The following is a 144,179-nucleotide window of genomic DNA, read 5'->3' as shown; positions in this document are numbered from 1 at the left end:
AGGGGTGCCTGAATTTTAAGACCTCGATGTTTAGTTGCTTTTAATGGTATCCAAACAGATGGATCTATGTACACAAACAAGTGTTTCTACCCTTATTGATGAAAAAGAATAGTCAGGCATAGTCAGGTAAATGTATAATACCAGAGTGGCTATTCCTGTGAAGCTCAGGTTGTGTGTACTTCAAGAATTACATGAAGGCCATTTGATAATTGTAATTTGTGGAGGTCAGCGGAGGATGGAAGGATCCATTTATCAGGATCGTGGGGAAAGGTAGTCAACACTAGTGTCAGGAACTCAGGTGGCAGGAACAAGAGCCAGGGCTCAGAGTAATTTTAAGGGCCAATAGTCAGGCCAAAGTGAAGAGCTAGAGTTAGTCAGGAATCAGACGGAGGTATCAGGATCCATGTGGAATTTCTAGGGTTCGAGCAGGAGTCAAGGTCCAAGTCAGGGCAAATGTCAATACCAGGAGTTCAGAACCAGAGTGTGAAGGATGTTCATAGCAGCCAGCTAGTGATCCACACTGTAACCTGGATACTTCCTGGAATGCCCCTTGGGTTTATATAGCGTGAAGAGCCAATCAGGCAGCATGATGCTGCTGTCTGTCAAAGTCCTTTAGGTGGGACTTCCTGTGATCTCTGTCCACAGTGGGTCATGGGTAGGGGAGTACAAGCTTGTTACAGCTGCTGCTGGGTGGCAGTGTGGAAGTGTTTGCTGCCTGGTAATTCTGCAGGCCTGGATTTGAGATCCACTGGGTTTTAAACAATCCTCTTGGGCCAAGATGTAAGACATTTTTCTAGAATGGTAAATTGACTTTACATTCTGAGCAAACTTATGCAGTCAGAAAGACTAGGTCAAAGAGTTACAGCTGGTTTGGTTCATTGTCACATCATCCTTCCAATTTGCTATATATCAGACATGGAACAAAATAGCTCATTTCAATGGGATTGTGGAGCTGTCAAGCTGTCTGGAGTGGCTCATGAGCATGAGTACTAGTGTCATGGCAGACTGTCAAGAAGCAGGGCACAAACCCCAAATTGGTTGTGAGTTCTATACTTAGAATTCACCAACCATGTATCACTTTAGGGTTGCTAAACCTCCAGGATTGTCTGGGAGTTTTCAGGAATTAAAGATGAATCTTTAATTAAAGTTTATATCATGTGATGAAACCTCCAGGAATACGCCCAGCCAAAATTGGCAGCACTAGATCAAGTGTGAATGCCTCAAGCAGAATAACAGCTTTAACATGGAGTCACAGACAGTCCCCTTGGGCTTTCTGGCCAATCTTGCCACTCAGCACGACTGTGTTTTTGAGAATGTGTATGGTGACCTGGCTAGACAGCCGAGTCATGAAGAGGAGGCTGTGACTCTTGGAGTGAGAGGGGTTCATGGGGCAAGAAGATGATGGGAGATACACCACTGGGGAAGGGCACAACGCCTGGACAGAACTAATCCACAGGGTGGCCAGTAGAAGATGCCACCAGCAGTCAATACACTACATGACACAACCTTAGGGCAGACTGTTACAAACCAAGGTGACCAGATGTCCCGATTTTATAAGGACAGTCCTGATATTCAGAGCTTTTTCTTACATAGGTATCTATTACCCCCCCCCCTCCTGATTCTTCACACTTGCTATCTGGTCACCCACAGAGCACAAACCCCAAATTGGTTGTTTGTTCTACAATTAGATTTCACCAATGAAGTATCACGTGTGAATTCCTCAACACTCTACTAGCCTTAACATCAAGTCACAGAGCGTCGCCTTGGGTACTCTGGTCCATTTTACAACTCAGGCAAGCCTGCTTTTGTGATAGATGGTCCCTCACACCAAAAATCACAACAAAATTCAGGTTGCACCCAGTTCCAAAGGACCAGTCACTTACCCCATGTCAGTTGTACCTTAGACCTCTCACCAAAGACAATGTTTGTAGCCAATCCTATAATCCTATTATAGTATAATAAACTAACTAAAGATTTATTAACTAGGAAACAAAATAGAGGTATTTACAAGGTTAAAACAGGTAAACATACACACACAAATGAGTTACAATCTTGGGTTGCAAAAAGTAATAGAAGCTGCTGCAATGTGCAAGCTCTGTGTCCTCTAGGGTTAACCCAAGCTAAGTAGCTTGGGGATCTCTTGTTTATGCTTAGAAATATTGCCCTCTCTAAATTCCAAACAACATAATAATACAGATTCTTCTGGTCAGAGATTTTTACTTCTTTACCCATAGCTCAAATTATGATAGGACAAGAGTTTGTGCACATCCCCTCTTCGAGGGCATGGTGGGGGCAATCAACAAAGTTTTATGTCCACTGATGTTCCACAATGGTTCATCTGGTGTCTGTGGGCCTTCTTTTGTTGGGCAGATGCTGACGCCTCTTGTGGTAAACTAGTACTTCGCATTTGTTAATGCTTCTCTCCTGAATGTGGGGTTTCCAGTTTCAGAGCAAACACTGTTATAGTTACAAAACAAACATTTAAATATTACCCTGTAATATGGGATACAGATATGATAAGTGAGATTAATGCATGCTGTGACTCACAAGCATTTCATAAAATCCTAACACTAAACACATCTCTATAAATCTAATACCTATTTTAATAATACTAACACACAGGTGAGCCTGAATGGTTTCCAGCTATGCATTTGTCAATTTTCAATAAGGCCTGGGGGGCCTCAGCATGAGCTGGCACCTGGTCTGCCAGCATCACAATGACAATTTAAATATCAACATTATTTTTTGTTGTACACGCTATTTCATAACTGATCTTTTTGGAAGAAATGTCTAGTCAATATGCTTATATCTAGCTAATATGCTTATCTGTTGTTAGATGCAATGGTATATATGGGAGGTAAAGTTGGGGCAATTGAGGTGGTTAACTCCTTTCATTAATTTTTGTAAATTGCATTTCCATAAATTTGGGTTGTCCATTATCTTCTTGACTTTCAGCATCTGGAATCATCTTCCAACTCAATTCCCTGAGCCCTGTCTGTGAAAGAGGTATAAATAAGTGGGATAGCAGTGTAAGAAATGGATCACCTAAAAGACTACAAATGTGAAAAGGAAACATCAGAGTCTGGGCTGACATGCTAACAGCTGAGATTATGCACACAGCTAAATAAGTGCTGAGCATTACATGAAATATGAATGACACATACAACCTTATTTTCTTTCACCTAGGAAGGCCAAGATCTTTTGTAACTGGGGAAAATAAAAATTGCAGTCTTGAACTCGAAATGGAATTACACATACCATAAGTGAGTTCTCACAAAACTCCAAATATATTTAATTTTCAATACTTTTGGTTAGATGCTTAGATGATTCTTGATTGCAATCAAAATGTACCCAGCATGGATTTATAGAGTGTTCATGATTTTTAATCTTGATTGGTACATATCAGCTAAATAGCTTGCAGATTGTACATTCTTAGAATACAATGTAAGTAGTGTTGAATGACCCACTTTCACTTAAAGCCAGGTGTAAAAATCTTGGATTACTGGAGATAGCACATTTAAATGACACTAAAATTTGTGACAAACAAAAGCAGCTAATATCCCTAAATCATTGTTCATTACTGAATAGCCTGACTAACAATTTCTGTGATTTGTATACCATACCATTGCAAATATTGCAAGTAAATATTTGAAAACATAAATCATGCATGTTTTGCATGCCAACTCCATGCACGCTGATGGTAGTATAAAATACCACAAACGATTATGTTCTTATTAGTGAAACTCATTACAATATTCTGTCTTAACATTTTCTAAGGATAATATTTCTGTGCATGGTTTCCCAATTACAGTGTAATGGATTAAACTTATTCTCGTCATCTTTGCTGTCACATTTCCATATTAGAAACAAAATGGTTACTTCGCAATAATCAGTGTTGCACGGAACACACACAGTCTTATCTTAATGGTTAATAATTCATTAGGGATAAATAGGGATATAGAGATATCTACCACCAGGACATCTATTTGAATCTAGTTTGCATGCATAGTACGTAAAAGTTATTGCTCTCCAATGACTCTGATGTATCATCTGTAAAATGGGCTGGGATTCCTAGCCCAATTCCTAGTGGACAAACATTCACTACACCAGGAATACTACCAAATCTCACACTAATAATCTTTCTTGACCAAGAAAGCTTCGGGCAGTTAATGAATATGTAAATGGGATAGGAAGATGAGAAGTGGTAGCTTGGGGTAATGAAAATAAAAGGAAATAATGTAACTAAATTACATATCTTGTACATGCTGCTTATATGTTGTGTGTCTATTACAGTTTCTCTGTGTTGTTTATTTAGATTTTTAAGTTCCACTGAGCAGGAGCTGTGTCTTATGTGTTTGTACAGCACCCAACACAATCATGCTCCAATACTGATACAGGTCTTTGGGCATTCCAGGAGAATAAATACTAAATTCTAATAAAAATTAATGTGGCCTACAAAGAGAAATTCTTTTCAAAAGGCAGGAAACAATCAACAATCAAAATTTCTCCCTGCTGTGCTAGTTTTGGATTTAATGTAAGGATTTCAAAAGAATTCAGTGTCAGCAATCAAGTCATTAAAGCTGAGTGTCTAGCAGCAATGGTTGAACATTACCATGTCAAGGAGGATTTCAGATTTAAGAAACATTAGGAAGCAATTCTAGCAGAAACCAGAAAATTCATTTCCAAATAGGGTTGATCATACCGGTTCAGATAAAATAAACTTTCACTGCAGCGTGAAGCCCAAACTTCTAATGATTCTTTTATGAGGTTCAGTGAAATTCAGATATCTTTTCAAGAAACTCAGTTCTTCTTGCCTTCTTTGGGGATTAAAAGGGGAAATGCTAAAATTCCAAAGGAAAGCAGGAAGATATGCTGAAAAATTCAGGAGAATTCCCTAACTTCAAAATTCAAGATTATCCAATGATGCTCAGATAAGCATCAAATTTTGGTATGTGTACACCCAAATCAAACTTCCCAACATTTTGAATGTCTCCATTCACTAGTACCGAGTAAAGCAGCTGGAAACATCTGAGATGACTAGGTAGAGAAAACTGACAAAAAACAGAGTGGCATCATTTTATTAGGATCTGATTCAGCAGTATGACAAAAAAATCTGTTACAAAATAACTGAGCCAATCTCTATACAATGTATGTTACATTGGAACTGAGCAGATCTCTGTATAGGAAAGTCATGTGAGGCCCTCATGGTGACATTGTTAAGCCAGAGATACAAAGATATAGAGCAGGATTTGTACTGACTGGAGAAGGCAGTTGGCCTCTTATATTATTACTGAAAAACAGTTCAGGAAACACACAAAGAGATAGAGAGAAATGCCAACTATCAGACTCTTTCCTTCAAAAGAGATTAATTTTGTCTATACATATGTGGATTCTGTCATGTGAATCAGTCACTATGTGAATTAACCCATGTAATTCTTTGTGTTATTCTCAGCGGTTAGTACTTACGGTGCCAGAGTAGAGTTATGTAACATGTGTTCCCTATGCAGGTAAAGAAGCCCTCAGGCTTGAAATGACTAACAATATGATCCAATAATGGATGAATAACAAAGTATGAGTGAATTAGTACATTAATACTGATACTTTATCAATAACACTTATTCTACTAATTGCTACTGTAGAGAAAAACCTGTTAATTTAGAATTATTGACTCATTTAAAAGGAAACACAAAGAGGTAATTAGCTGACTGAAAAGCTTCTCTTGAGGAATAATATTTTAATCAACATTAAATGTATCACTATATAATTATGCTCATTAAAAGTCTATGTAATTATAAACTCTGGGTCCAATCCTGGACACCATATTTGGATAGAAGTTCTGCCGACTGTCTGGTCTGCATGGCCATTGAAACAACTTTGTATCCTGACAGGCTCACTTGAAGCAGTTGCATACAGATTAAGCAGCCTAGTTCCTCCTTTTTCCTAACAATCAGGACCTTGATCCTTTCTCACATAAGTAGTCCTCATTCATTTGAGCAGTCCCTTTAAAGTCAACAGCACTATTCATGTAAGCAAAGACTACTCGTGTGAGTAATGATTTGCAGTATCACAAGTAAGACTTTATGGTTGAAATCAGGTGAGCAACAGAATATGTGAGAATCAACCAGGAAACAATGTGAGGGCAAATCCTCAGTTGATAGCAATTAAAATAGCTTCATTAAAGTCAATGAAGTTACATATCCTGAAGATCTCTGTCAATTTGAAAGCTCCTTAACAAGTTGCATATTCAGCACTGCGGATGGAACACATTACAATGAAGTGTTCTCCTTGTCCTGCATGGCAATTTTTTCTTCAGAATTATATATTATATACATATATGTTCCATTTATAAATAAATGACCAGGAAATCTGCTTTTGTTTTTATTGAAACTGTGGAGTTACTACAGGCCCCATGTCACATGAACTCCTGCTGCTCTGCAGGCCAGCTGAGAGGAAGAAAGATGATGGAGTTCTGCAAAGACTATGATGACAGAATAGTTGCTCCTTAATAAATTAAACAAATGCACCCCTTGTTGTTGAACACTCGCTACACACACACACACACACACACACACACACACACTGAAATGTTCAACAACAAATGGTACATTTGTTTAATGAAAAAGAAAAACACCACACACAAACAACTTTGAGCATGGTTCTGCTCTCATAACACTGGCTTTATGTCAGTGTAGTTTATATGGGTCTGATGCTACAATGATTTCCTCCTTGCAGAACAATTTACACCTGTGCATGTGAGTGTAAAAGGGTACACTCTGCAGCTTTCGAGACAGTTGACCACAAGGTGCTTCTGACCTTCTATATGATACAGCTGGAGTAGATAGAAAAACAGTACTACTACTCCCCTCTCATATGTTCTAGAAAGTGGTGGTAGGCAACTATTCCTTCTCTCCAAAAATTTTAATCTGCAGAATCCCTACAGATTATATTCCATCTCTTCAGTATCTACATGAGACTACTTGGAAAGGTAGTGAGACCCTATAGTCATTGCAAAAAATATATTGATGACACCCAGCTATATGTCTCATACCTTTAAGGCACTAGGAATGACATCACAATACCTAGAAGAGATCAGCACCTGGAAGAACAGGAGCCAGATCAAATTCAGTCTACTTCTGTTGCCATTTCAAGGCCTCGATCCTGACTTTCAGAGCTATCAATGCCCAGCCCAGCCATGTCAGCAACTCCATCTCCATCCACAACCCAACAAGACTCTGGGATTCTAAGAGCAGAGCAGTTCAGAGTCCACAATGAAGCACATTTGAGCCAGAGATGAAACATTTTCTGTCCATGGAGTTCTTTTGTGGAACAGACTTCCAGAGAAGATTAGATTAATCCAAAATCTGAACATGTTTAGGGTACACCGCAAAACTTTCTTCTTTGATAAAACATTCTCACCAGAATAAAACCATGCATACACACACAAATAAATAGAAGTAACATTAGCAACTAGTATATGTTAAGGTTGAAATGCATCTTGCATTAACAGCACTTTTTACTTGTTCTTAAATTTGCCAAATTTTACATCCTTTAACTCAACCCAGAAGCTTTCAGCAAAATCCATATTATTTTATTTTTAACTTGTGCGCATGCAAAAAAAAAAAAAAAAAAAAAAAAAAATTCACCTTTCCCATATATTCCAATCAGAAATTTTAGCATGTGTAACTCAAAAGGTTTTATTCAAACTAGGCTTGTTCTGCAGATCATAATGAAAGACTGATTGGTTTCAAAGGGGTATTCTAAAAGGTCATTACAATTACTGAGAAGGACAGGGAAACAAATTTGAAAATAAGAAAGTTGTAAAATGGAGAGATTAAATGGAAGATGCATCCACATTTTGGAACCATGCTCTCGGGTTTAGAGAGTGAGAACAGAAAGGGGCATCATGAAGAAGAAAACTATGTAAAGACATGGAACTAAAAATCAATATAAAATGAGGAAATTTGTGAAAATGGAAAGAAATTCATTATATATAATTGATGACAATATGTGGCAGGAACTGCAACACTTATTCTATTGAGATAAACATAAGGGAAAAAGAAATAGCCAATAATTGTATAAGATGACTCCAATTTAAAATAAAACATTTTAACTTTTCAGTGCCATGAACCAAATACATTGTCTTGTCTCTTGTGTGTAAAATGAACAGTCCATTGTCAAAAGATTTCTAGTGTAATTATAAAGCTAGAAACAGATTGCTGATATTACTCCTCTGTGATGAGACTCCTTGTTGCTGAAATTGCAAAGAGTTTCTTTTAAAAAGTTAATTGAAAACACAGCTTGATGCCATTTGCAGTTTAAGCACAGAACCTCAGTGCATAAAAATACATTCAAATATTCAAATTGTATCACAAATCACTAAAGGAAGCACATGTGGATTATGGATTCACCCTGTTGTTCATAGGTAATGTGGCACACATGGATTAGAATAATCATACACTATGCCTTCCTATAGGATGAAATGTTTATAGTCATAATGGCTTCACTTTTGAAATACACAGTAGTGAGATCCTTCACTAATTTCTCTTACTTTGAGAAATAATTTCTATAATTTCTAACTTCTTAATGTTCAACATTATAAACTTATATTTATATTCACATACATTTTGATACTCAATTTTCCTGTATTTAAGAAGAAAAATAAGAAGAAAAAGAGAGGAAAAGGCTAATGGGGTATATTTTCGGAAAGAGACCAAGTGTCTCTTTTTGCATGTATAAGAATCAGACCACATTTGCCCCTTTAAAACAAATTGTACAAACTGAGAATGTGTGCCTCTAACTACATAATTTGAAAAAGGTGCTTGAATAGTTGAAATTAAAAAAAAGACTGATTATATTTTGGTAACTTCTCGATGGAAAGGCCCAACTAGGATTTTGTTTTCTTTTTTTATCTTGATCTACTTCAGAAACCTGTTGAGAATAAGCATAGCAAATTTAAAGATGCTGGTAGAAGAAACACCTGATACAGTTGAAATCTCTTAAGAAAGATTGATGCCCTTCTCTACATAAAGTATTTTTATAGTACTGAAGAATGTAGTATGTCAGTCATATTATTCAGAGTCTCATGCAAAGATCAAAATTCATTTTTTTCTATATGCACATGCTCATGAATGAGCTTAACACTTTTCTGAGTCAAATATTCTAACTCAATATTAGTAGTGGAAAATTATTGTTTCAGGCTAATAATTCTATCACCTAGTCTGCAGAACTAGCAAATATGTAATGCTCTTCAACCTCCATAGGCCTTACTAAGCCTCCAGGGGATTGGCTGCTTATCCCTGCACTGTTTCTGCTCAGTTTCACCACTTTGTGTTCTTGCTGTCTCTGTGGGACTGATCTGCTTCTGATTAGCTATAACTATTCCATTAATAAATGAGGAAAAGGATGAAATGAATGGTATCTCAAATGTCACTGGCACCCAACTCCTTTTTAAAAACTTATGCCTAACTGGAAAAAAAGTTGAGAAAGTAAGTGAATACAATTAGGAAGTAATGCTTTTAAGAATAACTCTTGATAATGAGTAAATAAAGAACTACTTGGAAAATTAGTATACACACCATATTTTCATGGATGACAAAGATTCTCTTCACAGAAACATTTATCTAAGCAGAAGGAGTGAATGTTGGAGTGAAGTGAAAGATAATTGAAGATGTTACTTTTCATTATGGCAGGCAAAGAGACTAAGATTAAAAGAACAAAATAAATACACTTGCTGTAAGGTTGCAATGTAAGGTTGCAAGGTTCTGAGAATTCAGAACAATCAATCAAACAATCAAAAACTGAAAAAAAAAGAAAAGTCACAACAACAACAAAACAAACACAAAAACTCAGGCTGCTCCCTAAAACAGATGCACAATTTACCCAACCATGCTTTAAACTGTCTCTCTGCAAACTAGCTCTGCTCACATGCTTTGCTACAAAGTCCTGTAGCCTGCAAACAGGATCCAGAACCTCCGACCCTGCTATGAAACCAATGGCCTGCAATTCCAACACCACACTTCTCCCTGTAACTTCCTTAATTAATAGCAATAAACAATAATAATAATTAATAAGTACAAATAAACACAAAATCGCAAATTTAACCTTAAGGGAGGTTTTGCCTCAGCCAGGGAAAAAAAATAACTCCTGAGCTGTGTCTTGTTCCTTTTGTATACTGTTTAGAGCACACACAGCAAGCACACTCCCTCTCACAGCTATCATCTTCCAGGACCACCTCCTCCTTCCCCTCTAGCCAATAACATCTAAAACCACCTCTACTTGCTTCAAGGGCCACGTTTTGTAACCATTCTGAACTATTATGTGGTGCAGTTGATCAATGCCCCTTTTCATTCTCTCCCCTTTTACCTCTAACAAATATGTCACTCAATATTTGCTTTCCTACAGCTTTTTCCCACCACTTCATCCTTCCCATGTAGTGCCCTGGCCTAGGAAGAAAAACCTGTGAGATTTATCTTTTCTGTCTTTTGTCAAGTGCTCTCAGTAAGTAAGGTCTAAGTAAATCATAATTAGTATATAACTGATGTCTTAAAAAACAACTCTGCTGGAGTCTTCTGAGTTCTAGACCTAGCTTTGTATTTTTCTTTCAATTCCCCCATTATGCCTGGTATGTGGTGTACTACACTGCAATCCAATTTAAGCTTGTATAGCCAGTTTCTGCCCATTGGGTGTGGGGGGGTATTTCTTTCAGTGACAATTAACTCTAATGGTGAACAGATGCCTTTAGAAGTTACACTGACAGGGAGATTGCTTAATACACCAATCTGTCCTTTAGTATAATTCTGTAAAAGCACATTAGTTTCTCTTAATCTTACCTCAGGAAATTAGATATATTTGTATATCCCTTCAGAAATCATGAACGTCGTCTCTCCCATATTTACTCCATTTTCAATATCATCATTTATTTTTATATCAACATAATAAAGGGAATGATATGTCTGTTCAGCATATATATATATTCATTTCAAACAACCTTTCATCCTGGGAAAAACCTGCTTCTGAGCCCAATTCCTCCATGGTCACATAACTAGTTTGGTGGCTCCTACCTGCAGATACTGATGGCTTCCTCTCAGTATGTTCTTCAGTGGGTTGTGGTGTATTGAAGCTAGCCCAGGCAGCATATTCCCTCTTAGTGCACTTCTTGGACTGCAGCTTATTAAAGAAACACTGTTCCTGCCAGTGTGATGCCTTTAGGGTGATCAGATAGCAAGTGTGAAAAATTGGGACAGGGCTGAGGGGTAATAGAAACCTATATAAAACAAAGCCATGACTATTAAGATAGTCCCTATAAAATCGGGACATCTGGTCACCCTGATGCCCTTAAACAGTGGAAACATCACTTCCTCCATTTTGTTTGGATCTTGTGAGCATTGCTGACCTATGTTGTCATCATCTTCACCCCTTGCTGACAACTCTTTTTTAGTCCTGGCACAATGGGGCCAGTTTAATTTCAAATTTTGGCACATTTTCCTTTGTGGATTCAGAGCAGTCTTCATAGCTCCTTCTAGTGGCAGTTCCTTATTATACACAATGTTTATCAGCCTCTCTTTAATTCAAGGTGTTTTACACCAAAAATCAATTTATACAAGAACCTCTTTCAGAAAGTTAACAAAACTACACGTAATAGATGTTTTTTTCAGGCTTGTCAAGAATTCAGAGAAACTTTCTCCTTCTATTTGGTTTCTTAAATGAAACTTACATTGTTCTGTTAAAAAAAACTGGTGATAGGTATATCATATTTTTTTAGGATCTCTCTTATGACCTTCTACTCCAGTTTACCACATTCTTGTGGGAAACATGAATTTTTAAGTAAATGTGTTTTTTCCCGCAAACGTTAGGAAAACAGCCCTCCATTTATCAGTATTATCTATCGCATTCTGCATAAAAATACTGCTCAAGGTCCTGAGTATATGTTGCAAATCTTCCTCTTTTTAATTATATTGGAAATATTCAGTGTCATATGCAGTCATTTTATCTTTACTAATTAATTTTATTTATTCATTTATTTATTATAATCCCTCCTTCATCACCAGTTTTTCTCTGTTATGTTTTATGGCATAGAAATAGATAAGGTAGATAAAAAAAATGACATCTCTTGTAACATAGCACTCCTTCATTTCTGAGAATCCAGAATAATAACACAAGATCTGAAATACAGAGCAAGAGTTAAAAACAGACTGCTCCCGAAAATAGAGAGGCACAAGTTGCCCAACCTGGCTTTAAGCTTTCTGCAAACTGACTCTGTTCACACTTTGCTACAGGGACTTTTAGCCTGAATACAGGACCCAGACCCCTACCCAACTTTTAAAGTGATAGCCTGCAATTCCAGCACAGTTGTAAGTACACCACAGTGGAGAACACAGAATCATGGGCAAATACTTTTCCAGATAGTGTTTCAACACTCACATCACCTGGTGTCCACTGAGTGAAAATTGTGCTAGCTGGTGGAAAGATCAGATTAGTTTGTCCACACTTTATTGACTGAACTGTGCATAGAATAGATTTTAGTAGCACTTGGTGTGGAATTGGAACCACTTATAATGAAGCTCCATGTGGAATAATTAGGAAACGTTTGCTGTAAAATAAAGCATTACAGAGCGATAAATTTCACTACTTTACAAGTCTCAAAATTAAAACAATACATTTTATTTGTGTACAGCAAAGATGCAATATATGAACATAGGCGCTGGTCCAGCAGACTACTTATGAATGTGCTTCACTTTAAGCAGCTCCATTGGCTTCATTGGGTCTCATCATGGCTTTAGAGATAGGCACATGCCAAAGTGCTTTGTTGGATCAAAGCCACAGCAAGCACTCTGTAAAAGTTCCACCAATTAGAAAAATGCTACCTGTTCCAAGGCAATTTCCCACTTGAAATGTAGGAAAAAGCTTTCAAAATGGGGGAAAATTTAAGTGTATCCACAGAAAGTTATATGTACAGTAAATTGTGCACATCAATTAAAATAAATAGAACAGAGATTACTTGCACCAAACTGCCAAATCACAACCAATGTAACTATTTCCTACAATAAAATGGCTGAACCACTTAATCTACCCACTCTTGGACTAAAACATTTCTTAATATAGAAAATTATCATCCTGCTTTGCTGGCAAATTCTACACAATCAGACAGAATAATTTTAGAATGAAAGAAACAGCCAGAACCAAAAAGCCAGCCAAAGCATGAGCCATTCACACAGATAGAAACATGGAGGCCTTCAGTAGGATCCACCTCTGAAACAGCTTCCTGTCCTTAATGGCTGGTGGAGAATGGTTCCCAAGATGACTGAAATCACCAAAGCTTCCTTCGGAGGTCTCGCCTGAAAAATTCCTTACCCTTCTCCTTAACGTTTTGCTCTCCTGTTCAACTTCCATCCCATCATGCTTATCTCTTTCATCTCTAAACTCATTGAACTCACTCTCCACAATCACTTTCAGAAATCTGTCTCTTCTAATTCCACCCTCGACACTCTTCAGTCTGGCTTTTGTCCCTTTCATTCCACTGAAATCACTATCACCAAAGTGTCTAAGGACCTCTTCCTAGCCAAAGCTCAGAACCAGTACTTCATCCTCATTCTTCTTGATCCGTCACAGCTGCTTTTGACAGTTCACCATGCTCTTCTTTTTGAAATATTGTCTTCCCTTGGTTTCTGTGAATCTGTCCTTTTCTGGTTCTCCTCTTTGTCTCTAAGTGATCCATCAGTGTGTCCTTTGGAGGATCTTCTTCATCCTTCCTCCAACTTTCTGCAGGGATTCCACAAGGTTCTGCCCTCAGTCCCCTTCTCTTTTCCCTCTACACCTTATCTCTGGGTAATCTCATCCAAACACAATTCAGTTACCATCTTTATGCAGATGATTCATAGATTTTCCTCTACTCCAGTCCTCTCTCTCTATCCAAACTAAAACCTTCACCTGTCTCTCTGTGGATGTCTAGCCACCAGATCAACTTGGCTAAAACAGTTTTTTTATTTTTTCCCCCAGGCTGTCCCAGCATCTTCTTTCTTGATCACTGTGGACAACACCACCATATTGCCTGTTACTCAGGCTCATAACCTGGGCAGAATCTTTGTTTTCGACATCTCTCTAGGTCCCCACATCCAGGCTAGATCTCAATTTTGCAGAATATTTCTGCATAACATCTCTAAAATATGGCTTTTCCTATCCATCACAGCTAAACCTCTCATTCAGGCTCTCATCATCTTGCACTTGAATTAATGCTACATCCTTCTTTCCGGCCTTGACAGATGCATTGTTGTCTGGCTCATATCCATTCAGAATGCTTCTGTAGAGACAATTTTTCTACCCATTGCTTTGATCATGTAGCCCCTCTACTTCAATGCCTCCACTGCCTCTATCATTTCAAATATAACTTATTTGTCTTCATCTCAAGGGTCCTTCCTCGCCTACCCCCACCTTACTTGTCTCATGTAGTATCTGAAGGTATATTTAATTGGTCAATAATTCCAGTCTGTCATCCGCTCGCTACATTTTCAAACAAGGAATTTGTGCTTTCTCCTATGTTGCTCCAAATACTTGGGAGGAGCCCAAGTAAACATTCACAAAGCTATATCATTATCAAGAATGCAATTTAGTCATGGAGATCATGGAAGTTGTGGATTCCATGACTTTACCAGACTTTCATGACTTTGCTTCAGCAGCTGGGGTGAGCCGGGGCTGTGAGTCCCAGACCCACTGGGTCATTAATGTACCTTGCACTCACTAATACATATCTGTACATACCTGTGGTTGTTGTCCCTATATTTAGATTATAAAACACTTTAGGCCAGAGACTTTATTTTTATTCTGTGTTTGTACAGTGCCTGGCACAATGAAGTCCTGATCCATGAATGGGGCTCTTGGGCGATACAATAATAGATGCAATAAATAATAATGATGCATTAGTGTGGTCCATGAGGGAGGACACATACAAACAAAATAAACTCATTACACTTCAGGTCATGACTTTTCAAATGATCTCCTCCTCCTCTGTCCCCAAACTTACAATGTACTAATACATCTTGTAAATGCAATTCTACCCTACTTTCCACTATTTCAGGGGTTGTTTGAATGCATGCTACCCTGCTTATAGAATCATAGAGTTGGAAGGGACCTCAGGAGGTCATCTAGTCCAAGCCCCTGCTCAAAGCAGGACTAACCTTAGCTAAATAATCTCAGCGAGGGTTTTGTTAAACCGCAGCTTAAAAACCTCAAGAGATGGAGATTCCACCACCTCTCTAGGTAACCCATTCCTGTGCTTCACCACCCTCCTAGTGAAAAACTTTTTCCTAATGTCCAACCTAGACCTCCCCCACTGCAATTTGAGACCGTTGCTCCTTGTTCTGTCCTCTGCCACCACTGAGAAAAGCCTAGCTCCATCCTCCCTGGAACCCCCTTTCAGGTAGTTAAAGGCTGCTATCAAATCTCACCTCATTCTTCTCTTCTGCAGACTAAACAAGCCTAGTTCCCTCAGCCTATCCTCATAAGTCTTGTGCTCCAGCCCCCTAATCATTTCTGTTGCCCTTCGCTGGACTCTCTCCAACTTGTCCCCATGCTTTTTGTAGTGTGGAGGGGCCCAAAACTGGACACAATACTCCAAATGCGGCCTCACCAATGCCGAATAGAGGAAAATAATCACTTCCTGCGATCTGCTGGCATGTGCATGGGATTCTTCTGTCCTAAGTGCAGGACTTTGCACTTGTCCTTGTTGAAGCTCATCAGATTTCTTTTGGCCCAATCCTCCAGTTTGTTTAGGTCCTTCTGTATACTAACCCTACCTTCCAGGGTATCTACCACTCCCCCCAGCTTAGTGTCATCTGCAAACTTGCTGTGGGTGCAATCTATCCCATCCTCCAGATCATTAATGAAGATGTTGAACAAAACTGACCCCTGGGGCACTCCGCTTGTGACCAGCTGCCAGATAGACATGGAGCCATTGATCACTACTCATTGAGCCCTATTCTCTAGCCAGTTCTCTATCCATTTTATAGTCCATTCATCCAACCCATACTTCTTTAACTTGCTGATAAGAATACTGTGAGATACCATATCAAAAACCTTGCTAAAGTCAAGGTATATCATGTCCACCGCTTTCCCCACATCCACAGAGTCAGTCACCTCTTCATGGAAAGCAATCAGGTTGGTCAGGCATGACTTTCCCTTGGTGAATCCATGTTGACTGTTCCTGATCACCTTCCTCTCTTCCAAGTGCCTTCAAATGGATTCCTTGAGGACTTGCTCCATGATTTTTCCAGGGATTGAGGTGAGGCTGACAGGTCTGTAGTTCCCTGGATCCTCTTTCTTCCCTTTCTTGAAGATGGGCACTATATTTGCCTTTTTTCAATCATCAGGGACCTCCTGCAATTTCCATGAGCTTTCAAAGATAATAGCCAATGGCTCTGAAATCACATCAGCCAACTCCCTCAGCACCCTCGGGTGCATTGCATCTGGACTTGTGTATGTCCAATCTTTCTAAATAGTCTTGGACCTGTTCCTTCAGCACTGCGGGATGTTCACCTCCTCCCCATTCGGTGCCGTCCAGTGCAGTAGTCTGGGAGCTGACCTTGTCTGTGAAGACAGAGGCAAAAAAGGCATTAAGTACCTCAGCTTTCTCCACATCCTCTGTCACTAGGTTGCCTCCCCCATTCTGTAAGGGGCCCACACTTTCCCTAATCTTCCTCTTGTTGGTAACATACCTGTAGAAACCCTTCTTGTTCCCCTTCACGTCCTTGCTAGCTGCAACTCCAATTGTGCTTTGGCCTTCCTAATTTCATTCCTGCATGCTCAAGCAGTATTTTTATAATCCTCCCTAGTCATGTGTCCAAGCTTCCACTTCTTGTAAGCGTCTTTTTTGTTTTTAAGTTCACCAAAGACTTCTTTGTTAAGCCAAGCTGGGCACCTACCATATTTGCTATTCTTTCTGCACATCGGGATGGTTTCTTCCTGTGCCCTCAATAAGGTTTCTTTAAAATACATCCAGCTCACTTGAATTCCTTTCCTCCTCATATTAGCCTCCCAGGGAATCCTGCCCATCAGCTCCCTGAGGGAGTCAAAGTCTGCTTTTCTGAAGTCCATGGTCCGTATCCTGCTGTTCTCCTTTCTTCCTTTTGTCAAGATCCTGAACTCGACCATCTCATGGTCATTGCTGCCTAGATTTCCACCCACTTCTACTTCCCCTACCAAATCTTCCCTGTTTGTGAGCAGCAGGTCAAGAGAAGCACGGCCCCTAGTTCATATGCATTCATATACAGACATGTATAATACAGGATGCTGAGATGGCCACCCACATGAATGGCGGATGAAGAATCTGAAAAAAAATGTGTTTGTTTCTTTTAAAACTGATTAGTTTTCATGTTGACAGGGTTCCCATAAATCTGCTTTCCCAGCCCTTAATGTGTTAGCTCAAATATTTAATTTTATTTTAATATCATTTTTGTGACAACTGTTCTTAAGTTTCAGGAATCTTTTTAAAAGGTTTTATACAGAATATGCTAACAATGGAACACACCTTATAGAAATCTTTTATGCTAGCTCCGATTTATGTTATACACAAAAATATTGAAACCCTCTTTCTCCTTTGAGGAAGTATTGACATCCATGGAGGCTTACAAGAAAGTCAAACTCACTAATAATTCAGAAATATAAGGAATCCAAATATTCTTTAAATGATTGTTTCAAATCTCAATAATACAAGATTTTTAATCATTTCCCTTCTGTGGATAATGGAATGTGTAAAATAGCTGCTTTATAGCTGATTGGTACCTCATACTCCTCTACATGCTCCATCTGCTGTTCATATGTGTTTGCATACAAGCACACATACTATTTGAATAGTTCCAGAGGGGTAGCCATGTTAGTCTGTATACAGCAAAAACAACGAGAGTTCTGTGGCACTTTTTGTTAGTCTTTAAAGTGCCACGGAACTCTCGTTGTTTTTACTATTTGAATAGTAAGTAAAATACTGAAAACTAACTGGTATCAGTTAAAAAAACAAGTCCTAAATGTTTCTGCTTGTAATACTATACAACATGGAAATCTTCTCTAAATTTTTGTTAATAATTTCATAACACCAGATAAAATTTCATAACACCAGAAAAAATCATTCAAATTTAAAAGCAGATCTGACTCAACTCAGAGAAAGAAGACTCAAAATCTAAACCAGAAATGAGATACTTAACTCCCCCAATGGGTCCCTAACATCACAACACAAAAAGCCTGGTCCAGCAGCTTTTAGTCAGACGCTGGGAGGATGGCCAGAGTCAGAGCTTTGGGATAAGACTCATGACATGTACAATTATATGTTTTTGGATACGTAAAAGCCAGGCACAATTATCTGCTATAACATCCTTTGAGGGGGTGGGATTAGTCAGACATCGTTTCAGCTACTCTTTTGCTGACACATACACCCAATGCATCTCTGCTTTCAGTATAATTGAAAAGGAGGAGGAGGAGGAATGTGCATATCTGACAAAAGGGGAAGAATATGCACATCCAACACAGGAAGTGGGTGTTCTTTGACAAAACACACAAGTTACTTATGTTCTGTTCAGAATTTTAGCAGAAATATGTGGGTCAGTTACATCTGTCCCTTTGCATTTCTGGACTTCCATTATAAGTGTAGGGCACCCTTCATTCCTTTCAGCCTCAGTCATCATTCTTGTCAAATAGACTGTCATAGACACAGTGTGGATTATAATGCATATCAGGCACTTATTTTTGGATGCATATAATGGACATTTGTCAGAAACCTGAAACCTACTTAACAAAGGGCATCTGTGACATTCTTTAAGTGAAGTGACTTACATTTGACAACGTCAATGATCATCTAGCTGCTAAATTTTAGATAGCAAAAATAGTGGATGAAATCTTTGCTTTGTTTACTGCCGGTAAAGTTAAAGGTAACTTACTATTTTAGAAGTCACATAAAATCACTTATAATCTAATACACACAGACACCTGAAATGGATTGCTCACCTACTGAGTCAATTAATTCCATGCTACCAAAGAGCAGGTTTTCAGGATTCCACGAATCCTTAAATGTATACATTCTGTCACTATGGGCCAGAGAATATAGAAAAATCCCAAATCTGCAATTCCTCCTTTCTGTCAGAGGTCACAGAAGGTTTTCAGACATTTTTATTGGATTTCATCCATTCAAGTGCTTTTTCATGCCTATAAAAGGTAACAATATCCAAAATATGTATTATTATTTTCAATTCAGCTCCCAGTTGGGGCTGGGACTGTCTTTTTGTTATGTATGTTTCCAGGACTTATCACAGTGAAGTCTTCATGATTATTAATAATTATTACATTTAATTAATATTACATTCATTTAAAGATAGCCCCAGGCCCAAGGAGGCTACCTGTGAGGCCTTCAGTTTGAAAACAATGAAGGCCACCTGTGTCACCAGCTCTGTGTATAAGATTTTAGCAAATAATTCCATAAATATATTTATTGTGTGGATGATTAAAAAAATTACATTAATTTCTCTGGCAGATACTGCTAGCTAAGAGACAGCATAGCATGTGTTCGATCATCGGAATGTAAGTGACAAAACAATGCTGTAAGGAAAGTGACCTTCTCCCACACATGGCCGGGAAAGCATTTCTACATTGCTTTTAAACAGGTACCAGCAATTCTATGTCCTTGTAATATTAATACAACTTGTCTATTGGTTTTACAGTGTTTAACGTAGGGTAAAATTACTTCGTCTCATTTTTACCATAGTTTTAAAAATTGTAAACAGTGTTAACAGGAGGCTGAAAATCTGCATATTTTTGAAATAAGGAATTGATGTTTAAGATAAAAGCATCATACTATTGATTACATGCTTCTATTAAAATAATAAATAATAATGCTGTAACATTAAAAAATCAGAGCTCACCGAATTGGAATAAGTACACTGATGCTGATAACCCATCTGTCTGAGGAGTTACTTTTGTCAACAGTTATATCATACTGGTGATGGATACAATTCAAAAGAGTTAGATAAGCCCCAAAAATGTCAATGCTTATCCAATTTAGGGAAGAGTAAACTTGTCTAAATAAATTAACATCGTATCCAAAACTTTAATCAAAATTTGAAACAAGTATTTATGAAGCGTCCATGTCTTTTTCTGATCTTTCTTCTGCCAAATTTCTAACAAGCCTAATTAGTGCACATACACACACAGAAAAGGGAACTTTTTACACAAAGGGTAAAAGATACAAAAAGAAACTCTTGGCCTCCTCTTCAAAGTCCTACACAACTCTCTCACACCTACGCATCTGCTGTCATTTTTTACCACTAATGCAACTAACCTCACCACTCTCTCTTCTTTCTCTCTTACTGTTTTCCATACTTCCCACTCTGTCTGTAACTCCTTGTCTAACTCAGCATATCACTCATCCACCCTGTTTCTTTTCAAATTCCTTCTCTAAATTCCCTTTTTCCAGGAGGCCCGCCAATGTGCACTCATGTCAGCAAATACTCCCACCCCCACATCACCCAATTTTCTCTAAGATGGACACTTTTGTTTGATTTTACTTTGTGTTGTAGGCTGACTGTTTAAATTATGAGTCCTTTGGAACAGAGACTAGGGGCAGGTCTACACTTAAAAAGCTGCAGTGGTGGAGCTGAACCAGTGCAGTGCTTTAGTCAAGACACTACTACACCGATGAGGAGCTTCTCCTATCAGTGTAATTAATTCACCTCTGTGAGAGGCGGTAGCTATGTCGATGGGAGACGCTTTCCCATTGTCGTGGCACTGTGTACACCAGGAGTTAGGTAAGTATAACTGTGTTGCTGAGGAGTGTGGATTTTTCACACCCCAGAGTGATGTAGTTATACTGATGTAAATTTGTAGTGTAGACTTGGTTCCAGTTTTTTTCTGAGGGCTGTCTTCTGTGTCTTGCATACACTAACAGTACTTAATATATTAATCAATGAATAAGCAAGCAAATAAATAATATTTTCCATGGCCAATGTAAGTGATAAGATCTTGAAGAAATCACAAAAAGGTCGGATTTGTGGGATTAAGTAGGTCTGAAATTTGGTACAGTAGAGGCAGAAGTAGTCACAAATACTGATACCAGAGTACGAAAGAATACCAGACTGTCTGAGCTAAACATAATTCACTGAAATGTTCAATGTACAAGAAGGTTATTTTTCAACTCTTTGATGTACTATTCAAGAACTTTTCTTTCTATCACTGTGTATGCTTTGTGAATTAATTATTTATGATCTGTTCCAAGATTTTTATCTACTGGCCTATCTATATATCCCATTAGACCCTCTGAAAAATATCAAGAGGCTGGCAGACTTCTTTTCCTCAAAAACATCATAGGGCCTCCATCTTCTCGCTTCTACCCACTTCCTGGCACAATTGCTTCACAAAAAGGCAAAGCCTCTATGTAACTTATGATATATAAAGTTTTCCTGGTACTGTAGTGCTAACAGTAATAATCCATTAGTATTATACACATAAAACTAAGTTACTCACCAGAAACTAAAATTCTGACTGTTCACAATCATATGATCACACTTTCAGGGTAACTGACATCAGAATCAATCCTTGGGCTGTGAATGGGAGCCAAAGAAGCAGTTTTGTTAAGGAAAGCCCTTCATGCATATGGAATGCAATTAGATTGTATTTCTAAAAATGATCTCAGTCATTTCAGACACGTTTCATTATTTTGTCAAATGTGATTTTTATGCACCGTTAAAAATGTTTAGGGTATTAAACATTGACAGCCATATTTTCATTTGGTGTAAATCAGGATAGCTCTATTAATTTTAGTGGAGTTTAAACAAGCCAATTTACACCAGCTGAGGATCTGGAACCCCCCAAACATAGAAGATGTCACCATGTAATGTAGAATTTTACAAAAAGTTAACTGCTTTAAAAGCAATGAACCAAATTCATTCTCCATGTAAGCAGGCAGAAATGCTCACGGACTTCTGAATAAAACATTGAGAATGTGACCCAAGTGTAACCGATGCAATGTTATTTACCTAAGCCTTCAGGCAGCCTGAAATAACCACTCTGAGAGGGAGGAACTGTCCTCTTCATCGCAACAGAATGTTAATATCAAGACCCACTACTCTGTAGGGCCCTACCTATGTCAGCCAAAGGACTCAAAGTGTAGTATGAAGGGAAAAACGTGCCTGGTCCAGCCACTCAGCAGATACACCCTAACAATCCCAGCTGCCACCCTTTTCCCCTCCAGGGACTCAGGTGACCCTCCTTCTTGCATCCCCTATTGTTTCTGAAGATTGACATCTGTTGCCTTTCTAGGATGCTTCTTCCCCCTGCTGCTGAGGGTGTTATACTTGTAAAAGAAAAGACCGCAGGATCTTATTCAGGAGATAGGGCAATATGCCATGTTTATTATAAATACAAGAATCTTAAAAAGCTATTGCATTCACACACTCATTCACATCTAAATGTTCTGTAAATTGGTATAATATAGTTACCACTCCTATGCATTGCTTAAGCTAGCCTAATGGCCAGTTATGCTGAGCAGGAAGAAGGAGCTCCTTAATGTTGATGATGATGATTGCAGAACAAACCCAAATAAATCATAGCCTCACCCTGCCTTGAATAGTGGTTAGCCTCCATACAATCCTATGAGTCTTGCTGTGTCATACTGCCTCTGGATTCTATATGATAGTTAATCAGTAGTCGATTGCAAGCAAGCATGACCTCTCCTCCTCTTATCTCTTCCTCAGGATGGTGTAGCTGGGAGGTTGGCCTTCCTTGGAGACTGATGATGAGGGAGAGCCAAACCCCCTCTGGGGGGCAGAACGCGGAAGTAAACCCCCACCTGACTGGAAGCAGAAAGGTGGGACAGGAAGTATAAAGGGCAGGTCTTCCAGCTCAGGTGGCCGAGGGAGAAGGACGTCTCTCCCTTGGTGCTGGAGCCTGGGTCTGTACCTGACTGTTACGCTGAGGAGAGCTGCCAGAGCTGCCAACTGCCTGGGGCTCTGAGGACCTGCCGGTGCTACCTGATCCTGGTGAGTCGGAGGAGATCTTGCGACCTATAGACCTGAACCTTGTGACCTAGAGAAGCTGCCCTCATGGACGGCTCTGAAGAGTTCCGTACCTGCCGTTGAGCAATGAGGCTGAAGGATTCTGGAACTTCCCTCGGGCAGAATATCTTGAGGAAACAGGGAGCGACTCGGGGGACAAGGTACTCGGGGGAAAGGGTTATGGCCTGTAGCTGAGTCAGAGCATTTTCACTGCAGCCCTGCTGATCCAGTGACAGGAAAACCCATCACCGCCAGGGGCCTGGGCTGTGATGCAGTGTAGTCAGGTGGGCCTGTGTCCCCCTCCCTCTCTTCCTACCCCAACCTAGGAGTGATCAACCCACCAAGTGCCAGAAACTGTTCCCTTTTACCTGCCTAAGGGCCAGGGCCTGGAACTGTTTGCTTGCCCTGCTGAGGGCTAGAGACTGTTCCTGTCTGTTTAGCCTGCCCTGCCTAAGGGCGGGGGCCTTGAGTCTTTCCTCAATGGTGTGTGCCAATCCTCTTCTCTTCTCTTGTGCTGGTGTTTGATATCATTAATATTTACAGTGATCTGTCTCCTGCTCCTCAGGGTCAGGTTCTGGGTTCTTTTCTAGCACCTGGTGCCTCCTTCCAAGGTGGTTCCTCACTGCACCAGAGACAGAGGGGTGCTGTCTTTTGAGAAAAATCACTAATACTACATGAAGGTAAAGAGTATTAAGCCCAGTACATAACAGCACAGGAATGGCATACCCAAAACAGTATAACCAATAGTTTGACTTTACTGGGAATGGGAAACTAGGATCTGGGGAAGGAAAGTGTTATGGTTAACTAATAATTAATTAACATTGATAAATCAAACAATTCCCCACCTCCCTACAATAACAACCTCAGTTCCCTCCTGTTGGATGGCCGTCTGATCCGGCCCGGTCGCTGCGGCCCTTCCTTGGGTCCAGACTCCTAAATGGGGAATAGCGTCTCCGTATGAGTCATAGTCCAGCCCTCAGGCAGGGCGGGCGAGCAGTGGGTCCGCTCTCTGGAGCGGTAGGGAGGAGGAGGCTCTCCTGGGGTAGCTAGGAAAGGGGGGAGGAGGACGTAGGCCCACCCGTCTCCACTGCGTCCCAGCCCAGGGCCCTAGAAGTGGCAAAGACGTTGCCATTGAGTCAGTGGGGCTCCTGCCGCAACACGCCGATGGGATCTTGCCCCTCTCTCAGCCACAGCTATGGTTGTCCCTGGGGCACTTGCTCCCCATATCCCCAGGTACCTGTATCTTCAGGGTCCTCGGGGTCGCTGTGATACGCGGTCTGGGGTAGGCCCACCAGTCCCTCCTCGTCCACAGGTGGCAAGGCAGGGAGCTTCTCTGCGAGGGGCAGCTCCTCCAGGTCACAGGGCTCTTGGGATGGCTCGGCCTCAGGCAGCTCCTCCAGGTCCCGTCCAGCTTGAGCATACTGATCAAGTTTGCAGATGACACAAAGCTAGGAAGGGTTGCCAATACTTTGGAGGATAAAGCTAAAATTATGAGGGATCTTGATAAATTGCAGAACTGGGCTATAAACAACAAAATGAAATTCAATAAAGACAGATATCAGGTGCTACACGGGAGAAATAACCAAATGCACAAATACAGAATGGGGGGAAATTGGATGGGAAGCAGCACTGCTGAGAAGAATCTGGGAGTTGTGGTGGATCACAGCCCCAGCATGAGTCAGCAATGCAATGATTTTGCAAAAAAAGCAAATGCAATTTTAGGTTGTATTAACAGAGGCATATCATGCAAGTCATGAGAGATGTCCTACTTTGTGCATGTGGTTCGATTAGATGACCTCCAGAGCTCCCTTCCACCCTAATATTCTATGATTACATGATAGTACTGCTCTACTTGGCACTGGTTAGGTCTCAGCTGGAATACTGGTTCCACTTTTGGTCACCAATGTATAGAAAGGCTGTAGAGAAACTGAAAAGGATCCAGATGTGAGAGACAAAAATGATCAAAGGGATGAAATGCAAACCATATGAGCAAAGGCTGAAGGAACTGGGTATGTTTATTTTGGAAAAGAGGAGATTAAGGGGAGATATGATAGATACTTGAAAAACTGCCATTAAGAAGATGGACAAAAGTTGTTCTTTTTTGCCACAGAGGACAGGACAAGAGGCAATGGATTCAAACTACAGCATATCAGATTTAGACTAAATCTCAGGAAAAGCATCCTAATTCTAAGAACAGTAGGACAATGAAACAGACTGCCTCAGGAGGTAGTGGAAGCTTCTCCACTGGTGGTTTTCAAAAGGAGGCTGCAGAGCCAACTATCTTGGATGATTTAGACACAACAAATCCTTCATCTTGGCAAGGAGTTAAACTAGCTGACCTTTGTGGACCTTTCTAACCCTGTGATTCCAAGGTCTGCTCTCATCCCTGCTCTGCTACCAATTTCTTCTTGGTTTTTTTGGCAGATGCACTTTGAATTTATAACCACCATTCAGTGGATTCTATAGATAAGTTATGACAAATACTGTCATCTTTCCTAGTTTTCTTAAAGAATTGCAAAATATCTTTTTCTTAATTTGGCCTAATTTTTCTTATATTCGGGATAAGTGTTGCAAAGAAAATGTTGTTATTCCAAGGCTCCTGAGTTTTTCATATAAATATCTCCTTTCACTAGTACAATCTTTATAGTTCCATAAGAAGTGATCTGCCATTAACTGAGATAGGTTTCTCTCTTTTAAGCTCCTCCCTCCAATTCTGACATCTCTGACCAATGTGGCAGGGCAGGGCCATCTGGGACCACGTTACCTCATTAACCACATGTTGCTCCATGTGGGATTTGTATACCCTGTCTTCCTGCAATTTTTTGCCCCCCTCCTTGTCCATTTGCTTGCTGGGGGGAATAGTGGAGGAGTAGGAAATCTGAGCAAGAGTGTAAAACGGGCCATATTTCCCCTTGATCCACCTGAAGCCAAATAACAATTGTTACAGTCTAGCCCTCAACATTGCCTTGTGGTAGGTTTTGCATGTACAGTCAGTTTTAGCTGTCTTGTGCTCCATATCCTTATACCTGATTGTGGTAGACAGAGTCAGGCAGTTTCAGATTCCTTTCCCCTTTTCCAAAGTCTTTATGGGTTTTGGTAGATCTTTGAGGGCAGCCAAGGTTTTCCAGCAGTTTTACTCTCAAATAGTCTCTAACTGGCATCAGCTCCTTCCACAGCACAGCAGCTTTCAACCTGGTTACCCCCCCACACCCCACTTCCTGTACCTAGCTCTCCTTTTTAAGCTTGCTTCCTCCAGCTGGAGCAGGCTCTGCAGGTGTAGGTAGGGACTGATCCCAGAGGAGCTTATTAGCATTCTCCTGATTGGAATGGAGGAAGAGGGGGTGCCCCATCATGCAAATATATTCTTTAACTCTGTGGAGGAGGCAGAATAAGATTATTTTTACCTTTTCTCATCAAATTCTAGACAGTCTCATGCTCCAGAGATGTATTGAACATTTCCTCTCAAATTCAGGCTGTACTAAATATTGCCTTTTGGGGCTCATTCTGTTTGGTAGAGTTTTATTCTGTTTTAATAAGCTACATTCCTTATCATGTAGTATACTGCCTGGTCAGACTAAAATGTAAATTAAAGTACCTCTGGGGCATTTCAAGTACTTTCATGAGTAATGGCTTTGAAGCATCCTCCACCTTTAATTAAATAAAAGCCTTTATCATGTTTTAACCACATTGTTCCCAATGAAAATCCCTTAAGGTAGACAGCTATTTTCTGGTTACATCTAATAATGATGAAGTGGAATAGTGTCTAGCATTATGGTGTAACCCTAGAAAAGTAAACATATTTGAATTTAAATCATGTTGTCTTTCATTCGTTTGTAAGTTAAGTCACTCTCTAATGCACCCAATTTGCATGATTAAATCTCAGATCAAAAACAGGGCATGTGCCAAGGGAGTACATTTTGCAACTGACCATGAAGCTAGAGTAAAGATAATGGGTGAAATCTTAACACTTTTGAAGTCAATGGCAGCTTTGCCATTGACTTCAATAGGGTCAGAATTTTCACTCAGTGTTTCAAGAAATCATACCAAAAAAAATTAATAACAATAATAAAACAATAATGATAAAAATCTATATTTGAAAAGAGAATACACATGAAAATTCCTGACTGAATACATAAATGATATACATCGGTGTTGCCTAAATACTTAGATATGATAGGAAGAAATAATGGATATAGAGGTAGTGTAAATGATATCCTGGACTGTATTTTAATGTTTTTATTTTTATTATTAAATCTGTAAAATATTTTGGTGTCTTCCCAACCTAATTTTCTTGGAATCTTTAGAATGGAAGGGTAAATAGGTACCCATCATAGCCCTTTGCATTTATGCCTTAATGAGTGAACCACATTACGTGTTCCGACTCTCCCGCTTTGCTTAGCTTACCCTCCCCTAAAATGTTCTCTGTGCACTACTGTAGAGAGTATCCCCACCAAGCTGGGCTTGCACTAGATCTGATTCTTTTCTTTGCGAAGAAGAACTCTACCTCTTCCTCTCCAAGAGTCCAGCTGCCTCTAAAGAAACAGAAGTAGAAATTCTCTGTAAAAGTGCAAATTAGTGAGAGAAAAATCTGCACTTTTATATGATTATGATGTATTGTGCACAAAGTATGCCTTGTTGAGTATCATTTGAAAACTCATAACTTAATGAACATTATTATCCTGGTGAAATATGTTTGGCAAATTTGTATGCAAAATTATGAGACTCTATAACAAATGATTTTACTGTAACATGTTGCAGTTAGAAAAGTTATCTCAAGCTCATTTTTCAGAGACAAAAGCACACTGGCATGTTAGCTACGTGTTAAGAGGCACCTGTTTAATCAGTAATTCACCAGCAGGGAAGTTGTAAACAAGAAATTTACAATTCGCCTGAAAGACAGTTGGCAGCTTACATTCACCATGGAACTGCCTGACCCCCTGGCCCAGAAAACACTTTTCCTGTACAAAGGATCAGAGTATGAAAAGGAGAGACAATGACCACCTCATCACCTCTCCCTCCCATCTCTGCTCACAGCAACAAGATTGCTTGAAACATGTTAGGAGCATCATTGAACTGGAGGGAATAGTCCTAGCTCGAAGGTTCTCCAGTTTGTATGGAGTGAAGAGGGTTTTTGAGTGAGAGAAACTTTTTTGCTTTCAAATCTTATTTAGCTTGGTTAAGGTTAGGAATTAGATTGTGGTTTTAACTGTTTATTTCTTTTGTAACTAATTCTGACTTGTATATGTTACCACTTATAATCACTTAAAATCTATCTTTCCCTAGTTAATAAACGTGTCGTTTGTTTTATCTAAACCAGTGTGTTTGGGTTGAAGTTTTTGGGGAATCTCTACTCAGGTTCACAAAGGCTGGTGCCTAATTATTTCCTTTGATGAAATGATGGACTATTAATGAGCTTGCATTGTTCAGTAGCACGCTGGACAGCACATTTCCCAGAGTGAAAGGCTAGGGCTAAGAATTTGCAGGTGTCACCCTGTATGTAGGTCATGAGTGGCTGGGAAAGCATTCATGTAACTTTTCTGGGAGTGATTTTACATGTTAATGGCGGTGTGCGAGCAGAGCCTTGAGAAGCTGCTTTTCACTAGCAAAGCAGTGTAAAAAGTACCTGGACTGGAGAGGTAAAGGGAAACAACTATTCAACTGTCCAGATTGTACTCTGGAGAATATCACACTCTTCCACTCCAAAAGTCCAGCTGCCTTTAGGGAAACTCTAGAAATTATCTATGAAAATGCAAATTGGTTAGAGAAAAACCTGCAGAACCCTCATTGGTACTACACTTGCAGAAATGCATCTTTTCCCCATCTAGTCATTCCTGAATACACTGGACCTCTTGGGAATGTGGAAGGGCTATCCATGCTTCAACAGCTGAGGCCCAAGTCACTGCTACCTAAGAGATTCTCTTCCTTGGGGAAAGGGTGGCCACAGCTCTTCAAGGAACAAAGTACACTGGGAGTTGATAAAAGTGAATCACTCAAGTTGTGAACACCTCTACAGAGGTAATACCTCCTGAGATGGTTTGCATATACTGGTTCACATTGGATTTCCCAGAGACCAACAGACAACAAAATGGCTTTTGGCTTAAAAAGGCTCATTTAAATGACTCAGGGCCTTCTGTCTGATCCACAAATGGACATGAACTTTTGTCCATGGAGTCTCCAATCCTGATGAAGGGTTGGAAGGACTTTGGCCTACTAATACCCCATAAGACTGATAGGTGACCTGTGCTAAGTTTTTAGCATGCACATAGGAACTATTATTGTTTGATTTTCTTAATTTTTTTTTCTGTAATGGTTTTATCTAAAGAAAAAATGTGCTTGCTTGGAAGAGTGTATGGTAACTTGTAAGTACAATGGACATACCCATCAGATAGATAGAATGCAAAGTGCAGGTGTTGGCTTGCTAGGGACATCACAATGTAAGTCAGTGACAATGTAAGTCAATGATCTGCGCAGACTTAAATGTCCTAGCTCAGAAGGGAGTGAGACAAGGGTCCCTGCCCAAAGACAAGTAATGGCTTGATATCTGATAACTGACTGGGAGCTCCTGGACTGGTCCACGGAGGGCTTAATCCCCATCACTTGCAAGGGAAGGGAAAGGACCTGAACAGGCATGCTTTCCACCTGAGGGTGGGGTGAGGGAGAAGACCTCATTCCCTCTGTATAAGTAGACTGAGGGAATTCAACTGGGGGACACTAGATGCAACAAATATGTCTGATGGAGAGGAGTCCTCAGCTAGCACTATGAAGATAAGGGAATTGAAGTCAAGCCCAAGAGGAACAGAGTACCTTTATTTAAAGCTGTATCCCCAAGGGGACCAAATTGTTGTGTGAATTGGCCAGAGGGCCAAGAAGACCCAGTGAAGCAGTCCAGAGAAGTTAATGGCTGGGACTGATCATCATGGTTGAGGAAGCAGCCATTGAGGGAGTGCAAGAGGCAAAATCTCTTGAAATGCCATCTTTGGACATGAGAAGGTGCCCATGAGCTAAAGATGTGCATTTTCAGGAGGCTACATGTGCAGTCATCCTGAAACTGACAGTCTTGGCATACAGCATAGCTTTACATTATTGGTGGCAAACACATGGCTTTTTTTTTTGGGTAAGGGGTCTGAGAATGGGACATATCTAGGGGAGCCAGCATGAGTACAATTAGCCTGTGACCATAACTCACCTACTTTCCTTAAGACCTTTTTCCTGAGCAATAGAAAATCCATGGATGTGGGGATCTGATGTTGAGAAAAGTAACATACATCCACATACAAATGTGCTCCTTTCACTGAGTACTTCCATTTATTCTCTTTTTTTTATGCAGAAGCACAAAACAGTTCAGAATTTGAGCCTATATGTATCTTTGATAAACAACAGCTAATATACTTGCCTTCCAAAAAAAAAATATTTTGTGGGAATTGACTGATTTGCCTTACATTACTTCTAAAAGTCTGCAAATAACTCTGAAAATATGTCTTAGTGCCAGACTTGTTCACATGCTTCTTGTTTGTTGGCAAGTGAAGCCTGGCTTCTAATATTTCCAGTGGTAAAAGGTGGAGCATGCCAAAACTGAACATATCAGAAGGGTTTGTTCAGCAGCTCCTTTGACAAACTGTGTGCGTAAGTATTTAAAAAAAAGTCAATAGTTGCACAGAACCCTCTGTTTAATTACTGACACAGACTGAGGAGCTTCATTGTCACTAAAAATGCCAGTCACTGATTAGGAGCTAATTTTAAGTCCTTGCCAGTATAGAGATCTATATCTGGATAATCTTCATTTTGCTGTTGTTGCTAGCAGAAATTTTCAGTCAACTCTGGCCTCTCTGCTCATAAATGGAAAAGAAGAGTTCAGTTGTGCCATTTGAGAATAGATGATAGCAAATGGCAGTGTGAAGTTGTATTGCAACGGGGAGAATTCTGGGTACATGCTTGGGGAGCCAAAATGTCGCAGTTGTGGTGTTTAAACTGTCCTAAGAGGGTGAAAGGTAACAAAAGAATAGTTTGACCTGTTCTATAAATTTGTTTTCTTATAGAAAGAGATGGAGATAGATGGGGACAAATTGTACGTGGTTAAACTAAATGATTAGGCATCTTCAGGGCATTTGGTAAGGTCATGGGTTGGCATAACAATGAGTTGAGGTATTTCAGAAACATAAGGAAGTAGTCATACTTGGAATCACCAGGTATTTATTTTGCTTATATAATGTTAATGGGGTGAGATAGTTATGCCTTCCTGAATATTAGTTCCCTAAAAGCTAAATTTCTTCAATTAAGCTAAACTGGTGGCCTGAGCAGAAAAGCTTGCAGGAAAGGGAGTGAATTTCATTGTTTTGGCTGCCACCACATTCTGGGACCCTGAGACCTACCATCTCACTGTTGGGCCTTCATTGTCTTGATCTCGAAAGATGTCCTGACCAGACTGGGCCAGAAGGAAGGAACCAGATGCAAAATCAAGAACAATAGCTGCAAGGTGTACCTCAGTTTAATGCTATCTCCCCACTTAAAAATGTCACTTTTCCTTTCCCACCTTATTTTACCCATTCCTGTCTTCCTCTTCAAGTCTTCTGTCCTTTATATCTGGCTTAGCTAGTGAAGACAAGACCACCTGAAGAAATCACTGAAGTCAAGCTCAAAGTAATTCCTTAAATGACCCAACCACAGAAAAAGTTTGTCACATGCAGGTTTGGGTAATAAGACCACCTGCTGTGCTTTGAATTTCCCAGCAGGTAGGTTGCAGGCAAGAAAGATATTGTGACAGAGGCTATATCTTATCTTTGCTATTCTTTTTTCTTTCCCTTTTGTATGAATGTACTTTTTTGTTATCTTAAAAGGAATAGGAGCAAACTTCAATAGCAACTCAACACCCTCTATGCTGACTTCCTCTTTTTCCCAGGCAGAACATTCAACATTGTCTCTAATATAATCTAAAATGACTGTCAAGCTGGGGAATTTGCCCTGCAAAGACTTTACACAACTATAAGGAAACAAAATAAGTTATTAAAATGTAGTTTTACTTAACTTTTTAAGTTTTAAATCCTTCAACTGTTCCATCTTCATTTTCTGTGTGTGTAAGAAAAGTGTTTTTATTGGTTGTTGGTTTGTAGTTTGTTGTTTGTTTTTAAAAGGTGGTTTTAACAATGGGAGTAAACTAGGGTAGCTCGACACAGAACCCAAGCCCACAATTAACCGTTTAATGTTATAACAGCAAACTGGGATTTTAAAACCTTTTTACTCTGTTGATCCTGAGATGAATCACTGCAGCACGCAGAGAACTCTCAGTTGTACAGAAGTTCCATGCTTACTACTACATCAATGTGTGGCTCATAGATTACTCCCCCTTGAATGACTGGTGAATAAAGGGAGACTGAAAATGGCCCTGTCTCCTATGTTAGTGTCTATCTCTTATGGAATACCAAGCAGGCCCCAGGGATTAGGGGGCTGTAATTCTGCCTTGGCCTTAATCAGGCTGTGCAAGGAGGGAAGGTTCCTGATGCCATTTCTTCATATATGGAAGAATTACTAGGCCTAGATTTTTGCTTCCCAGAATAACCTTTTCTCCTACACTAACTTTTTGAAAAATTAGTATTGTATGCTGGGCACATCAGGAGAGTCAAATGAATCCCAATTTCTATCTGACCACTTTTCTCAATGTTCAGAGGTGTTGAAAAGGCATCCAGGAGTGTTTCCTCTTATCTGGGTCCTGTACTGGCAGCAACCACTAGACAATAGCTATTAGCTGCTGCTCGCTCACTCTTGTGACATGACGTGAGGAGTGTGAAAACTAGACATTGATCCCTTCTCTGTAAACAAAATAAGAGTTATTTGATAGCAGTAAAATGTACTATTTGTTCTGTGTGATTAATTTTTGTTACAATGGTTTTCTATATCAGCAGGAAGTAGCTCGAACTTATTATTGTTTTTTGGGGGTTTTTTTGTTTTTGTTTTTTTAATGAAGCCTTTCTCTTCCTCATGCCTTTTCCCCTTGTCCCTTCTCCGCTATTGCTCACACTTTCAGCTGTTCCCTAAGCTCATTGTAAAATATTTTGGAAAGCTGAATATTTCTTTCAGTGCTAATGCTTTATAATGTAAAGAGTGCTTTAAAAATCATTGTTGTTGAAGAAAGTACCACTGATAGTTCACTGAATGAAGGACCAGTTGTATAGTTTTTGTAGATGTCAGTTTTCAGAAAATTCTGTCCCCTGGCTTTTTCACTATATCATCTTCTATGACTTGTAACATTCCTACTAATCCCATTCGTGAGATTATATCCACCATTATTATCCTGTCCTCTTACCCAATGTTTCATCCTTTCATAATTCCAGCACAAATTTTTTGATTAAAAGCGGCAGCTGACTGAATGTAGTGTTTGCAGAAATGATCGTCTGTGCCTGTTGACTCCAATTAGCCATGCCTACTCAGAATCACATATTCAAACATCTTGTAGCTCTGGTATGTAACCAAGATGAGACTAAAATTACAGAACTGCAATGAAAACCTCAACTAAGGGCTCAGTTATGTTAAAAAAGATCATATGTGTGCATGCAGAATTATACTGCCTGAGAGGGTTCTCCCAGAGTTTTCTGACATGACACTTCTTTATGGAGCTCAGTATATGGGCCTCTTCCATCTTGGTCCCGTTTGATGAGCTAGTGCAAATGGGGAGACTGCAACTGTTCTTGACCTTTATGAGTGCATCTGAAGGCCACAGGAAGACTCCTTGCGCCCTTATCACAGCACATTGAAGATGCACACCCATGTAACATGATACTGGCTCCTAAATCATGTATTTTTAACAAATACATTCTAATCCTTCACCTTAGATTTCATCACATTTTCTTTCATTATTGAATTGTTTTAAAGTAGGAATTTAAAAACTTTTTTTAAGGATAATACCCAGCATTCAGAAAAAGGATAATAGGACTAGAGTCAGGGAATCTGGGTCCTATAGCCAGCTCTGCCAATGACCTGATGGATGACCTGAACAAGTCATTTCACTTCTGTGTGCCTTTGTTTCTTTTTCTACCCTTTTTCGATCTTATTTATTTACACTGTACAGTCTTTGGGACAGGTGTGATGTTGCCCTCGGCCATCTGGACTGGTATATCAGTGTGTCACCCTAATCCCCTACTCCTAGAGCACATCTCAGTCTGCTTTGCTGTGTGAACTCCCATTCCTGGGCAGCTCATGCACTGCAACTGGCAAGAAAGTTGCCCCTCCGATTCAGTGAGTGCCTCTACCCGGCCACTTATGGGATTATGCAACAATATGACCACCAGCCAATATCCCCAGTCCCAGATGCAACCCTAGGAATTGCCATTTTACAGAGTTCAATGCTGCCCATGTGTTCTGCCCATATGTTCATCAATTTATCAAAGAAATTGATATGTACCAGCTCTGTCACTTTAAATGAAGTCTCTACACACACCCAAACCACATACACTGCTTTAGATAAAACAAACAAATACATTTATTAAGTACAGAGAGTGTTTAACTGATTATAAGCCAGAGGAAAGCAGGTCAGATTTAATCAAAAGTAAACAAAGGCAAACCACATTCTACACTAAGTTTAACACTTTCAGCAACCTCACAGTTTTAGATGGTTCTCACCAGAAGTTGGTTGGTCAGCCTCCAACCAGCCTCTCCCCTGCGGTCAATGCTTCAGTTGTTTGATATTATCCATAGCTGGATTGGAAGAAAGAGAGAGCGAGAGATGTCCCACTTTTTCAAATGTCCCTGCACCACCCCTCTGAGGTCTCACCTCCCCCCTTCAGAGTCAGGTGACCAACAGTATTCCTACATGATCTTCTCCACATCCTGAGTCAATGAGGATCACCTTATCAGATGCTTAGGCTAATCCATTGTTCCTGGAAGAGCTGTGTTGCTTTATGCATGCTTTAGTGAGGCATAAACTACCTCTCTGCTTTTAACGTGTGCCTAGATCTGCTTCAAGCCATGTGAGACACATATTTGGGAATATTACATAGCAGAGCTACATAACCATATATATGACATTGCAAGAAATATAGTACCATAGCAATAATGTTCCGTATGTCATGAGCATTCCAAAAACACCTTACATGACATAGTTTGCATTAAACAATACACAATTACACTATAAGGGTGAAAATGAATGATATACATTCACACCAGAAGGATGTACAGGGGGTGTAGTGTGACACAACAGGAACTGTCTCTTCTTGTGTTTATATACAGCACCTAGCACAATCGGGCCCTGTTCTCAGTTGGGCCCTGTAGGTGCAACTAATTGCCATTATTTTGTATTTATTTTTTTAAATAATGATGGTTTGAGTTCATGTGTACAAGGTTATAGCCATAGTCTCTATTTTTATTTCTCAGTATCCCCATTGCACTCCCTAGTGTAGTATCTGTGAATCAAAGATACAACAATAAATTCGGCCACACTGCACACTTGTGAGGTCAGGACAAAAAGAGGGGGTTAGTAGGTTACAGATTGTTGTAATAAACCATAAATCCAATATCTCTGTTACAGTCCATGATTTTTAGTGAAAGTGTTTTTTGTTCTATGGCTGCAGAGGTGTTAAGAGGCCACTCTGTCTTGAATGGTCCCTTACAATATGTGCTAACTACTTATGTTAAACAATCTGCTCACCTTGCCTTTTTCTGTGATGCTGGAAGTATCTATCCCAGACCTGTAGAAGAGCTCTGTGGGGCTCGAAAGCTTATCAATCTCTCATCATCAGAAGTTGGCCCAATAAAAAATATCACCTCACCCACCTTGTGTCTCTAAAATCCTCGGGCCAACACAGCTACAGCTACACTGCATAGAACATGCCCAAGATCATTCCAGAGGACTTTATCGGAGCCAGGAAGAGAACTAAGACCTCTGGGCTCTACTCCTGTGTTCAACCTGGGTTGAATATGCAGGGAGGCTGATTGTTGCAACTATACATTCCACAGATAAATTATTGCATTTGCAACAGGGGACATCACCACAATCCACAACTGACAGGGCAAATCTAGGCTTCCTCCTTCTACTTTTTCTTCTGGTTCCAGCTGGTTCCCTCTGAAGTGATATTATAGCAAATTTCCCCTGGATAAGAATTTACAGAAAAACATCACTACTGAAATAAGCTCATTTGCTTGTCACAAACGCAATTTGTTTTTTGTTTTAAACTGTCATATTGGGCCTAATCCTATTTTCGTTGGAATCTGTTTCTCCATTGATTTCAGCTGGAGCAAGACCCAATTTTCTGTTTGTTTGGAGCAGTGACATTCTATTTTTGACTGGCATTTCACCATGTTTCTAACCCATTAGCCAACTGGACTAAAACACATTTTCACTCGTTTCCAGATGTAAAACAACTACCGTTCACCATTTTTATATTACTAAACATCAGCATATTTTCATGACATAAAATCACTTCTTGCTTTTTTGCTACATTAAAAATTATAGATGAAGTAAGCAGTAACTGTTACTGATATAATGACAAAAAATCAGATACCTTCTCCATCCCCCTTCTCCAGGCCTTTAGTCAACACACTACAAAATATTTACTTTATGCAAAAAATCCATTTGGCAAAATATACCATATGATATCACATTTTGCTGGGATGCCAAGATTATGATCTGCCAAATTCCTTAAAATATTCCCCCTAACAAGAATAAAATCATCACAGCATTATTTTCTTAATTACTTAGCAGCCTAGTTGAGATTAAACTATTTGTAGAGATTTGCAGACAAATCTCTTTGTGAATCAGTAAAAAGGTGTTTATTATTTAGAGAGTAATGTAAACATTTGGATTAAAATATGTCTTGAGGTGAAAAGATAACATCTATGGTGGGAATTCTCACAGCTGCACTCCTAATGCTTCTTAACAGATACTGATGAATGATTTCATCTCAGGTATTGAAACAGGTTTGTAAAGAGCTTTAAAGATATAAAGTGCTATATTGGTGTTGCAGTATTGTATCATTAATGAAATATATGCATCATAAGCTGTAAAGTAAATATTGTGTACGTAAACGTTTCTGTTATGTTACTGCTTTGTATCATATTTTGCCCAATAAAGATATTTACTCTATCTTCACCAAGAAACCAGAGCAGAGGAAAAAATGGCAGAGTATGCAAAAGACAATATTTTACAATTAAACTAATAGCAGAAGGGAAAGCTGACTTCCTTTTAGAATATTTCTAGCTATTTTTATCAATCCTAGAAACTAAAGTGATAGGTGGTTTGGAGATGAATAGATAGGAAATACTCCATTACATGGAGACTGATCCTGGCCCCATTTAAGTCAATGAGGATTTTGTTGTTGCTTTTCCTGGGGACAGAGTTTCACTCATTGTTACTATTGAAATGAATGACAACTAATGATCTAGGACCAGTTCCTCTGAAAAAAACTGATTATCTCCTACAAAGGTGCAGAGATCCCTCAATACTTACTAAATTCAATAGGCATTGAGGAAACTCAGCATCTGGCAGGAAATGCTTACTACTTGTTAGGGAAATTGAAGTTAGTGGCAAAGCTTCCATTTACTAAACTCTGTAGGATAAGGGCAACCACATCCCCCAAAGTTAGATGCCCATTTAAATTTAGATTTCAATACCTCTGCTTCCAGGTCAGATCAGGATATACAGAAACTCATGGGCCAGATCCTCAGATGATGTAAGTAGCTATAGCTACATTGAAATTAATTGAGTTCTGCTCAATTTACACGAGCTGCACATCAGACCCAGGTGGAAGACTGGAAATGTGTACATATTAAAAATAATATATCAATGTTGAAACTGTGAGGTTGATTCTTTATCTCATGGCTCACAACACACCCATTCATTTTGTTGATTTTTTTGTCAATTTATTTTAAATCAGCGTTGAAAACATTATAACAATTATTCAAATGAATATCACAAGTTTTCAATAAGAATTGATTTGCAGGTTCTCATTGCTTCTTATTATATTTCAGCAGATCATTCTATCTCATCCATGAGTGCATAAATTCTTTCTAATGTGATAATGCTTCTGCACTAATGCTGACAATCACTTAAGTCACCACTGCTCCTAGTCTAATGATTAAAGACCTATTAAAACGAAGGTTGTTTCAGAAGATACTTTTCACACAGTACATGGGGGTTCTTTCACTGAAAGAAAAGAAGGGGAAATTCTTCTTTTTGCCTCATTCCACTAATTCCCCTGGGCAAACCTTGGCTCACTTTTAAAAAGACAAAAATATTTCCCTATATAGATTCACAAACCATTTTTTTAAAGTTATTTGTGGTCAGACTCTGACCAGAAATGGTAAATGCTTTATTTAAATACCACACCATATATACAGCTATTGGGACATTCTCAAATTAGAATCTTGCTCTTTACAAACATATTTGATACAGGGTCTTTTGGCTGCCTACATTCCATTCAATCTCTTTGGATGGCACTGTGCCCACTTACAAGTTAATGAAACCGTTGCCCAAGGGCAAAGCTGCCAAGTAAGCATTGAATCAAAAGGCCAATCAACAGAACAAAATAGGATGAATCCATGATGCAGATTTACCCTGGTGAAATGGGGGAAGAATTTGTCTCCAAGTTTTCAGTATTTGGATGAAATCCTGGCCCCACTGAAATAGATAGAAAAACTCCCATTGACTTCAACAGGACCAGCATTTCAACCCTTCTTTTCAAGCGACAATGACATTGAAGTCTCTGAATTTGTACTACAAGTGTTAGGCTAATTCTTTTGTTAAAATTATCACAGTCTCCCTCAACATGAGGACAAGACTTTGGCATTACATACAGTTTGTGCCTGGATGGAGCCTTTTGTCAGTGTGTGAGGTAATCTTACATCCACTATAGTATGTGCCAGCCCCAGTGCTGGCCAGTAACCAGAATATTTAATTGTCATACTTGCTTCAGTGATTTTCCTTATGAAAATATTTGCCAGTTAGTTTTGTAAGCAAATTATCAACTTAACATTTGTATTTCTAAATTAACATCCAGGACAAAAAAATCAATTTTATTTACCATACTACTGCAAAATTAAAATCCAAACATTTTTATATTTAAACTATATCTACTACTGTTGTGTAAAATAAATAACTTGTCTTGAAACAGCAGATTAATTTCAGAGAACAATACTAACGTTATTAACATGACTTTCTGTTCAAAGTTTTGTGTATCTAAGCAACATCATAGGCAAACATATTAACCCTAGCAACACAGATAGCACAATGGTCACAGGGTTTCATATTACACAACTGTAGAGCAACACAAAACACTGGGTTTAAATCCATAGGGTTGAATGGCTTTCCTGTGCCAAATGTCCAGAGGGCACCAAAATAATTAAAAAATAATACATAGTATTTTTATATATAACTATGGGGCAAATTCAGACACCTTTTTACTTCACCACTGACCTAAAGGGGCAGCTAATTACGATACTTCCAGCACCATCTCAGATTGGCTAGATGGCACACTAGGTGTTTGTAGTCAAAGCTCCACCCATTTCCTGCTACTCCCCACCCATTGGTGTTGGGAGAATAAGCAGGTCCAAAGTGCTTACATACCCTGACCCAAGGTCTGGGAAATCCATGCAGCGTGTAAAGTAGGCTCTCACTCCCCACTTACTGCATGAGTATGTAGTTCAGTTAGACTATTTCTGGAGTAAGGAGAATAATGGTGGCAGAATCTGTGTGTAAAAGTATATATTATTTCTTATAAATCAGGTTTCGCTGAATCTTACAGGGCCTGAAGATCTACTGTGCCCAAAATTGAAATTACCACTGAAACAGAGAGTCACAAAAACTGCAGGATGTGGCCTCAGATCTCTAAAATGCACATTTTTCAAGTTTTTTGCTTTTGTTTTTCTAATCACTAGTCTAAGAAATATTCATATATCAGCATAGAGTTCCGACTCTTTCCTTTCCACTCATACTGATGTATAGTTTGCCATTTCCTCTTCAAAATGTTATTGTGTGTGACATTAAAATGTGTCAAAAACAAAATGTAATGTATTGCAATTCGAGTGGTGGAATTTTGACTACCAACACTTCCTTCAGGCTTATAAACAGAAAAAAAAAAGCCTTCTGAGATTGCAAAAACCTTAAAGTTTTCAGTCTACTGAAAAGAATCTAGAAGGTATTTTTAATTGGTTCAGAATCTGTATGGGGAGATTTTGATAGACCAGTAAAAGGCCAGAGACCACGTGATAGTATTGATAGTGTAACACTGATTATCATATTTGTTGCTAACAGCCACCAAAATCAGTAGGCCTCTCTGACAGGCCTGTGCAGCCTTGGCATAACTAAGCCAGGAGGGGAAGGGGTTTAGGTGATAATGGGAAGGCCACTTGCTCAACCTTTGCCTGACCCTGAACCCCACCCTTCCTGATGCTCTGGTGGACTTGCTAGGATCTATGTTTCAGGCAGTGGCATACCAAGAGGGGGTGGGTTGGGCCAAGCGCCGGCCTGTGGAGGGGGTTGTCAGGCTGGTCGTTCACGACATACAGAGGGTGGAGGGCACAGGAGGTTCTATGGGGTGCAGAGCCTCCTGTGTCCTCCGCCCATCATGAAGTGCTGGCCCGGAGCGCACTTACCCGCCGCTCCAGCCTTGCAGCCCAGCACCAGCTTGGATGGGGCAGCCTCAACCCCCGGCCTGAGGGGTGGAGAGCCGGGCAGACCCTTCACGACATGTGGGGAGGCACAGCACAGGAGCAGAAGCTGGGGGGTGAGATCTCCCCATCTGAGCTGGAGCTGGGCTCCAGGGCTGGAGCAGAGGGTAAATGCGGTGGGTGGGGTGCGCCGGGCTGGCCCTTCGCAACGGGTGGAGGGCGGGGGGCACAGGACTGGAGGTTAAGGGTCAGCTGCTCCCACTTCCGCTCCTGCGCTTCCTTCCCCACGCTTTGTGAAGGGCCAGTGTGTCCTCCCCTCCCCCCCCCCAAGCTGGGAGGTGAGGCCGCCCCCCCATCTGAGCCAGCGCCGGGATGTGGTGCTGGAGCAGTGGGTAACTGCAGGGGGTATGCCAGGCTGGCCCTTCACAACAGATGGGGGTTGGAGGGATACAGAAAGCTCTGAGAGGCTCCCCTTAGCGCCTCCCCTCCTGTGCATTGTGAAGGGCCAGCCCCCCTCCCCAGGCCAGGGGGGTGAGGTCGACCCACCCAAGCCGGAGCCGGGCTGCGGGGCTGCAGCGGGAGAGGCGGGCACTGAGCACCGAGTAAGTGTGGAGAATGGGGGGAGGGCAGGGCCAAGCCTGCATTTGTGCCCCCTCACGCCTCATGCCTCCCTGCAGGTACAAACTTCTCCTCCCTGGGGCAGCTGGAGGGTTGTTCCAGGACCCCTCCTGCCCTGCGTGGGGGGGAGCATCAGGGGAAGATGCAAATGTAGGCTTGGCCCCTGGGTGCCAGAGACCCTCCATACGCCACTGGTTTCAGGAAAAGACCAATGAGCTTACCTATGCATCCCCTCTTTGTCCAGGCCTTACCTTAAGATATGAAGATCTGTAGATACACATCTAGTTAATTAGTCCTCTATTGACCTTAGGTCTAACTTTTTAAACCTTTTTTCCTCTTTCTTGATGTGTTATTGTCTACTAACAAGGATAAATTGGGGAGAAGCTTGGACTCTTTTGTGATGACTTCTTTAATATAGTTTTGGGATTCTCCAATGACAACTGGAAGATCAGGCCAGTTAGAAAACCGTCACTGTTCCCACTTGAAAGAAAGCGGCCCCAAACTTTGGTAATTATTGAGGGTTGAGGTGTTTTACTAACCCGTTGTAGACATGTGTGAGTGCTTGAGCCTAAGTAAAGTATAGCTTTAAAGTAAGCTTTAAATCTTGTGTTACAGTGTTTCTACCAGGTCATCTATCCACTGGATGGTGGTGTCTCCATTTGGCTTATTTCCTGACACCACCTTGCAGAAAGTAAAATTACCCCAAGCTTTGTGTTGGCAGAATCCCATATAACAAAGTGACTGGGAGATTCACATAACCCTTTTTTTTCACTTCTGAGCTATGTAAAACATGGAATACTATGGAATTAGCATACCAAACAATGTACAATAAGGGAAAAGCATATGCACCTGGGAGTTCTGGGATCAATCAAGCAACCCTTACTCATGTGAGTACACCTTACTCACACAAATAGTAACATTACTGTCAATGACATTGCTCATGTAAGGAGGGGATCTAGGACTGTACCTTGTATCTGGGACAGCATGCAAGATAATATTTTCAATATATAACCTCAATTATCACTCTTTATTTAAAGAAAAACAGAGAGCTCATTAAAATGCTCAAATAATTCTATTTAGAAACAATGCTTGTCTGTACTGTATATTATAATTCTGGGTTCCTTCTTTTTAATTATTTGAAGCCAAATTCTGCAACTTATACCTGACAGTGAACTACACTGATACACCAGGCAGGATGAGGAAGAGTATTTTAGTGGTCTGACTGAAGGCAATACTAAGGGCTAACCAACACTTGACTTATGCCAAAAGATGTAAGAACCTTCATATGGGTTTGAGCACACAAAGTAACTGGGTTGTATACAGACCCCTTCTTCTATGTAGTGGGTGTGTGGGGAGAGGAGAGAGATGGGATTAATCTTGGGTTCTTTCCCCAATATGAAATCCTGAACAGTGAAATTGCTGGGATACACCAACAACTAATTATTGATCCCCATGGAGTAAAGGGAAAGAAGGGAGGGAATTGTGTCTCTGAGGCACTAAGCTTCCTGGAGCAACTTATGAGGCACTTCATGTTCATGGCTGTGTTTAAATGAGTCCCAAATATTTTTTCCTCTGGTGCATTGATGCTGATGTGAGAACTGGGGCAGCGGTAGGATGATAACTTAAGTAGAAAGAGGTAGCTTATCCTAGACAATGATTAGGGATGGGAGGGGAATTAAATTGGGATCATTCAGCTGGAGAAGAAAGTGATTTAATTGGCTTCAAAACCATTTGCACAATGTTTGCAGGGGATGGATTATTTCATACGAAGTATGGACATCCGATCATTGAGACGAGCAACTCTCCACTGGTCACTGCTGAGATTCAATTCAAACTTTGTATTCCCAGAGGCTAAAGTCCAACTATTCATCACCAAACCAGAAGGCATGATATTCAAATTCAGCAGCATTTGAGGACCAGTAGAGGGATTTTAGTGCTCATCAGCTAGCCATTTTGCTTTCAAAGGTGGAGGAGTCTTAAATATGGGTCAGTGTAAACATCAAGGTTCAGGAGGGAGAGAGGGACGCATCAGTTATATTCAGAAATGAGAGAGACAAAGGAGCTATTGGATAATGAGAGCCACTTTGGGAGCCTTGAAGTTGGAGAGGATTCTTTAATTAAACATTACAGAACAGGGGAAAATGTTCATGTTCAGTGTAGGAAACTGGAGAAGGTTTTTACTTTTACTTCACCATTTCATCCATTCCTAGCCAGAAATGCTCTTAAATGTCCACAGGCAATTTGTATAATAAACACACTGATTATTTTGTTTAATTTGCATTAATTATTGACTGTCACTGTCCATTTTAAAGTTTCCTGTCCTTGTTTTTGTTTCTCTCCCTTCCACTGCATACAGCATCACTTTATCAAGTATGGTGCTCAAGTCCTGTTGTTGCATAATGATCTTGTATATTTTGTTCTAAGGAGGCATGTTCTCTTTCTCTTTTGTCTGTTATACTTTTAAAAGAAAAGACTAGCAGGATCTTAGTCAGGGGGACAAGGCAATATGCCGTGTTTATTGTAAATGTAAAAATATCAAAAAGCAATCACATTCACACACACATTCATACCCAAGAAGTTCTGCAAGCTGGTGTCATATAATTACCGGTCCGTTTACGTGTTGCTCGAGCCAGCCAACTGGCCAACTAGGCTGGGCATGAGGAGGGAGCCTGGCTTCTGTAGGTCGTGAATCCAATGCTCCAAGATGATGATTGCAGAATGAATCCCAAAGTTTCCATGTTCTCACCCCATCTTTTATAGTCATTGACTCTTATGTAAGTCTATGGGCCTTGCTGTGTCATTCTGCCTCCAGGTTCAGTATGGTTGTTAATCACCAGCTAATTACAAGCATGATTATTCTCTTATTTCTGTACTTTGTCCGATCCCTGGATGGATCCTTCTGTGCTTTAGGGTCATTGATATGCATTCTTTGGCCTTCAGGGTCAGGAAGGCAGTCAGAATCTTCACTCCCTTTTCTGTTGTCAGAGCAGTTTAGGTTGATGTCTTTTTATGCCCTGCAGATACATTCCTCACTCACACACACAAAGAGAATTCATCAAGATATTTTTAGATTCAATAGTACAAGTTTCAGGAAAGAGTTTACTTCAAGACACTAACAAGAATTCACTTATTCCACACTAAACAATACTATACCATCATCATAATAGTAAAGGAAAAATCTATATCTACCTCTATCTCACTTATACAATACAACAAGGAGTCTACATCTGATTCATTTGCACAGCTCCTGGGGATGTCTCACATGTCAAGTTACATACATATTCCAGTGTCAGTGATGCTTCTGTGTTCATGACTACAGTTCTACATAACTGACTTTAATGAAATATCCATAAAGTCAGTCTATGGCACTTTTCACAAAACCAGGGGATCAGGAATAGTAATAATAATAATAATTAATTAAAACAATAAAAGAAAGTACAATTTTATATCCATTTAAATTAACTGTATGCAAATGCATCTGGATTGTCCCTGAGCCTGCACACTATTGCAGAGGCAGGGAACAAAGTAAAAGTTCTCTCATGCCTATCCACAGCTTACCTAGACATTGGGTCTAGGTGCACAGAAATGAATACATTCATTACTCTCCCTGGGAGCAGAAGGGACAAGGAATGGGAAGTTTTGGCTCAGTCAATCCACTGGCTGGTGGATCTTAGCTGGTGCATCTGAGCTGGTGTGTGATGGGGCAGTAATCTGGTGTTGATCTATGCTAACAGCTTTCTATTACCATGGAGTGAGCAGGGAGAGAATTGTGGTTCCCTGATCAGCAATTCAACAATGATGCCAGTTAGAGCTAGCATGATGGCGAGTTGGTTATTTGGACACTTATCCACCTGGAATAGGGATGGTATTACCCAGTTTGCACAGGTCACTTGAGAGCCATCATATGAAACAACTTCTGGGGACTTTTCACCAAGCTTTGCAGTATTTGAACTTGTGTCCTAGAGGGGAATCACCCAAGGCACTAAGACTAGAAATTTTAAAGAAAACTTTAGCAAAAGTTATAAGATAAACAAACATTAGGGTGTCTCAAATCTATGGCACTATACAAACATACTAGTCCCACAATAGTATAGGCAATGTACTTAGCATTGAATCAAATTAATCAATAGAAGAGCACGGAAGCTGCTTAGAAACATGTTCACTTATATTTCTCATGCCTTGTGCCAATAATTTGCTAAGAGCATCAAAGCACAGGAAAACAGGACTTTTGTGAAGATTAAAAGTATGTTTTAAAAAGACTCTCTCAGTGATTATTTTATTTTGGGAGACAACAAAGTGCCGAGATAAGTAGCAGTGTGATATCTAACTGCAGTAAAGATTAAAGAAGAGACATATAAGTAAGTCAGGATAATTAATTTAGTGTAAGATAGTGGCTTATATGCTGTAATACAAATAAGGGAATGTATAATTAATTAGAACTAAATTGTACATGAGAAGCACTGGTCTAATTTCTGGGCAGTGTTGAGCTATGGGAAAAATGCTGCCTTAAGGGCTTGAAACCCCTTGCAAATAGAGGGAATGCACCTATTGATCCATATCCTTAAGTGGTGCAGCTTACTGTTACAACCTGGGCCAATTTTACTCTGTATGGTCACCAGCCTGTTGCTAGTGGACCCACCCATTGGTCTCACATGCTTCTAAGTCAGCTGGGTCTAGGTGGAAGCTAGTCACTGTTTCTAGCTCTGGGTTTACAGGACACACCCCCAGGATTGGACTTCTTGTCTGACACTCTTCTTTGGCATGTGGGAGCCTGCCATTCAGTCACCCTTGAACTCAGAAGCAATATGTCTGAGATGGTACCTCCCAGGATCCCCCAGTTACTTCTACAGAACTCCACCTAGGCTGTAGAGTCGTTGGACATCTAGCTTAACCCTTCAAGAATAACATGGCAGGAAAGTTTAAAAAAAAATACACCACAGGCTTAACAAAGAACTTTCTTAACCACAGTGACTTTATTTTTAAAGCATTTAAGTGTTACAGATCTTTGAAAAACAACAAAAATCTTGATATGCACTTCCCCTAATCTGATTTTACCACATCTGTGAGTCCAAGGTTTGTCAGTGTTGAGGCTGGCCTTTTCTCTTTTGTCAAAGTTACCATTAATTATAGCTCAGAAAAAAAACCACAGTATTCTCATCACTATCTTTCAAGTGCTATAGGTGCACTACAAAGGAATCTAATGGAACAGATAATTGATATGCAGCTACTCATTATTTCATATGTAAGTAATGACTCTCTATGGTCTGCAAAATTAAAATGATACAAAATGAAATCCCTCTGCTGCCTGTCAATAGCTTCTGATTTAAACAAAGTATATGTTTTGAAATTACTATAAACAATTACAATGCAACTATTTTAATGACATTTTTGGAAGGTGAAAATTATATCATCATTGAAACATGGGGAGTAAAATTTGTGACAGTGTTTCATAATCTTGTAAAACTCAGTACACATCAGCCCCTTTTCATTTATTCATATAGCACAACACCGCTATGAAAAAGACCTGAAGATAATCAGTTACAAGAACTGATTCAACAAGGAGGTGCCTAACTTTAAGCACCTGAGTACTCTCATTGACTTCAATGGTTCATCCAATTGGCAAATTCATACAGCTGGGCCTATGGTTCTCCTAAAGTGGCTTTGGGAAGAGTTACTTTTTCCAGGAGAGCTATTTAGATCACTGTTCAAGCCGGGACTTCACTGTGCAATGTTCAGATGCCTATTTGATTACATTGATTATGTCTGAGCATATAACAAGGCAGACCACAAAGTAGTTATCACCTACCCTCCTTCAGTGGTGAATTGGGGCCTCAGTCATTAGAAACCCTTTCACTTCCTCTATCAAGCTGTCTAGAGTAGCTCATGAACATGAGTGCCAACCTGTGATGCAGTGCATACCCCACCCAGGACCGGGATTAAGATGGCTAAGCTAAGACTGCACCTGGAAAAGAAGACAAGGAGCAGGGATTTAAATAGAACAGGCTCAGCTGGGCAGGAACAGACAGGGCCTATATAAGCCAGGCAGCTGGCCCCAAAAGGGGCTAGAGGGAAAAAGTCTTTAACTGCTCCTTGGGATAAAGGAGTGGTGTTTGGGGCTAGAAGCAAGATCCTACAGTTACTTCCTGGGAGGAGGGAGTATGGCTTGTCAAGCCCAGAGAAAGGGGAGAGCCAGAAAGGTAGGCAAGGCTCAGGGGAAAAGCAGCATTTCTATTTTAATTAATGTTCTTTTCCTGTCTGATGATTTACACAATTACAGAAGATTACAATGCAAACACTTAACAACCTTAAAACATGGGGTACAGAAGTCATAAGTAAGGTTAATACATGCAGCATCTTACAAGAACTTCATAAAGTCTAAACACTGAGCATAAACATAACATCTATTTCAACAATACACAACACACAGGTGAGCCAGACTGGTTTCCAGCTATGCATTTGTCAATGTTCAGTGAGACCAGAAGGCCTTGGCATAAGCTGGTATCTGGTCTGCCAGCATCATATCCTCCTCAGAGAATGTAGCCAGAAGACACTTTAGATGGCTTATTTAGAGGAAGCTATTGGTCTATTGTTAGCCTGAAACTACATGCAACTCCCCCCCCCCCCCCAATATTATCCATCCTTGCTCTTCAGGAACCATTTTCGTTTCTCATTTAAAATTGTTGTATGAAGTGAATCTGCTTGTCTCCAACTTCTGTGTGACACACAATTTGAAATTTGTTTTAATTTTTTTCACTGGAAGGGGAGGACTGCCTTTTCTCTTTAGGGAATGGATGATTCTGGAGAAACTAAGGTCAATTTTTTGCTTATTTTGTAAAACATTTTCAGGGACAAAGTAGTATTTTGGATTACAGTTGGCATTTTTATGCACAACTTTGTTCCAGCATGTTTAAAAATTAGGCCAGATTACTAAAGCCAGATTGAAAGCCTACTGATGTCAGCTAGAGTCATCTTTGACATCACTGCAATTCAGATCAGATCCTTGATCATCAAGAGCTAGATTGTGATTGTAGATACAGTCCTCAGTAAGGACTGGTGCATAAATTCCATCATCCTAACCCTGGAAGGCATAGTGACTCAGACTCCTCTACGAAACACATTTCCCCAAGAACAAGGAGGAAGCAATTGAGGGTGTTTGGATAGAGAAATAATCTGGTCCTGACCTACACTAGCTTCAAGTCATAAAATACCTCTGCAGACCCCAACACCAGCTCCTTTGCTCTGGTCAGGGAGTATAGCTATAGTTGCACCCACTACCTCCCCTTACTCACCCACCTGTTCTAGTCAAGGGAGAAGCACCTGCTTCCTTCTAAATATCTGAATCCAAGGTTCAGGTAGTCTCTGCAGGTGGAAAGAAAGGAGTACATGCAATGGATTCTAGTCACATCACTTAATGCAATTCTGGAAGGCATTCAGATACTACAGTGATTGGGACAGTATAAAACTTTAATAGATTAGAATAAGGGGAGTTTTTACTTCCCCTTACTTCATTGCATGGACATGTAATCCATGCCACAATCGAGCTATAGTACATTTTCATATTCTTGCTGTAGCAGATATATCTTTAATCTGAAAGAAATCAAGCTCAAAGTATGTTTGGACAAAATAGCTCTTTCACTGCTCATCTGGGTTATTTCAACTGTTATTTACAATTAAGAAAGCTTTTAACACTTACTTTTACAGTGCAACCATAAACTTTATTTACACTGGAACAGTTAACATAGAATTTTTAACTGTGCACTCCAGCTGCTTGTAATTTAATGACCAATTTGTGTTGTTTTGTATTTACATTGATGAAAGTTTGAATTACTTTATTCTTTTACTGATTTTCTTTTTTCCTTTAACTTTAATATGATTGTCAAAAGGCACCAGATTGGCAATAGAGAAGAATATAGTTCTCTATTACAAATACATAGTGAGGGGCAGAAACAGAAGTCTCCACATGCTTTCCTGCCAGTTTACTTCAGATATGATTTGGAGGAATCACTTTTATGGGTTAGACAGTTGTTGTCTTCTCACTTATTCAGCCTTTATGTCCTGTAGAGGAACTCTCCAAATAAATTGTCAAACATGACCAATCATGATGATAATTTATTGTGGTATGTTCACCTGTTCTTTAGGAACTAGACTACAGCCACAAACTGATTCCTATAAGCCAACAAACAACAATTCAATAACCTAGGTTAGTAGCCCTAACACTTTGTAGTTACACCAAGGATAAGTAGGGCACCAAAAGTGACATGGTGACACTAAATTTTAAAAAGTGAGATGAAGGAAAATGAGAAAGTGAATCAAAAAGACTAAAATGTTAGAAGTAAAAAGTGAAATATTCAGAGGTGGCATGGAAGCTGCTTAAAAGTCTCAGAAGACTTCTAAACAAAAAAGGACCCACAAAGACAAGGAGGATCCCATCATGACTAAATGACAAGGTTTGAGAAGCTACAAACCAAACAAATCCTTCAAAGTTTGGAAATGTAATGCCTTTAAACAGGAACTTCAATTAAAGCGGGCAATAAATTAAAGGGACATTAGAAGGACTAAAATAGAGTTTGAAGAACTAGTTAACACTGTGAAAAGAAACAAGAGATTAGGTATTTCAGAATCAGGAAGCCTGTGAAAGAAGTGGTAGGTCCCTTGGATCATTCGGGGTTAAAGGGAGCAATTAAGGAAGGTAAAGTAATTGCTGAGAAGCTAAATTATTTCTTAGTATCAGTCTTTATTGAAGCCAAGAATACTGAGGAGACATCAGAATAAAATATCTCTAGAATAAGTAAAAAAGATGAGGTACCATCAGTGTTACTGAAGTGTTAAAAGGGGAAGTTCTAGAGCAAACAGATAATTTTAAAAAGCAACAAGTCACCACACCAGATGGTAAAACCAAGAGTTCTGAAGATGTCTAAATATGAAGTGGCTGAGCTGCTAACAAAAATATGCAATCTCTCATTAAAAACAGACACTTTTCCAGAGGACTGGAGGGCAGCAAATGTTGTAACTATTTTAAAAAAGGCTCTTGAGGTTATCTTGAGAATTATGAAACAGTAAGCCTGGCAAATTGATTGAAATGATAATAGAATAACAAAATATTTGGGGGACTATGATAGAGTATAACCATCATGACATCTGCAAAGAAAAATTGTATCTCAATCTCTTAGAATTCTTCAAATGGATCAATAATATAAAGGATAAAGAAAAACCACTTGAATATTTATATTTCCAAAAGATGTTTGACAAGACCTTCATAAAAGTCTACTAAAAAAGCAAAATAGTCATGGAGTGAAAAACAGTCATTGTTCAAAAAGTGGCTAAAATAGCAAAAACAAAGAATGAATTAAATGGACATTTTCTATCATGATAAAAATGCAATAGTAATGTGACCTGAGGTTCTGTACTAGCTTCTCTATTTTTTCATATATTTATTAATGATCTCAGAGGAAGTGAGTAGTGAGGCAACACAATTTACAGATAGCAACATTATTTAGGTAGATTGAAGGCATTATTGAAGGCAGAAAAGAGAACCTGATAAGTTTATAAGATAAGGAAATCAATAAAGAAGGTAGATCAAGGACTTCTGTTCTCCCTGTCTCATAATGCAAGAACAAGGAGAGAGTAATGAAATTAAAAGGTGATAAATTCAAGACAAATAACAGGAAATACTTCTTCACACAACACAATTAGACTAGGGAACTCATTGCCATAGGGAGTCATTGAGGCCAAGAACTTGGCAAGATTAAAAAAGGGAATGCACATTTATATAGCTATCAAGAATATACAGTTATAATTAATTATAAATATTCTGAAAGGGATATTAAACCTTGTGCTTCAGGATTTAAGCCAATCTCTACCTATTAAAGATCAGGATGAAACTGACAATAGAGGGCAGATGTATCAGGGCTTTGCACTCCTGCCTCAGCTCCAGTCCACTTACTACTCAGAGACCCTGGGTTAAACACCTTGAACAGTTTATTTATACCATGGGTTCCCACCACCTTCACACTATATACAGCTGTGGCCCAGCAATCCTGAAAGAGGGCAGCTCCTGAGAGTAATCTCTCTCTCTCTCTCTCTCTCTCTCTCTCTCTCTCTCTCTCTCCTGCTGCTTCCCCCTTTCCACTGTCTTCCTGTGTCTCTTTGTATGTTCTGCCTAATGGCCTAATTAGCCTTTCAGATCTGCCCCACCCACAAATTAGGCACAGTCTGTTTAATCTACTCTATTCTGCTTTGCTGTGATTGGAGTTGCTGTGAACAGACTGCTGACCCAGGCCTTCTGGCCTTTCAACTCTGTCACTCACCTTCCCCCACGTTCCTAACCATCCTTACTTGAGTTGTCTCCCTGTAAGAATCTCTTTCTATACCCAAGGCAATCATCTGGATCTTTCTTGTGGGGTCTGCTCATCCCCTGACACAGAGAGCACACTGTATGGGGGGGTGGACACCCCCATATCTCTGTTGCTGCCCATGGGTCTTCACACCTTGGGCATCCTGGTGGGTTACTCCCCCATTTTCTCCCTTAGTATCTTGCAGAGGATCGTCCTTCATCACCTGATCACCCAAGGCCCCAGGTTCTCCAAGACCTCCAAACTGTGCCTGGGTTTTTTCTCCTGGGGATCAGGTTACAGAGAACTCTGCTGGACCCTTGATCTTGGCAAAGGTGTTTGGACTGTCTGGCTCCCCTTTACCTCCTTCTTTACCTCCCCGGAGACATCTCTTTTCCTCCAGAGTTGGGCTTTGTTGTCCTGCTTCTCTGTTGGGGTCATTCTTTTCTCTCCTCCCTGGTTTCCTTTTCCCTAATGTGGGATTCCTCCCACCACCTTGTTTCTCAATTGGGAAGATGCTCCAGTCCCTGCCCAAGACAACTGGATAAGGCAGCTCCTCCACTACCCCGATCTGTTTCCAAAAAAACCTCCCTCAGACCTCCAGTGTCACCTGGGCTAAAGTGCAGTGTCTCTTATCCCCGTGAACATACAATGTCCATAGTTGCTCCTGGAACCATCCAGTGAGGCTCCCCCAGCTCCCTCCGAACAAGATAGTTAGCTGAGGCCATATGCACAAAGCCCCTCTGGCATTTCCTCCCTCCTATCATGGGAAAGGTGGACAGTTTCTGTTCTTGTATCTTCTCTCCAACCCTGGCCCAGCCACAGAACTGGTAAAGACACACTCCATGTACGGGCAATCCCCTTTTTTTGTCTGAGTCACCCATGCTGGTAGCAAATAATGTCAGGCTTCTGCTGGAATTCTTCAGGGTTCTTCCTTCTTCCTGTCGATACCCGTTCCTGCTTTGGGTTCCCTAGTCTTCCTCCCCAGCTCTAGATCTTTGTGTCTGCACTTCTTTCCTGGGAATGTCTACCTTTGCATACTCCTCAGTCAATTTCATGGCAGCCTCCATTGTGCCCGGTAGATGCTACCTGACCCACACTCATATGTTCTCAGGGAGGCCCAAGAGGAACTGTTCTAAAACCAGAACATCCATTATCTCCAGCACCGTTTGGATCTCTGGTCTCAACCAGCAGGTGACCCAATCTATCAACAATTGGGCGAATGCCCAGGATCGTAAACCTTCCATCCGCCTTGCCGATCTGAACTTTTGGCAGTACTTCCCAGTGGACAGATCCACCCACTCCAGGATAGCTGCCTCACTATCTCAGAAATTCTGGACTGATATATGCTATATATTCTGGATATACTATATGATACTCAGGGTCATATAGACCACTTGGGCCTCTCCCAACAGATACGGAGTCAGCTGTAGGGCCCAGCTTGCCCTATCCCATTCAGCACCCATGGCTACCCTCTCAAAAGTGCCCAGAAATGCATCCAAGTTGCCTACAAGGTCCATTTTGCGTACCCCTAGGCTCTGTGTCCAGGCATCATCCCCACTGTGGGACTCATCACCTTCTATAGGAGCTGCTGCTGCAGCTAGCTTGTTCCCTTATGAAATTCTGCAGGCTTTTCTGCTGCTCTGCCTGCCAGGTAAGCAAAGCCTGCCTCTCCATGTGCTGGAATTGTTGAAAACTTTGCAGGGCCTTCTGCATGTCTTCTTGTTGTTTTACCAGCTATTGCAGGGTCTCCTCCATTGCCCAAGCTGCCAAACCCTTATGCTGGCTAAAGTCCTGGACAAGCTGTCCCATGTAACAGAGCCTTAGTACTCCTGCCTCTGCTCTGGTCCACAAACTGCACAGAGTCCCTTGTGCTGGTTAAACACTTTGTGCAGTTTATTTACACTGTGGTTCCCATCACCTTCACACTATATACCACTCTGGCCCAGCAGTCCCAGGGGAACCCAGCTCCTGTAACAGGTAGGGAAAAGCAACCTCTCTCTTCCTCCTCCTTTCCACTGTCTTTCTTTGCCTCTTTGTAAAATCAGCCTAATTAGTTTTTCGGATCTTCCACACCCACAAATTAAGCACAGCCTGCTTAAGCAGCTTCATTCTGCCTTGCTGGATGGGAGCTGCTGTGAATAGAGTGCTGACCCAGGCCTTCTGGCCTCCCACTCTGTCACAGCAGATTATCCCATATCTATCTACTGTGGGGTTCTTACACCTTTCAGTGAAGCATCTGATGCTAGCTAGTGCAGGAAACAGGATACTCAACTAAATAGAGCTAGGGTCTGAACCAGCATAAATTCCTATGTTCCTCTGAGTGTAAAAAAAAACCCTTAACAGGATTATCAGTGTTCTAAAATAAGACAGGAAGGGTAAGGAATGCAATGGAATTGAAATAATACATGTAAAAAGACAAGTCTCTGACAAACTGAAAATAGCTCCAGAAGTTTAGAATTGGCATTCCATCCAGATGGCATTATTATTGTTTTTCTGTCATTGTATTTATACTATATGGACAATTTTATCAAAATGCTTCCGCTGCTTTGTGCTGCTCCGGTATGACAAAGCACCTGTAAACACAACTTTTCTGGCCTGTGAGTTGCGAAGGGCAAGCCTAGGCTCTATGAACTTCCTGCCCACCTACTCCAGTGGTAGTGGGAAGAAACTACCAAATTCTCCTACCAACAAGTTAAACTGATTTTACAGCTGTTTAGTATTCCTACGGTGGTGAAGACTATCAGGAATGTACCAGTGAATTTGGCATTTACATCTACATTTGAGCTGGGAAGGCTGATTCCCAGCTTATGTAGATGGACCTATGCCTGTTCTGCTTGAGTTACTTCCTAAAAATAGCAGTGTGGCTGGAGTAACATGGGTGTCAGCTCTCTGAGTACATACCTGTCCAGACCCCATGAGTAGGTACTTTGATGGCTAGCACAAGCTGCTGCCCGTGCTACACTGGTCACACTGCGAGGGTGGGTATGTCTATGCGAGCTGGGAGTCACACCTCTCAGCTCAAATGTAGATGTATCCTACAGGTCACCCTTAAATCTGAATTTCATTTGATTCCCAAGGGACTTCATTTTGTAAATACATTGAACTTTCATTTGCATGTGAGTATACAGTCATATTAATGTGCAAATCGGGTAGCTGGACCAACAGTCACCCAAGTTATGCATGCAAGTATAGCTTTTGCATTTGCATGAATTTTGCACAGGCACAAACTAGTGCTTTTTTAGTTGAATTATTTGCTCTGAATAAGATTTGTTGGGAATTTAGCCTGTTTTTCTGTTTCTGAATTGTTTGAACACTGATATTGATTTCTCCTAAAGTATTTGTTTTTCATAAATATTCGCTATTTAGCATGTGTAAATAACCGATACTCCATGAGTTTGTTCTTGAACTTTTCATTTTAATTCTTTGTCTCTGTGGTATGTGATTAGTCACCTAAAACATGCAGCTTTATTCTGCTCCCTGACTGGCTAACTGAAACTTTTTAAAAGAGGGAAGTAACAAATGATAAGTCACAAGTGATGGATAATCCATTAGTAATATGTACTTTGGTACAAATTGTCAGACGAATAATCATTTAGGAAACTTTCCAGTTTAATGAACATTACCATGAATAAGTAAGTGTTCATCCAAATGCTAATGGACAAGAACTAAGGACTCTTCAAATAATGGGAGCAAACTTGCTCTCTTTATTCATGAAAATAATTGAAAAATACTTTTCATATTATTCAAGCAGCTCCATTCCTGGCAAAGCTGGGGGAATTCCAACATGATGGGGTAACACTGAGTACGGAGTGCCAATTAACCTAGTTGATTCTTTGGCCTTTTAAGGGCTGTTCAGCACCTGATGTAAGTTACTACAGCCTCAGAGATCCTTTAACTTGCTTCAGCCATTGCAACCCCCAATGGGCTGCTCCGGAAGCCACCATGCAACAGTGCTCCAGCTACACCTCTTTCCCTCTGGGCAGACCCCTCTGCTAGGGCTGACTCTAAACTAGTTACATAGTGAGGGCAATGCTCCTTTGGGATCCTCTAGCACAGGATCTGTCCTCAACCTTTATACTGAACAGACAATAATGCAAGTTACATTCATTCTTTAGTCATGGCTAATTCTTAGTCCTATATTTTGTACTCTGCTTCTATCTATCTGTAATCCCCTTTTTTGGGTGCGGGGAGAGGGATGGAGGGATGGGCGTCTCACAATGTATTAATCAGTAATTTTCAGTACTGCACTGCATGAGACACTTTCTGCCCCAAAACTAAATCTATCAAAAATCATTCGGAACCTGGCTACTGTCTTTTTTGTATTTCTTTCTTTTCCAGTGTTTGTGTTATTGACTCTTAAGTCACTGTCTTTCTCCTCCTTAAACCATAATCTTTCACAAGCCTCCTGCTCTATATCCAAACTAGTGTTCTTTATTTATCCATTCAAATACACTGAGTTTCCCTTGTACTATGCTCACTGTTCTTGTAAATCTCTCTCTTGTACGGTAACATATCCTCCAGAAAATTTGGTTTATTTTATGCAGAGCTAGTTAATAATTCTTTTGTTCTTCCTTTTCTGTAGCTGTAGCTGAGAGAGAAGGAATTATTTCTGTGGAAATATGCTGTAATTTTTTAACAGATTGTGAAATGGGCTGTATATACCAGGACTTTCCTGCTAATGGACCCTCTTATCCTCTCCCACTGAAAATCTCACAGAAGAGGCAAACTTACAGGAGAACTCCACTACGCTCATCATGAAGAATTTTTGGTGCATCACTTTTTCCAGAGGGGGGACTTTGGGACCATGAGGGCCCCTATGAACACAAGCTTGGGCAAGTACCTCTAAGAACACTAATATTATGAGAACCATAGAAAAAAATCCATCCTTATGACAGCCTGGCTCATTCAGGAGTCATACTGTGATCCTGGCTACAGCTGTAGAATCCCTTGTATTGTGTGAAACCATTGTGTGAAACCATGTATTCTTGAGGGCTATTTCAAAGGAAAATAATTAGATTTCACAAGGGATATTATCCCATAGATCACTTGCCTCATTGGCTTCTCCCACTTTTAATCAGCCATGTCCACTGCCAGTTGGGCAATGTTTATGCAGAAAGATGATTCCTCCTAATATGTGTTTTGTCAGGGCTACCATTCTATTCTAACAACCCTTTTCACTGAAAACGCTGAGTCTTTTGATGGGGATTGTACCTGATTAGGAAGTGCAGGATTAGGCCATTTACTGATTGGATTTTTTCATTTCTTTGAGGTCAGTGTGAAGGCCAAGTGTGCAGCAGAGGTTATGGGTGCAGGCACATGGGGAAACATAATGTTAAGAGTATTTTTGTTCCTATTGGTGGAAATGCATTAGCATAGGCCTTTAAACAAAGAATTTTTTTTATTTTATATTTCTATTTGGATACATTAAATCAGTTATTTCAATTCTTAAAACAGAAGACAGAGAGCATATGACAAGAGCAGGTAATTATGTATATTTGAAAATTATCACTAAACTTGAATACTTAAAATTCAAAAATAGCACACTGCATTAAGAATCAGAACTACTTCATTGCTAAAATGCTTGGATAACACAACAATAATCTTTCAAATTCTCTGTACCTTATTACATAAATTCATTTTATGTAGGAATACATTTCTTGCTTTTAGTCTGATCTTTCAATGCAATTCAGTTATTAATAATGAAACACAACACATATCACTGTTATTGAACTTTCTTTCTTTCTTTCTCAACATACATCTGTCAGAAATAATGAAATAATTATTTTGTTAGTGTTTACTATTAAACAAGACAACATCTACTGCATTTATCAAGAATTTATGTGAACAGCTTTCATTTAATTTGCACTTTGAGACACTAAATTAGTCTTTCAGTGTTTGGAAAGGGATCAGGCTGTGTTCAGCTGCATCATATAATTCTGCAGATTTTATTTCTCTTGTAGTTTATTGGAGGAACAGTATCCTGGGAAAGTGGGGAAGAGGGTTTGTGTATGCATTCATACACACATGGTACATGAAAGAGATTTGAATCCTTGTTTATGTAGTTCTTGATTGAAGATATTCTGACTTTGCTTAGATACATATCATAAAGAATGCATATGATATTCAGTAATGCTTTGACTACATGACAGCAGAAAATTAAAAATTGAGACGTCACTCAGAAATAAAACTCACTAAAATCAATTAATGCTAGTAGTCAATGCCATCAACGTTCTCAGACTGCTCTGACTTTTCTCCAACTTAAAGTTATTTTTAATTATGCATACATTTGCATACTGAAACAGAAGGATTCCTTTTAAAACAAAACAACAGTTACACCTACAAAAGGGCATTTGTATTCTAGTGCTAAAATTGTGCTAAAGGTTGCACGACTTTTTCTTCCCACGTTGGTATGTACAAACCCTGAATCTAAAGAATGATTCATGAAAATGTGCTGAGGCATACAAAGTATGTCAACATTCATGTAAGTTTACTCTCAAACATATTGCCTATTTACATATTTACCAGGGAAAGACTTAATTAAACCTAAAATAATATGGTTGGTTAGCCAACAAAATTAGCAATCTAATTAAAATTATCATTAACTGTTATTGTTTTAATTGTATTTCCCAGATAATAGGACAGATACTTAAATATATAATGAACTAAGGGCTTGTCTACATGGGGACACTCAGGTTATGTTTACACTATGCTTCAGTGCAGACTATGGGGGTATGAACTGCAGAGCGCACCAAAGTATTGTGATCTAACTGCTTGTGTGGACACTGCTGGTTGAAACTAATAGGTACCTAGTTTGCATTAACATACTAATATTTGAAAGAGGACTATGTTAATGCAGCTAGGTACCTTTTACTTTGGGCCAGGAGTGTCCACATGGGGCAGTTAGATCCCAATACTTTGATGTGCTGTGCAGTTCATAGCCCCATAGTCCGCAGTGCAGTGCAATATAGACAAGCACTAAGGAAAATTAATCCAAAAATGTGAATTTAAAGATGTGAATTTAAAGCGGATTAGCTAAACTGAATTAAGACTGCTTTAATTCTGAATGAGAGGGTTAATGCAGTTTATCTAATCCACTTTAAATTCACACCTTTAGTTAATCTAGATTAATTTTTCTGAGTGTCCCTGTGTAGAGAATTCCTAAATTATTGAAGATTAGGTACACTGGGGAGAAAGAAATGTTTCAATGAGCCACTTTTCGTCCCTCACAATATAACACCAGCACAAGGGAGGGGACAGCAACCCATCATCCTTGAACTCAAAGAAAGCCTCTAGCGCTGCCAGCAGAATCAATGCCTGAGGAGGAATATGGCCACACCCACTGTGCACTATTTTGCAGATGGAGGAGTTTATTAGGGGAATTCAGACTACATTTGCTGTTGATAGTGTAAATGTGGATTATCTTGGCATCTCAGGAACGGGAGAAAAAGAAAGTCCTGGTCAGTTTCAAACACCCACAGAGATCAGGGAAAATCATTATTGAAAAAGGACATTAGCTGAGATATTAAGGTTTATTCTATCAGTCTTTTCTCTGGGAGGAGGTGCTGACTATAAACTGTAGCTAATCTGAATAATCTGGCTGTGGCATAAACTAATTTAAAGAGGAGCTGTGGGGAGCTCTCTAAAAACTTGACTTCTAGCTCTTCTGTGGGAAAATCTTTGTCCATTTTTCTTTATCTTCTACTCAGTTTGTCTTGCTCACCTCTCCTTCTCTCACTCAGCTTGTTTCAGAGGAGTAAAGGAGCAGCAGGTTAGTAGCTGAAATTGTTCTATATTCAGTAACCGTTGTGGTTGTGGACCAGTCTCATTGTACCAGTGAACTGACACACGAGACTTCCTCTTTTCTTTCATCTCTGATTAGTGTTACTCCTCAGAGAAAAAGGGTTCCCCTCTCTACTTATTATTTACATGTAATATTTTGTAATTTCCAAGTAACATGCAAAAAAAAGTTTGATTCTTCTTCAGGTTATCACAGCATCAGAATGATGTATGGAGCACAATGGAGGAAAGTATTCCAAGATTCATAAAAGGGGTATGTGACATCACCTTCAGCAAGTGTCAATAGTTTGACCTGCATTATCCTGATTACCATTGATACTGATAAAAAGCAAAGATTCCAGCTTGATTTTCAGGTCCCAGATTGAGTTTGCAGAGCTGGAAGGTAGGGAAAAATTACCTTTTTATGAATTGAGCACATTTTATCTAGAAATCATCGAGACACAACTAACAGGAAACTTCCAGGAATCCATAATTTAGAATCACTTTTCATGTAGATTCATGTTTTGAAGTTGGTTATCTGGACAGAAACATTTTGAGGGTGGTGGGTGGTGTGAGTGTTCAGGATGCAAATGCCACCTTCCCTCAATCCTGAAGTGCTCCCTTCTGGAATGCAGCAACTTCCACATCCCTTGGGAGGTTTAAACACACACACACGTGCTGAGCCCTTGATCTCTGAATTTATTTATCTATTAATAGTCAACCTACATGTATAGGAAAAATTCACATTAAAGGGGAGATTTTCAAAGGCACAAAAACAATTAGACTCCCAACTCCCCACGGAAGCTCCCGGTGAGTTGGGACTCATTCCTATTTGTACCTTTGAAAATCTCTCTCTTCAACGTTAGAAGATAGTAGGTTGAATGAAACTGAGATGAGCACTTCTTTCACTCTAGCACCCATCTTCAAAATATATTCATGCATACACTAAAATGTTGTAAATCCATTTGTGCTTTACATTTAAGGCAGCACCTTCTGCTGCGGTGCTTCTTGCATGCAAGATGACTTGCACATAAAAAGGAGTTACTGTGTATTATTGAAATGTATTGGAATGCCAGCTGACAAGCAGTGACATCAACAAGATTTTTGGAAGAAACATGCCCAAGACCATCATCAACGCATTGCCTTTTTTAAAAAGTAATTTGTATGCGATGCAGCAAACCACACTACATTTAGTTTTATTCCAGCCTTATCTAATCAATCAGTGCTTGAGACTGAATGCCAAGGACTGTTGTTAACACAAATTAATGCATCACAGGTGTTCCAACAGCTTTCAGCTTAGAGATGTTAAAATGCATTTTACAGTCAAACGTATATTTTTGGGAGGGGGAAAATAATTTTAAATGGTAGAAATATGTCCTGCATGAATATAAAAATAGCTTCACAGAATTGATGTTGGAGAACAGTGTCTGGGTTTTTTTCCCCCCTTTTCGTTTGAAATAAAGGAAACCTGAATATTACATTGTTTCTACCAAACAGGAATAAAGAAAGAAAGAAACATACAGGAAAAAAAGCATTTGTTACATATCTCTATTACACTCTGGATCCCACAAAACTCTGCTAATTCAAAAGTGCCACATCTGAATTATGTAATAATTGGTAGCCAGCAGATGACTGTTTATTTCAAATTATTATTTTTTTAAATGGACGAAGCTTGAGGTTTTTGCACTGAGGTGCTTTGTACATATTGGGTGAAATACTGGTCTTGTTGAAGTGAATGGATTTTACCATTGACCTAAATGGGGCCAGGATTTCACCCATGCTCTTTTGGTCAAAAGCCTTGAAATCAATAAGAATCTTTCAACTGAACCTTTCATGGGCATTGGATCAAGCCCTTTACATGTACTAAGAGATGTATAAGTCATTTGCAGACACTACAACTGTCACAGAAGAGCATTTGAATTATCTTGCCATCCTTCTGCTGAGAGTGAAAGTTTGTCATAGAGAGTTTTTATAATAGTTCAACCTTGATGATAATGAAGAGTACGGTATATGGTGGAGAAAGAGAATATCTAATAATGCAGCTGTCCATAGTACAGTAACTTTCATTATGTTTGTGGTTGTCCAAGACCATTAAACATTGGCAATTAATCAAATGAGTATAGGAATGTCTCTGAAATAGTTGTTCCCATGTGTGCTTGCTGTAAAAGCTTCACAGTTTTTGTGAGTGCTTTGATTATCCTATGTACTCTTAACCCCAGAAAAGATTGTCTGGTGTTTTGTCTCCACATATCATTAGTAAATGAAGGGTATTTCATATATTTTATTGGTAATAATACTTGTGGAACTTCTTCAAACATACAGTATCAGGAATAACAGGATAGTCAAGAACCCTTATTTATTTAATTTCTGATGTGTAGAAATGCACAATTTCATTTGCCTCAGACACACTAATTCATCTTATGTTAACAAATACTAACTAAATTGATAAATTCTATCCCCAGTCAGTACCTAACATCAAACTCCCAGCCCGAGTCATCTCAGGCAAAGCATTATGCCATGAAGGACAACAGCCTAATGCTCCACTGGCCCAAAAGAGGAAGATTATTCTAGAGTTAAGGCTCATTCTTTGAAAGTGCACTGCCAGTCCCAACCCCATACATCCATATCGAAGGATCATTATCTTGAGTTCAATACCTGATCTCAAATTGCACTGGTGGAAGCAGTTTCCAAAAAAATTAGACCCCAAGGGACTTAACACTAAAAAGATCATTATCAGTACCTTGAAGTGACCGTAGGTGCAAATAAGAAGCCAGTGTAGTCTTTGGAACAGTGGCATATTCTATTCCCTATAATTAGCTTCTCTAGGTAGACAAGCCACCAGAATTTACATCTCCTAAAGCTTCTAAATTATCTTTTGGAGTATCCAGCACTGTGTGTTACAGTAATTCAAGATAGAAGAATAGGCAAGAGGATGCATAGAAGAAAAACAGAATAAAAGAAGAGAGACGTAATTCATTTTCTATCTAGTTAAATATAGCCAATTAACAAGGCAAAATTCCTGACAACTTGTATAATATCAATGGCCACTGCATGAACTCTGATAGAGGAATCACTTCTGTGGCAGAAACAGCTTTTTGAACCACTTCAAATTGGCCCACAGTTAGAGAACTAGTGTAATAGACCATGCTGGCTTTGATCCTGTTCCTTTTGAAATTGACAGAATCTTTTTCAGTGACTTCAGTGGGTACAGGTTTATTCACAATGGCTTTTGCTGAAACATCTATTAGTCTAATCCACAGAATGAACTGAAAAATGTAGTATATTTCAGTGAAAAACACAAACCATTATTCATGGAAACTGGGTTTTAAAAAGGAGATTACTGTCATTATGTATTAAACCAGTTGTTTGTTTATAACTATGTAATATGTGACAGTCTTTTTGAATTTAGGAAGTACCCAAAAGCAACTTTTGAAAATGGCCACACATTAATTTATTTATACATTTTATAAATAAAAAGTGTTCTTAAATGTAACTATTCATGACAAGTTCAATTCAAAGTTAATTTACATAAGCAAGTTTTTAACCCTTTCAAAGTGTGATGTTCAGTTACCTTAGTGATGGGCCCTAGAAACAAATAGCAAAATTGCAAGATATAGCTAGCAAAACTATTCTTAGAGAACTTAAGCTGCAGCATAAAAATAAATACTGTTTTCATTGGTATTAAATAGCATCAAGATGACAGTTTGAAAGTGGGACATAGAAGTAAGGGGTAAAATTTTTGACCCTCGTGAAATCAAAGGGAAAACTCTGATTGAATTCACTGACACCAAGATTTCACTCAACTTTTTCAGTTTAGTCACAAAATCATAGCAACATAGAAGATTAGTGTTGGAAGGGATCTCAGGAGGTCATCTAGTCCAATCCACTGCCCAAAGCAGGACCTACCCCAACTAAATCATCCCAGCCAGGGCTTTGTCAAGCCGCACCTTAAAAACCTCTAAGGATGGAGATTCCACCACCTTTCTAGGTAACCCAATCCAGTGCTTCACCACTCTCCTAGTGAAAACGTTTTTCCTAATATCCAACCTAGACTTCCCCAACATCAACTTGAGACCATTGCTCCTAGTTCTGCCATCCACTACCACTGAGAAAAGCCAAGTTCCATCCTGCCTGGAACCCCCTTTCAGGTAGTTAAAGGCTGCTATCAAATCCTCCCTCATTCTTCTCTTCTGCGACTAAACAAGCCTAATTCCCTCAGTCTCTCCTTATAAGTCATGTGCTTCAGCCCCCTAATCATTTTTGTTGCCCTCTGCTGACTCTTTCCAATTTGTCCACATCCTTTCTGTAGTGGGAAGCCCAAAACTAGACACAATACTCCAAATGAGGCCTCACCAATGCCAAATAGAGGGGAATGACTTCCCTCGATCTGCTGGCAATGATCCTGCTAATGCAGCCCAATATGCTGTTAGCCTTCTTGGCAATAAGGGCACGCTGTTGACTCATGTCCAATTTCTTGCCCACTGTAATCCCCAGGTCCTTTTCTGCAGAACTGCTGTCTAACGAGTCAGTCCCCCAGTCTGTAGCAGTGCATGGGATTCTTCCATCCTAAGTGCAGGACTCTGAGCTTGTCCTGGTTGAACCTCATCAGATTTCTTTTTAGCCCAGTCCTCTAATTTCTCTAGGTTACTCTGTATCCTATCCCTGCCCTCCAATGTATCTACCACTCCCCACAGTTAGTGTCATCTGCAAACTTGCTGAGGGTGCAATCCACCCCATCCTCCAGAGAGTTTTATGATGAAACCTCCAGGAATATGTTCAACCCATATTGGCAACCCTACAAAGCACAGAAATACAAAACAAACACCTTTGCTTCACTGTTGTGATGGTCACCATGTAATTATTTCTGCTTATTTCATCTTTAAATCACTAACAACACTGCTGTCTGATGAGAGTGATGGTCCTTCACATTTGTTTTAGTGCAGATTTTTGTAGAGGAGACACAGTGTGACTCTGGTTGAAAGCTCATTGAAGTCAAGGTGAGTCATGTCGTTGATCTCAGTGGAATTCGGATCAGGCCTTTGTGAGATGAATAAGTGGCCTGATATTTTGGAAATTATGGAGAATGCATGATTTAAGTGAAAGTTACATATACTTATGTGCTCTGCTGTATCAGAGCTTAGAGAAAGGAATTTCTTTTCAAACATGCATGATAGATAAGGCTAAGATTTTTTCACGGTGATTTTTAGAAAATGTCATGGACAGGTCATAGACAATACACAAAAATTCACAGACCTGTCTGTGTCTTTTATTAAAAACAGTGGGCCGGGGGTTAGGGGCATTAATGAAGTCTGAGGGGGGTTAAGAGTCCTAGGCCTCCTGCAGGAGCAGGAGGTCCGGCACTCCCCACCAGCCCGTTCACCTCATCACTGGAGCACCGAGTTCCCCTTGATGGCTCAGGGCTCCAGGATCTGCAGCTGGATGCTGGAGAGTCCCTCACCACCCCTGTTGGGTCTGGGCTGCAGGGTCCCCCTGCGGTGGCTCAGAGCTCTGGGTTCCCCCCACCATTCACGGCAGCTGATGGCTGCGGGGTGGGGCTGCAGGGTCTCTGCTGCCACTGGGTCTCTGCTGCTGGGATTCTGGCCACCTGCCATGATTCAGATCCTGGGGTTCCCCAGCTGCCTGCCATAGCAGACAGCTGTGGTGTGCCTCCCCCACACAGATGAGCATTGTGGGGTTCCTGCTGCCACTTGAAGGTGGGGGTCCCTGCCACCCACCCTAGTGGGGCCCCCTCCGTGGAAGTGGCTCAGAGCCACCAAGTCCCTACCAACTACAGCTGCTTGGAGCTGGGGGGCCCCTGCCAGCAGCGGCTCAGTGCTGAAAATCCCATGTGGCAGCTGCCACCCCACTGAGAGTTCCTGGACCCTCACCACCTGAGGTGTCTGAGAGCTCCCAGCTCCCTGTAGCCCCTCTGAAGCTGACAGCTGCCCCTGATGCCCCAGGACAGAAGCTGAAGAATATAATTCATGGAGGTCTCTAGAAGTCACAGAATCCGTTACTTCCATGACAGACTCACAGCCTTATTTATAGATATGGTCATTGAAGAAAAAAATGAATAGAAAAGATGTTTGATTCTTGTTAAAGGAAAGTGTGCCTGTGCTTCATAAATAGGATATAATGTACAAGAACAATTCATCCATGTGAAAATATGACCCATATAACACTGTCAAGGTCAGTGAGCCCTGGAGTGAACTGCTGATGAAGTGCTGTTCACACTAGTTAACGTTGTTTATGGAAAGCTTTAACGTATGCACTTAATTTTTTCAAGTGAAAAAAATGAAACACATAACTTGCTAACAGTGGTTGGACCTCTTTCTTTCTTTTAAATGTTCTCTTTTTCCTTTTGTCTTTTCCCTTGCAGCTACTACTCAGTGTGAGAGAGAAGATCCTTTGAAGTCATGACAGTTCATCTCACAGCTCAGCACAAAACCCAGAAGCATCCAGCCAGAGACAGATTTTATTTTGTTTATTATTAATGAATTGTTTGTGTAAGGATAGGGGGAAAATTCAGTGTCACTTATTTTCTCCCTTCCCCTTAATTTTAAAAACTGTGATCATTTTAATATTTTTAAATTAAACAAAATACTTTTATCAGTGAATATCACATCCCCCATATGCAACTATCATCTCATACATGCACATCTTGATGCTTTAGCCTTAAACACAGAAATACACTTAAGGTTCATAAAGATTAATTTAAAATCTCCCATAAGTAGAGGAGTGAGTCCCTAGCACTGCATATTACACCAGTGCTTTGCACTCTGATAAGTGCCTATCCAACAGTGCATGCTCTGTGAAACAAACATCTGCATTTGTTTCTTATTAAACAATTGACTTTAATCTGTGAAAAAAGAGGTGGAAGTATTACCCAGGGTTCTTTGACCCAGTAACTTTTAGTCTCTTCAAGTCAGTATTAGGATAAACCAAAGGAAACACAATACCTCCACCTGCTACATAGCTGGCATAGACAAGTCAAAAACAAATGCTCTTAACTTAAAGCTTTACTTTATTGGTCTCCAGCAATTCCCATGAGAATTACCTTTATTGGACGCTTCCACTTATTAGTCTTAAGCACATACAAATACAATAGGTGGTTAGAGTACTCCAAAACTTGAAAGTTACCCCAGAAGCCTGAGGCAGTCTTCAGGTGAATCGGTCACAGATTTCCAGATAGCCAGTACTTCCAGCTGTGCCTGGAGATCTTTTCAATGTGTCCAGGAAACAATCCGCTTGACTCAGATTTACTACCTCCCCTTTATACCCCAAAAGTTACAGAGAGATGTCAATCAAAAGCATTACCTAGCTGATCAAATGGAAACAATTGTCAAGCAAGGGCAAAGGTTACAAGGAATGTCAAAACAGGATGTAGTTATGTGGTTTCCAGTAGTTAGTCTGGCAGGTGTGAACATATTCCGACTGCTTTTCACCCCCACACATCAAGAAAAGGGCACAGAGAGTCAGATTCACCCCTCCTCCAACCTTCAGCCTTAGCTGAACTAGGTCACACAAAAGAAAATCTGCTAAATGACTATTCCTAGAAATAAGTAAATAAGCAATAAGCAAAATAATTGATACAATTGATAGTTCATCTCAGTAGTTGGCAATGGCTTAGGCACCTGGTGATTTGCTAAAATGCCCTCTTTCAGAAGCTTTGTTGATCATTCTCAGGGGAACTTATATACTTCTGAATTCATATAATGGCTCCCAGACCCTACAGGGATGAAAACCTTTGAATTACATATATTATTATTACTACTAAAAATTATCACTGCCCTCAAGACACCATATAATCACAACAAATGAGTTTAAATGCATGCTGCAAGACAGATAAGAAACTTTTGATAACATCTGGATGTCTTTTAGGCACCTTCTATATGGAAATCCTGTTGAGGAATTGAATTAACTGCGATCATAAACGTACAGTGTGCTCACTTCACTAAACATTTGTTATATAAAACCAACAAACAACTAAATTAATAAAAAGGAGATTGACAGTAATGTGTAGTGTGGTTTTTTTTCAGTTTAAGATATATATATATATATACTTCCTAATTTTGAATTTACATTTTTTAGATATCCTACATTGTAATTGTATGTTAAATGTTGTAATTGTTTAGTTATATAAAATCCAGAAGAAAGATTCAAACTGAGAAAAGAAGCAGTTGTTTCTGGAGCAAATTTATTGTATATAATCAATTTCACACTCTTAATGGAATAATTAGTCTCCACAGATGCATAGTCATTAGAGAGGTGCCTGAATACAAGTGATTTTATACATCTGTCAGCTCAGTCACACATCCAAAGCTTAATATAACATTTGGAGATATTTTAATTACACTCCAAAGCACATACTGGGTTTGTAAACCTATGAAAGAATTACACTGGTTGGTATATTCATTCTATTTTCATCATACTAGTTCACCCAAAATGTGCGGTACTTAAAATAGAATAAAACCCATTATTTTTGGCTCTGCATATTGAAATTTTGAAAGAAAAGTACTATGAGTACACTTCAAAGTGTATTTTTTTAAAAAGGATAATGAAAATGGTGAATTTAACTTTTTTTAAATAAATGCTTTATTTAGAGAGGTGATGTGGTCTAGTGTTTAAAGCACGAGCTTGGAAACAGAAACAATATCAAAGCAGCCCATCATCTGATTTGGATACTGGATCACAAATAGCAAACTCTGAATGGAATATTCAAACTGAATAGTTCAAGGAATCCTTTGGCTGAAATTTGTTCATAAACATTTGTGAAATAATTTTGAATGATGAACAAATATGTAAAGATTTCAATCTCTTCTCATGAAGTTTGCAAACAGGGAGAAAAACACAATGGATTCAATCGTGTAATTGAATTAATGTGGGTGGATCTTTCCTGACTCCCACTGAAGTTAATAGCTTTATTTTGTCTCATCTCAGTATGATGTAACCTTGACCTTTTACCTAGTGCACCTTGTAGTTCAATTTTATTTGTCAATTTGCAGTCTAATCATCTGCTTGAGCAGTGCTACGGGTCCACTTGTATGGGTCTGATTGCAGGACTGAGCCTCAATTTATATTTTCCATATTTTAGCCCCATAATATATATGCAATGTGCAGAGGGATTGCTTTAAATATATCTTTTCAGGACAAATTTGACCCATTGCACATGGACTCTTGCTGCTGTATATCCTGAAAATGATTCTGTCATCCACTCAGGGTGTCCAAATATAATAGTTGTTTGCAGTGTTGTTGTAGCCATGTTGATCCCAGGATATTAGAGAGAAAAAGTGGGTGAGGAGATATCTTTTGCGGGACCAAATGCTGTTCTTCTCGATGTATACAGAGCTCTTCTTTGGGTCTGGGAATGGTGCTCAGAGTGTCACAGTTGGATCATTGAAGATTTTTCTTTAATGTTTTTGGATAAACATAGAAATAATCATGTTTATCTATATTTGAAGTGTTGTACATGAAGAACCAGACTAGTGCTGGCACTCAGATACTCTGATAATAGAAGCCATATTGTAGCCTGCTGGCAGGGTCCAGCGGGGGTGTCACGACCCTTCCTCGGGCCCAGGCTCCGAGGAAGGCCACAGCACCTTAGTTTAGGGGAATACACAGTGCCAGTTACGAGTCTTTAGCTTCGACCTCCAGTGGGGCGGGCTTCTTCCACAGTCTGGAGCCCTCTGGGCCTCCTATAGGACAGGGCTGATAAGGGGTCGGTAGCCCTGGCCTTCCAACAGGCGGGGTGGCCAAGCAGTCAATTGTCCCTGGCCCTTTGGCGGGGTGGAGCAGGTGAAACAGACTATGGCCCCCAGCCTTCCAACAGGTGGGGCTGTTAAGCAGTTTGGTGCCCCCAGCCCTCAAGCAGGGCGAGGCAGGCCAAAGCAGTTCGTAGCCCCAGCCCTCGAGCAGGGCAGGGCAGGCCAAAGCAGTCTGTAGCCCTCGAGCAGGGCAGGGCAGGCAAAGGGGTTTATAGCCTCCGGCTTTCCAACCAGCGTGGTTACGCAGTCTGGTGCCCTCAGACAGGGCAGGGCAGACGAAGCAGTCTATAGGCAAGGCAAGGCACAGGCAAGGCAAGTGATGTAGTCTACATCCCCCAGCCCGCAAGCCGGGCAAGGCTGGTAAAGTCAATTGCCCCGGCCCTCAAGTGGGAGGGGTAGGCAAAATGGTCTAAAGCCCCCAGCCTTATTGGTAGGTGGGGCTAGTAGAGCTTGGTATCCTCTGGGCACTCAGAGAAGCCAAGCACTCCCGGGGTGGTTAGGGAAGGTGAGAGGGACGCAGGCCCACCTGACTCCAATGCATCCCAGCCCAGGGCCCTATCAGTGGCAAAGCATTTTGCCACTGAGTCAGCGGGGATCCAGCCACAACACGCTGACTGGTCTGGCTATGCACTCAGCAACTCTTTAGCTGGCTGTCTGTGGGCTACTTCCTTCCACCCAGTCCCTGGGTACCTATATCCAACTGTCTCCCTCCGGGTCGCTGGGGTAGACGGGGTGCGAGCGTCCTGAGAGTCCCTCACCGTGGACCAGTGGCGGGTCTGGAAATTCCTCCAGGTCATCAGCAGAAGGCAGCTCCTCCAGGTCCCAGGGTCCCAGAGGTTCCTCCGGTCCACACGGTTTAGTCTACTCCTGTGAGTCCTCCATGTCATGCAGTGCCTCCAAATCAGGGCAAGCCTCAGAGGGTTTATCCTACCCAGCAGGCTCAGGTAGCTGCTCCCAGTCACTCGGGCCCGGCGGCGCTATCCAGTCACTCGGGCCCGGCAATCCATGCAGGCTTTGGAGGCTCCAGTCAGCAGGGCAGTTGCTCCAAACAGCCTCAGGGCCTGGGTCAGGCCTAGACCACAGCCTCTGTGGAGACACAGCTGCCTTCAGCAACAGCTTCCCCCTGGGTAAGCACAATGTTATTTTATCAACATTTTGAAAAAAATAATGTACTGTTGGATGATCAAATTGAAAGAGCTCATCCTTCCAGATATAAAACTTATCAGGCCTGATTAATCCGCCTTAGAAGAAGGGGTTGAGCAGATTGCTTCTTCTGTGGCTAAGGGCCTACTCATGATTTAAAAGGGGATTTGCCTTATTCACAAAGGTAGTCTCATTGATTTAAATGGGATTATTCACATGAGCCAGGCAAGCAGGATTTTGCTCTTAGTATTTCTAGCCTGGGCAAATAATAACTATCTGCAAGTAATTGAAGATTTTGAACACTATGGGATCTACTATTTCACTTTCAGTTATATCTGTACAGTCCCATTGAAGTCACTGATGAAACACAGGACAGAATTTAGCCCTGACTGCCAAGGTTATCCCTTGACTGCTCGTTTCCAATGTATTTGAATACACTGTTCCAAGGGCCAAATTTGACAGTGAGGAAGGAAAGGAATTATTTAAGGTAAATTCAAGGGAGTATAGTCCCCAACATAGTGACGTATTTAAGCATGTGTATAACTTTAAGCATTTAAGTCTGACTTCAGCTGGACATAGTGCAAGATGCTTAAATGCCTTGTTGAATTGGGGCCATAACTATTAGGAATGTGTGAAAATGAGGAAAAACAGCAATGGCTTAATGTGAAGAAATTTCTACCAAATGTGATATCTATGATTTTATAATAGCTCCTTGGTAGACTATCTTTAACTCCCTTATATAAGTCATTTAAAAATGGATTGGATGAAGCAGTGAAGAATACTATATGGTAATCAACAATCCTGCACAGGCAGCAGGAATGGAATGGGAGACCCAGTAGAATAAGTGTTTTTCATCTCTAAATTCTCTGACATAGTAACATAAATTACAATTATGAATAATTACATAATGTATAATTAAAATTATGTATAATTACAAGTGCATATGTGTAATTACAATTATGTGTAATTACATAATTATAATAACATTCATATTTTGGAAAATCTACCATCAGAGTAACTGCACTAAATTTTGTTCCTTTACTGAGCAGAAGTGGAAAAAAAGTGCAGTCATCATGCTGGTGTCTACGACACAAGCACCAGGATATAAATCTAAACTGCTTCCATTTTCAAAGCTATCAAGGAAAAATAAACACTGAATATTATAGGACTGATTTTTATTCATCAGTAAATAGGTAGAAGATAACTCTCACCAGTGCAGCAGGAGAATGAAGGGGAACATTTTTCAAATGAACTGTGAGTATTTCCATTAATTTGCTTAAGGCTGTTTCATAGATGTGGAATTTTAGTTTTCCACAGATTTTCAGGGCCATGACAACCTTCTACAAAGAAACTTGTGGAAGCATAGAAAAAATGCTTCCTCAAAAAGTGTCACATTCTCAATAATCAATACAGAGGAGTATAGCAGTCAACATTGAAACAACTTCTCTCTGGGCTGGCAGGAGAGGAACCCAGTTTTCAAAAAATAGTCATTTTTGGCCATTTTGAACCCACTTGAAAGTATTATTCATGAAATTTTAAAAGGCTGTTGTACCATGTGTTCATTTTCTGATGTCTTGACATGATCTGCAGTGACTTTGTGGATGGGGAGAGAAGAAGCGGAACACAGCTGAGAGCAAAATAATATTTTGGTGGCCTGAGCACCAAGACAGAAAGGGAGAAAGAGAGAGTCAAAATGGTGGTGTGGAAATGAGGGAGGATTAGAGAACGATAACACCTTCTCACCCTACCAACAGAAACTTCCACCCTTGAAATAAAATAAAGTTACAGAGATTATGATTTTGAAGTACCCAGCTCTAAAAAAACCCATCAAATTCATGTTGTAAGGCAACAGATCCAATTACTAGATGAATCACAGAGGATGCAGATTTAGAACACCTCAACCCTTAACATAAAACACTACCACTATAGCTAAAGATGTTTTTCCCCAGCCAGCAATATTTGGGGAATGGGCATATGCAGAGCTAGTCTATTATAGTGAATCTCTTTAATGCATCATGATTAATTAGTGAACAATCAAAACCCATTTAGAGTTAATTTTGGCTGTGGCAAGAAACACCCTAAAACATTAAAAGAAGGTAAATAAGAATATAAAGGGAAATAAGTTTATTTTTTTTCCACCTTCATGTTGTCAACAACAATATTTACTTGACACTTCACATTTCTTTCCTTTCCATTTCTCTTCATCTCTAAAATTCAGACCTCCGTTTACCTCCATGTTATAGCTGAGTGCTATATTATTTGCACTATTCAGTCTTTCATGTATGTTTAAAGAATATATAACAATGACAGGCTTCTTTGCCAGAACTAAGAAATCTCTTACCAAAAAATTATACACATATATTACTGCAGCTCCAGTGCATGAGCAAGAAAGTGTGACCTTTCTTTTGGTCTGTTTTATCTATTTTAAATATGGTTGCTAGCTTATTTCTAACAAATTAATGGCCCTTTGAATCAAAGATATATTTGCAAGTTCCAGAGCTGAGCACAATATGTTTTAGTCCAGGCAGTTTAATTTTTGCAACCACTTATCCTGAGAAAATGTTTAAATTTTCCGTTAGCTATTTCATTTTTAGTAGAAATATTAAATAGTTTCAGAAGAAGAGAAAAGGAATAAAACCCACAGTACAATAAAATGAAGTGTATGCAGTAAAAGAGGACAGTAGGAGAAACTGAGGAATTGACAGAACAGAAATAAATATGGAGCTAATCCATTAAATTAGCCTGGATGAAATAAATAAATAAAATGGCATACAATAACTACAAATGTAAGTCCCAAAGAGCTTCAAAAGAAGGTCTCTGCGGCGTAATGGAGCTCCACTGAAATCAATGGGGCTCCACATGAGTTTGCTGCCGCAGAGCTTCTTGCAGGATCGCGGAAAGAGGAGGACAAAAATGGTAGTAAAGATTATGCCTGACAACTGATCTAAATTTGCAGTAAGTTATCAGATCTGATTTTTATGAGATACGGGGTTGCTTGACAATCAGTGGTTTCAGTTACTTCTAAAATTCCCACTTCTGTTGGCAGAATGCTGTCCGGAAGCTGCCAATTGTCTTTCTTCTATTACCTCTGAGTATCATTCAAGTAAACAGGAGTGTGATCATCTCCACTGCCCACTCATCTCTTCCTTGGTCTTTAGACTGTTTCTGGGAACAAGATGATAACTTTCATGCAGTGTTCCTGTTACATATTATTGATTAATATAACAATTGTTGTCAAAAGGCTACTGGAAATCAATTTGTTGATTTCTTGGTATGATTAGCAATGTGAAATTTAAGAGTCCTTGTCTGGGACAGCATCAAAGACCTGCAGGATCAGCCCTACATGTGTACCAAACTATGGAAAATTTGTCACATACTAAGTATGACAAACTTTCAAGAATTCTCAGTATGATTAACATTTATGTTGTTCTAAAAGAAACTCACGCTGAAGATTATGAACAAGCTGCAAGATAAAAAAATTGATATGAAATTGTCACAGTGAATGATGTGAAGTAATGCCTAACCACATGTGTTAGGAATGGTCTTAAAGATTCCTGGAGGAATCCAAGACCTGGGTATCTCTCCTGTTGCAATAAGAAGTGAACAAGCAACCACAAAGATACAAACCATAGACATAGCTCTTCTAAATTTGGGCTGGGGGGCAGCTCGAGTCAGGCCAATGTGGCCATATGTGGGGAGGGGGAAATTCTGTGCCTGGCTGAGACTTGCAGTTTGCGGAGGACAGTGCCTCTTTCTGCCTCCCCCCCGCAGCCCCCAAACTACATCCATGATACAAAACTGCAAATCTTGAATGGCTGAAGCCTGCATTACCTCTTCTCTGCATCCACTCGTGTATGCTGGTGACTTTAACATCCACTACTCAGAAGGGAGCAGTAGCAGAAATGATGCAACTGGTGAGAAACTCAAAGATTGGACTTCATTTGCAGAAGTCTACCTTCTTTTCAGCCCTAAACAACCAGGGACTTTTCGCTCTGCCAGATGGAACATCAAACACAACCCAGACTTCTCCTATCTGATGAAAGATAATAGCACTAGTCCTCTGCAAGCTTCATGAACAGTGCTTGGAAACTTTCCTCACAGCAAACACCACCACAATATACTAAATGTCATTCTGATTGAATCAACACTGAAACCACGCTGGAATTTTCTCAAAGCCAACTGGGGTGCATGTGCTGCAGAAGTTGAAGACAGGATACAACATATCAAGTCGATCCCAGAAAACTATGACTACTTTGTTCATCTTCTTATGAAAGCTTCCAAGAAACATGTTTCCCCTGAGCATCTACACTCCTTGCTGGCAGCCAGAGATAGAAGCATTCTTCAAAGAATATGAAAAGAGCATTTGGTCCAGATGCAGCAATAGCACTAATAGAGTCATTGAACTCTGCCCACCAGAAGAGATGAAATGGCCTTTCTAATGTTCTTAAGTTAAGTCATGAATTCACTAATTCCAGTCATAAAGCCTGGGCTCTCCACCATAGGTTTGGAGTTGCTGACCTGGTAAAACACCATTAATCACAAATGGCAGCCAGTGTTGTCACCTTGCACCTTCTCTGTAATTTGAAGACCAAGACTAACAAGCTGTCTAGGTAGAAGGTTCAGAAAGAGCTCTTTCTAAATGTCCAAAAAATTCCTCCCACTTCACTGCTATCAACCCAATATTCTGTAGAAGGCATAAAAAAGGCCCCCATAGCCACTAGAATCAGGAAAGCTGCTGGCAAGGATGGCTTTTATTCTGAATTATTTAAGAATATGGGGCCAAAGGGTCGAGCATGATTTGCAGACCTATTCACTATTGTACACTGATGGTAAAGGTTTAAAAAAGATGGCATAGGTGATAGTTTTCAGCTCTCCTAAAAGATGGGAAACCACCAAATGATGCCACAAGCCATTACCCAATATCATTGCTCTCTACAACTAGCAAGAATTGCTGTTGCCAGAAACTGGGAATGGGTGATGGGATTGATCACTTGATGATTACTTGTTACTTGTTCTCTGAAGCACCTGGCTTTGACCACTGTCAGAAGACAGAGATTGGGCTAGATGAACCATTGGTCTGACCTCACATGGCCATTCTAATGTTCTTAAGTTAATGGAGAAAGTCTTACCTGCCCATCTCACTACTATCTCTGAGGCCATCCTGTTAAAGGAACAGGCTGTCTCAGAGCAGAACAAAGTTGTTGCTACCAGGTTCTCATCATTATTCATCACATTGACATTGGTTTCTAGTGGAATTTAAAAACAGGAACAGATTTATCTACTGCCTGTGACATGGTATGGAGATATGGGCTATTGATCAAGGCATCAAAGGTCATCAAATGTCATCACACTAAGCAATTCCTGTAAACTATGTTGAGCCAGGATAGATTACATCATTAGAACATTAGAATGGCCATATGGGATGAGACCAATGGTCCATCTAGCCTAGTTTCCTGTCTTCCGATAGTGGCCAATTCCAGGTGCTTCAGATGGAATGGACAGATCAGCAAAGCACACTGCCTCAGTGATGGTCTACCTCAAGGATATGTGGTGGCTCTTTAACTATTTAGCATCTATATTAGTGACTTACCTGATACAATCTCACATTAGTTTCTAGTCTGCGCTGATAAGGCCTCAGCTGGGGTTTGTGTCCAGTTCTGGGCGCCACATTTCAGGAAAGAAGTGGAAAAATTGGAGAAAGTCAGGAGTAAAGCAACAAAAATAATTAAAATTCTAAAAAACATGACCTTTGAGGGAAAATTGAAAAAACTGGGTTTGTGTAGTCTGGAGAAGAGAAGATTCAGGAGAAGATAATAGTTGTCAAGCACATAAAATGTTATTACAAGGAGGAGGAAGAAAAATTGTTTTCCTTAATTTCTGATCATAGAACAAGAAGCAATGGGCTTAAATTGCAGCAAGTGCTGTTTAGGTTGGACACAGGAAAAACTTCCTCACTGTCAGAGTAGTTAAGCACTGGAATAAATTGCCTAGGGAGGCTGTGGTATCTCCATCATTGGAGATTTTTAAGAGCAGGTTAGACAAACACCTGTCAGGGATGGTCTAGATAATGTTTGGTCCTGCCATGCAAGATCCCTTCCGTCCTTTTTTCTATTAAAATGTAGCTAAAGTGGCAAAGACATAAAACTTAAATTTTTTCTATAAGACAGTGATAAATCTTCCAGGAAACCATTACAAGGACATCTAGTAATCAATGTAGCAGAGTTATCTTTAAGAGGAGACATGCTTTGAAATAAAACATAAAGGTGTCATAATATTGGTAACTGGGTTAATTTAACCCAATTCTTATATGGTCCTTTTTTGTGATGCAATCCATCTCTAGTCAAGGGAGCTTCAAATCACGTTGACTGACTTTACAGAAGGTTTGACTTTCTAGCTTCTTGCACCTTACGTAGTCACTTATACCTGCGCAAAGTGAGTGCAAATGTGGTATACAATGGTACCTTTCTGATGTGGTAGCACTGTACACCCACTTTGTAAAAGCAATTGTAAAAGGCTATGGAAAATCCAGGGTTAAGGAATTTTAAACTCATTCCATGTTTTACTAAATCTGACTAAAGATTCCAGAGGGAGATATGATCAGTAGAGGAGGTTATAGACAGAAGAAGTGTACTGTAGTAGTACTGCAATTCACCTCAACCTTCTTCCAGTGGACTGCTAAGCATAGTGGAACTGTGGAAAAGGAGGAGAGGTAGAAGAGAGATAGAGAACTGGAGCAAAAATTTAAAAGAAAACATAGGAAACATAGCTTCATTTCAGGTAAAAAGGTTTGTGTCATGGCTCTGTACTATAGGAAGTGAGTGAATGCAATGGCTCTGTTCCCACCTCGCCCCATGCAACACCCTGGAAGATCAAAACAAGAAGGAGATAACAGAATTTAAACTATCACATTGAGATCAAGAGGGACTGGAGATTATTTTTTGGTTTCCAACTCTTAAGAAACCCAAGAAAGACGAGCACAAGGCTCTTGTCTTTCGCTTCTCTTCATAACTGGCAGACTGCCCATAAAAAGCGTGTAAGGAAATCTGAAAGCGACATCTCCATTTTGGACACTCCTCTACCTGTTCTCTCCTCCTTCCCCCTCCTTTTATTTATGTTTTTATTATGTATTATGTTATTATATTTTTATTATGTTATTATGAATGAACTGTTTTGTTAGATATTTTAGTAAAAGGCCTTATTATAAACCCTGCTTAGTATTAACACAATAAGAGAAAAATATATTATAATTTGTATTGCAATATCTAATGATTGCTCTATGTTGTCACCGTAATTTTTTTTCCATTCCCTTGTTCATTCCGGCTTCTTGATTTATGGACAAATTCCTCCAAATAGCCCTAGGAATCCTAGCATCCAGAAAACAAAGAGAGACCAATGCCCCCGGGGATTGAGGTCCAGCTGCCCCGGTTTCTTCCCCCTCCCGTCTGCTCCCCACTGACTGCCCAAGCTCCTGATGGAGAGTGGGTGGAGAAACTGCCCAAGGCTTCTCCCCTCCCTGATCCCTGCCAGAAGTGGGGGGTTCAGCTGGGCTCTAGCTTTCTTGTCAATTTCACGGTTCCAGCAAGAATGACAGCCAACAGCAAGATAAGGTAAGTAAGTAACACATTGTCTGCACTGACACTGTGGCGCCCTAACTATACCGACGTATGCCCTAGACCTCTTATTGAGGTGATTTTATTATGTCGGCATAGCAGGGGAGTTAAATTGGTGGGAGGAGGATTTCAGTGTGTACACCTTCACTGTTTTGTTGACAAAAACTGACTTGAGATGACAAAACTCTGTAGTTTAGAAGAGCCCTGAAACTGGATTGAATTTTCCTTCCCCAGATCCTGGACTCCAATCTGGATTTGAAAGAGACAATCTAATTAGAAGAGATAATTTTTTCTCTTTTCCTTTCTAAAAATGGGCAAATTGTCTACTCCAGATGATTCTGGGAAGAACTTTATGAGAGGAAAAAAACAAAAGCAATCTTTACTCCAGATATCTGAAGCTAATTCATTTCTGGGATTGGCCCTGTGTGTCTCAAATGTGGCATTTTAGTGGCAGATTGGACTAATTTTGGACAAAGACAGGTTTATACTAAGTGATATTACTCTCATGGCCCAGTATTTTACTAGATGAGTAGTCCCATTGTTTTCAAGGGACCAGCTGTAGAGTATGATACAACTCATCCTGAGTTAGGGTGGCAGAATTTAGCCCATTGGGAAGACATGATTACTTTGTGCCCTTTTTAAAGCAAACAAATCCCATAAAAACCTATAGAAGAGACAGTAACCCTGTTACTCATGTTGGTGATAATTTCAAGTTTAAGACTTCCTAATAAACTGGGTGAAGATCTCCACACATCCTTGCCATTCTGGAAATCAACTTTATTTTTAGGAATTTTTTTCCCATCCCTTGTAAGCTAAGCACATACAATTTCCAAGTTGTGAGGCAAAAAACAAGGGTTCCTACAATAGCATATTTGCCAAGTCATGTTTGGAGTAGATCTGCACTTTAAAAAAGGCAGAACTCTACAGTGGGTAAGGGTGGCAGATTTAAAGTTGCCTGCTATAATACCTGAATACTATATGCTCGTATGGTTGTCTGAGGCAAAGTGTCCCTAGTGAAAATGCAGCTTATACTGATAAAACTGTACTTTTGTCAGCATAGCTTTTTCCAGCCCTGAAGAATAGCTAGTTTGTGATATTTCTGCACTCTTTATTTCTAATTTAGTCTGGAAAAATGGAAGAGCTATACACTTGCAAACATTTTAGAACTTCAAAAAAAAGTTTGGTACTGAAAGTGAGCAAAGCCCTTTTTTCCCTCCCAATTTGGACCAATTATAAGTTTGAGACTAAGTATCTCAGATGAAAAGGATCTATTTAACCATTCTTATATGCAGTTGGGATCAGACCATTAATTACATGTTCATTACTTTTTACTGGGTATTCCCCCCACCCTCACCCACACATTTAAATGTTGCCATTGTGCAGTTTATTGCTGCCCAATATTTTATCAGGAAGTGACACTGTCTGTGTGCTATTCCAAAAAACTTTGCACTGCACTGTGAAAGTGCTTCATGAAAAAAATAGCCATGCAACTTTATGTTTCCTGATGAGATATATGGGACTTTTGCCCTGAAGGATGGGCAATATAACCCCATGCCATGTTTCACAAACTAATAATCAGAAATTAGCATCAGAATTTAGATACATTTGGAAATGTGGATGTGTCATGAACAAGAATACCACTTATCCATGTGAAATTGCCTCATTTTTTCCTCTTCTACTGCTCATTCACTTAAAAAATGAAGCCTCAACATATTCCCTAATATACCTCACAAAGGTTCATTTTTCACATCTTCTGCCCCACTTTCTTTTGCCCTTAAATCTATTTCTCATATATTTCTCATATAAGTTTAGCTCTCACTTTTCTCAAGAGGTTTTTTTCCCCTTTCTCTCACCCCTTCCTACCTCCTTCAAATTCTAGAAGACTTTCTGAGATAAATTTTGTTAGTTCAGCACAGCTTCAGTAGTGAAGAGCTTGACAAGCCTTTAATTATACCTGTCTCTCCTGTATCTCTTTTTTATGATTCTTAATTTCTCAAGCATTTATTGTAATAACATCTAGTTATTCTCGTTATTTGTCCTAATTTTGTTTATTTGAGATATGATTGAGAAATGCCTAGGCAAATTAAATAAGATATTGAACAGTAAAAGAGAGCTCTTCTTTTTCTTTGTGAGAGGGGGGAAGAGATAAAGGACAAATGAAAAAACAAAACAAAACCTTTCTTTCTTAAAAATGTATAAAAAGAAGAGTATTCCATATTTATCATTGAAAGGCAGTGTGGCCTAGTGAATAACACATTGTACTGGCACTCAGAAGATCTGGTTGCTAGTCCCAGCTCTGCTACTGGCCAGTTGGGTGGCCTCAGGCAAATAGCTTTAACTTCTTGTGCCTCATTTTTCCCATTTGTAAAATATAGAGTGCTTTGAAACCTACTGATGAAAATAAATTCTTCTGATGCTTTCAGGGTGATATGCATGGGGCCAGCTTAAGACCTATGAACCACTTCAGTCACATGTAAGCCTTAATTTGAGTGGCTATGTGGGAATTAAAAGGTGCATAATTTTTGTATTGTCTCCATGCATGGGATGGATTTCAACTTTAGTGAACATGGCCCAAAATTGGGCCTTATTCTTACATTTCAACAAAGACCCTGTTGCCCACTACAATACAAAATATTTGACAAAATTCCTCACTCATTCCCAATTTTGCAAGAACTGGTTCTTACTGTTGTTGTAAAAAAAATCAACCAAAACCTTGCAACCTTTATGAATATACATAGAATGTATTAAATGTGGTGAAAAGTTAATGCAATTATATTGTTTTAGGGATGAAACTAAAAAATATGATAGTTTCTTGGACGACATCCTGACACACTATCAAAGCAAAATCTAGAAAATTTGTTCTGCACTAAAATTCAAATGCATAGCTTAAATTAATCCTTCTGCAATTTATAAATATATAGATTAGGCAAAAAGAAAGTAGTAGGACTTTTTAGGCTGAAGGCCAAATGTAAACTCTACAGGTTCTGTTTCAAAGATCAGTTTCTCCAATCCACAAGACATGTTTAACTGGAGCAAAGATTTTTGTAGAAAGTATTGTGTCTATTTAAGAGAGAGAGAGAAGGTCAGAGCACTGGCGTGATTGGATGCAGAGCCACCAAAGACAGCAAGTACAGTCAACAGAGTTGTATGTGTTTACACCAGGAGTGAATCCAGTTCAGTTAACAACTATTCAGTGCTGTGAACACTCTGGTTCTGTAGCATTAGTTAATTGGCAAGGGCTTATGCTACGCCTATTACTAGCAGAGTTCTTCCAAACTTCCTCATCCAAACGAGATGAAACTTTCTTGGCTCCTCTCTGTGTTCAGGCAAATGGATGCCATGTTTCAAATGAACCTAAGGCCAATGTATTACTTTGGATGAAAAACATGAACATAGACGTTTGGGCCTATTTCTGTTGTTAGGGCATGAACTCATGCAAAATGAGTATGCAAAAAGATGTCCACAAAATTCCATGGAAACAAATCTTTGAGTTTCACACTAATTTAATCACTAATTTCCTTTAGTTAAGACATTAGTCATGCTACTGGAGTAAAATGAAAACATAAAAATTGATTTTATATAGATGGTGTCACGCTGGCTGTATCAGAGGGACCCTTAAGGTGTACTCGGGAGCTCTGATTACCCCTTTTTACACCAGTCTCGCATTGGGGATGTCACGCGGCTGGATTGTGCGGGGAGCATTTATGATATTGTTTGACATCAGTATGTCAAAATCATAGTAATTCATGTAATATATGCCATGTCAGGTACTGTTAAAAAGGCTATAATGTTCTAAGTAAGAGGTTAATGTTTATGTTCATGTGTTATATGTGTAAGGGAAGTTATGGATATATTTGAGACATCTGTATTTCAAATTGTGCTGTCTGGGACGCACCCGAGACAGGATGGCTGCAGAACAGTAGCCTGCTTAATGGGCCATTAAGACATTCCCAGGTGCAAGGGGCCCAGGGCGAGAAGCCAAGGATATAGCTGATGAGTCACCAGGACTTGCCCATGTGACTCTAGACTCCATTTTGGTTCCTGTAAAATTCCACAAGCAGCATGGCAGGGGCCAGAGGATATATAAGGCAGAAGACTTGAAATCCATTTAGTCTTTAATCCTGTTCAGCTTCCAGTCGCCTATCTACCTCTGGACCAAGTCATCTGCAACTGAAGCTGTGAAACAAAGGACTGAACCCCATCCAGGTACTGGATGTATACCAGAAGGACTATACAAGCCTGAAAACTCCACAGTTCTTCTAGAAACCTGATGTATATGGACTTTCAAATTATTTGTATGTATTTTATTGCTTTAATCCTTTAACATTTCTCTTATTGTTTGTTCATTTCTTTTTGTAATAAACCTTTAGTTTTAGTTACTAAAGGATTGGCTGGTAGCGTGGTATTTTGGGTAAGATCCAAACTTGTGTTGATCTGGTTCTGTGGCTGACCCTTTGGAGTCAGGAGAAACCTTTTTAGTAAAGCGCATAGAGTTTAAATAACTGGTCTGTTTACTGGACCTGGTGGCTAACTGGGAGCCAGAGACTGAAATGCAGTAAAGAGGGCTGTGTGTATCTGTATGCTGGCTTCTTGATAACCAGTGTGAAAACTAAAAGCACGGTTTGTGGCTGGTTGGGAAGTCTGACTTTAGTGTCACCCACCAGTGCTGGGAGAATCTGCTCTTCTTTTACAGCATGCCCTGACCTTGACATTTGCAGGTGGCTACCCTAGGCACGAAAGGGTCACAGTTGTCTACATATTATTATATCTAAAACACCTCCCCGGCCCCCTCAAAAAACCAAAACAACCCGTACATTAAAAGAACATTACAATGTTCTTTTGAGTGTTTGACTTTGCAACCTTACTGTTCTTTTAATACAGGTTTCATATTGGTGGGTTTTTTTGTGTGATTTGGGTCTGGGGGTGGGAGGGATAGGTATAATTTCCTAGTCTTCTAAAAAGTAAAATGAAAAGATCACAAATTGCAACAAGTGGCATCATATTGACACCCATTCTTCAGCAGGGTTGGAACATGTAGATCCACCACACAGACTTCTGCTACTTGAGCTAACAAAAGTAACCTATAATAGCATGATCCTCTGCATGGACAGTCTTAGAGAAGGATGGGACATTTGCCCAGTAGGTCCTAATGTCACCACTCTCAGTCCCACACACTCCCAGGATCTCTCCCTGCCATTCCCAGTTTCCCAGTCCACACACCAGCTTTTGCCCACACAGGCTTAGCCCCCAGTTCCACACCCAATCTCTCTCTCCCCTACCCTGGTCTCCATTTACCCCCATATACTTATTTTCCCCATATCCACTGACTGCCTGTCTCACTGTCCTTCCCTAGGATCCTCATCCAATATGAATAATGCCCCCCGCCAGCTCCTTGTTCTCGTCTCCTTGCTGAGCAAGACACAATCTTCCCCTAGAAACTCATCCGATCTCAGCCTCCCACCCTCCAAATGGCTGGCTGGGTGTTGGTTGCTAGACATCTCTGTTCATTTGTCTCTCCAGCTCCTAGTCCTGCTCTTCTTCCCCAGGTAGTCCCAGTCTCGCCTTTCTCCTAGTTTCAGTCTCCACCCACAGTCCAACTCCCAGTCCCAATTTTTCTCTCCTCTCTCCTGCCAGCCTCCATTACTAGTTTCCACCTGTCTATGCAGCATCCTGGCTCTAAATTCTTGCTTGTATAAAGCTGTGTGGTATGGTACTATATGTACAAATGAAATAACACTTACATAATGCTTTCATCCATTGATCTGGAATCGTTTTTTACAGACCAAGAAAATGAATCAGAAATATAAATTGATTACCCCAAAGTCACACAGAAAGTCACTGACAGAGCAGGGAATAGCTGGCATGTCTCCAGACTCAAGTACAGAGTGCAATGTATAGAATCAACTCAATAGAGGGAAAGAATGGTCTGAGAGTTAAGGTACCACACCACTAGGGACTCAAGAGATTGGATTCAGTTTGCAACTCCAATACAGATTTCCTGTGTGATGCTAAACAAGTCACTGACATCTTGTTGTGTTCCTACCTGTATCATGCCAGTTTGTCATTTGGAACATGGGGCTCATACTTCCCTACTCCACAACAATTTTGGGAGAATGAACTAATTAATTGGTGTGAGACTCTCGGGGGCCACATATGTATGTGGACAACTTCCCTGCAGAGATCCTGGGACAACTTCTTGAAATTCAGTATAGTTGTGAATGTGAGGCTTAATTTTGACCTTTAAAACTGAACAAGCACGTAAGGAGAGTCACAGAAATGAAAGTGCATGTGTGACAAAGAGGCAGTATATTTATAGACTTTTTTGTGGTCTGAATGCTTTAAGTAAGAGTGTTAAAGTGCTGTCTACAATAACACATCTAAACATTTAGATTAGGGAGAAAAAATAAACATTAATGGAGCTCTGTGCTAGGAAACCTTTTCATTCTAATGCATCAAAGCAAAACAATTGTTGAACCTAATACCATATTTTAAAGTTATGGTATTACTAAATTAGCACACAGACAAGCAGAAGGCTATTAAACACATAAAAAGAATTTGCATAAATTCTTATAGTGTCTTCTTCCTATTTTTGCTTAACAGTGATGTACAGTATGAAATAATGAAACAGGATTTTAGCCACCTACAGCCCATTTCATAAAGAGCTTATACGTAGCTGGGTAATTTTTATCCAGGTGAATATGTAGTCCATTCACAGAACAACTCTTCAAACGCTATTCTGGATGGTTCCCCCAAACTGATAATATACTAGGTGAGGTAGAAAACAAAATGTGTACGTCCACAGAGAGATAATATGTGATTTCAATCTCTAGGGGGATGACTAGGTATGACTTGTAAATCATATGATTAGGTTCCCAATTCATAGAATACAAAGTATTCATATTCTTGTGTGAGAACTTAAAGCTTAGCTGTTCAAGAATATTTGCAATAAAAGATTATCCTGGTCTCTCAAACGGTATTGTTTTTCCTATGGCCCTAAATAATACATAACTGAATATGGGAAACAACTCAGAAGATTCTTATATGCCTTGGGAAACAATATTAGAAAGATCACTATTTGCACAATATACTATATTACTCCTGAGGGAATTCTGTGTCAAAACAAATAAAAATTCTGTGCACAATATTTTAAAATTCTGCAAAATTCTGCATATTTTATTTGTAAATAAATAAAAGTGGAGGCTCGAGAATGGCAGTGGGGAGCATAGGCCACTGGCTGCAAGGATGTGCGAGATCACCCTGAAGCCTCCCCTCCCCCGCCCCAGAAACAGCCTGGGTCCCTGCCCCTCTGCGCCAGATGCACCAAGATAAGACACGCAAGAGAGACAGAGTCTCACACATATTCCCAGCACTGGCCTCCGACTCAAGTGTGGGCAGGCAGGCTCAAACCATCAGGATTCAAGTGTGGAGGGGCTTAGTGTGGGGAGAGAGGGTTCTGTGTGGGGTAATCTAAGTGTGAGGGGCTGAGTGGGGTGTCCGGGGGTAGGGGGTATCTGGATGTAAATGATCTTGTTGGAGGGCTCTGGGTGCAGGGTGCATGGGACTCTGCAGGGGTGTTAGGTTGGGTCTCAGCAAGCAGGGCTGGGGATAGAGGGGGATAGGGCTCAGTATGAGACATCTGAGTGTGGGGGACTCATCTGGGACTGTGCTGGGGGGAGTGGGACTTGGTGGGATGGGGGTCTGGGTGCAGCTGGTTGGAGTTCAGTGGGATGGGAGTCCAGGGGCTCCTTGGGGTGGTACAGCTGCTGGGGGGTGAGGCTCATTGGGATGGGGGTTCAAGTGCAGGGAGCTCAGTGGGGGTCTCCAGATGCAGGGTGGAGGGACTCAGTGGAGGGGTTCTGAATAGAGGGGGATGGGGCTTGGCAAGGGAGGGGGCTGAGTTCAGGGGGTAGGACTCAGCGAGGGAGGCTGGGGGCAGGGGGTGGGACTCAATGGAGCAGTTCAGGTGCAGGGGACTCAATGGGGGGGTTCTGTGTGCAGGGGGGATGAGGCTCATGTGGGGAGGGTCCAGATTCATGTGCGTTGGGAGGAAGGGGTAGCAGCTCTCCATAGAGTGACCCTTCCTCCCATGGCTGAGGAGTGATGGAGGCAGGAAACAGGGTGGGGAGGCAGAGATTCCTGCAGCTGATGGGTGTGGGTTCTGGGGACTGGTCTGACCTTCAGGGGAAGAAGAAATCCTGTTATCTCCCAGCCCAGCCAGGACTAGCAGCTGACCTTGGTGCAGGGTAGGAGCCACATCTGGGATGTCATCAGCCTCCCAGCCCCCCTGCAGTGATTTAGCTCTCTGCTGACTGTTCTAGGTGCCAAAAATGATGCACACACACTTCTGGGAAGGTCTATGTGACACTCTTGAGGCTTCCCTTTGCTTCCCCATTAGAAGTCATTTTTCTGTGGGGAAGCAAAGAAATCTGCAAGAGACATGAATTCTAGGTGCATGCGCAATGGTGCAGAATTCCCCCAGGAGTACTATATGAAAGTTAGTAAAGAGGACAAAATTAAACAAGCCAATAGAGGTATATGAGTAATGAAGTCCTCATCTCTTGATAGTTCAACCCACTGAGAGTCCAAAGGTCCATACTCTGCACATCAGCAAAAGTTTGAGGATAAAAAAACTGGGACATCATGTGGAAGCAAAGATGGAAACATAATTAGTTTACATATTTAATTAATTAATTAACATATTATTGAGAAGGGCATAAAGCTTCACTTTTTTTTGGACACAATATCTGGCTTATGAAAGTCCAAATTGTTGAAGCTTAACAAGAAGTGTGAAAGAAAGAAAGAAAAAATCATTATGTATCTCTATGCATCTAGCATTGCTAATATGTATTCTATATTACTCCTTAGTTTATTAACTCTAAGTCACAACACATAAATAGGAATGTGAGTTTAAAATGTATTTAACATTGTGAATTTTCCCTTGTATCATTATTACAGAAATAATTATGCTAAATTACTGTATGCTGACCCACTCCAAAAAACTGCAGTATTAATAGTCTTCAAAATGACTCATTTCTTACCTCTGTGGAGTAGATTTGCATCAGTTCAAGAACGGTTCATTTAAGTGCTCTCTAGCTATCTTTTGGGGGGATTTCATAGTTAGCATCTTAAAAGGGAAAATATACTATTGGTTGAAAGTGTAATATGTTGTCTAGAAGCTACCTAAAGTCTGAGCCGGGATAAGAGCAACCTGGCCTAAGTGCGGAGGTTACCAGCAGGCACAAAAAGAGGGACCAGTGGCTATTACCAGGAATCAAGATAGGTTGGAATGTCAGAATATCAGAATTACCAGGAGACTAGAATTACTTAGTGAAATGCAGAAATTGCATGCTACACCATAACAGATACATCACATAACTTAATGCATATGTCACATATTGAAACGAGTCATCAGTGTTATTAGAGAAACAGTGTGGGTAATGTAATATATTTTATTGGACCAACTTCTGTTGGAGAGAAAGACAAAAGGTAGTGCCTCACCCACCTTGTCTCTCTAATATCCTGGAACCGACATGGCTACAACTACAATGTATTAATTAGTGTGATCACTTTCAGCCACATTCGCCAGAGTGACTTCCCAGATAACACACTTTGAGCTCAGTCTGGTGAAAGTGTATCCTGTTTGATTGTCTGAATTGCTGGAAAGAAAGCATGGCTTAAGTTTTGATTCACACATGTTTTTTAACATACTGTGTGTCCAAAAGCATTTTGATATGGTAGTACACAGGTTGGTAATGGATTTGTACAATCAATATACTGTTTGCTTTTTATATGCTTAAATGCTACAGAAAACCATTTTCCTTTTTTAGACTTCTTGCAATTTCTGAGGCCTGGTTTACAATAGAAAATAGTAGTGTCTATACTGAAGCGCTACAGAGGCACAGCTGCATCAGTTCATAGAATCATAGAATGGTAGGACTGGAAGGGATCTTGCAAGGTCTTCGAGAGGACTTTTTATGTACTTGAAAACTGTAATATTCTCCCCTCTGAGTCGTCTCTTCTCCAGACTAAAAAAAAACCATTTTTTTTTCAAACTCCCTTCATAGGTCATGTTTTCTAGACCTTTAATCATTTTTGTTACTCTTCTCTGGACTTTCTCCAGTTTTTCCACATCTTTCCTGAAACGTGGCACCCAGAACTGGACACAATAATCCAGTTGAGGCCTTATCACTGCAGAATAGAGTGGAAGAATTACTTCTTGTGTCTTGCTTACAACACTCCTGCTAATACATCCCAGAATGAGGTTTGCTTTTTTTTGCAACAGTGTGACACTGTTGACTGACATTTAGCTTGTGATCCCCTACGATCCCCAGATCCCTTTCTGCAGTACTCCTTCCGAGGTAGTCATTTCCCATTTTGTATGTGTGCAACTGATTGTTCCTTCCTAAGTGGAGTACTTTGCATTTGTCCTGATTGAATTTCATCCTACTTACTTCAGACCATTTCTCCAGTATGTCCCGATCATTTTTAATTTTAATGCTATCCTCCAAAGCACTTGCAGCCCCTCCCAGCTTGGTATTGTATGCAAACTTTATAACTGTACTCTCTCTGACATTTTCTGAATCATTGATGAAAATATTGAACAGAACTGGAGCCAGAACTGATCCCTGTGCGACCCCACTCAATATGTCCATCCAGCTTGACTGTGAACCATTGATAAGTTCTCTCTGGGAATGGTTTTTCAACCAAATTATGCACCCACCTTATAGCAGCTCCATCTAGGTTATATTTCCCTAGTTTGTTTATGAGAAGATCTTGTGAGACAGTATCAGAAGCCTTACTAAAACCAAGATATATGACATCTACCGCTTCCCCACTATCCAGAAGGTTTGTTACCCTGTCAAAGAAAGCTATTAGGTTTTTTTGACATGATTTGTTCTTGACAAATCCATCCTGACTGTTACTTATCACTTAATTATCTTCTAGTTGTTTGCAAATTGATTGCCTAATTATTTGCTCCATTATCTTTCTTAGTACTTAAATTAAGCTGACAGGTCCTTTATTCTCTGAGTTGTTCTCATTCTCCTTTTTATGAACTGGCACTATGTTTGCCCTTTTCCAGTTCTCTGGAATCTCTCCCATCTCCATGACTTTTCAAAAACAACCAGTAATGACTCAGATATCTCATAATTAGCTCCTTGAGTATTTTAGGATGTATTTCATCAAGCACTGGTGACTTGAAGACATCTAATTTGTCTATGTAATTTGTAACTTGCTCTTTCCCTATTTTAGCCCCTGATCTTACCTCATTTTCACTGGCATTCATTAAGTTAGATGTCCAATCGCTACTAACCTTTTTGTTGAAAACTGAAACAAAGAAGTCATTTAGTACTTCTGCCATTTCCCCATTTTCTGCTGTTTCCTCCTACCTCGCCCATTGAGTATCAGGCCTACCTTGTCTTTGGGTCTTCCTCCTGCTTCCAATACATTAGAATATTTTCTTGATACCCTTTATGTCTAGAGCTAGCTGAATCTCATTTTGTGTTTTATCCTTTCTAATTTTGTCCTTCCATACACACTTGTGTTATTTGTTTATATTAATCCTTTGCAATTTGACCTACTTTCCACTTTTTCTATGACTCTCTTTTGAGTTTCAGATAATTGAAGATCTCCTGGTTAAGCCAAGGTGGCCTATTGCCATATTTCCTGTCTTTCCTACGCAGTGGGATAGTTTGGGTTTTTGCCCTTAATAATGTGTGTTTGAAAAACTGCCAGCTCACTTGAACTGTTTTTCCCCTTAGTCTTGCTTCCAATGGGGTCTTGCCTTCCAACTCCCCGAGTTTGTTAACGTCTGCTTTCTTTAAATCCATTATTTTTATTTTTCTATTTTCTCTCCTACCATTCCTTAGAATCATGAACTCTATCATTTCATGATCACTTTCACCAAAAGTGCCTTCCACTTTCAAATTCTCAACCAGTTCCTTCCTATGTATCAAAATCAAATCTTGAACAGCCTCTCCCCTAGTTGCTTTTCCCATCTTCTGAAGTAAAAACATTGTCTCCAATACACGCCAAAAACTTGGTGGATAATCTGTTCTCTGCTGTGTTATTTTCCCAACAGATACCTGAGTAGTTGAAGTCCCCTATCACCACCAAGTCATGTGCTTTGGATTATTTTGTTAATTGTTTATAAAAACCCTCATCCACCTCTTCTTTCTGGCTAGGTCTGTAGTAGACCCCTACCATGACCTCCTCCTTGGTTTTCATCCCTTTTATCCTTACCCAGAGATTTTCAACAAATCTGTCTCCAATTTCCATCTGAACCTCAGTTCAAGTGTATACATTTTTATATGAAAGGCAACATCTCCTCCCTTTTTTCCCTGCCTGTCCTTCCTGAGAAAGCTGTACCCTTCTATACCAATATTCCAGTCATGTGTGTTCTCCCACCAAGTCTCTGTGACACCAGCTATGTCAGTTGTGCCACTGAGTAGCATTTCAATGTAAATAAGCCCTGATATATGTATAGGATTTTATTTAATTAAATCCATATGAATGAATTGGTTGGAGAAGTGGTGTATTTTAGAAAAGCTACCCAAGAAAAAGACTTGTTGTGAGTATGACTAGACATATTAGAAGTGAAACAATTGCATGAAATCCCTGCCTTATCTCACGTTTAGTGTTTTAGAATCAAAGTTTGTTCACTGTATATTTAATTCAATAGTAATGATACTTTGCACTTATACAACACCTTTCATAGGAAAGATTTCTACACCCTTTATAGACAGAGTATGTATGTGGGAAATACAATAGACCCTAGCATCACAACATATCACATGCAAACAACTCTTAAGGCACAAGATTCCTTTTTCATAATATATACCTTATAGAAAAGAGTATTTTTTTGTTTTACAATCAAACTGTTGTTACTCTAAGGTGATAACTACAGATGAGAAAGGGATTTGTATATTTATTTGGTATGCATGTGGCTTCGTGAGTGTTTCCCTTATTGGAGATTTTTGCAGTCATAGGACAACAGAGGAATGAATGCACATATTTCAAACACCTATTTTAAACCTGTTAAGCTTTATTCTGGAGTGCTACTATGCTGATGTATTGTGGTGCTTTCACAATGAAAGGCTGTGCCTGCAGTGTTCTTAGAATAGCCCCTCCACAGCCAATTCAGCAGCACCATCCAGTCATTCCCCATTTCTCAGCATGCACACAGCTCCTGCTACAAGCCAGAAGAATCCACAATCAACTTCTCCCCAGTAGTGGTGCTGTCACTCCCAAGCCTTAAGTCTCTTGAAGAAGTTGGAGGGAAATAACCATCAATGGGTTTCTGGTCCCCACATGATATGGGAGGCAATTGGTGTGAGGAGAGCAAAAGGGAGCACTTTCTCTTCCCTTCCCCCAGTTTCTGTTTGCTCTAGTAGTAATAGAGTAAAAATCTTGGATATACCACAGAGCAAAACTTCAGCATAGAGAGCCTAAGTATAGCACTTTTCTGCACAGACCTTCAGCCCCCACCCACCCTCCGGACATTTCAAAGTAATACACACACGCATACACACACTGCATTAGAACACAATGTATGGATTTCACAATAGAACACATTTCACCAGGCGATATAAGCATTTCACTATATGATGTGTGTGTTTTATCATAAGACACTGTCCATGTGTTCCACTAGGAAATGTATGCACTTCTGAAAAGAAGGTTTTGAATCTATATCTGAAAAGAAAGCTTTGAATTATATCCCCAGCGGCACTTCATATTAATGTGACTGCTTAATGTTGTCTCCTATTTTAGATTGAGTGTCCTGCATTATATTATTTTTATATGGCGCTAAGGCATGCTTGAGTAACTAAGTATGACTGCTGTTCCCTTTCCATAAAAACGAGGCATGCATCTCAAGAGACAATCCCAAATGGGCAAAAATTTTGATTAAAATTTCCTTTCTTCTGCTCTGAGTTAACGAGAGAAGATAATGGATAAGTAAAATGTCATCTCCATTCTATAAAATCTCACTTTTACTTGCTGCTTTTAAAATACTCTGCCATCTATGTTTGCCTTATCAGTTAGAATTCCAGCATCATCACCCTTCCCCAAATAAAAATCACTAACATTGTTTTTAAGCAGTCAGAAAAGGGGAACAGTGGGTACAGCTGACTTGGGGCTGACTTTGAGGTGGGATGTTCTTGTGCTGCTTTGCACATGTGCACTCATCAGCAGAAAGCACTTACCTGAGAAGAGACACCCTCTGTTAGATCAAATACTATTTGTGGGGTGAAAAAGCCTCCAGCACCTGTCTTAATCCCAAACAGGGTATGGTGTCTTCCAAACCTTGCAACAGCCTCTGGTGCTTGGTCACAGCGGGATCTCAGAGTGTGGAATCTGGGGCTCTGCTGCACTAACTGGTGTCCATCTCCACAATCCCTGGGCTGGTCAGGACTCCTGTACTGGGGCTACCTGACCGCAGTGATGTGGGGTGTGGCTGCAGGCTGTGTTGGCTTGCTTGCAGCAGCAAACAGAAAGTGATCAGCCATGTATGTGCTCTCTCTAGCCTCAGTCCTGCACCAGCTCTTAGGCTCAGAGTTAATCAAATGACCTGCAGCCAATCCATTGTCCCCACTTGGCCAGGGCTCAGCTCCCACTCTGGAGTAGCATTCTTGTGTGTGCCAGTGAAATATAGGATGTGAGAAGTGGGATTTCCTCCGTTATTGAACTGAGGATCTGGGACCAGTTTCCCTCTCTGCCCACTCCTTCATCAATCAGAATTCCTGGGGGTAGAGTTTTCCCTTTCATATTGCTGCTGCTCTGGGGAGTGACAGCTCAACGGAGGGAGTGAGCAGTGTGATATCACACAGAATCTCCACGCAAATTCATGAGCTACCTTGAGAAAACCCTTGGACATCCTGTTAAATGGGAAAGGGTCACAAACTGGGTAGAGAAAAGGAGCAAGAAGTGTGAAAAGAAGGAAATAAGAAGAGGAGGTACAAATAAAGCCAGGTGCAAATGAGGGAGGAACACACACACACACACACACACAGACACAGACACACACACTTACTTCTTAACTAATGGCAGCTTGCCTTGTCAAGTAATCCAAGCAGCCTGGCTGCTACCCTGTTCCAGCACTGGGGTTTTCCTTCAGAAATTGATAAGAAATCTGCTGACCTCTTTCAAGCTGTTTGGCAACAGATAGGACTCCGTCTGCCAGCATGTCAAGTCCAGGTAAATCCTCCAAAGAGTATTGTTCTGGGATGTTAGGCAACCTGTCTGCTCCCTACTATTCTGAAATGCCTAGAAAACTCAGGCATATCACACTGGCTCATTGATTTGATGAGATGTCTCGGGGTGCAATGGACCGGTTTGAAATCCACTCTCCCACTAAGTGTAGCTTTCTTTGCAGGGAAAGGGAGAAAATTACCCATGAATGGAAACCTTCAGTTAATGTTTTAACAGGCAGTTTATCTGGTACACTTGGAAACAAAACTACAGTAAAAATGGGTTAAGGTTGAAAGTCTGTTCCAGAGGAGTTCATCCAACACCCATAACTTTAAAACTCTTCAGTGATTTTTCTCCAAGCTTCCCAGAAAAGTTTTACCTCGGAATAAGATGTGGAAAGTCTAATTTCAAGGAAATTGGTTTTGTTTTGTGTAAGCTTGGGTGGCTGGATTAAAAAAAAAAAAATGAGAAGCTAGCCTCAAACATATTGTTAAGCAGCTACTCTTGCTTCATAATGTCCTTATATTACATAAGTACAATATATGTTCATAAAGAACTTGTGATGTGTATAGATCAATGCAAGAAGGAAAGCTTAGTGATTTTTAAAGAGTTGAATTCTATAAACAACCTAATCCGTTGATATGAAACACTCATATTTTAATAGTGTACAGAAGTTGACAGCAAATGTGAAAGAAATAAACAATTCAAGAATGATAATGGCATATTAAAAATACAAGGTGTTTGTTTACACCCTAATTAACCGCAATCTAGAATACTGCGGTCTCCTGTCCGTTCTTTTTGAACATCAAATAATCGCCTACAGACTATTCACAATGCTGCCACCGTGATAATCTTTCTTGCCAGTCATTCAGATTATATATTACACATCCAGTCCTTTTGAAACCCTATAGACTCCCCTTGTCAAGTTTGCCAATGTCAAACTTTTTGGGCTTGATTCTCCGTATTTGCATATGTGCAGAGTATAAAGTGAGTGTAATATGTCACCATTCTATTTTACACACTGCACAGGTGTAAATTATAAGGTATTTAAGCAGCAGTGAATCGGACTCCTGGTTTTGTATTCCAGTGCCTACAATCCAGCCTATATCTTAATTTTGTATACAACTGCATATTGCCCTATTATCTTAGGTCCTCAATTCAATGAGGTTGGCAATAACAGGGCTGGAATCATTTCCTTTGCCAGTCTCACCTCCATGCCTTTTTACATGCAGACTTTCACCATTCATTTTGCATCTTCCCACATTCCCCATTTCATCATGATCTTATCAGTCAAATCCCTCCTAACCCTCATTCTATGTCACCCATAAGAAATGTCTTAAATTACATTTTATAATACATACATACACAAAAAAGTACATTAAATAACATCAGGCTCCCTCCACTAGCTTCCAATCCCAGTCTCTTTGCCTATCACGTCCCAGTTTCACCCCAAGTTCCAAGTCCAAGTCCCCTTCCCCTAACTCCCAGTCACAATGTATTTCTCCCCGTCTCCCCCCAGTCCTAGTATCCCAGGCTCCTGGTTTCAATCTACTCTCCCCACCCACAAGGTTCAGTTCTTGTCCCCTCTGCATTCAAGTGAAGCAGTTTCCTCCAAGCTGCCTGCATGCCAGTAAAGGGGATCATTATAAGCACAAGAGAGGCATGTTCTCTGCTGCTTTAGGGTGTTCAGCCCCACCCTAGCCCAGAGCAGCCAAGACCAGCAATGACAGGTAAAGTCTGGCATCAGCCTTTTAGCTCTGAACTGGAACACTCTCAGTTTCTCTGTGGGGATGGTGCCTGTGTAGTCTGGTCACATGTAGGAACTGTGAGAATGGAATTTTAGAAAAGTTTAAATGATCAACTCCATTGAGCATTTGTGACCTGAGATTTTTTCAAAGATTTATCACTTTGCCAAATTTGGACAGATTTTCACAGAAACAACAAGAGACACATTCCTGACACAAAGGCCACCTTCTACCAGATAAATCCCTTCTCCAAAGCATGGGGAGCTTCTCAAAGAAAAGGTTGCCAGAAATTTTAAAAATGGTGAAACAGCATACTTTCCCCCAGCCTTGTTCTCAGAAAAGAATAGCCATTTGGCTGAAACACCATCTCTTTCCCCTGCTTTTCCCCCAAAAAAATCACCCTGAGACAAATATTCATGGGAAAATTTCAGCCAAAACAGTTAAAGTTTGGCAAAGTTATAAGCAAGTGAAAATGGGCTGATAATAGGAAGCATCAGGCAACTTTAATAACAGGCAAAACTAACCGCTCCAGCTATAATATATACATATATTTAATTGACTACTTAGGTGCACATGCTAAAATTGGCTGACCATGTGACTCACCATTACCATTGATTTTCTCAACACATTCTCCTTTATTATTTATTAGTTTTACTTGCTGTGTCATGTCTAAATTATGCTGTAAATTCCTGGGGGTTGGGAGCACATTTTACTATGTCCTTTAAAGCACTTAACACATTTGGAGTTTCTACCATGGTGCCTCATGAGAGTTTTAGTTTGGGTGCCTCATGTTTCCATTCTCTAATAACCGGGCTCCTGGTCCAGAATACACCTCCCATAATGCATCACAGTCTCTCCTCTTTCTTAGCTGCTCATAGGAGTCCTAGTGCTGCAGTACATCATGGAAGATCTGGGAAGGTCAATTTATAGAGAAGAATGAGGTCACAAACCACCTGAACTATTACTCCTATAAGTCACCATCACATCTTTTCTGAATCAAAATATGTTAATTTTTCAACAGGAAAGGAAAAATCTGTAATTAGCAGGCACTTTTCCAGGTGAAAAAATAATGTTGTCAAAATCCCAATTTTCCACTGAAGTTTTGGTGGAAAATTTTCAACCAGCCTTTATATATAAATAATAATAATTTGCTATTAAAATGGTATCAATATTTTTTTTAAAACAAAATCCTTTTATTCCTTCCAGGGAACAGGGTCTATAGAACAACATATTCTCTAAGTGTCCTTCTTCATAGATCAACATTTTCTGATTATGTTCAATCTGCTTGCTTTTTTCTCTTAGGAAAGAGTTGCAGAGAGGATTATGTGAGTCTGTATGAGGCTTGTCAATTGTTTTAAGAAGTTGTGTTAAAAGTAGAAAAATTTGTACAGAGACATACAAAATATGATTCCTTTCATCATGCAAATGATTGGGTAGCAAAAGAAAATAACTTTGACCATTTTCAAAAACAGTGACCTAAATCATTTTGACAGCACTACATGTGCTGAGAATATTTTCAAGGGAAAAATCACCATAGGCTATTTCATCATTCAGCAACTGTTTGCCAACAAGCACAGCGAGACAAAGGTTAATACACTGAGATGATAAGAAAGTGAACATTTAAGCTGAAATTAAGGTCTATGTAAAATGATATGCTTTTGCTATGTAAGGTGTTAGGTAGCTGTGGGATTCCCTACAAGTTATTAAAAGTAAGCACCTTTTAATATTAAATTAAAAAAGGGTTTTGAATATTTCCTGATGTGATTTATACTGAAAATAATCTTTTTACTTTGAGGTAAACATAACGGAACATAGTGGCAACAATATAAATACACTGTCATATCCTGTAAGCAGGGGATTTTCTATTTTCCCTAACCATAGGACAACCAACAGTTCTGATTTTAATACACTGTATGCTATTTTAATTTGTCTATGGGAGAAATAACCAAAACCAGTATAATCTAAAAATATTTAATGTCTTATTTAGTAGGAATTCAATAATAAATAATTTAGTTAACCATAAGTTCTATTTGTTATAGGTCAGCATCATGTATTCATATACAATGTTCCACCAGTCAAGAAACTAATATATTTCTACACAGCTTCCAGGGATCTGCTTAGGTCAACAGGACTACAGTTAATGAAATGTAGTTGAATGTTTCATTAGTTTCTTATCTACTACAAAATGTAAAGTATAACTTTCCTCATTTTATAACATTGATTTTTTTGTTGCTTCTGGATGCTGCTAGAACCCAGTCCATTTGATCAGTGAAAAGTAGATATATTTTCATACCATATTCAGAGTTGAAAAAATGAATAGGCCCAAACTGTAAATACACTGTAGGTAATGTAATGGAATATAGTTCCATCTGATAGACTTGCCAGTCCCAGTCCCTTCTACACACATATATTTAATTACCTATAACATATATTGATATGATACATTTCCCATGCCTTTAGAATGGAAGGTTTATTTTTTGCATACCCTATTATTTACAATATCCGATTGTTATAAGAAAATATTCTCTTTGTTCTTTAGAACTAGACTAATGACACTTGTGGTCCCTACTAGCCCTCTGATTGTATGATTTCATGATTCCGAATTCCACATATTATTAGTCTCAATTCTGAGCATTTTATGCTCTTTAGATAACACAATTAAAAGTCCGTATTCTTATATCACTATAAAGGTAAGAAGATAATATATATATATTTTTAAAGAATATATTGTATAACAGTAAAAATATATAACCATGCTGGTTCTGTTATGCCTTCTAGCTTGAATCAATTTAAATGTCCTAGAATGCTTAGGGCATCATGCTAGTCTTTTATCCTGACTCACTAGATATCTTTAACAGCTAGACATTCTTCAGTTAAAATATTTAATTGTAAATGATACTGAAATATATAGAGAAATGACACAATAATTTTATGGCTATCATAAAATATGATACTGTTAATATGGTGATATCTCCGCTCAGGTGCATGAAATCATATTTTTTCTTATTAAACAATGACTCACATTCAGAGACTGGGAAAACACCCAAGTCTCTACAGAGTTATATCACAGAAAGATAGGACTGGAAAGGTCCTTGATAGGTCATCTAGTTCAGTCTCCTGCACTGAGGCAAGATTAAGTATTACCTAGATAACACCTGATAGGTGTCTGTATAACTTTGTTCTTAAAAACTTCTATTGATGGGGATTCCATAACCTCACTAGGTAATTTGTTCCAGTGTTAACTACCCTTACAGTTAGGAAGCTTTTTTCCTAATGTCAAACCCTAAATCTCCCTGGCTGCAATTTAAACCCATTACTTCTTGTCCTGTCCTCAGTGGTTAAGGAGAGCAATTTATTAGCCTATTTTTAAAACAACATTTTACATACCTGAAGACTGTTATCATGTTGCACCCTCAGTCCTCTCTTCTCCTGACTAAACAAACCAATTTTTTTCAATCTTTCCTTATAATTTGTGTTTTCTAGACTTTTATTCATTTTTGTTGCTCTCCTCTGGACTTTCTTTGATTTGTCAACATCTTTCCCAAAGTGTGGTGCTCAGAACTGGACACAATACTTCAGCTGAGGCCTTATTATGCTCAGTAGAGTGGAAGAATTACTTCTCATATCTTGCTTACAACTACCCTGCTAATACATGCCAGAATGATGTTTGCTGTGGTCTTGTTTGTTTGTTTTCTGCAAAGGTATTACACTAATGATTCATATTTAGTTTGTGATCCTCTATAACCCCAGATCCTTTTCTGTAGTACTCCTTCCTAGGCAATCATTCCCATTTTGTATTTGTGTGACAGATTATTCTTTCCTAAGGGGACTACTTTGCATTTGTCCTTATTGAATTTCATCCTATTTATTTCAGACCATTTCTCTAGTTTATTAAGATCATTTTGAATTCTTATCTTGTCATCTACATCTCTTGCAACCCCTCCCAGCTTGATATTATCTGCAGACTTTATCAATGTATTCTCTGTGCCATTATTCAAATCATTTATGAAGATATTGAATAGAACCCAACCCAGGACAAATCCCTGTGGGACTCCATTCTCTGAGTACTGCTAAGCAAGAGGAATTCTTCAGAGAATCCAGCCACAGAGATAATACTAAGCAATTTATTTAGCAATGCATTGGGAAGAGATCAACAAGCAGCTTCCAAGTGCAATTGTTACAGCAGTTTCTTAAATACATTTCACTTATGAAGATAGACTAAACTGGTTTACACTAATCACCAAAAACAGTTCTCTGCATCTTGGGGAAAACAATTCCATATATGGTGGGGAGGGAAGGGTGAAGGAGGAAGTGCTCTCAGGTATAAGGGTAATACATGCAGGAACACAATGAGGGATACGTGAGGGTAAGGAGGGATGAGGGAAGTGGTCTCAACAGATAAGGAAGATATGTTGTGAGGGGCATGAGCACGCATACGTGACGGAGGGCAGGGGCGCAGTGAGGAGTAGGAGTATGTGATAACATGCAGGAACAGTATAAAAGATATTTTGTTCGCTGCTTATCTAGGTAGTCTCTGTGCTTGCAGTCCTTGGTGTGTTCTGCATTGAGGCCTTCTCCTAACAGTACCATTTTCCAACAAGTTGTATACTCACCTTATAGGAGATTTATCTAGACCTCATTTCTCTAGTTCGTTGATGAGAAGATCATGTGAGACAGTATCAGAGGCCTTACTAAAGTTGAGATATATTACATCTACTGCTTCCCTATCCACAAGGCTTGTTTCCATGTCAAAGATTGGTTTGACATGATTTGTTCTTGACAAATCCATATTGACTGTTACTTACCATCTTATTTTCTTCTAGGTGCTTACAAATTTATTATTTGCTCCATTATCCTTCTAGGTACAGAAGTTAAGCTTACTGGTCAATCATTCCCTGGGTTGTTCTTATTCCCAATTTTAAACATAGATACGATATTTGCCCTTTCCCCGAAATTTTGGAATCTCTCAAATATAATTGCTAATGGCTCAAGGCCATCTTCAGTGAGTTCCTTAATTATTCTAGGATGTCATTGATCAGACCCTGCTGAATTGAAGACATCTAACTTGTCTAAGTAATTCTTAACTTCTTCCTAACTATTTTAGTCTCAGATACTACCCCATGCACACTGATGTTCACTATGTTAGTTGTCCAATCACTGCTGATTTCTCTGGTGCAAACTGAAACAAAAAAGGGTGTTTAATACTGAAAAGCCATTGCTACCTTTTCAGTTATTCTTTCCCTTCTCATTGGTCTTATTCTTGCTTCTCATGTATTTCTAAAATGTTTGTCTGTTACCCTTTATGTCCCTAGCTGGTTTAATCTCATTTTTTGCCTTGGCCTTTCTAATTTCATCCCTACATGTTTGTGTTGTTTTTGTGTTGTTTATTTATCCTTTGTAGTTTGCCCTAGTTTACACATTGTGTATGGGTCTTTTTTGAATTTCAGATTGTTGAAGATCTCCTGGTTAAGCCAGGGTAGTCTGTTACCATACTTCCTATCTTTCCTACACATTAGGATAGTTTGCCTTTGTGCTTTAAATTTCTTTTTAAAAAAACTGCCAACTCTCCTGAACTCCATTTTCCCCTTACATTTTCTTCCCATGAGATCTTGCCTCCCAAATCTCTGAGTTTGCTAAAGTCTGCATTCTTGAAGTTCATTGTCTTTAATCTGCAGTTTTCCCTCCTAGCATTCCTTAGAATCATGAACTCTATCATCTATCATCTATTGTCATACATCTGACGAAGTGGGTTGCAGCCCACAAAAGCTTATGCCTGCAGACATTTGTTAGTCTTTAAGGTGCTACAGAACTCTCATTGTTTTTTCTATCATTTTATGATCTCTTTCACTAAGCTGCCTTCCACCTTCAAATTTTCAACCAGTTCCTCCCCATTCATCAGAATCTAATCTAGCATACCTTGTCCCCTACTTGCTTTCTCCACCTTCTTTAATAAAAAGTCATTTCTAATGAATTCCAAGAACTTGTTGGATAATCTGTGCACTGCTGTATTATTTTCTCAACACATCTCTGGGTAGTTGAAGTATCCCATCACCACTGACTACTGTATTTTGATTGATTTAGTTAGTTGTCTATAAAAAAATCTCATCCACCTCTTCTTTCTGGTTAGTTGATCCATAGTAGACACCTACCATCACATTGCCCTTGTTTTTTACCCATTTTATACTTACCCAGAGACTTCCAACAGATCTGTCTCCCTCTTCTATCTCAACCTCAGAGCAGGTGTATATGTCTTTTTCATTAGGTTAGCCAGTCTGTATCCAAAGATACTCATTTCCTTCCTGTGTAAGTGAACGCCATCTCTGCTCATCAGTCTTTCTGGGAACAGTAACCTATGGTAGTTGAAGCCCTCCTCGTGACACCATCTGTGCAGCCATGCATTCAGCTCTAGATTTAGTCTCTCTGCTACATTCCTTTCCTTGAGCAGAAGGATTGATGAGAACACTACCTGTGCCCCCAACTCCTTCACCTCATTCCCAGAACTCTGTAGTCACTTCTGATCTGATCAGGGTCTTAATTTGCAGTATCATTAGTGACCACATGGATGAGCAGCATGGGGTACTAGTCAGAGAGCCAGATTATTCTTGGCAATCCTTCCGTAATGTCTTGGACACAGGCCGTTGGCAGGCAGCACACCTCCTGGGATGCCATTGCAGGCTGGCAGATGGTTGCCTCTGTTCCCCTTAGAAGGGGGTCACCAAAAACCACCAGCTTTTGTTTCCTCTTGGGTGTGCTGGCTGTAATCCTTCCACCTTTGGAGGAAATTCCTCATCCCTTGTTGCTAGGGTAGCATACTTTTTTCTTAATCTCTCTGGATGGTGGGTCAAGAGTAGGAATGGAGTAGTGCCTGCTGCAAGAAGTAACCAGCAGACAATGTGAAGGATCCATTACCTCCTCTCATTATGATGCTACTGTACCATGTGTGTCATCATCACGGAACATAATTCATTATGGTCAAAAAACACCATCATCACTTTCAAATTTATGTATTTTGTCACGTTTTTAGAGCACATATAAGGAGAAAGTTGGCTGTGTACTTTGTTGTTCAGTGAAGAACAATAAAGTTCAAAACTCAACAAAAAAATCTTTTTTTTTTTTTTGCATGAATTTGTCTTCAATCTTTACATGGTTCCTACATGTTACTAAATGCAGAGGCTCCTGATCCTCAGCTCCAGGTGAACTCCACCTGGTGCATGATGTTGCACTACCTAAATTCTCAGGGTAGCTGGAATCTGATTCAGGCCCCAGCATAGGCTAGACCTAGCTCATGACTGCTCTAACCTACATCAGATTGTTAGAGCCCTCAAGGAGCTTCTACTTCGTCACATAATTGCCAGAGTTCAGTGTGCTGTGACCATTTCCACTGACATGCTCCACCAGCATGTTCCAAGTTTGCATTTTCAACCAAAGCAGCAAGGGTAACTGAAGGCCTAGTGCTACAATCTATCACTATAGGAAAATGAATGTGAAATCACTCTTGGTTCACATGGCCAAACAGAGTTTGCAAGGAACACAGGAAATTACGGATGACTATAATCTTCATGTGAAGTTAATGGAAATGTATGCAATGAAAAGAAAGAAGATAATGGCACTGTTGTCCCTTGAACATCTTCCTTTTGTTCCAGGTCACCTAGACTGAAGTCCAAAATGTTATCCTGTCCTTCATTTTATCAGACTACGCATGTTTTAAGAAAAGAAAATCACTGAAAATATATAAGGTGGCTAATTTTTCCCTTGCGTATTTAATGTGAGGATTTAAATTTAAATGTGCTGCTTGCTAATACAATTTAGCCCAAAGATTTACAGTCCCTGTAGTGTTCAATGTGATATAGGCCTAATATGTGCTGCCAATACTTAGTGTACTTTACATTTTTAGTCTGCTATTGATTTATCGCTAAGGTGAAAATCAGATTTGGTGATATTCACAAGAAGGTGATTGTAGCTGGGAGGTGTGGCCTCCCTCGAAGATTGATAGCGTGGGAGAGCCAAACCCTCTCTGTGGGGTGGAGCTCAGGAGTGATGGGAAGCAGGTAGGCGGGGCTAGGTATATAAAAGCCAGGCTTGCCCATTCAGTCAGGGAAAAGCAGCCAAGGGAGAAGGACATCTCTCCATTGGTGCCAGAGCCTAGGGCCACACCTGACCGCTCCACAGAGGAGAGGCTGCCGGAGCTACCCACTGTGTGGAGCCCTGAGGACCTGCAGGAGCTACCAGAGCCCAGCAATCCAGAGGAGACCTCTGGATCTGACGACCTGGAGGAAAGGCTGCTGGAGCTGCCCACTGCCTGGGACCCTGAGGACCTGGAGGAGCTACCCAAGCTGCCAACACCCTGGGAGCCAACAGAAACCCCAAAACCCTACAACCTAGAGGAGCTGCCCTCCACAGACGACCTCAAGGAGCTCCCGGATCTGCGAATGAGCAATGAGGCTGAGGGATTCCGGAACTTCCCTCAGGTAGAGGGCTCCGAGGAATCGGGGTGCAGCTCAGAAGACCAGGTACTGTAGGGAAAGGGTTGGAGGAAGTAGCCCAGAGGTAGACGACTACCATCCGGCTGAGCCTATGCTCACATTAAGGTAGCGTGTTTCAGCTGGAGCCCCGCTGACCCAGTGATGGGACACCCCATCACTGACAGGGCCCTAGGCTGGGATGCAGTGGAGATGGGTGGTCCTCTGTCCCCCTCCCCGCTTTCTACCCCAACCCGGGGTGATCCCCCTACCAAGCGCTTGCCCTGCTGAGGACCAGAGACTGCTCCCTGGCTCCAATTAGAGACTGGGGGTTGTTAATTTCTATTTTTTGCTTTTACAAAAAAAGGTCCTCAGTTGATAATATATGTATTACAATTAAAAAATGACCTATGGAATGAATGTATCTCATTGGTTTAGTCCATCTCAGTAGATATAGCAAAAATAAACTGAATACACATGTTGTGAATCAAAAATCTGAAAAACTCAGTAGAATCATATTTTGTTTTAAATGTGCAAACACTAATTAGGATTTTCATTTCCCTGACAGAAGTTAAATGTTCAAAATAGTGCCATGGAACAGGACTGACTCGCTTTCTGATGCCATTTTATTCCAAATCTGAATGCAAACAGCTACATAATACTTTTGCAGAATAGTGTTTCTTTCTTTAGCAGTAATCTTTCTATCAAAATTATGTATATCCTATGCAATGTCTTCTCTACACATATCTTTACAGTTATTTTTACATATCTCACCCCTCTCCATCATCTGCTTGCCTACCTAGCCTTTTTCAGAATAGTCATACATTCCAGACCTCTTCTGACAAAAACAATGTTTTTTCTCCCCCATAGTCTGATGTATACAATGAAACGCTGGAGTGTTCACACAACTGTGTAATACTAATGACATATAACCTGCTTAAAAAAACACACTGTTCATCCCAGGGGAAGAGGGCACATGAAGTTTATATTAGGTCTGAGCCGGGATGTCTTTTAACCTGTTAGATGTATTCCTGGCCCAAGCTGAAGTCAATGGAAGTACTCCCACTGAGGCCAGGGTAAAACTCTGTGTATTGGCTGCATCATGATTTGATGGTGTATTTACAGAAAAGTGAATATTACATTGTAGGAAATAAATATTACATACAGTACATTTCAGAAAGCTAAATTTCAGTTTATTAAAACTACTATTAATGTTATTTATGGGTCAACGGCCAGACAATTTTTGTAAGTTCTTTTTTAATTTAATAAGCGGATGTTCAGTGCTATGCACTCTATGTAGTGATGTCAGGTAATTCCTTTATAAAAAATTGTTTCATTCAGTTTTTGTTATTAAACTATCATTAAAATATTGTCACAATCTATACAAGAAACTTTGCAAAGAAAACCGCACAAGTTTTCATTCAAAAAATAAATCAATTTGTATTCACTGCATTCCCTGGTCAAAAAGGGACAGGGGAGATATACTTGCTTAAGAGTTCATATGGGACATTATATCTAGAAAGCAGGCAGACACGGTAGGTATCTTCCGGTTCTTGGAAGTAAAGATACTTTCCCTTTGCTAGGTGATAGATTTCTTGGTAGCAGCTCCTCTTTTATTCAAATGCAGTTTATTTTGCAAATCACGACAACTGCAAAATAAATGTCCCTAGAAACATCACTGACCCTCTTATCTTTCAATAGTAGCACTTCAGCGTGTTGTCTGCTTTGTCACCATAAACATGTTTTCCTCCCAAACACAGCAGGTATTTTTTTAACTTTCAAAGGAGGATTCTATAGGAATTTGTTATGTGGAGGAGGTGGTAAGAAAGGGGGACAATCTGGAGTTAAACTTTCTAAAGAACAGTTTATTCTGCATAAAGTGATTATTCCTGTTTTGAGAAGTCAGAAAATGATGGTTTCATATTTTAGCTAAAAAGCCAAATGAGCTACTTCAAAATCCAGCTGCATGTAAATATGTCAGGCTTGTAAAGGCTAATCTCCTTCAGCTGGGTAAAATACCGGAGCACAGTTTTCTGAAGATGGTACAGTTACCCCAAAACTTCGGACCCAAGAGATGCTATACTGTCTTGGGTATAGTAATAAACCAATCCCAAGCCTTACTTCTCTATAAACGGGTAACCAAAAGTGGTCCGCTCTAGGAGATCTACAAGGGTTCACCAGGGGTTTCCATTTAAATCATTGGAGAACTCCCTAGATCTACCTGCCTTGGTTTACCTTGGGGAGGACATGGATATAGCCCTCCGCTCAAAGGATTGACACTCAGACAGTAATTTCTTTGAAAAAAAAAAAGTCTGTTTATTAAATACTAATTCTCATAATTTGGATTTTAGATCGAAAATCAACACAATGTAACATATGAAATAAGCCACTTAAGACAATACAAGACACCATAAACTACATAACCTAATGCGATGCAAAATCAAATATATCATAAACCATAAAATTGCAATGCAATATTCAAAACACAATGTAACATTTCTTTACCACGTGTTACCATGTTCTGAATACTTAATTGTGGGATGGTGCAGCAAGGCGCTGTGGCCTTCCTTGGAGCCTGGGCCCAAGGAAGGGTCGCAACACCCCTGCTGGGCAAAGCAGGGCCGTACAGGCCAAACTGCCTGGCAACAGAGGGGCGGAGCCAAGGCAGGAAGAGGAACTATAAAAGGCCGGTCTAGCAGCTCAGTAGAGAAGACGCTACTGCCGGAGGTAGACTTGTCTTCCTGTAGGCTGTGGCCTCGGCCTGACCCAGCAGCTGTTTGGAGCAACTGCCCCACCAAGCAGATCCTCCAAAACCTACCCGGTTTGCTGGGCCCAAGCAACTGGATCGGGCCACCGAGCCCTAGTGATTGGGTGGGGCTACCAGGCTCTAGTAACTGGAACAAGCCACCTGAGAATCCTGGGTGGGAAATATCCCCTGAGGCCAGCCCTCACCTGGAGGAGCTGCCTGATGCTGGGGACCCCCGGGTGCTGACTGAACCCTGTGGATAGGAGGAACCCCTGGGACCCTGGGACCTGCTGATGATGCAGAGATGTTCCCGGACCTGCCACTGGTTGATGTTGAGGAACTTTTGGGACTGCCACTCACCTTTTACCCCAGTGACCCAGAAGGAGACTGCTTCCTGCAGGTACCCAGGGACAGGGTGGGAGGAAGTGGCCCAGGGACAGCCAACTAGCAAGTGGCTGAGTCAGGTGTGAAACCCCATCAGCGTGTTGCGGCTGGAGCCCCACTGATTCAGTGGCGATAGGGCTCCGGGCTTGGACGCAGTGGAGTTGGGTGGGCCTGCATTCCCCTTCCCTAATCACCCTGGGAGGGAGTGCTACCCTCTGTGTTTGGGAGACAAAGGATCCCAAGCTCTACTGGCCCTACCTGCCTGCAAGGCCAGGGACTCCAGACTATTTTACTATCCCTGCCTGTGGGAAGGTCAGGGGCTGCTGACTGCCCAACCAGCCTTGTCCGGCTTGTGGGCCAGGGACTCTAGACTGCTCGCCTGTCCTGCCCTGCCTGAGGGCCGGGGGCACCAGACTGCTGCACTAGCCCTGCCTGTGGGAACGCCGGGGGCTATAGACTGCTTTCCTGCCCCACCTTGCCTGAGGGCCAGGGGCATGAGACCGGTTGCTAGCCTGCCCCGCTGGGGGCCGGGGCTAAAGACTTGTAAACGGGCACTGGTTATTCTCCTAAAGGAAGGCACTGTGGCCTTCCTTGTAGCCTGGGCCCGAGGAAGGGTTGCGACGCTCCGGCTGGACCATGCCACTGCCTTACACACGGCATAATAAACATACAATATTGCAACATAAAGAAATTCTGCATACATGTGTATAAAGCCTTAATACAACATTGTATTAGAATAACATACAACTCCTTTATGCATATGTATACAGTAACCTTATATTAATACATATTCAATACTATTACTACTAACTAACATTCTATGAGTGCTGATCTGGCAATCATAGAATGCGTGGGGTAGGAGATCATTCACGTGCAAGCATCCAGCTTTATTTACAATCACACGCATGCATTCTTTATTCTAAATAAGTCATACTTACTTACTTACTACTTAATCTAATCCCTTTGACTCATCTATAATCCCTCTGCTCTGTCTCTCCAATGTTACTGTTATCACTGTTGTTGATGTCTTCTCCTCTGATCACCCACATTCAAGCTTGTCAGCTCTCTGCCTTTTGTGTGATTTTCTGACCCTTTCTGATTGGTTGCTTTCTTAATGTGAATCAACAGCATCTTCCCCACCAACGGGTGATATCATTATTGATCAATCAGTTGTCCGATATGCTAATTAATTTAACTTGTTTACCTCAAACTTGGACCTCCTTCTGATCCTCCTTCCTACCTACTGACACCTCTTTTCAGGTGTTAGGAGTGACCTTTATTTTACCCCAGTCTGCCTTTCTGTTACTGGTCAGTTTCTTAACACCTTCATTTTGTTTCTCTCTCTCTCAGCATGATGTCATCGGCCACTATTTTAGATTTCTATCTAAAACTTGCTCTAAACTATCATTATTTATTACTTAACAAAAGCCTTAAACTTAAAACTAACTTTATTTCTATCCATGCCTAATCATTATGATGTTGTCACCATCTTTGTTCTCCAAATTAGAACAGATAAAATCCACAATGTGTTCACCCCCTCTCTGCCTGTTTTTCACCTGTGTAAATAAATGCTGTCTCTGGTGCTGATCTCCTTACCTGGACTGAAGCAGCTTAAAAAATCTCTTGCATCAGTACAAAGTAGAAAAAAGAGGAATGTTAGAAAGACAAGGTGGGTGAGGTAATATCTTTTATTGGAGCAACTTCTGTTGGTCAGAGAGACTACCTGAAGAAGATCGCCATGGAAACTCGAAAGTTTGTCTCACCCACCTGGTCTTTCTAATATCCTGAGAACAAAATGGCTACTACAACACTGTATACAATATAAGATTGTGTTACTCATGCTCCTGATAGATGGGAGAAACTATTTGTCCAATTCAGAATAGTTTTTCACTCAGAAATGTGCCAGGTACCTCCCAGATCAAGTAAAGATAGAGTCCTGGTCCTGAAGACTGTAAATTGAACATGACACAACAAGAGAGGGTTATAAACAGAGAAGGGTAGGGTGACCAGATTGCAAGTGTGAAAAATTGAGACAGGCAGTGTAGGGTGATAGGCACCTATATAAGACAAATCCCCAAATATCGGGACGGTCCCTAGAAATCAAGACATCTGGACGCTTTAGTGGAGTGAAGTCAGAGGAAGGAGAAGGATATCAACAATAACACTGTTACTCAGTGAGGCTTGTACCCATTTTGATGGTTCATTTCACTTTGTTTAAAGAGACAGAGTTTTAACATCCATACATTCCCCCTTTACCAAAAACTCTGGAGTTTCTTTGTTGTCCAGGAAATGAGCAGTTTGCAACATCCATTTAAGAGGTGAAGCACAATCTTCTCTCCTGCCCAAAATAGAGTTGAATAGGAAAATTGAATAATACTAATACATTGGCTTGTTTGCCTACCTTGTCTTTTGTTTTTCTCCTCATGTATGCTTAGTGATTGTGCCCCTTACTGAGCAGCTGCCCTGGGGAGACTAAAGGGGGATCTTGCTATGTACATCTACAGCACCTGTGCAGCCCTTCGGTAACTCAGTGACAGGAGCTGTAGAAAGCTCTAAAAGAGGACAGATGTTGTTTATAGTTTTAACGAACATACAAGCTATAAAAAGAAACAAGGAAAGCTGGAGGGGTTGATAGGCTGAAGCCAAAAGAGAATGGAGCCAGAGGCATATAAAGCTGGTCCCTACAGCCTAGGCAAGGCAGTTAAGACCAGGATTCAGTAGTCGCATTCTTTGGCAGCCTGAATGCCCATGGAAGCAGGTGTTCATTTGTTTTAATGAAAGCGTATACACATTATACATGGCCAGGCAAGCGTGCCTCTTGGTGACAATAATATTGGTCATACTATAAAGCCACTTGGAATAAACACTTGAGAGAGGGCTAACTTAGATGTAGTACAGCTACACAAAGTGGAGCCAGCCACAGCTCCTGAGCTCCCTGTCTAGCAAAGGTTCAGTACTTTCAGAAAGAAAAATGGTATCCTGCATGTGTCCATTGACTATCTGTGCAGCTGTAGTTTCAATGAAACTGAATCTTCCTAAAGCCGGGAGAAAATACGGGGAACCAAGTTCCCCATGTTGTCTCACAATGACATTCCCTCCCCACAGGTTTGAACTGCTGCTATTTTTTCTAAGTGATATGATAATGCCTTGCATTTGTATCACAGCCCTTTGCAATGCATCCAGCCACACTGTCAGTTAGCCCTAGATAAGCAAAGGGATTTAATTGCCTAAGTAAGTCCCAGTTTTAGGTTATTTTCAAAATTCCTGCCTGGTTGCTGGCTAGCCCTTCAGATGCCTAAACTCACTTGGTGCCTAAATTTTCTCTGTAAAAGTTCCCTATTGTGACAGGGCCAGCCCTGATGGCTATAGGAGGGTGCTGGAAGGCATATATATCAGCCCCAGGCTTAGCAAATCTTTGTTCCCTGGGTGATCCAGTTGTGGCCACTCCAGGGCAATTAGGCCAATCAGGCCAGGTGTGCCCACTCCAGGACAATTAGGCCGATTAGGCCAATCAGGCCAGCTGGGGCCAATCAAGGAGCTTGCCCCAGCAGTTAAAACCTTCCCAGTCAGGCAAATGGGGGCAGCTAAGAGGGAGTTGAGCAGCGCAGCTGCTATAAGGTGTGGAGTCAATGCAGCAGCAGCAGCAACGTGTGGAGCCGGTGAAGGAGCTAGTGTGGGTGTGGCAAGAGCAGCCAGCCACGGGAGGTAAGAAGGAGCCTGTGCAACCAAGACCAGAGGACGCTGGCCCCAAAGAGTCTGAAGGAGGACCACAAGCCGGGGGGGCTACAGATGAGCGACCCAGGGAATGTAGTAGCCCTTGGATTAAGTTGTTTGAGGCTACTCCTCACAGGGTCCCTAGGTCGGGGTCTGGGGTAGAGGGTAGGACTTCCCCCCTCTCCCCCCCCTCCCCCGCTCACACCCAGCCACACCACCGACATAGCCGTAAGGAGTGCAGATCCATGGGGCAAAACAGGCCCACCTTGCCACACTATGTACATACATTTCTGCCTCTGATTATGAACACTGCTGCCTCATTCTAGGTATCTGGACCCCTACCACCTAAGCCCAATGTGAGCCACAACCTGGGGGAAGAGTCCTGTGGCACCTTAAAGACTAACAAATGTATTTGGGTATAAGCTTTTGTGGGCAGAAACCCACTTCGTTGAATGCATGAAAACATCTGGAGTGTCTCCCCACCATCTTACCTGCAGGGCTTGATCTAGTAGGCATGCTCAGAGCACACTTTATTCCATACGGAATGGCTAGGGATGGGGAGAGAGAAAGGAGGAGTAGGCCTCCCCTATAATCTTTAGCCCAGAAGTTATTGTACTCTATCAGGGTGTGGGGGATCTTGATTCAATTCCCACCCCCACCACATTAGGAGCAGAAGGAATTTGACCAGAGGATCACCACCTCTCAGATGAGTGATCCTTTCTGGATTGGGGCCTTTGTCTCTACTTTACAGTGGTTTATGTGACTCTGTCAGGAAGAAACTTGCAGTGTTTTTAAATTTGAAGTCTTGTCTGGTGCTAGAACATTTTAATCTTGTGCATGTTATTCTCCGACTCCTTTTTGTACTCCTTTAGACTTTATTGGTGATTGTTTGGGTCCCCTCTCCCCCAAAATGCAAAATAGTATCCATTAATACTAGCATAATCACAAGCAATGTCAACGCAGCAGCTGCTGTTCATCTGAGTTGGGCCTCTCTTTCCTTCTTCCCCTTAAGAAGAATTGACAAACAGAGAAGCTTGGAGGACGCTAAATATCTAATCCTAACTGTGCAACTTTTATCTCCATTTGCTGGAGATTTCCTTGAAATCTTAGCTATCTCTGTGGATGTGCCCTGGCTGAAAACTTTTTAAAATTTGGGGCTAGATTTTTAAAGATTTTAAATTTAGCTATTACTCAGCTCAGCGTTGCAAGGCCTAAGTGACTTAGATGGCTAAGTTCCATTTTTCAAAAGTGACATAGGACTTAAGCTTGTAAGACTAATTGAAAGTCAGTGATACTTTAGATCCTAAGTCATTTTTGAAAATGGGACTGAGCTGTCTCAGTCACTTATGCCTTGCAATGTTAAGCAGAGCAATAGCTAAATGCATTTAAAAAATCCATCTTTAGCTCTCTGATCCCCAGCTACTGCTGTTTGACTTTTTGCTGCTATATTTTAACATTTTCATGTGATCAGAATATAATTGGCATATTTAGGATTTGATTTATTTGGTACGAATAGCAGCTTATTGAACATTTGTCATCGATTTTAAATCTTTTACATTTTAATTAACACCTGCTTTTAAATTTAATTAACACCTGTGTTGAAAAGGGCTATTTTTAAAAACTTTTATTTTGTTTTATGTTCTGCTGTCCTCCACTGAAACACCATAAATGGGATGTTTGTGGAAATCTATATAATAACAGTTCCCTGTAAAACAGCTTAAGTAACTAGTCCAACCTGTCCAACTACGTGTATGTTATTTTATATTCAAAGACGTTCCTAGGAACAACAAAGAAAAATATTACCAGTAAGTCTAGAGCTTCAGTAAGCCAAGACAGTTTCTGATGGATCACTTCTTGCACACCAGCAGACCGGTAAGAAAGAGAAATTCCACTAACATAAAATCTTTTGTGGAATCTCATGACTTAAATGGTGTTGCCATTCAATACTAGGTAATAGAAATTCAAGAGCCAAATGTTCAGATACAGAATAATGAAGGCTCAAATATGATTGTACTTGATCCTATTGCCTTAGAATCTCTGTCAGTAGCTTTAATGAGAATGGAAAAGCAACTAGGTTCAGGGTCTGGAAGAAATCACTTCAGTGCTACACAATGAAATGAAATTTCAAAAAAATTGGTATCTGCAAAGGCACAATCTAATTGATTAAGAAAATGCATATTTTAGTCCCTTATCTTACAAGCACTTAATGCACATAGTTAAAGTCACATGGAAAATTTTTTGAAAAAAATATGTATCTACTAATTTAAGATTTGTAGATTTCCCTTGAATACACTGAATGACTGAATTATGATACCTACAAAACTCTAGGCACTGCTGATACTTGTCTTCATCTTGTTTGTGCTTTTTTCTTTTTCTCTTTACTTGTCCCTGGAAACATATTTGTTTCCCAACTGTTTCTGTAACTACTTTAGGGGATACTGATGCTTTAAATTCTATCCCAAAATGAATTCTATTTCAAACATGAAAAATGTTATCAAATATTTTGTAATGTTTGAGTTCTTATTTATAAAGGATGGATTCAAAAAGCTTTCCAGACAGCTCATTGATACATCTTTTATTAATTATAAGGTATTTGTGTTTCTGGAGTTAAAAACTAGTCTCAACAAATAGTTTTATTGCACAGATTCCAGAAAAAGTAATACACAACTCCCCTACAACACTTCTTATTGGTGGTGCTTTTCATCCAACTACTTTATAATGGTGGTTATGTAGAATTATACCCTTCTGAAAGACAGTGAAACTGAAGAGCAGAAAGCTGAAGTGATTTAAATAAATAAAGGAAGCTGATACTGAAATTGAGTTACTTTAGCTGTACTAGTGTCAAATATAGAAAATGTATTTCAGTCTTACAGTCTAGGTGTGGTGATTACTTGTAAAATTGACCTATACTTGTTTTTACTTTTCATATACTGAAGATGCTATTCTTAATGGGGATCCTAATGTCTGACTATGTATCTATGTAATAAGAGTTCAGGATTGTTTCTATGTGTCACTCTGAAGCTTAGAATGTGTTGAGTCAGTGGGCAGCAGTGGTTGAGAGGTACAAGCATAGCTGAAAGCTCTTTTTAATCGGAATATCACCATGTAAAATCATCACTACCATGCAGTTTGTAAGTTCTCAGCCATTCTGAATCTAAGAATCAAATCTGTGTGATGTACATTACGGTAAAGCAAGAATCTCTGACATGCCATTAGTCCTAGATCATTGTCATATCCTAGTTAACTCAACCAGACATCACCTTTTCTCTAATTATTTTGCATGTGTCAATTTCATTGGTTGTATGAGCACTACTGCACACAGATGGTGGATTACTTGGCCGAACTGCTGCACGTGTAATAATACAAGCTTTCAGCCACTAGCTGCATAATAGAAAACTTATTTTTATTTGTTTTTTATATTTAATCTGATCATATTCTTGAGTAGATCATAAGAGGCAAATTCTTTGATATTGCTTGAGATGTGGAAAAGAACAGGCTTGACTTTCCTAATGGCTATCTCTGGTTAAAGGAAACTTGAGTAAATATATAATCATAAAGGTGATTTGGTACACTCACAATTTCTTCCTTAAATATTGGGACTTTATTATTTTTAATGTGTCTGAGTCTTTAGCTAGAGCTTGTGTTTCAGACCTTGCTAAGTCTGAGCCTCTGTATGAGTATCTCATGAAGAAACACATGTAGGTTGTCTGGCACAGAAGCATCCCTATTGTTCCTTCCACCATGGAGAGTGTATATTTGGCCACAGAGGGTAAGTCTACAAGGGCATAAAAAACCCGTGGCTGGCCCAAGTCAGCTGACTCAGGCTCATGGGGCTCAAGCTCTGGGACTGAAAAATTGCTGTGTAGACATTCGGGCTTGACACAGAAATGTTTAGCCTCGCAGCCTGAGCCCCACAAGCCCAATTAAGCTGACTGGAGCCAGCCTCAGCCATGCTGTGAGACTTTTATGTCTATCTAAACATACCAAAGACACTGGATCCTTTATCCTCGAACACAGATCTCCCAAGAAACCTAGGCTGTCCTATCCTGTGTTCTGTAAAGTGCCTCTGCAATGGATTGTCATGTATTTTACAAGTATCCAATAGGTTTAAATCTGATGATCTCTTATATTTTGAATATTACATATAGTATGAACTGCATAATGAAAAAAGCAAAATGAGAAGGGGAGCTAACAGTACAATTGACATCTGAGGAGAGAACATCGAAGTGCTAGGAACATTATAAAAATCAATATGTTTGCTGCTTATACATTTTTAAACTACAGTCTGATCAATCTCTCTCTCACACACATACACACAAACCCTTCTTTACAGAGCAAAGTAAATGTAACTAATTTCTCTTTCTAATTATTTAAAACCATATGGAATCATTTTCCTTTCAAATCACAGCCATTCCAATAAGGAAAGTAATTATTCTGTCTGTAATCCATTGCCTTACACAGTGGCATCCCCAAGACAACTATATCTAATAGAAACTACTGAAACACTTAGGGCCGGATTCTCAGCTAATATAAATTAGCACAGCTCCACTGAAGTCAGAGCTATGTCAGTTGATGTACTTCAGTAGAACTATATTGATATATGCCAGCCGAGTATCTGGTCATTAACTGTTTGCCACATTGGGACGCTCAGAAAAGTTAAGACAAATTAACTAAGATATTAAGCTAAAGTGCATTAAATCCTTATGTGGATACTCTCAGTAAAGTGGTCTTAGCTCACTTTAACTTAATAATCCTTCAAGAACACAAACCCTATATTGTAAATCTGGACAGTTGAGGATTTATTCCCAATCCTGACAGTTTTATTCACTTGGGAGGAGCTCTTTTAACAAAACATGGTTTTATTGTCAGCACAAGTCTTCTCAGTCCCCCACATCATGCAGAAATGGAGCTGAGTGCAAGGAACAAAGTAAAGGAAGTACTTAATGCCAGTCATTACAATGACTCCTTCATTTTCACCAAGAGGCCATAATTTTTAAATGCGGCCTATCTTTGCTGACTGGATGTTGCTGGGAAACAGGGAGACATGCCTTGATTTGTACTTTGCATGCATAAACTGCTTCTTGTGAGGTATGCTTTGCTCCCTCTTTACAGGTAGTAATAAGGCCACTGCACCCAGCTGAACTGAGTTTCTTATGTATTGCATGACCATCCAGTAGTGAAGCAGAGCTCCCCAAGGCAAGTAGCACTGAGAATGTACCAGACTAAATTCAGGAGTTGCAAGCAACTTGTCAAATGCATTTCTCTCCCTTGTCAGTAAAGGTTCATATTTAGAATCATAGAAGATTAGGGTTGGAAGAGACCTCAGGAGATCATCTAGTCCAACCCCCTGCTCAAAGCAGGACCAGCCCCAACTAAATCATCCCAGCCAGGGCTTTGTCCAGTCAAGCATTTAAAACCTCTAAGGATGGAGATTCCACCACCTTGCTAGATAACCCATTCCAGTTCTTCACAAATGGAAGCTGGACCAGGGTAAGCCTTTCAAGGTAACGAGCAAGTGGGACATCAGCACCACTTTCTCCCCTGGGTCAGCTTCACCCGATTCACCGATCAGAGGTTCATACATCGGCCCGGCTCAACTTTGTCCCATTGAACGGAGCAGTCTGCCACAGGAATCAGGACAAGCGGTGCAGGAGGAACAACTACTTCAACAAGACCCTGCCCCATTACCTGTTTAGCTGCAAGCCCCTCTCCAGAGCCTGGCAGCTGTGCCACAATGCCATCCAGGATTGCCTGGTCAGAACCATCCCGCCACCCATGGGGAAGGTGGCGGTGAACTCTGCCGTCCCTGGAATGGACAGTCAGCTGCGACTAGACATCGTCATCACTGACGAGGAACAGAAGATCATCATGGTAGACATCATGGTCCCCTTCAAGAACAGGCCCCCAGCCTTCCGCAACACCCAAGCTCGAACAGAGGAAAAATACGCCCTCTTGGATGATGCCTAGAGAACAAAGGACTACGAAATACAAACACACTCGTTGATTGTTGGAGCCCTGGACACAGGGGACCCCTGCAACAAGCGAGTGCTGCGGGCGGGTGAAATCAGTCGGCATTACGCTCGGCTGATGCAACCTTACATGGTGTTGTACATCATCAGGTGGTCCAGGGACATCTACACAGAACAGCGAAGAGGTAAATCACCAGGCACAAGCAATACCATGAGGACTGAGTGCAGGGGCAACAAAATTTGTTATCCTTGTTGTACCAGTAAAGCAGAACTGTGCTTAGCCTGCCTTGATTGAGGGGATCACCCTATACTGAACCTCACTTGCTAATCAAGGGGTAGAGATGCAAAATCCAGTCAAAATAATGGAGGAGGTGAATGAGGATAGTGGTTTGTGTGGATTTTGTCTAAAGAGTTCTGGTCACTATTTGATCTGTCTGTTTTTGGTATCTAATGATTAGCCTCAATTGGGAGTTCTTGTTTCCAGCTGATGATTCCTAGAGCTAATATCACTGCTCGGAAAGTCTAGGAACTTAGCCTTATACTTTGTGCAGGGACATAGAAAGACAGCACAGAGACTACACAAGCTGTGAGGTTTCTACTATCTGCTGAAATTATTAAGATCTGGGTTACGTGTTGGAACCTAACAATGTAATGTCATGGGAGAAGAAAGCAGCAACAGAAAAGCAGCAGTGGCAGAGAAACAGTGACAACTGTGAGCCATTTGCATGGGCAGAAGCAAAGGCATTTATCAAAGACCCTCCCAGAGGTGGGTGCTGAACCCTATGAATACACCCCTGGGTCTTCAGTAACCAAGAACAGCTAACTGTAAGTGGGATGCAGCAGGGGGAGAGCAGAGTGATTTGTTAATGGACATTTATTCATCAGACTTTCCCACCAGCAGGTGGAAAACTGAGGAAAAGGATATTGCTCCATGCACTGTGGAGTCAGGTTCGCTTACAGTCACATGCTTTTGAATGTGGTTGTGGTGTTTTCCCAAATCAGTGCTGTGTCCTTTCTCTTTTAATAAAAGTTCTCTTTTTGTTATTCAGAGACTCAGTGCTTGCAAGTGGGGAAGTATTGCCTCTTAGAGGTGCCCAGGGGTGGTGTTATATTTTCCCAGATTACAAGATGGGACTCAAGCTGGTTCTGTTTTGTACTGTTAAAAGGAACCCCTTAGATATTGAACCTGGCCCCTGTTGCTGCTGATTCCACATGGCAGACAGGTTACAGTGGGGTTTTCTGTTCTTTTTTTTAGATAAAGGACATGCTGTTCACAGGCCTGCCAACTATTAAGAGTGACAGAAAATCACCTCCAACAAAAATGCAAGGACCCTTCTGTATACCTCATTGAAGAGCAGTTCATCTGCAGAAAAAATTGTTTCCCTATATAATACCGATAATGTTGAATCCAAACATAGCTTGATCTTGTAAACAAGTATGTGACTAACATTACAGCTAAACTACCATGCTGTGTGACGTCTTCCTCTTTCCACCCACCATGCTTACGTGTAGCCTTATTGGAATGGCATATATCCAGCAGGATGGCAGCATGGTTTCCCGTGTAATTTATCCTTCCAGAAAAGAGGCCATCCTCTGGCTACTGTTCTGCAGGTAGCAAGACTGTTTTCCTGCCACCTGTCCACTCCCACTTTTAGCTTTTTCCCTGCTGGACTTCAGCAAGCAGGATCATGGGGAACATGAGGTTAGCCCATAACCTGTCTCCATTTCCCATCAGCAGGTAGCCAGGAAGGGCAAAATCAGAGTGCAACCAAGTGTGTGTGGGTAAGGGAAGTGTTTACCAGGGTGCTTATACCACATTCTCCCCATAATGCCCTGTTAATCAGTGGTCTGAATGAGCTATCACATTCTATCCCAGTGAAAAACTGGGTGAAAAGATCTCAGTAGCAGACAAAATTTACATAAACACACTACTTTACCTAGGTGATCAGCAGGGATACCTGCTTTTTCCAAAGTGATCAACTTTAGCTGTTTGGGGATTAAAATTTACTTAAGTCTTGGATGCAGGGGTAGTGAAATGTTGTTATCCTTCTTGTATGATTAATGGGCAGCAGAATTTTAATGTGCTCTAATCAAAGGGGGGGACCCTAAATTTAAACTTACTCATTAGATAGGAAGGTGGGGCTAGTGATGCCAAATCCAAATGAAAGTGAGAATGGCCTGGGAAGAGGTGATCCTTTGTGGTAGTTTAGACTTTTTTAAAAGAGTCCTAGACACCCTTTGACTCTTCTTCTCCAAAGTCAAAAGACAGAGCTAGCTAGACTCAAGGGAGCATCATTAGTTCTGCTCACCAATAGCTACGGTTGAAATCACTGATAAACTAGGCTAAGGGTCTGAGTCTTAGATCTGGTGATATGGATAGTAAAGGTAACATTCAGCCACCCTTCCCCACACCCAGGGGCAGAAGCTGAATCCACCTGAATGCACCCTTGAATTCTTGGACTTCACTGACCTTTCACAACAAACTGTAAGTGGGGTGCAGTGGAGGGAAAGGGGGAATGCTGGCATGTTTGTCCATTGGATTTTTGCAGTGCAAGATAGGAAAGTAAAGCAAAGAGCTACTGCCAAAGATGCTGTGTTTTACTTATTGCTTGCATACTTTTGAGACACCACTGCAGTGCTTTCTGAAATTAATGTTGAGTTTTCTTCTCTTAATAGATGTTTTATATTGTTATAAACTGACTCAGTGCTTGCAAGAGGGCAAATATTTAGTTTTCCCAGATTTATGGATGGAGGTTCAAGCAGTTCAGTTTTGTAATGCTAAAAGAAACCCCTCATTTTGAACCTGGCATTTGTTGCTGCTGGCACCACCTGGGAGAAGGGTTACCTAAGGAATATGAAGCAGGTGTGTGGGTGACAGAGTGAATGTGAGACATTTAGTGCTGGAAACCACCTACCTCTCACTCCTGCTTTTCTTAGCTGTGCTGACACAGTAAATGCAAAGGAGACAGCACAGGGAGCAGCAAGAAGGTGAGGCGAGGGAGAAAGCAGTCTTAGCTGTCTCCTGAGTAGTTCCTAGAAGCCCAGAGGAATTGCTGCAGGAAGAACCATGCTCACTCCCTGGAGCTCTGTATCTTAGTGACACTCCAGATGGGATGAGTGACAGCAGAGCAAAGGTATGACTGTCATTCCAATGAGTGACACTTGGCAGGCATGCAAGTATATGTCAATAGGAACACTATGATATGAAAAAAAATAACTTGAGAGTAATGAACCATCCTAAAATACTCATGGCTGTATCTTGCTATTAATGAATTAGAAAAGGTCATCCTATTAAATGAAACTACTTCCAATATCGTGTTGCTCAACATCAGGTTGGGTCTGAGATTTACGATTGTTTTATGCAGACATCAAACCTTCCTTCAAACCTTCCAACACTTGTGAGTAACGTGTCCATCGTAAAGCTATGCCAATAAGCCCTTTTCACCACCACCTATCTACGTTTTTCCTATATATCAAAGCTGGCTGAATAATGAAAACTATTATTCACCAAGAAATGACTCAACAGATAAATAATTTACAACGAGCACTACTAGAGGTAAAGAATGTTTTAAGATTAAAAAATAAATGTAATTCTGGAAGGACCATTGAAATTACTGGGTGTCTTTCCCTTGACTTTAGTAGAAGGTTGTTTAGTCCACACATTGGAAAAGGTTGTCCTGTGTTTCAGATGTCCTGAATTTTTCCATTGAATCCTTTAGCCCATCTCAACTGTGTTTTGCACTTGTTACTGTATAAATCATTCAGCTTCCTTCACACACTTTACCAAAAACCTTTTTCACTTGTCCAATTTAAACTCTTACTATAAACTTTTAAGTGTCCAAGGAAACAAACTATATGCAGTGACAATTCTATAATTATTGTTTTACATGGAAAGTTTCTATGTGTTACTTCTGTCTTTGAGGTTTACAAACCAAATTTGCCTTTTTAGTTTACTAAGCCAAAAGAATAACGTCTATCACCCTAATTTACAGCTTTTCATGATTGTTGCAGCTAATTTTGAAATGAGTAATTTCCCCCCTTTATTGAGCACATGTTTCTATTTATGAACAATATGGAACATCTGCATAGGAGATTATTTGATTTTGAAGCTGGATTTTAAAATGGGAAAATAGGAAATCTGAACCGTGTCTGACATATCATATTGTCTAAAAGGTATCCAGTATTTGACACCTGTTTATTGCCCATAAATAATGTGACAAACTTGAAGCCTGAAATGTTTGTCTATAATATATGGTGTGGTTATATTCTACTAATGAATAATAAGACACTTTCATCACTTTATAGTATAACGCCTTAATGTTAATTTAAGGGCAGTTATTTGATATTAATGATATGCAAGAAAATGAAAGCTATTTTTAGTATTTTTTAAAATTCTGCTTATGTTGACAAACCAATTTTTTTAATATTTACTGAAAAATAAACAATTATTTTAAGCAAATAATAAGGATGGATTTGGACTACAAAAATATATCTCACAGGGTGAATGTTAGTTCTCCCACAAAGCTCAGATAATCTGGATTTATTGTGATAAACTGCACAGGGGTGCTCTGGAGAAATTTATCTGGTTATGGATATGCCCCCCCCCCCAATATTTTCCAAGATCCTAAATTATTTTGGCTGCTGTACATTAACCTAGCTCCATTCATAGATTTTTAGGGACAGAAGGGACCATTATGTTTATGTAGTCTGATCTTTTGCATAACAGAGGCCAAAACATCAAACTCAGGAGCAAAACACAGTGCTGCAATGCAGCTGTCATTGATTCTTAGTCCATTTTATATGCTGGAATGGCAGCCATAGTCTCTACACCCCACTACCATGGGGATTAGGACATATATACTAGGATTAGGATCATACTAGTATTAAGATCATCATACATATGAATCCTCTAATCTCTTCTCTGGCCTTCTATGTTTATTCTCCCCTACCTCCCCTCGTCCTCCACTTCTATTCCAGGTTATAAAATGCTGACAGGAAGACCTTTGAAGAATGAAAGTGTAGATGCCATTCTGCGTAGCGAGTCCACTGATGGCCCCCACTCACTTTTCTCCCCCATCCTGCATAACTCTTCATGGTTTAAATGGCGCAGAGAACTTTCCCTAGGGTTTCCACACAAAGGTGAATTCCTCCATAGTGCATCAACAAGGTGCCAGATTATTGCATATTATGTTTCCTTTTTATTTTAAGTGTTTTATTAGTTTTTATATAGATTTGTTGACAAACACATTTTAAATGATAGTGACTCATTATGGTTTCAGTTAGTTTGTTTTCAGTCTCAACTAAATGACCTCAATGGCTTGGGACCAGAATATTGGCTTGGGCCTCAGTCTTGCACTATTTTTTTCTTTAATGTGTTTCAAATTTGATTTTTACTAACTGCTATTCAGCAACAGAAAAAAAAAAAAGTCTTAATATGGAGGCCACAGTTGCTAACCATGCTTAGGTTTCACAATAACACTGATAAAACAGATCACAGATCTATGCTATCTAAAGTGTTAGCTATGCAACAATAATCACTTTCAGGCACGTTGAAAAATAACACCTCAGTGATTTTAAAATTATGTAAGGTCCTGAAATAATGTTGCCAACCTCTTTAAACTGTTTGTAGTCGCATGATTTGACACCTCACTGTGCCTTCAAAGGTATTTGAGGAAGAATTTGTGCTCCCTCTTCCCTTTTTAAAACATCTGCATATTCTTTGAAGTGTGTTTGCTGAGTCTACAAACCTGTCATAGCTTCAGAATATCTGAATCTCTTACATGATGAGTAAAATCAGCTTTCCCTTTTGCCAATCTGGTACCTATTGTATGGCTTCAGATCAGGTCTGCTCAACTACTTCTGTCATTCCAGTAATGGGTGAGGTGGTGTGGAAACATAGCAACTGTTAATGTTGCTATAATTAATGTTGATTGAAAGAAGATTGTACTGGGAAAATCATTCCTTTTACATGCATAGCTTATTCAAGAATATGTGTACATTTCAGGGTTACAATGCATCCTTGTTCCCTATCTAGGTAAAAATAAAAACAGTAATACAAAACAAGTGTTAATCAGACATATCCCAGTGTCATCAAAACTGAGGTGATGGTGCTTCAAAGGGGAAAATGTAATTAACCTGTTTCTTCTAAAACATTTGTCATCAAGAACATCACACCTTCACATTAAGTCAATGTATAGCCTTTACGGACCTCTCAATGCTAATGGAACCCCAAATAGCCAGGGCAGCAAAAAAATGTCCACTTTTATCTGTGACAGGGCAGAAAATTGTACACTCTCCTATCAGCTACCCCTGTCCATGATGATCCACATATCTGTAACATATATGTTTGATTATTGCATTATAGGATATCTGTGATGAAACTATGTATCCAAACCAAGCTTCACCTGGTAGAGAACGCAGCAGCCTGTTTGTTTAGCAATCCATGTCACTGTGTTCACCTTGCCTCACTACCCTACTCTGGCTCCCCATTGAATACAGATTTCAGATAAAAGTCTCCAACCTAATTTTCAAATCCATCTGCGGATTGGTTTTACCTACCTGAGATATTTCCTCCCCTTCTGCAACCATAAACTTCCATGTTAATTAGGCAGTCATGAAACTATGCATCATCATGGGGAAGCTAGTGAGTACAAGAGATACAGGACCTGGACCTAGACAATGGAACTCTCTCCTGCCAGAGGAAAAAATGACCACAAACCTCATTTAGAAAACTAAATGAAAAACACATGTTTCCGACTTACCCTTTTTCTCAATTTCTTCACACTCACAAGTCCATAAGCAAAAACCCGAGGAACAAGCTAAGCTAATCAAGATATTTCTATTAGTAGCTGTGGGAATGTGAAAGAGGGATTGTTGTTATTTCTGTTTCTAATAATAGTATTTAGGAATCAGTCAGTACATTAAAGGGAGCATATCTGTACCATGATAGATATAGATTCTTTCACCATTCTTTTATGTTTACAATATTTTAAAACTATATTAAAAGAAAATATGGAGAGAGAGCATTTTGGTAAACTGTCCGGCAAAGATGTTATTCCAGTTTGCAAAAGAAGAGACTCATTGTCTGTGTTCATGTGCAAAGTATTCGGTATATTTCAGGAACACTGGCTTCATATTTGATTACACCTTTTAAACTGGGCTTACTTTGGCACAAGCATATGACCATTCTGAAGTTCCTTTTTAAGTGCATTGGCTACACAAAGTAAGGATTTCTGCAAGAGGGTTGTCTGATGAATAATACACACTTTCAACTAGAATATAAAGAAAAAGGGGCAGACTTTAAAAGCACCAGCTATGTATGTTCCTGTGCAGATCTGCTTATGACCTTACCTCCATCCAATCCCACATCTTGGCCTGTGCTTCCAAAATCTCCTCATGGATATCCATGTGTCAACTTAAACTCAAATTGGCATAAAGAGAGCTCTTGATACTTTTCCCCCAATCCCTCCACTCTTCTCAATATACTATTGTCATGGACATCACCAACATTGACTTATTCTTCTCCAGGGCATTAAACACAAGCTTCTTGTCTTGACCTTGTAAGTTCCTTCTTGATGTACCCCACCAAACCTATCAAATTTCTTTAACACATCTGTCAAACCCCACCTTCACCCTGCTACCACCAATATTTGTCATCTGTTAGCCCACTTCTCCCATTAACATTTCTACACCTTCTTACATGTTGAAGAATGGAGAAAAACTACCTGTCAAAATATGTACAGTATAAACTTCACTTTACTTCCTTCAGCTCTCTCCTGAACGTATACCTCCGCCATGATACTAACACATGCCCCAGGCAAGTGGCAATCTGTGACTGTTTGTTATGCAAAAACATTTTATTGTTCTCATCCTCACTTCCCCCTCCTCCTGGTTTTTTTTTTGTTGCCTTTTATGAAGGTTGTAAGGTGTGGGAGAGGGGCTATTTTTTTAGTTTTCATGTTTACTGTACCTAGCACAGCAGGACCACTAAGCATCACTGTGACACCAATAAGTAGTAATAGTGCTCAGTGACACCTGAAGGTATATATTTTTCCTCAACCACAGTTAAGCCTGTTTACAAAAGGAGCATGTGGAAATCCAGGTCTAACAAAGAACGGCCAAGGTGCTTTTTGGGAGTACAAAGGTCTTGAGTGCACAAACATCACAGAGATATGAGAGAATGAAGAATAGTATAGGTGGGGTCAGTCGCACATCCTGTATTTAGATTATCCAACTTTTTCCATTATAAAACTCTGTTTTCAGTTCCTTATAACCATACCAAGCTTTAACCATTTGGGCTGAAATTTTCTTTTCCAGGTACCTGCCTCTAGATGAATATTTTTAGACAATTTAAGTCAAATGGGCACTGCAATGTCTGAGAATGAGGCTAAGAAATGAAACATTTTTTTGTCCATCTTTGAAAATGCTGTTGACCTTTTCTTTGAAAAGCTTTAGTGCCTCCCACCCCCCATGCTTTAAAGCAGGGCTTTACATTGTATTACTTGAAAGGAGTTATAGTTATGCCTTTGTCCACCGTAGTAGAAACATACACATATACTGTCAAGTTATAAGCCTTCAAAAAAACACAGTTTGCACATGCTCAAGAGAGCCTTCTCCAGTGCTCGTAACTAAAGCTTTGTCCTCACAGAGATGTGTGACAGGACAGCATGGGCATCTCCACAGAATGACTGAGTATGCTTCTCCCAGCCGGGGACACAGGGCCTCCAGCTGCTCCCACCCTTGGTGGGGCCACGCACCAGAAGTGACAGAAGAGTGCCTGTTTCTCTTGGGCTCTTAGTGACCCCTCTGCTGGCCCCTAGACAGCATGGATGAGGAAGCTACCTCATTTGAAGATCAGATTTGGGGAGAAATAAAGGATTAAACAGGGACAAGGAATCTGGTGAAACGGGGGCTGGAGGGGGGAAAAAAAACTGTGACTGGGAGTTGGGGGAGAGACTTGACCTGGTTGGGCAAGACAAATGAGACTGGGAGCTTGTGAAAGACATAGTGGAGGGACTGGGACCCAGCTGTAGCAGTAGCACGTTTTCATCGTCTATCAGTGATTATATTAGCTCAAGTGACAGAGGTCTGTGTAGAGGACCTAAAGGTTCTAACTCTGCTGGTGAACCATGTGAATGTCCACATGATGCCTCATTATGGAATTTCTGTTTTGTTTTGTTTTTAGTTTGCTTTTATAGTTTTATACTCAAAAGTATGTTAAAAGAACATTAATACATTTGAAAAGGCAAGCACTTAATAGTTAGGAAATGGCAGACTTAATGTTACTTGTGCAACGTTAATTCAGCACTTTTGTGCATATACATTAAGATGATAGTATGTGATCATTTAATTAAAGATTATTTTTTCCAAAGGTCCCCTGCCTCACTCAATGCACTTAATGAGAGGCTATTGAATACTCACTGTGCAATGTGTGGCATACATGGCACTCACCTGTAGAGTATCTAAGTTATTCACAAAGCCCCTGTGAGATGCGTAAGTGATATTAACTCCATTTTACAGATGGAAAACTGAGGCACAGAGTAAGTTCAAAAGCATCCACTAATTTTGGATGCCCAATCTGAGATGACTAGGACCTGATTTTTCTAAGTACTTAGCATTATCTAGCAGCATTTGCATGTTCAATTCACATCTTCTATTGACTGGAAGTTTCAGCTGTGGGTTTTCAACATTCTGCAAATCAAACCCCAAGGTAGCAAGTAGGGCACCCAGAAAATGAAGAACACACAGTTTGTGACCACCTATGAAGAGTTTGGTTCAAGTGACTTGCCCAGAATCATATAGGAATCCTTCGGAGGCAAGAATAGATTCTCCAGGACAGCATTCAACTTCCTTAACTATGAGACCATCCTTTCTCTTCCTGAGGTATCCTGCCTTGTTAGCTACACACATTTCAACTTCTGCAATAAATAAGCCGGGGTCTTACAGACAGCAGCCTCCTTTACTACACAATCCAGTTTCATTGTCAGAACAGGTCCAGCCTGTGCACTGGATGAGGCAGGGGTCCTACAGAAAAAAATATGTGATCATATTATTAAAGATTTTATCCTCATAATACATACACACAGGCTGGCCAAATTAAGGTTGCACAGTCATCCTTAATTCTGGCATTTCCTAACTTTTGACTGCTGCAAGCTTAATTATGTTTTTTTAATTTAATGTTGTGTATATAATAAGATATGGATGGTATAGATACACTGATATATACACTGTAGACTGAAAGAAGATACCTTTGTCTTAAATGGTCTAAGAGTATTTGGAGGGAATTGTGAGGAGTAAATAGATGTAATTAACTTAAATTGGGGTTGGTCCTACTTTGAGCAGTGGGTTTGACTAGATGACCTCCTGAGGTCCCTTCCAACCCTAATTTTCTATGATTCTATGATGAATTGTGTCAAGAAGAATATAGATACTGTGAAAGATTCTTTAAATGTAAGATCAGTTATATGAGTGTTATACTAAATGAGGCTAAAACACATTTCAGACTGAAAAGATCAACAGCACAAACAGCAGAATAATGGACTGAACCACATATTAGGTCTTTTCCATCCCTAGTTTCTGGGGGCCTGATCAACCCCTCCTGCAGAAAACTCATAGGAGGGGGTCTAACAGGAGGACATCTCTGAAGTTCTCCTCACAGAGGATTTTTCCCAGTTGTTTCAACCAACAACCCGTGTGGATCTTCTAGGACCCATATGAATCCAGGACCAGTAAGCCAGTACCCCATAATCTCCATGATGTCCCTGGAGCTTCCCTAGCTCCCTGGCAGCACAGCCCTAATCAAGTTGAGCTGACAGGGTTTCCACAGCTGGCAGATTCCTCCCTCCAAAAGGAGGAAAATCAGCTGTGGGGCAGGTGGCACAGAAAACACATACATTCCAGAATGATGTCTGCTGTATCAGCAGGAGTGTTATAAGCAAGACACAAGAAGTAATTTTTCCCCTCTAATCCATGCTGATTAGCCCTCAGTTGGAGTATTATGTCCAGTTCTAGTCAACACATTTCAAGAAAGATGTGGACAAATTGGAGAAAGTCCAAAGAAGAGCAACAAAAATGATTAAAAATCAAGAAAACATGACCTAATAGGGAAGAAAAAATGGGTTTGTTTCATCTGAAAAAAAGAAGATTGAGAAGTAACATAACAATTTTCAAATTCATAATAGATTGTTGTAAGGAGGAAAGAGAAAAAATTTTCTCTTACCTCTGAGGATAGGACGAGAAGCAATGGGCTTAAATTGCAGCAAGGGCTGTACGGGTTGGACATCAGGAAAAAAATGCCTAACTGTCAGGATAGTTAAGCACTGAAATAAATGCCTAGGGAGGTTGTGGAATCTCCATCACTGGAGATTCTTAAAAGCAGGTTAGACAAACACCTTTTAGGTCTAGGTAATGCTTGGTCTTGCCATAAGTGCAGGAGTCTAGAGTAGATGACCTTGCAAGGTCCCTTCCAGTCCTATGATTCTATGATTCTAACTTCTGGCTATGTTATCTCTCTGCTCGGAGCTCCATAGAGAGTAGGAAAGTGATGCATGTCCCACTCTGTCCCTATCTTCAACCCATCTACTTTTTCTGTGACACCCTATTCCACACAGATTCTAGGACTGACGGAGGGCACCTTGTTGAGTTGGGGAAAGGTCAGAATCTGCTTCAGAAATAGCTGAGCACCTCTTCCTCACAGGAGGAAAGATCCACAGCACCACACCTTCCAAAAACATAATCACCGAGCAACTTATGTCTCATGAGTAGAAAGAACACTTAAAACAATGAGACTATACGTGTGAGCAAAATTATGTGCATACTTAACTGCTTTGTTGAATCAGGGCCCAGTCATGTAGGATACCCACTTGCTGGGACTCTTAGAAGAACAATTGGACCCTATACTTACTTTTTTTAAAGTGACTTTTGCATTTACTTTTACAATTGTATGTCATGATGGTGCTTGGGTCATATTGCTGCCTTGGTTAGAACAATAGTGGGATTTTTTAAAATGTATTTCTGACTATCATAGTAAATAGTCACATTGAATCCTCATATACGATAGAGAAAAAGTTAACATTTAACTCATTATTTTATTCTGAGATAACATTGTGTGTGTGTGCGTGCATGCGTGCGTGTGCATGTGTGTGTTTAATGGAAACATTACACACATAAACTATAAAAAGTTCCTTCTAGGCTGCCAGCTGTTTTTTATTGCAAGCTGTACTTCTTAAAGGATAAGAAAGAGGTGCCCTTTGTGTAGTTATTGACAAGGATTTATTAAATGAAGGAAGTATACAGTTCAGTTTTTAAAAGTGTGTTCTGTACTTTTGCCTGAGACGGGTGAAAGAGAATCTCAAATTTCATACTTCTATTTATGATAACTGTCCTTAAAAAGTGATGCAGTTGTCTGTTACTCCAGATCATGTCATAATTATTTTCCCCAGAAATGGAGGATTACAGCTGACATCTGGCCATTACAGAGTTATGCATTATATGCTGGTATTCTTAGACAATATTTCAGGAATGACTGAATTGAAATACAATTACACAATATGTTATCTTTCTAACTCACCCTTGCAGAGCTTAAATACAAACAGAAATAACAATTCCTTTTTTGAAAAGTATGCAAACAATATAATCACTATTACTAAACATCAGATCTGGGTTATACTGTCAAAAGTGTATGTGAACATTTATTTGAATAAAAAATATGGTAACTGATGAAATTTTCAACCACTTTTATTTTCTTCTATGGACATTTTTTCAATAGACCTGGTTTATCTCAGCCCCATACTTCATTTTGGTGCCAGCTATACTGGAAGAAGGCTGCTCCTGGCCAGAAGGTACTGTTAGTATTGTGGAAGACTATACCAGGAGGCATTTGGAAGAAGAGGCAGGAAAAGATAAAGGGAGACAGCAGGGTAGATGACCAGATAGCAAATGTGATAAATTAGGACAGGGGATGGGGGTTAATAGGCACTTATAGAAGAAAGATCCCCTAATATCAGGACTGTGCCTATAAAATTGGGACATCTAATCACCCTACAGCAGGGAGAACAAACTGGAGGAAAATAAGAACAGCCATACTAGGTCTTCTGACAGTGGCCAATGCGAAGTGCTTCAGAGTGAACAGAATAGGTAATTATCAAGTGATCCATCCTGTCACCTATTCCCAACTTTTGTCAAACAGAGACTAGGGACTCTTCAGAGGATAGTTGTGCATCCCTGCCCATCCTGGCTAATAGATCCATCAAAGGTTATCTTTCATGAACTTATCTATTTCTTTTTTGAACCCTGTTATAGTCTTGGCCTTCACGACATCATCTGGCAAAGAGTTCCACAGGTTGATTGTCCATTGCGTGAACAAATACTTCCTCCTTTTTTGTTTCAAACCTGCTTCCTATGCATTTCATTTCATTTGGTGACCCCTTCTTGTGTCTGAGAAGGAGTAAATAACACTTCCTTATTTACTTTCTCCACACCAGTCATGATTTTATAGACCTCTATCATATCTCCCCTTAGTCATTGCTTTTACAGGCTGAAAAGTCCAAGTCTTATTAATCTCTCATCATATGGAAGCTATTCCATAACCTTAATCATTTTTGTTGCCCTTTTCTGTATGTTTTCAATTCTTATATATCTTTTTTTGAGATGGGGTGACCAGATCTGCATGCAGTATTCAAGATGTGGGTGAACCATGGATTTATAAAGATGCAATATGATATTTTCTGTATTATTATCTATCCCTTTCCTAATGATTCCAAACATTCTATTAGCTTTTTTGACTGCTGCTGAACATTGAATGGATGTTTTCAGAGAACTATCCACAGACTCCAAGATCTCTTTCTTGAGTGGCAAGAGCTAATTTAGACCCCTTCATTTTATATGTAAAGTTGGGATTATTTTTTCCAATATGCATTACTTTGCATTTATCAGCATTGAATTTCATCTGCCAGTTTTTTGCCCAGTCATCCAGTTTAGTGAGATCCCTTTGTAACTCTTCACAGTCTGCTTTGGACTTAACTATCTTGAGTAGTTTTTAGGAGATGGAGGTGGATGTAAGCCACAAGATACTTTCCAGAGACATAAAAAATGGGAGTCTGAGGGCTATTCCAGAGAGGAAGTAGCTGTCGGTGGGACATAGGGGACTCCCCACAGAGGCTTATATTTGTCTAATCCAAGCCTCCAAGCCAGTTTACACATTTCTGTTATAACTACCTTGGTGATTATCTGAAGTTGGACTAAGACTTTTGCAGAGCTAATTAACTTCATCTTAAATGTCAGTACATTTTAAGATATTTCCCTGAAACCAGTTCATTAAAGAGTCATTACTCTTATTTATTTTTCCCATAATTTTATTTCAACACTATTTCCTCTCTATTAAATATAAATTATTAAGAGATGAAAACTGATCTGTCAAACCACATATTGTAATATTATAGTAAAAATGCTATAATTATAAGCCCATTAGCAAATATGTGCAATATTACAATTTTTGAACCATTGCAATGTGGTACTGATAAAGATGCTGACTTAATACATACAATTTCTCTAAGATAGACCAAAATTTTAGCAGCAGTTCAGTTCATACCATATCCATTTTCCCCTTCTGTTAAAAGATTGCATCTTCTGATCAAGTTATAGCACTTCACGTTCCCAATACTGCTTCTAAAAAAAACTCTTATCACTGTATTTCTAAATTGTCTCAGAACCTTTCAGGTAATATTTCAGCAGAACAATCACTATTTGGAAATAAATGTAGGTGATTCCCTCATTCAGCAATTATTCTGGGTGAAGCTATGGAACATATAAAACAAATTCTGCAGCCACTCTTCAAAGTATTTTGCTTCACTCTTTGTATATTGTAACGATTTGGGGAATCTATCTATACAATTTATTAAGTCTGTTTGATATTATGAAATCTTTGTATATATTTATATCAATATATGAATTCCATTTTGATTGTAAGATTTTCTGCCTTTAAAAAAAAATTTAGTTTTGAACTGAAAATTGAATGACACAAGGCTAACAAAGGAGGTTGTTAAACCTTGATGGACTTTTATTCAAATGGAGGTGCCCTAGGTCAATGAGCTGGCTACCATCCAGAAGAATCAGTACACCCAGGTTGATCAACTGATAGGGGAAATAGGGTGAACAGAGGTCCTCTGAAAAAGGACACTTGAAGTTATAAACAGACCAGGCCTGTTAAGAGCAGCCCCCTTTCATTGACCAAAACAGGAAAAGAAGTATGTACTGGAGGAATGAAGTCCAGGAGAGTCGATGCTGACCAAATCCCAAAGAACACTTAAAAATCGTGAGGAAACGAATACAGAGAGTTCCATAGAGTTGTTACTTATTTTGCATAGATTTGAATATCTCTTGTATATCTCCCTAAATGAAAGAGAAATTTCTGTTAAAAATCCTCTGAAAAAGCCTGGATCTATTTGCTCTGTTTATCACATGTGCCGGAAGGTGCAAAGTATACACCAGTGTGCCCACAAGGACGGAGCTCAGGGAACAGGTGTGCTTTACCTACTGGAATGTCTTGGGTGTCAGCATTGCTCCTGTAGGCCAAGAGCATCAGGGCTATGGAGTCTCAGTTCCAGAAGGAGTATCATATAGAAAGGGCATGTCCGGAAAAGTGTGAAAGACCAGAGCCAGTGCTGAAACCTACTCAGTGCCCACAGAAAGCTTAAAACCACAAAAGGCCCAGTATGCAGACGCAAACATAGCAATCTGGTGAATATCCAGAAGGGAGGGCTTGACTAGAGCTGTGACATAGGTTAAACCAGTCTGTTTAATTCTGATTTGTGTTGGCCTTCCAAAAAGAGAGCAATAACTTTATTCTGCCTAAGTTGGAACAGAAACTTGGACTTGGCTCTCCCACACTGCCTGTGAGCGCCCACTCCACTGGGCTATTGGCTAGCCTGGGCTGAATATGATTCTGATCCGAAATTCCATCCTGGACCCGAAAGCACTTTCTGACAAAAGTTTCATCAAAACCAGTAGAGGGGTGCTCTGCTTGATTCAGAGTAGGATAGGGTCTCCCGTATCCCAGGTGAGTGCCCCAACCACTGGTGTAAAATCACTTCCTCTTTGAAGTTCAATTGATTACCTAAGTCACATGTGGATTTTTTTTTTTTTTTTTTTTTTTCTGATCTCTGATTTTATGGTTTGGGAGACATCCAGAGCTTTCAAGTTAGCCACATGAACACTTTAGGCATGAATACAAATTTGTACAAGTATTCATGTCTCTTTCTGTGAACATTTTTTAAATCAAACATTTGCCCATTTAAATGTTCACAGACAGCAAGGAAAAAGGTTATGAATTTCATAGATGCAAATCTCATATTTTTTATTCAAAGAAATGTTTTTGTTGTTGTTTGGCATTATTCAGCCAGCTCTATTACAGAGTTACACAATGACTGACTGATATTTTCACTCAAAATCAAAATCCAAGACTACCTTTCTATCTGTATTCATCTGCAGCCCTCACTGAAGTGAAGCCAGCCTAATGGAACGAGATTTTGATATTTGCAGCAGGTATTTGACCTAGCTTCATTAAATAAATGTGACACATAAGAAATTCACAAACAACATATCAAAAGAAAAGCTCCACAGGAAATAAGCCCCCTATAAGTTCTGTCTTTTTAATATGGCAGGCAAATTAGCAATTACTGACAAATGAGCAATTATTGAGTTGAGAATGTAAAGGTCACTACCCTTTATCTTAAAATCCTTATCTTACTATTTCTGTTATCAGATAGCGGTATAGAAAGAAGCACAAACCCCTGGTGCACTAAATAAAGCCCCTTCTGTGCCACAGCTTTTAATTGATTCTGTAATCATTTAATATCACAGTGGGCTGTAGAAATGGTTTGTGTCTATACACAACATGCTTAACATTGGATTAGTGACTGTGACCACTACAAGTTCTGTTTTTGCCAGCATTATAGGTTGGCACATGGTGGTTTTCTTGTCGCTATGTTTTTGGCAGTGTGGTCAGTACCCCCTGACTGTACCAGTATAACTAGCTTGTCTCATGCTGCTTCTGCTTATTTATTACCCTGTATGAATGTCCTCCAAGCATTCTATCTCCTTTTGAGGCAATATGGAAGAGCTATTTATACTTTCTTAGAATGCACAACTACAAACATAGGTAGGCAGTGTGGCAGATGTGGCTGAAGAAACTCAGCTGACAGGTGATACCTTAGGTTGTGATTAAAAAAGCTTTTTTGTGGATAAAACACATCCTTGTTCACTGAAATCAGGTCATCTTAAATGGTCAAAAATGTCTTACAGAAATATGGTTTTATTTGTAGTGCCAACAGGCCCTAATACCTCTTTACAAACCATACCCTATCTTTGGGAGCCTTAGGAGGTAAAATGAGAAAAATAAGTAAGCACTTACACAGTCTATCGCAGAAGATCAATTCTCAGAGACCTAGAGAGGAAAAACTCTTTAATACCTTCAGTGGTCAGCATTCACTATGACGGCCCCAGACTTTTTTAACATACTTCCTTCCCAGGTTTGTAAGATCTTGAGTTTGTTAGCCTTCAAGGTCCACCCTTTCTCCATTCTCTATGAGGAGATGAGTGTAATATGTGCATAGGTAGTGATGATATGGGACTCCAGAGGGGATTGAATAGAGGACTGTATCTAAAAATAACTGAATTGTTGCTAGGTTATTTGATTTGATCTAGAGTAATTGATGGGTATGCTTATTTTATTTCTGTATTTTTAAAAGATTGTCAGTAGTGCCAAAAGAACTGTTTTATTGTAGCTTAGTAACAAATCTAAATAAATAAATATAAATATCTGTATAATTACTTTAACAACAACCACTGATACAACCACCGCTGAAATCGATGGGAACCTCTCCATTGACTTCAGTAGGAGTTGGGTTAGGCCACAAGTAGATCTTCTCAAATGTTAGCTACTCCATTTCATCCTCTAATTCCATGCTTGGAGAATGAGTGAGGGAGAGACATGTATCCTTTCACAATCTGAGAGCACTAGAAAAAACTTAGTAAATGTAACAAACAAATTCTATTCTGAAAAAGAACCCTAAGTAATGGAATGACAATAACTTACAAAATTGCTTCATTAAATATTATATGCAATATCTGTCAGAGGAAAACAGTGGGTTGCTTAAATGCACCAATGTATCTTTATGGTATTTTCATTCATTCCATTTACTATAATTATTCTGCTATTATTTCTTTATTGTTGATATTTCCTATTCTATTTTACAATATCTACTCTACAATCATTACACTTACAGGCTACAAACATACATTACTTCTGTGTGTATTAGAGAATAGTTAGTTGTTCCACAAATATGTGTTTTTCTTCCTCTATGTGTGCAAGATTGTTAGTGGGTTCAGAATTTCCCTAGTGACCCTACATGCGCTGCCTGGACTTGGTTCTAAGTGTGAAGGAAGAAGGGGTGCTATATGTCTGCTTACTCCTCACCAGAGCTGGTGGGCCTGGAGGAAGAGGGAACAAGTCAAATGAGCTTATCTGGGCAAATGAACCCATATGCAAGCAAAAAATATTACCACTGGGAGTAAGGGTGAGAAGAAAGGTAATTGTAAACTCCTTCCTTGCAGTTCATCTGGGGCAGGTAGAGCAACATGGCATCTCTTATTAAATGCTGTGTCCTTGGGATCCAGTCAAGCCCTTAATGATACTGAAGAGATTTTTCAGATGCATATTCTCTACCATTGTCTTTTTTATACATTTTTCCTTTCATATTGTCAGTTATTCTAAAGATGGCTTAGATTATAATTATATTTGTTGAATGATATCATTTTTCTTGGCATTGTCCAAAATGGAATTTAAAAATAGAAAGCACATTAGTGGGACTCCATTAAGCATGTACACAGCTATCTAGCTGAACTCCCAAGTTAAGTCACGTTTCTTTTTCAGCTTGGTAGAATTTAAACATAAAAGGGGTCGCAAGGAAACAAGAAAGTCAACAAGAACGGCAAGTAGAAGATATAGGTTTGATGAGTGAACACTCCTGGTTAAATTTCCAAAGTAGCACTGGGTTTAGGTATCAAGGGATAAGAGCATTCAACCCCTTTGCACTTCAAGCAGCACTTTGGGTTAAAAGGAAATATGAATTCCAAAGGCAGAAACTACTGTCTCCTCCATCTTCCAGTCATCTTCTCCTTATTGCCCACAACTACCCTCAGACTCCAGAAATCCCTCTTTTTAATCATAGAATCATAGAGTTGGAAGGGACCTCAGGAAGTCATCTAGTCCAACCCCCTGCTCAGAGCAGGACTAACCTCAGCTAAATCATCCCAGCCAGGGTTTTGTCAAGCCGCATCTTAAAAACCTCTAAAGATGGAGATTCCACCATCTCCCTAGGTAACCCATTCCAGTTCTTCACCACCCTCCTAGTGAAAAACTTTTTCCTAATGTCCAACCTAGACCTCCCCCACTGCAACTTGAGACCATTGCTCCCTGTTCTGTCATCTGCCACCACTGAGAACAGCCTAGCTCCATCCTCCCTGGAACCCCCTTTCAGGTAGTTAAAGGCTGCTATCAAATCCCCACTCATTTTTCTCTTCTGTAGACTGAACAAGCCTAGTTCCTTCAGCCTCTCCTCATAAGTCTTGTGCTCCAGCCACCTAATCATTTTTGTTGCCCTCCGCTGGACTCTCTCTAACTTCTCCACATCCTTGTTGTAGTAGGGGGGCCCAAAACCGGACACAATACTCCAATTGCGGCCTCACCAATGTCGAATAGAGGGGAATGATCACTTCCTGCGATCTGCTGGCAATGCTCCTACTAATGCAGCCCAATATGCTATTAGCCTTCTTGGCAACCAGGGCACACTGCTGACTCATATCCAGCTTCTTATCCACTGTTACCCCCAGGTCCTTAATGCCTTCAGGAAAGTCCCAGTGGCCTGCAGACACGTCTTCCCCATAATTCTACTCTGGCAGCCTTCAGTATGTCCACTTTGGCTCTCAAGGTTGTTCAGGGGCCACCTGCTGTGGGCTACTGCCTCTTCTGATATGCAGCATGTTCTTCCTGACATGCTTGATGAGTATTTGGATATACAAGTTGTCTGTATAGTGATTTCAATATCTACTCCTTCCCATCTCAGAAATGGTGAGAAAATATGGCAAGAAACTAACAGAAGATAAATTATGAATCCTCTCCTTTCTGCCCTGATACACCTTCTCCCCCCACACACATACATACTACATACACAGTGTGCTATAGTTCACAAGTCTTATTCCAGAATAAGGTAATTAAAAGGCTTCTTATAAAAGATGAAAGGTTCTGTGAAAGAGGTGGTCTTGTGCCTGATTCTGATCCCTCTTACATCAGTTTCATACCAGTGCAACGCCACCGACTTTCGGATGTTCCATTCCTTTCACATAAAACAAGTCAGAAGCACTTCCATGGGCCGGCAACTTTTGAAAGACTCAAGTCTGGCAAATACTTTACCTATAAAAAATCCCATTGAAGTGAATGGGAGTTTTGCCTGCTGGTTTGGGCTCCAAATTAGCAGGTCGGTGCCGAGTTGTTTATATAGTTGCAATGTGAAAATCATGGGCTATTTGCCTCTCCATAGATGTCTCCTTAGATCTACATAATTTTTGTTGTTAGTGTGTGATTATTTCCATATGTTACATGTACCCAAAGTGTAGTGGCATTTAATATCCACATAGAAAATTACCCAATTAAAAACATTTGTCAAATACTGGGTCTCATTTCAAGAAGCTTCTGCCAAAACCTTCTTCTAAAATTTAAAATCACAGGACTTCAAACTGTGTATTCTTGAAAGAGATTACATAAATTTGCATATTTTCAGCCTGCATGGCAATGGATGAGAAAAGGGTAGATTTGGAACATGTTCCTTTTGACAAGATTTATTCCACCCAAAGATTTTAAAAATCAGGTGTTCATTTCTTATCATTTTGAGCTGATGATAATCACTAAGGGCTATATTATACCATTAGGTTTTAAGTGGAATTCCCCACTGATTTTAGAAATTGATGGCCTCATCTTGTCCTAGATTACTCAAAAGGAAGTTGGTGGCCTTCTACTCTCCATGGGTAGAAATACTAGTGGGTATTATCATTCTACTATGTTTCCTTCCTTTGACATTTATATGCTAAATTCACAAACTGGGAATAATGACAATAGCAATAAAAAGAACAATCTGTTTTTGGACACTAACAAGTATTAACAGTTTCCAGACTAGTGATAAATATCCCAAATGCATGGTACTTAAAATACTCAATTTTTGTCTTACAAGATATTTAAATGGTATGCTCCTTCACTCCCCCAGTGAAAAACTGCAGCCAATCTTCTGTGGTTAACCAGGACTGTGATTGCAACATCAAAGATGAAATATCTCAAACCTGACCTAGTTTTCCAATAAATGAACAATACTGCTGTTTTCCCCTTTATTTCACCTCTACTTTCCTCCCTTCTCCCAGCAGTGTTACATTTTTACGGCTTAAATGTAAATGTAAATTTTTTTTAAAAAAGATTCATTTGATTGTTAAATATTACAGGCTGTAGGGCACCCACACATAACACTGAAGGAGAAAAGCATTTTGTGGATGGTAGACAGCAGAGAAGCCTGGTAACAGCAGAGCACTCTACTTGTAAATTAGATCATGCTGAGAGTGGCATTTCGAGCAAGCTGTAAAATATGTTTAAGTGTATTCCATTTACCAAGTGCATAAGAAAATAGCTAATATATTTAGAGCACAGAAGAGGTTTTAACTGGCAGTAGAAGCAGCAAATTGCTCTGGCACATTTTTTTTAAATGATATTTGAATCTGATTTTATTATCCGATTTTAAGAGCTACAGTGCAATGACTCCGTGAGATGTGTAGTTACTTTATTAATAATACCCATACCTGGACTGTGGATGATTGCAAAATATCCGTGCCATTTTATGAATGATATTGCATCAGTGTTACAGAGTGGTAGTGACCATTCCATAGATAGGGTTGAAGCTAGCTTCCTATTACAAGTTCAAAATTTAATATCTTCCCCACCTCAAAGTCTTCTTGAAATTTTGTGTAAAGTGGCCTTGGAGTAGGCATAAAATGAGCTAGGAAGTTATAATGGGGCCTTAGTTTAAGACAGAATCAGACCGATAAATTCTGAGAAAAAATAACCTGTTAGGGTGATCTTTTGTGCTCATATCTCTAAAATGACTTGTTCTAGAGTCTCCCAATGTGTTTTATTTTGTTGGTCCATGCAAATGAGTAGGAGGATATTGGAGGATCACATGGAGGGGTGGCATGATGCCATGCTCCCTGATCTTGGAATAGGGGCTCTAGTGAGACAAAAGAAAACAATGGTGGAGCATATAACATGACAGGGAATGCTGAGAATTTAAAGGCATAGATAATTGCATGGAATCAGAACTGGGGTGAGAGCACATGGGGCATGGAAGTGGAGTACAGATAAATGAGGACGGAGTGAGATGCAAAGGACTGTAGAAGTATTGAATGGGATGTGTCGGGAGCCAGAAGCAGGCATGGAAGGGTGGCGGAATGTACTTTGAAGACAGAAGGGTGCCTAGAAGTCAGTGACGGATACTGAGGAGCATAAAGGGAATGCAGGGGAAATAGACATGGGAGCAGATGACCAGAGAACATCCCTGGGAGTCATGCACAAGGGACTGGGGGAGCAATGGAAGAGTGCAGGGGATCATGGTAAGGCATACATGGGGAAAGGGATAAGACAGTCTTTCTATCCATGCTAAAAAAATAAAACAACAACAACGATTTCCGTATCTAGGGACTTGTCTCAAGTGGTTATTCCCAGCCAGAATGGTTGAGACTCAAAGTGCATAAGTGAACAGGATCTTCAACAAATTTGTGCATATTAGACAGGAAAAAAAGTTGTATTCACTTCTGACAAAAAGGTTGCAGACACAAACAAAATCCAAGTGAATCCCCCTGGTAGTTTGTGGAAGCAGGTAGGGTTGCCACCAGTCCAGCTTTTCCCGTGACCATCATTTTTGTTTGTTTGTTTGTTTTTGAGGTAGCTGTCCTCAGAAGTCAGTAACAGTGCTCAGTACACACTGCCAGCTGCCCAGTTTTATGGGCTCAGGATCATCCCAGCTGTCTCAGTTTTTTGTACCTCAGAGGCAGCAACCCTCAAGCAATTCAAATGCAAGCCAGGGTTGAGTTCAAGTGCATTTAATGCTGGAGTTGCATGTTTTACACACTTTTAATTACTATGGCAATTAAATTCAATCTCTTTAGGTTTTGGTACAGCTCAAAAAAAATACTGAAAAATGTGTCATTTTTAACACTCTTCAACAAACTCTGTGAGTGTCTGTATTTGTAAACAGAAAAAAAACCTAGGAGAAGGTATAGAGCTGGGCAAGACTCCAAGGAGAGACATGAAAGCAAGATGTGGAAGTCTGATAGCATTCTGCTTCTACCACTAAATAGTGTCTTCAGTGCACTAATAATGGGCTTTGTGAAGTACAATGTTAGTTCAGCCTCAGCAGCATTTTTAGTGACCAGAACTTGAGAATATGTCAGAATCTTTTCCCAGCAGATCCAAATCTTGAGGTTTCCAAGCAGGATTTTTTAAGGGGGCAGGTAAAAATTCTCTGTTTCCTGATTTTATTTTGCCATATCTAAATCAGTATTTCTTGTCAAAGGTTATGTAATAAGCCTTTATATGGCCATACTGAAAACTCAAAGTAATATTTGCTATGAACAGTTTGCAAATAACATTTACATTGTTTAAAAAAAAGAGTATTCACTGAACAATTATGATAATAAAAAAAATCATTATCTGATAACAAGCAAATTGCAAAACATCCAATGAATAAATTCTTCATAAAAAATAGTTTGACCAGCACTAGGATTACATGTAAGAAAACTACATACAGTAAACCAGCACCCCAGTAATAAAATCACATGTAAAAGCAGATAGTAGATCTGCTATGGAAATACACATATTTTTGTGCAGTGTGACTGCTTTGCTAAGAAGTAGCAGATGTCAGGGCCTTACAGGTCAGCTTCCCAGTGGAGGAGAAATCAGTGATGTGAAGTCTGGTTATATTTTCAGCATAACTTGCTTTATTTACATGTATAAACCAGCGCTGGAAGAGAGTCAACTGCAAATAACATGCAGACAATCCCTTGTACCAGAACACACACACTAATGCACAGCTCTTAGAGGCAAAAAGCAAACTCCCTGCTATCTGCCACAGCTTCCCTGAAAGGACCACCACATAAAAACAAACAAATAAAAAACAAAACAAAAAACAAACAAACAAACAAACAAAAAAATACCTATCAAGGATACAGCACTTCTTCAAAGATTCATTTTGTTCCCATAGTAATAATCTGAATTTGTAAGACTATGTTTAACAGTGCCACCTAGTGACTGTTATAGTAACAATGTAAACCTAATGATTTGAGAACCAAAAAAAGATCTGCAGTTTGGTTTGCATCAGTATCACAGAGTCTGGAGTCTTTCCTCCCTCCACAGAGGCCCTTCCATTTCTTTCCCAACAACTCTTTATCCTTGTAATGACTTCTTGAGGACAAAGACCAGCTTGATACCTTTGCTATTCCAGATTGATGTCTTTACTTAATAGTAGGCCCATTCCCGTTTATGACACCTTTTGGGGGAATATCTCCTTCTTGACTTTCACACAATCTGAGAAAACATGTCAAAATGGCTTCTGCTGACCCTATTGATGAGTATACTCAGCTAATTTAAAAGAAAAAGTGTTACATGTGTCTTCAACCGTATGTTCAAACCCAAAGAATCCTGAATTTCTGTGAATTAAAAAAGGAACAAACATTGACTTTTTAATACTGTGATGAATACCTTGCATTCCTCTCTCATGCTGTTATCGTAATTGTTAGTTGTGCCCTTTGTTAGGAATGTCACCAGTAGATGGTGCTCAGTAATATGTAGCATAGTTCTGGGTTTTGTAGGAAAAATAACATTTCTTGCTGTATAGTGTAAATGGCTTCCTTTCTTTCAGCTCTCTACGTCAGCTCTTATCACCATCTGCTGGCCATTTATAGAACAACAATAACAATTACTTTAATCATTTGCAGTCTATGGTGGGAAAATGTGTAGTGTGTTGATTTTCACCAATGAGAATAGAAAGAAATGGGTTTTTTTGCTGATCAGTTATTCAGTGGCTACCTATCTCCATCTTACTCCCCAGAGACTGAGTCCAAGTCTATACTCTTTTCTCCAAATGAATGCCATGTATGATAGTAGGGTAGCTAGGGAGTCACATCCGGAGAAGGTGATACTTCTGCCAACTTTTCTGGATTAAGGGAATGTTGACACATCTAGGGGATAGATGGAGGGATAGTACAGGGGTTGAGATGCTTAAAATGGAGCTACCACCTGTAAAAATAGGTTCACCAAGGTTAAGCAGTTTTTTCCCCAAGAAAACAGGAGTAAGAAGGCAGCTCCAAAGCTCAATAAAGGCTCATGTAAGCATTGTAATGTAGTGGCTAAGTCATTAGATGAGGTGCTGGGTAGTATGGGTTCTGTTCCCAGCCCTGTCTGTGACCTAGGTCCAGTAACTTCACCTCTGTAAGCCTCATTTTCAACATGTTCATCAGAAGATCTTTCTTCCTAATTGTCTAAACTTCAGTTCTCTACACCGGATCCAGAGATGTGATTTGCAACTCCTGAGAAATACTGAATGCCCTCAGTTCCCATTGATTTTGCTTGGCATTTGTCAGGCTCCTGTACTTTTCATGTCAAATACAGATTTTTAAAAGGAAATTTGTGTTTAAGCAAAACATATTTTTCTAAATTGTAATTAGCATGTCTATATAATACCAAATCACTGGAATTTAAAAAATGAAAATAAATTTTAACACATGTCCTGGTTGTATCCCAATAGAAGGATTTTTTAAAATATGTTTTATATAGACAGGATAGGGATAATATCCATTAATGAACCGCTCATCTATTTTAGAATGAAAACTTTAAAGTAAAACTAGGCTAGAATTAGTGCCTTCTTGCTAAAACAGCAGAAGAAGTCTTCATGGAGTATCAATGCTCATTTCACTACTCAGATGAGTGCCACGCTGAAAGAAACACTTTCACTGACTCGTATTCCACCTAGTAGACATTTTGTATGAAGCATCATAAAGCCTTTTGTACCTAAAGGATATCTTCTGGCAAAAATTACACAGAAAGGGGAAAAAATCTTAGAATGGCCAAAAGCTATGGCTAGTTGAAAATTTTCCATTTAAACTGTTTGTCAACAGAAAATTGGGGTTTATTCATGTATTTATTTATTTTTATAAAAAGTGTCTTATTTCCATGGATAACTTTAAAAATCTAAGTGCCTGAAAACCAGAATATTTTGATTCAGATATGCTGCCTCAGTGCTTCATGTGAATTGTAGTCCAGTTGCCTCATCTCTCTATTCTCTCCTTGGTCAAGGCTCCCCAGCCAGATTTCAACTCCCATGATATCCCACTCCAAAGACATTACTTTCATCCCCCCCCCCCCCCCACCACCCCCACCAAAACTGGGGACCATGAGGCATTATGGGAGATGTACTTCAACAAGCATAACCATTTCCAGAGGTGAATAAGAGCCTGAGGCAACTAGACTACAGTTCCCATGAGGAACAACAGAGGCAATTATGAATCAAAGTATTTCAGTTTTTGATTTTCATCAAATATGTCAATTTTCTGTAGAAAAAAATCAGATCTTCTCTTTAAAACTACATCTTTTCTTGGAAGTCACAGGCTAGTTTTAATTTCTGACTCAGTAAAACAGTTACTTTGAATTTGGTTGGTTTTGCTTAGATTTCCATAAAATCAAAACCAAATTAATATTTTTAATAAAGTTTTAACAGGTTACAAATGCGTAAAACATTTCCCACCCATTCCCCTATCTAGCTATTGGGGTACATTCTCTCCTGCACTGGGCAGCAGTAAATTCAGCCACAGGTTTATGGTCTTTAGTTGATGCTAAGCCAGTTGTTAATTGTGATAGTGTTTTAGGTAGTCTGTTTTATATAAAATATGTCTTTTGTATATTATCGTATGAGAAATTGTTATATTTGAGGCTTATTTTTTTTTCAATCACCATAAATGGAGTCCTGAATATATCTTTAGGAAGATTAGATAAAGACATTATTCAAGTTAGATGTTAGCTTTGTTGTGTTATAATTCACTTGCTTTCCATGGGTTTGTATCGGTACAACTGATTGGTCTCTAATTAGAATTTAACAAACAATTCCGTTGATGATGCACAAAATGGTACAGAACAGAACTTACTCTCCCTTAATCATGTTGGTCTGAAAGGCTAATAGGAGTAAAAAAGAAGTAAAAACATTTTGTTTGTTTGTTTTTTGGTTACTTGATTGAGCCTTTAGGTTTAATCCAGAGTATGGAGCATTGTTTAGCTGCCCTGCCCCAGGGCTTTTATAGAGAGAAATAAATTATGGTTTTTCTCTGACTCCTGGGGGAATTACTTGCTGTAATCTTTTTCAGGGTTCAGCATTATTCCTCCATCATATCCAGACAGGTGTCTCAATTTTCGTGTTAAGAAGAGTGGCTTTGCCTATTCTCTGCTTCTCCCTACCCACCTACTTGTTGTTTCTGGGGGAATATGGACATTGACCTTAGTTCTTCTCTTGGTCCCACAACAATCAGAACAAGGTGCGCATAGCCACTCAGAGGCTTACTCTCCTGTGCAACCACATAGAGCCACCATATATCCCAGAGTGAGATTGGCTGGTCCCATGGCTAGAACAGTAGCCTGTGACTTGGAGATACAGTTTCAATTCTCTGGTCATCAGAGACGCCTGTGTGACTTTGGGCAAATTACTTAGTCTTCCTGGGCCTCAGTTCCCCATCTGTAAAATGGATGTTGTAAGGATAAATACTTTTTTAAAAATGTGATGCATTTGAGTACTACAATACTGGGGCCATATAAGTATCTAAGATATATACTGGGAGACAAAAGTGCCATTTTTACGTAGTCATTTTTCATAAGAGCCATACTTACGGCCTTATAAAACTATCCTTTCTTCAGCAGATCAATCAGTTAAAGCATCTTTACACTACTTCTTAATTGTTATATCTTTCTTTTGATGGAGGACACGGACTGT

The 144,179-nt window shown here is 40.0% G+C and overlaps 2 long non-coding RNA genes across 3 annotated transcripts; both read left to right on the top strand.

Annotated features, from left to right (window-relative positions):
• The first annotated feature begins 56,158 nt into the window (after positions 1-56,158).
• LOC137161914 (uncharacterized) lies at positions 56,159-65,960 on the top strand. 2 transcript variants are annotated; one of them, XR_010922215.1, is made up of 2 exons: positions 56,159-56,394; positions 65,718-65,960. It is a non-coding gene; the product is annotated as an uncharacterized lncRNA (long non-coding RNA). The 2 variants fall into 2 exon arrangements; XR_010922216.1 differs by lacking the exon at positions 56,159-56,394 and adding an exon at positions 64,276-64,335.
• A 44,003-nt stretch (positions 65,961-109,963) lies between these two features.
• Positions 109,964-122,497, top strand: LOC137161913 (uncharacterized). Its single transcript, XR_010922214.1, has 4 exons — positions 109,964-110,080; positions 118,475-118,543; positions 121,036-121,197; positions 122,423-122,497. It is a non-coding gene; the product is annotated as an uncharacterized lncRNA (long non-coding RNA).
• The last annotated feature ends 21,682 nt before the right edge of the window (positions 122,498-144,179 follow it).

The sequence above is a fragment of the Emydura macquarii genome, unplaced genomic scaffold (assembly GCF_026122565.2).
Source record: "Emydura macquarii macquarii isolate MOO-44397 ecotype Brisbane River unplaced genomic scaffold, CSIRO-AGI_Emac_v2 contig_2406, whole genome shotgun sequence".
In the NCBI taxonomy this organism is placed as follows: Eukaryota; Metazoa; Chordata; order Testudines; family Chelidae; genus Emydura; species Emydura macquarii.
The sequence above is the reverse complement of the archived record's forward strand: the minus strand, read 5'-3'. Positions and strand labels throughout refer to the sequence as shown.